This window comes from Macaca nemestrina, chromosome 15 (genome assembly GCF_043159975.1).
Source record: "Macaca nemestrina isolate mMacNem1 chromosome 15, mMacNem.hap1, whole genome shotgun sequence".
Lineage (NCBI taxonomy): Eukaryota > Metazoa > Chordata > Mammalia > Primates > Cercopithecidae > Macaca > Macaca nemestrina.
Window position 1 is genome coordinate 1,395,846 of NC_092139.1, and position 125,579 is coordinate 1,521,424.

Here is a 125,579-nt window from a genome sequence, read left to right on the forward strand (position 1 = left end):
CACGGCTGGCCCCACCCTCCCTTTCCCCTCCTGCCTCAGGGAGGAGCCAGAAAAGGCTCTACTCTTGCAGCTCCGCTTGGCCGTGGGATGACGTCTGGCCACGGGGATGTAGCTGACAGTGGCAAGGACACCTTTGGAATCTGCCCTTCAAGGTTCCAAGCCAGCCCTTCTCCCTTCTCTTCTTCCTGTTGGAATACGACCCGATTCCAGGCCAGCTCTTCTCCTCCCTTCTCTTCTTCCTGTTGTTGGAAGGTGACCCAGCAGCGGAGACCAGGGCAGTGTCCTGTGTGGAGGATGCAGAGCCAGCCGAGGGAAAGGGCCTCCCCATGCCTCTGACAGGGTCACTTCCCATGCTGTGAGAGTCACTCTTATCCTGTTGTTGTTACTTGAAGCCACATCGAGCCCTACATGATGCATTTACTGACTTTGTGGGAGGTGGTCATGTGTTCAGCTAAAACCTCTGTTTTCTGGACAAGGAGAGTTGCAGTCTTTGTCATCAGGTACAAGCAGACGTCTCCAAGCGGGACTCCTGTTAACGCTGTTGCTCTTCACCCAGTATGACCCCCGCCCCTTCCCCCCAGTGAGGTGTAACTCCTGGAGCAGCAGCAGCCATCTTCTGATGAAGACCAGCTACATGCCAAGGACGGCCAAACAGCCTGGGATTCTCTCAGTGTCCATTCCTGCCCACAGGACTTTACACTTGAGCCCAGGGTGGCACAGAGGTTGCAGTGAGCCGAGATCATGCCAGTGTACTCTAGCCTGGGTGACAGAGCAAGACCTTGTCTCAAAAAACAAAACACAAAACAAAGCACTGTATTTATGGCTATAAATTGCCCTCTAGGTACCCCTTTAGCTGCAGCACAGACACTCTGACATGGTGCTGCATCCATCTTTATGTGGTTACAAGTATCTTCACGTTTCCTTTTTTCTCTTTAACCCATGAATTATTGTGGAGTCATGGGTGTGTCTTTTAGCTTCTAGAGGCATTGTTTAGCTTGTTATCGTTGGTTGCTTTTCCAGTTTCATCAGTCAGTGAGTGAGTTCTCAACAGCATGGTCCTTGGGAATGTAAGGTTTCTCTGTGGCCGAGTTCATGGTTAGTGTGTGGATATTCCATACATGTGAGAGGACAGTGTTTCTCCACTGGGCATGGAGTTCTGTGCTCACCATCAGATCATGATGGTGGGCTGTATTAGGAAATCATCTCTGGCCTCTGGCTCAAGTTCAAATGTTCCACGCCCTTCCCTAAGAAATGAACTGAATCTTCAGACACTGGCTTCCCCCACCGTCTGCCCTGGTGTGTGTGCATGTGTGGGTCCACGTGTCCCTGCTCTCCCGTTGCCATTGCCCTGGTCCTTGGTAGATGAAGGGCCTGGCAGCCATACATCACCCCCCAGGTGCAGATGGCATCAGGGCAGCCTCCTCTACAATTGGGGTTGGGTTTCCTCAGCTCCCGTTTCTGACACTGCCTGGGCCAGAGCCATCCTCTGCGGGTGGACATGCCCCACCTGGTGGTCCTGTGGTCACAGCACCCCCTGCCTCCTGCTACACATTCCTCCCAGGCCTGCACCCACCTGCCTTCCTGGGGGCTGTGCCCATCCCTCCCTCCGAGCTCATCACTGAGCCATTCTTCCCAGCTCCCCACCTTGCAGGTGGCTCTCGGGGGGACCGTGAAGGCCTGGAGCTTCCAGGGTTGCTCTTGGGGCCTCAGGCAGTCACTTGGCACTGCCTGCAGACCTGGGCAGGGCAAGTCAGATATGCATGGCTGCAGGGCCCCTTACAGTCCACACAACCACACCACCCTGTGGCGCCAGCGTGAGCCCCGAGATTCCAAGACCTCCCCACAACCCCCATGACCTCAGGGGCCTGAGCTTAGCATCAGATCAGCCTCGCATCACACCACCTTCGTGGCCTCAGCTGAACATCCTGGACTGCAAGGGCATGGGGGTGACATGGGGGCAGCGCCTAAGGCCATGAGTTCCAGGCCAAGACCGAACCCCCACACTGCATAGGGCTGAAGCTGTGCTACCTCTGGGGGTGGAGAGGGAACTGAGGCCCACTATAGAGGGGCCTCTGGAGGGGAGAGCTGTGGCCGTGAAGGGAGCCGGGGAGATACTGCCAGGAACCCAGAGCTCTGGCCAGGAGCGTGAGCCTCAGCTCAGTCCCCAGGGGCTCCTAAAAACCCGGAGGGATGCGGTGGAGTCGGGGCTGATGGGAGACGCGCAGGTCGGCTGGGTCTCGGGGAGGCTGCCTTCCTGTAAACAGAGGAGCCAGGCCGGTGCGTTGCATTCGGGGGCTGCTGTCAGCTCCCTTGCCCATCCTCACCTTTGATTCGTACTCAGCTTCACTGCACAGGCTGGGGTGGGTGGGGCCTCAGGAACCAGTCCCTAAGCTGCCTGGGCACCAGCTGGCCGCTGCCTTTGCTGTGCCATTTTAGTTGGCCTCCAGCATGAACTCAGTTTCCTGAAGGCACCCGGACTCCCATTTTGAGGCTGAGCCTTATCACTGGTGTCAGCAGGGTGGTGAGGGTAGGGCAGCTGAGAGGTTGGTGGGGATTGGAGTGACCCTGGTTCCTCCCCGCCAGGCTGCCTCCTCCCGGCTGCCAGTGTGGTCTCCATGAGCCACCCAGTGCCCAGTCCCTTCAAATTGGAGAGCCCAGGAGAGGGGCTCCTTTGGAAGGCTCTGGATGCCCTGTGGGCTCTGGGCTTGATTCTAGCCCCACTCCTGCCTCATGACAAAGCCTGCTCACTCCACTGCTCAAAGAGCCTTCTCAGTTCAGCAGGAGACATTTAATTCCCAGCCCTAGAGAAACCAAGTGAGTGCAACCAAGCTGTGTCACTGGTCACACGATCTGAAGCAACTCAGCTCCCCAGCAGAAGTCAAGTGACCTAGGTGTCCTCCCTGCAGGACGGAGGGGCTGGCTTGGGCTGCTGCTCTCAACAACTGTGTCTGATACCTGCACTGAAGGCTATGACTCTTCCCCAGATGCTGCCCTACCTGCACCTACTTTGGCCACATGCTCTCCTTGTCCCTCAGGGCAAAATCTGTATTGATGCCACCTGACTTCTTTGACTTCTGACTTGTCCACAAACCTTGGGAATTCTCAGTGGTCTGTTTCTGTCCTCATGCTGCAGTGGGAGCTGGCATTTGGGGGTACTTCCTGGCCTCAGTCAGGGCTGCAGCTCCTGTGGGTGCAGGCACTCTCTCCCATCCTGCTGACCCTGCCTATCACTCTCCATTTGGTCTCCAGGTCTGGTCAGTTCCTGGAACGGTTGAATCACAGACAAAGTGTTTGCCCTGAAGCTGTTTCGCACTCACCTCTTTGAGGTACGCTTTGGTGCATGCAGTGCTGCACTAGAGATCTTGGTGGGTTTTCCTTCTGTCAATATCAAGGGTCTCTCTCTGTTCCTTTTTAATACTTTTCATTCTCTCCTCAATGATATGGGTTCCTTCTTCATTTCTGGCACCTATCTTGCTTAGCTGGCTAAGTGGTAATAGTGGACTAGTTACTGAATATTTGTTTGGAAAGGAAGTAGAAGTTCCCACATCACCTCCACAGGCCACAAGGCCCAGAAGCCCAGGTATGTGTTCTGAGCTTGCCCCCATGCTGTTTGGGACAGAGTGGAGATAAGGCAGGAAGTCCAGCTCATAGTGTCTGTGATGGTTGGGAGAGACCTGGGCAGAAGTGCTGAGGAGCACGCAGGTCAGAAGCCTGCTGAGGGATGACCTTGCTCTGAGACCCTAAGGACCAGGGCTGATGGTGCCAAGTCTCAAAGCAATGGCCCTGCACAAGGAACTCAGCACAGGGCTGGGTATGTGAGGGGTGGCCACTCACACACAGGATCTGGACTCCTTCTTGGGCTGGAGACAGAGGGGACGATGAGGCAGGCAGGACCCTGCCTGTTCCCAGATGCAAAGGTGCTGGGGTCAGGGTGGGAGTGCTGTTCTGAGGCAGGAACCACCGTGCAGGTGACCAGTGGGACAGCAGTGGAGCCATCTGTTCCCTGCGTGAGGCGTAGAGTGAGGAGGGTCTGCAGGGCCCCGGCCAGGCTTTGATGAGGCCCAGAGAAAGGGGCGGGGCATGCTGGTGAGCCTGTGTGACAGCTAGTGAGACGGCCATGGGGCACCACTGCCCTCCTGGACCCGATTTACCATCAGCCCAGCCCCTCCCCTTCTCCACTGCAGCTGGAGCTGCAGGACCTCAAGGTGGGGTGCACGGAGCCAGGGTGGGGGACACCCTCCAGGGAAATGACTCCCGCCTCGCTTGGGTGGGTGAGCACTCGGTGGTTTATCTGAACTTGGAAATGCTACAGAGCCAAGGGCGTGGGGTGGGCCTTGGCCAAGGTTGCTCCTTCCCTCTCCTTCCACCTGCAGGTGCTTCCCGAGCTTTTCTCCTGGCTTTTCCAGGATGTGGTCGCTCTTGGTGTCCAGACAAACCATGGAGGAAGGCGCAGGGTTCCTCGGGACAGTGCAGAAAATGTCCTGGCAGGAGAGAAGGGCGGACAGATCTGAAAGACTGAAGACAGTTGGACACAGGCTCAGGGCCAGTGCCTGGGTTTCCACACGCTGCGTCCAGCAGGGCCGTGGGTGGGCAGGATTGTGGGCAGGGCTGTGGGTAGGGTCATTCTCTGATGGGTCTGTGGAGGAGAAGCAAGGTTGCTTGTCCTTAGCCCTGGGCTCTGTCCTGACTCTCAGGCATCTCGGGCAGCTGCCCTCTTGCCCCAGCTTGGCCAGGAGCCCCTGAGTCTCCTGCCTGTGCTCCTTGGCCCTCCTAGCCCCTGCCGAGTCCCCTCGCTCAAAGGCACCGGCCCCTCACGGGCCCAGGTCACACACCCGTGCCACACTCTGGCCCCTGAAGCTACTTGAGGCCGGAGTTGTGCTGTACCCACCTGCACCCTGTCCCCACACCTGCTCCTGGGACCAGCCCCTCAGCTAAGTTTGCACACAGGGGCCACCTGCCCAGCGCTTCCTGAGGAAGGCAGAGGTTACCTGGGGCTACCACAGCCCCCACCCTGCCTCTCTCATCGACATACCCGGGGCCTCACAGGCCCCTCCTGGGACTCCTGTGAGCTTCCCCACAACTGGACCAGGTGCCCACTGAGCAAACACCTGAGCTCCACTCTCCCCACTGCACTATACCCTGGTCAGGGCGTCCTCCATCCCAGTATGCAACTCTGCAGGCCACGAGGTTGAGCAGGCTCCCGGCATGCCAATCCGTCTCCAGGACCCCACGCCCTGGGACCCCACGCCCTATGGCCCCACGGCCTGTGATCCCACATTCCTGTTGCCCCTACGGGGTCCACAGTTGACCCTACTTTCCCCAGGGCCACCTCACCTGCCTGTGCTGGGCCTTGTGCTCGCAGCACCCCACCCTGGATAGCACAAGGCCCCACCCATCAGCCCCTCAGGAGCTCCTCCTTCCTGGATGCCCTCAGCCCTGGCAGGTGCAGGCAGCAGGGGCTCACCTGTCGCTCCCAGAGGCCCTGGGTGCTAGCCCCCCTGCTGCCCAGGGCTGCCCGTCTGACCAACAGCTCCAGGCTCCCCTGCGAGGAAAGGGAGAGTATATGAGGATGGAGCAATGCAGTGGCTTGGGGCCCTGTTCTGACAGGGACAGAGGGTGTCAGGGCCCCTCCCTGGGTGCAGGCAGCAGGTCTGGTCCTCAGATGGAGGCTGAGATCTGAGGGAGAGCAGCATGCCAGGTCCCTGTGCCCCACACAGGTGCCCCTTGGGCTCCATGACAGGTTTGGGGGGGCATGGCCAGGTGGGGAGGTGTCAGGTGGGGGCCCTGTGACAGTGCCTGTCACCCTTGTCTAGCTGCTGCTGCCTCGGCCAGTGCAGAACTCAGTCCTCGTCTGGCTGGGTCATCTCCCTGTCTGTCCTCCCCATGGACGCCCCTCTCCAGCTCCAGCTCCCAAATCAGCCTTTCCTCCATCTCAGCATCCAAGTCATGACCCACCGCTGCCGCCTCAGAGGAGGAGGAGCACCAAGGTCACGGGAGCCTGCGGCTCCGTGCTGGGTGGGGAGAGGCGGGGGAAGCAGTAGCCAGGAGGATGAGAGGGTGGGAGAGGGGGGACGGGGAGGATGCGAGGGCAGGAGGGAGGGAGGGAGGATGGGAGGTAGGCTGGGCCCTCCTGGGTGGCCCTAAGCAGGCAGCTCGTGTTTCCTGAAGATTGGGGAAGGGGTCACCTTGAGGGCCTCGGAGGGCCAGGCCAAGGCTGAGCTCTGCGTCATGACTGGCTTTGTCTGGGCTTAGGGAAGCCCCGTGTCCTCGCCACAGCACCCCAGAGGCTGGACAGTGGTGTCTCCAGCAGGGGCTGCTGTGCTGACACAGATCGATGCTCCAGCCCCAGGACCAGGGGACAACCGGCTCCCCGCTGGCCACAACTCCCTCCCCAAGAGCCAGGAGACCAGTACCTCTGCCCTCTAAGTGGCGGCTACCATGCCTCCATTCTCCAGGAAGCAGGGCCTTGCTGCGGGTGCCAGGGGACCCCAGGGGCTCAGTGCCCGGCTCCAGCTTCTGCTCCAAGATGGGCATTGGGGGCCTGGTGTTCTCGTGGAAGGAGTCAAACTTTGACACGTGTGCTGTGGGAAGGAAGGGTGGCAGCGGGATGCAGTGGGAGCCAGGGGATGCGAGGCCTGGGCAGGCCATGCCAGGATACCCAGGTGTGCTAACGGTGGGTAAAGGCGGCCTCCCTCAGCCTGGCCACTGTGAGGACAGACAGGTGTGCTGGGCACAGGTGCAGGGCTACTGGCTTCACTCACTCTGGATGGCGGACTCACAGGCCTGGCTCACAAGCTGGTAGAGGGTGGCGAGGGACTGCGGCTCGCCCTGGAAGGGAAGGTGGTGCAGCTTTGGGACCCGTGTGGCTGGTGCCTTCCCAGGTGATCCCGAGCTGAGCCAAAGACTCTCAGTCTCACTCACCTTCTCTCCTCGTTCCCCTTTGGGCCCCGGCAGCCCCTGATGAGGAGGAGAAGAGAAAAGAAGTCAGCAGGGATGGCCTGAGACCACACATGAGAAGTGCGAGATGGCCCTGGGGTGGATCATGGCTTGGGCAGCCTGATAGCCACAGTGGCAGTGTGACCCCACAGGGCAGGCAGAGCCAAAGCCCAATCCCAAATTCCCAGATCCTAGGAGCCTGTGGTCCTTGCCTGTTCCCCAGAGCAGGCATGTGAGGAGTTTGGTTCTGCAGCAGAGTCCTGAGTGGGGCTGGAACTTGTGCCACAAAGGACTTGCCTCTGGCTGTAGATTTTTGTGCTAGGGGAGATGGCGGGTGTGGGACACTGCCCAGAGAACAGACCCTTCCCGGGCCCAGGCCAGGCCTGTGCCAGTGCTTCCTTGCCAACTTCTGTCCTCTTCCACCTCTCCAGCTCCTTGGGGAACCTGGAGCCCACCTAAGTGGGGGCCCATGGAGCTGCTGAAAGTCAAGGCGTCCCCCAGGGGATACTACACCCCCATCTCCCACGTCTGTCCCCCTACGGGGGATGGTGGTGCCTCCACGGAGCCTGCCGCCCCACCACCTCCCCTCCACCAGGTCTGTCCTGGGTGGGGTTGGGGGAGGTGCAGAACCAGCCCCTGGCTCTACTCTCTTGCACTAGCACCAACAAGCTCCCAGCTCAGAACAGGCCTCCAATAACAAATGGGAAGTCCCTGAGCGGTCAACAGGAAGTCCCTGAGTGATCAACAGGAAGTCTTTGAGTGGTCAACAGGAAGTCCCTGGGCTGTCAATAGGAAGTCCCTGGGTGGTCAACAGGAAGTCTCTGAGTGGTCAACAGGAAGTCCCTGGGCCACCAATAGGAAGTCCCTGAGTGGTAAACAGGAAGTCCCTGGCAGTCAACAGGAAGTCCTTGGGAGGTCAACAGGAAGTCCCTGGGTGGTCAACAGGAAGTCCATGGGCTGTCAACAGGAAGTCCCTGGGTGGTTAGCAGGAAGTCCCTGAGAATATGGGGCTTGCACCCTTCCCTCCCCCACCTTTGACTGGCTGGTGGGTGTTGGAAGTGAACTTACTGTGGGCCCCACAGCCCCTGGGGGTCCTCGCTCTCCACCAGTGCCCCTGGCCCCTGCCATGCCCTGGAACCCCTGCAGAGACACAGAAGTCAGGGTGTGGTTTAGGCCCCCAGCAAATCTGTTCCCACTTCAGCCCTGGTTCCCGGACGTCCCAGGGCCCCCCTGACCTGACAAGGGCAGTGGACACCCAGCTGGCCCCAGCCTCCCTCAGGCCATTCCTCTGGCAGGCGGTGCCTCCCCTGCCTCCAGGCCCTGGCTCCCCATGCCCTGTGCTCCTCCTCCAGTGCTGTCAGCACCCACGCTGCTCTAAATGTCCCTAGCTGTTCCAGTTGCCCCAGTGTGACTGCAAGTTAGGCTTCCCCCAAAGTGGTGCTTATGGGGAGGCAACTTGGCCTGCAGCACTCAGCCCGAGGCCAACGCCAGGAGACCCCCCATCAAGGTCTCCCAGGAACTGAGTCCTCAGCACAGAGCCCTCACTTGGGGGCATGTAGTGCTCTTGGGCAGACGCTCACCCACCCACAGGGCCCTGCAGAAAGTTCCAGCAGAAGTGAGGCCCTCCCAGGCCACTTCCTGGGGTGACCTAGGGGTGACAGCTGGTGTTCAGACTAGCCTCTGCCTGGACCCTGGAACATAGGAGCCCTGGGTGGGGGTGGGGGTCATGGGAGGTTGGTGCCTACCCTGGGGCCAGGGGGTCCGGGCAGGCCAGCAGTTCCCTCCAGGCCTCTCATTCCCTGATGGCATAGGAAGGCACAAGCTGGGTGGGGTTTGTACCTGTACCCAGCCCTCCCATGGTGACAGCCCCCAGCAGCACCCAATACACCCTGTAACCCAAGCAGCAAAGGTGAGGCAGCTGAGGCTGCCAGGCTCCTACTTAGCCACCCCCCACCTGACCCCACCTCAGTGACAGCTCCTGCCTGGGGTGGGCTGGAGCTCTCCTGCCTTCTGGCCAGGCCACAGGCTGAAGGGGGTGGTGCAGTGGGTGAGGCAGGAGCCCAGGAGGAAGCACCTCCCTCTCCCTACCCCACAGCCTCCATCTCCAAGTCCCCCCACCACCACAGGCCAGTCTCTACCACCCTGACAGAACCCTCCAAGCCCAGAGTCAGCACCTTTGGTCCCTGGAGGCCAACTCTCCCGGGGATGCCCTGGTGGCCGGGGTGGCCCTGGGATAGAACAGAGGAGCCAGCCAGGCAGGGGCCAAGGTCACATCCAGAAGAGGTGGCCCTGCCTGTAAGGCCTCATCCCCCGACCCGTGTCCCCCATGCACTCCCCATCTCCATCCCTGTACTTCCCCCCTCCCCCGCCGCCACCAACCCCTGTGGCCCCTGGCTCCAGCCACACTACCTGCAAGCCTGGGAGCCCATGGTCTCCTTTCTCTCCTTTGACCCCTGGTGGACCCTGGAGGGGGATGATGGGCTGGACAGTGAAGCGGAGGGGGCACAGGGCAGGAGGGCGGGGAATGGGTGACACTTACCACAGGCCCTGGGACTGCGCGGCCTTGGGTCCCCGGTGACCCCTGCTGGCCTCCAGGACCTTCTGGTCCCATCTGTCCGGGTGGCCCGGGCTCTCCCTGGAGACACAGGCAGTGGGGAGGGCCTGAAAAGGTCACGCTGGCTGCCCCTCCTGTGGCCCCTCTGGGTCACAGCCAGCCCTCCCGGCCCTCTGGGCATTCAGGCCCAGGCCCACATGGAGACATCTCCATTAAAGAGGCAGGGGCAGCCCCAGCACCCTCACTGCCCACCCTGGGAGGGTCTGGGAGCACCCACAGTCGGGGTCTGCAGCGCCAGAGAACGGCCAAGCCAAGCCTGTGAAGCCAGTTCCAACCAACTCCACCCCCAGCCCTCCCCTGCCCAACTCTGGGTTCCAACGGGGGTGTGGGGGGCATTGCAGAAATCACTGAGGAAAAGCCAGAGACCCCCACGGGCCAACTGGAAGGAAGAGATAGAAGACTTTCTTAAGCCCTGGACCCCAAAACACTAGACTCAGGTTTTACGGGAAATCCAGCCCTGTGGGGCGCACACTGCTGCTATTTAAACTCCAATTATCTTTTGAACAAAGCAAATCGAGGTTCCAAACACTATAAAGAAAACTGCGACAGTCTTATTTATAAGCATCAATGCAAAATCCAAAACAAAATGTCAGAAGCTGAACTCTGCAGCACGTGACATGGATAACGAGAATTCAGCGACCGTGTCAGATTTTCGACAGATGCACGAATCATCCAGTATTGAGGGATATCCTACAATTAATAGCTCAAAAGGCACAGTCATTTCGTTATGTCCATAACAGCACTAGAGCTTGTTTAATGCGCATTCTTGATGTTTTAAATCTAATAAAATAAGAGTGCGTGGACTTCACTACCACATGACAAAATGCACCTCTCTCTGCTTCCAGGACAGCATTTTAATGGTCAAATGCTAGAAGCACTTTTGTTAAGCCAAGAAGAAAATGAGAATATCTGCTACCACCACGGCTTTCTGACAAAATTCTGGAGTATTCACCAACACCGTTAGATAAGAAAAAGAAATCGGACTGATCAAGACTGAAAAGCCGAAGGTGAAGTGTTTCTTTGCAGGTGATGTCACCGTAAACCTGGAACACCCAAGAAAATCATAAAGAAGATAACTGAGGCCGGGCGCGGTGGCTCACGCCTGGAATCCCAGCACTTTGGGAGGCCGAGGCGGGCGGATCACGAGGTCAGGAGATCAAGACCATCCTGGCTAACACGGTGAAACCCTGTCTCTACTAAAAAAAAAGTACAAAACATTAGCCGGGCGAGGTGGCGGGCGCCTGTAGTCCCAGCTACTCTGGAGGCTGAGGCAGGAGAATGGTGTGAACCCAGGAGGCGGAGCTTGCAGTGAGCCGAGATTGTGTCACAGCACTCCAGCCTGGGCGACAGAGCGAGACTCTGTCTCAAAAAAAAAAAAAAAGAAAAAGAAAAAGAAAATAATTGAGAAAGAAACCTGTGTGAGGCCGGGCGCGGTGGCTCAAGCCTGTAATCCCAGCACTTTGGGAGGCCGAGACGGGTGGATCACGACGTCAGGAGATCGAGACCATCCTGGCTAACACGGTGAAACCCCGTCTCTACTAAAAAATACAAAAAACTAGCCGGGCGAGGTGGCGGGCGCCTGTAGTCCCAGCTACTCGGGAGGCTGAGGCAGGAGAATGGCGTGAACCCGGGAGGTGGAGCTTGCAGTGAGCTGAGATCCGGCCACTGCACTGCAGCCTGGGTGACAGAGCGAGACTCCGTCTCAAAAAAAAAAAGAAACCTGTGTGAAAATAATGAGGTAGAAGCTGTAATGAAAGAAAAGACCTAACTTATAATAGCAACAAAAAAGAGGAACTACGTAGGGATGAAGGAGAACCGAGCGGGTCTGTAGGAAGAGACTGTCCCCGCGCTGTACTGAGGGCCACAGAAGGCCCTGTGAACCAACGGCAGGATGGCCGTGTTTTTGGACGAGAAGATTCAATACCATAAAAACGTCATCTGTTCCCGAGTATGTCTATAAAGCGAATGCGGTCCCAATAAAAACACCAACTGAATTGTTGAGGTTAAATGGATAAGTCAACTCTACAGTTCACTGAACAATGAAATAAGCAAAGAGAGCCAGGAAAAAAATTCTGGGGAATACAAAAGAGGACCAGCCCGCCTGGCATTAAAATTTTAAAGAAATCTGTAGTAATTTAAGAAGCACCGCCCTCGCATGTGAACAGCAGACAAATCAACGGGACGGATTTGGAGCGCCTGAAAACCCCCAAAATACACAGGGGCCTTGGGACATCACGAGGGCAACAGCGTTTAACTTCCATGAGGGGCGGGCTGTGTAAGGAAAGACTCAGGCGACCACCGGTGGTCTGTGAAGAGGTGAAGCTGGAGTCCTCCCCGTCCTCCGTCCTCCCCAGCGTTGTAACAAAATCAGCTCTAGAGGAATCCACCTGGAGTACTGAAAAGGGCCTGCAAGCACCAGGAGGAACCAGGAGGAGGCGCTCTCTACTCTCGGAGTAAGGAAGACCCTTTAACACAGGATACAGAAGCCACAGAACAGAGCACTAACACGGACTACGTCAAAGTTATTTTAAACTCTGTATGGAAACGCACATTGCCAACAAGGTCAAAAGACAAGAAAATGCCAAACGCAGTCAAAACTCACATCACAGACACAGGGCTGGTTCCAGCAAGTAAAAAGCGTGCCCACCAATTATTAAGAAAAGTAACAGTGGAGAAGGCAGAGGACATCTCCAGCAAGAAAACATGGGCCACTTTCAAAGGGCGTTCACGCTGCTTGGAAGAGAAATGCATTTTCATCTATCAGATGGCTCCCGAAGCAGCCAGTTACACAAGATGGGGGTGGGAAGCCAGTGCTGGCTTGTCGCGGGGGAGCACCTTGCACGGCTCTGCAGGGCCAGTGTGGGGACATCCACCCCAAAGCACAGGGGCCCGCGTGTGCCCTTCCACCCAGCAACTCTCCTAGGGAATCTGAGCCTGGGATGCGCGCTCAGGCTCCAGCACAACCACCAACAAAGGCAGTGCAGGTGCAACAGGACAGCCCCGCCGGAGCCAGGCTCACGTCTGTGCTCACGGGGATGTGGAACTCTCCGGAAGGCTGCCGGGAGAGAGGCGGGTGTCGGGGTCGGAAGGAGGACGGCCTCGCTGCACGCCGACCACACTTTTGGCATCCGCGTCATGCTTGTGCAGTACCGTGGTTTAGGTAAATGCTTAGAATCGAGCCCGGAGGGCGGCCCTCTCACGTCTGGGGTGGGTGCTGCTGTCATTGCTGGGTGCACTGCCTTCAACATCCGTCTCTGCAGAACCAGAACCCCCACCCCCGAAACACCTCCCCACACACTGCGCATATGCTGCTACATCTGAAAATACTTTGTGGGCCTAAGCTCCTGGGCCCAGCCCAGCACAGAGAAGGCATCTGGCTCGTGCCTGCCCCGTAGAAATCAAGGGCGGCCTTCAGGGCTGACAGGACAGGTGGCCTCACCTCCCCAAGCCTCAGATTTCCCCCGTCGAGCCATGGGGTTCATCCTCCCTCTCTGGGTGAAAAGGGGACTTCCACCGTAACCAGGCCCAGGCCAGGCGCCCAGCAGGCACACGGGAGAGGCCAGTCCAAACCCCCTGGACCCCTGGGGTGCTGGGGTCCCTGCCTGTCTGCAGCTTGGGGAGGCCCCGCCCTGCCTAGGGAGGCTCCATGCAGCTCCCTGCACTCTCAAGAGCACCCTAGGAGGGGTGTCCTCTTCTGGCAGGCCGGATCCAGGCCCCCCACCTCCCAGGACTCACCAAAAACTTACCCTGGGCCCGGGGAAGCCCTGCTCTCCCGGAGTGCCGTTCCTCCCAGGGAGGCCCTGCAGAGGCACAAACAGGGCTAAGCCCCCAGAACCACCCCAACCGAGGCACAGGGGCACAGACCAGCCGCTCAGCCCCATGCCGGGTCCACCCTGAGCACCTAACCCCACCCAGCCCTGGTCTGTCCACTGCTGTCAGGAGGAAGGAAAGGGGCTTCCAGGGGCAAGGACACATGAGCCCGTCCTTCCCTCTCACAGTCAGGCATTTCAGGTTCAGACCCCAGCCCCCTGAGCAGACAGGGCTGTGGACACTGCGCTCAGAGTGAGTGTGCTTGAACGGTCCCAGGGAGCCAGCTCTGGAAGCCCCAGCCATCACCTGCGGGGTGCTGGAACCTTGGGGTGAGCAGAGGCAGCTGCGGCCATGGCAGGTCCAGTGACCTCTCAGGTCCCCATAGCAGGGGTCCAGGCCTGGGCAGAGGGACTCTACAGCTCCTGCTGCAGGTGAGCTGGGCTGCCAGCACCCAGGACAGCGGCCGTCCGAGTGGCTGTGACTCACAGCCGGCTGCGTCACACCCTGCAGCCACAGCACAGTTCTGGATCCCAGCTGCACCTGGACCTGTCCCAAGCCTGACACTGGATTCTGCACCAGGGAGGGCTCGTGGGGGCGGGGGCAGCCTGGGGGAAGGAAGGAGCTGCGCCTGGACTCCCTGCCCAACCCTGACATTGAGAAACACTGGATTGCACACCAGAGGAGGGCTTGCCCGGGAGGCCCAGCCTGGGGGAAGGAAGGCGCTGGGCCAGGCCTCAGGGCGGAGGCTCATGAAGTACATCCCAGCTCTGCGGCAGGACGGGGGGGATGGGCTGGGGCGGGAGGGCCTGGGTTCCACATCCACCAGTGGCAGCAATACGTTGGCCAGGGTTCCCCGGTCACCCCAGGGAGACACCACTGGACTCACTGGGGGGTCCTGGGGCCCTGGGGGCCCAGGGGTCTCTGAGGAACAGGAGCAGGCAGACACGAAGGCCGGGCAGGTCTCTCCATCCCTCTGGAAGAAAAGACCTGCTCATCAGAGAGACCCTCTCCCCGGCTCTCGCCTGACCCGAGAGCTGAGCTCAGCCAAGCACACCTGGGCTCCAGGGAGACTTCCAGGCCTACACCTGGGAGGCAGGGGTGAAGGTCAGGGGCACAAGTGCACAGTGGGCAGGTCCCGGGCTCAGGCCACTAAGCCCCTGCGTGTGCAGCCAGCCCTGGGTACCCACCCTGCCAGGCTGTCCGCATGAGCCCAGGACAGAGTGGTGCCTTCTCCCTCCCTCTCCCCCCCATCTGGGCCCCCAGTACAGCCAAGCCCAGCACAGGGTACACAAAGGAGTCACCGAGGCTGGGAGGGGCTCTCTGGCCTGGCTGTGGGACCCTTCCTGACTCATCTGCATGTGGCTGGGCCCACAGAGGTGGGCCCAGGGGTTCCCAGCCCAGGGGTTCCCAGGGCCTCCAGGACTCTCCGTCCAGCCCCCCTGGGCTCACCCTCTGGCCCTGAGGCCACCTCCTCTGAAAGCCTTCCCTGATCTCTCCCAGCACAGTGGCAATCTGACAGGCCAAGACCCCAGGCACTCTGACCCTCAGTGGGCACCAGCCCTAACTTGCTTCGTGGAACAGGGGCAAGAGATGGGGCACACCGAGGCAGGGAGCTCACAGCACCGGTCCTCGTCGGCCCAGGTGTCACTGCACACGATCTGCAGTGTCTGGAGCTGAAACTGCAACGCAGGGGAGCCGGCTCAGTCCCAGGGGCTCAGAGAGGCGGCCAGCCCCAACCAGCGCGGCCCAGCAAGACAACTCACCACGGCTGAGCTGCTCCGGGGGCCCCTGGCCTTGGCCAGCCTCCCCAGTGTGATGAAGCCGGCAGAGGGTGCGCTGCCCACCTCCCCGAGGGGCCGCTCAGCCACCTTTCGGCAGTCCACATAGAGCCTGACCTTGGAGCGGCCCACAGCCACGTGCACCTGCGAGACAGCACGGGAGGTTCCCCACAGCCCAGGCAGGGCCAGTGCCCACCTGAGCCCCCAAGGCCAGGCCAGAGCTGGGGAGTAACACCCATCACCGGGGCCTGGGGTCAGGAGCCTGATCTCCCCTTAGGTTTCGGGGGACCCTGGGAGAGCTCCCCCTTGCTGTGCCTCGGCTTCCCCTCTGTAAAATGGACCAAATGGCACCTGCTGCAGGAGCCTCCGGGGTCTGTGGGTCCCAAAGAGACGGGCTGGGAAGCTCTTCGACTCCAGTTAAGATGGAAGAGCTGGGTAGAGGGACAGAGGCCTAGGTCAACCTTCCCTCCCAAGGAAGGTCCTGCTCTTCTAGAGAGAGGAGTAGGGATCCAGCAGGGCCCTCTGGGGCTGGGCTGCCCCAGAGCTGGGGGAACGGGGGAGAGTGGTGTGAACTGCAGCCTTCCAGGACCTTGTGGAAGCTCCCGAAGAAAATCTTCCTCACTTCCTGCGGGTCGAAGGTGGCCTCCTGCAAGGCAGCCCTGGGGTCGCGGTGGAAGTAGGTCAGGGACTTCCTCCCGGCTGCCAGGGAAGGGGTGGAGCAGGTGAGAACGGGCTGCAGCCAGCTGGGCCTACACCCTGAGCAGCACAGCCCTCACGACAGGCCAGGAGCAGCCCTGAGGATGCCAAACTGAAGGTGACCCTCAATGTGGCCCACGGCCCCCTGACCGGGACTCCCACCCAGGGTGGGCGCCCACACCCCTGCTGCCTGGGGGCGCTGAGGGCCTGGCCTGGAGGCTGGACTTCCTCTGACGGCCTCCCAGGGCTCTGGGGCCTCCCTGCCCCCACTCCTCCTGACCGCTGGGGGCGATGCGGGGCCCACATCACCGTCCAGCAGAACCCCGAGGACGGGCTGGAAGTCCTCGGCCGTCATCTGCCACAGCGCAAAGGCCTCACGGGGCGTCTCGGGAAGCACGCGCACAAGGAAGACGATGGTGTGCTCTGGAGGGAGCGGGGCTGGGTGGACGTCACTGTGGGGTTGGGGGAGGGGGAGGCACATGAGCAGACCCGAGGGCGGCCAAGCCTGGCAGGACGATCCGCTCACCCAGCCCCAGCCCCAGCCCCAGTCCCTGAAGCTGCTCTGAGGGTCGTGGTGGACCCCTGCACCCGCACGCCCTTCCCAGCTGTAGACTCAGCGTGGAGGCCGTTGGCTCCCTGAGAGCCCAGATTGGTGGGTCCACAGAGCTGAGGGTCTATGAGGCCACATGGGGCTTCCCTGCCTCGGTTTCCCATGAGTAACATCGGGTACATAAAGGACAGAATCCGCTCCCATGGAATGAGAAGGATTCAACAGAAGTACTCGGAGGCACCAGGCCCAAGGTCATCTCAGGTCACATCTCAGGTCACATCTCAGGAAGAAGAGAGAAGGGCAGGGGGCGTCTACACCACCTGAGACCACCAAGTAAGAGGGCTCTGCAGCCCGCTACCCAGAGAGGAGGGCAGGGTGTCTACATCACCCTGAAAAGAAACTGCCATGGGGGCGGAGCACAGGGGGTGTGCGCAGCAAGACTGGGGGAGGGAGAGGATGGTGAGGGAAGCTGGGGAACAGTCATCGAGTTCAGCCACGAAGACGCCGTGGTGACCAGGGGGCCACGGCCGAGCACAGCACAGGGGCTGGCGGCTGTGTGGGGAGAAAACAGGCTGGGAAAGACATTCCTAAGCCCCAGCAGTGCTAGATGAGTTTTTAAATAAATATATTTCTGTAATTTTAAAATCTCTGTTACAGAATGTAACTCACCTTTGTAACTTTTTTTTTTTTTTTTTAAGAGACGGAGTCTTGTTCTGTTGCCCAGGCTGGACTACAGTGGCACAATCCTGGCTCACTGCAGCCTCCATCTCCTGAGACAGACATGCTCCCACCCCAGCCTCCTGAGTAGCTGGGAACACAGGTGCCTGCCACTGCACCCGGCTAAGTTTGTTTGTTTATTTGTAGAGGTTGGGTCTTGCTGCATTGTCCAGGCTAGTTTCAACCTCCTGGACTCAGCCTCCCCAGTAGCTGGGACTGCAGATGTGCACCAACACACCTGACCTCCACCTTTATAATCAAACATTGTAACTTAAAATATCAGCAGCATACATCACAATTCAGGGTCACAATTAACAACACCTCTGTAAATAAGGTAGGAGCGTCATGAGATACCAGGAGTCGTCCCAAATCTCATGAGAAGCTATTTGAGCGTGATCGTTTCCTCTAACTCCAGCTATTGGCAGATTCATCCCATCGCCTCAGGTGGGAGAAAAGCTCTCACAGGAGGTCAGCCTGGGGCTCCTGCACGTTTGATCATGGCAAACAGACCCATACTTGGGTGCAAAAACATGCCAAGGGACTGCCCTCACTCCGCCCATGGAGATTTTATTAATTTGTCAAATGTGAATTTCCAAAGTGTGAGTACTGGGGTGAGTCAACCCTTTGCTGCTGTGGCAGCGCTGCCACGTCCCACAGCCTCCAGGAGGTCTCCTGCCCGTGCCCCGGCTCTATCTCCTCCTAACCTTCAGTGGCCCCAGCATGGGCTTCCAGCTCCACCCCAGCCCTCGCCCTCACACCTGACCCGTCTTGTCAGCTGGGCGTCCTTGAAAAGCGTGAAGGTTGGGGTCCCACCGAAGGCAGAGGGCTCCATGGCCACGCCCCGGATGGAAGCGTAAGCCTTTTCCACCAGGCCGAAGGCCACCATCAGGTCAAACCCTGGGGGACATGGAGGGGGGAGGGGGCACCAAGGGACCATCAGAGATGGCGGGGGGGAGGGAGGGGCAGGAGCGGGGACTCAAGAGGGACCCAGTGGCTGCAGCATGGTGGGAGGGAGGGGCTGACGCAGTGGGGTGAGTGGGAAGTCAGCACAGGGGCTGGGGGCTGGGCAGGGGTCTGCTTCAGGCCCTGGGCTGGGCATCGCCCCCCGTCCCTCCCCAGGGGAATCCAACACACTGAGAGGGGCCCCCCAGGCCTCCCTGGGAAATCACTGGGCCACACACCCAGCTTCAGAGACCCAGAGATGGACAGGGTGGAAGCCCAGCCCCCGACCATGAGCTCCAACTCCCACCTCTCACCCCTGCCCCCCAGCAAGCCCACTGCACAGCATCCCAGCCCACCTAGGGTCCTTCTCCCTCGGAGGAAGCCTCCGCCAGTGAGCTCCCCTTTGCTGGCACACAGCGTGGCCGGCTCGCTCCATCCACCCTGCCTGGGGGCCCGCAATGAGCCCATTCCCCGGCGAGCCCCACCCGCACAGAGCCGTAGGGGCCAACGCCATCCTCGAAGCCCCAGCTCCTTTCCCGCACTAACTGGTACAAAGTGAAGGGCGAAACCCCATTCACACTGCTGCTTATTGGCGCTGCCAGCAGGTCTGGGCAGGAGGCGGCAGAGGCCACAGCCCCTTCCAAGGCCTGTTTCAAGTCGGCCGTCCCTGCCTTCCCACCATCCCCGCCTGCCCCCCCGTCCTGTCTTGTCCCTGCTGCAGACTCAGAGCAGTCACAGCCCCACGGAGGTTCACTCGCTGAAGCCCTAGGTGAGACTCAGCTCTCACCACCCGCAAGCCTCCCTGCACCCTCGGGGCACCGTCCCCTGCCCTCGAGTCGTCCACCTCTCAGCCCCTCTCCGGGGAGGGACTCACTCTCAGGCAACTGGAATGAGGACCCCAGGCTCCGGTCAGCCGAGACCCTGGAATGGGCCTGGAAAGGACCCAGGGCCCCCAGCGCTGCCTGGGCTCTGCCAGGTCCTGGCCCTGACCTTGCACAAGTTTCGGCTCCCTCAGTGAGAAGCAGGAATAATCACCGCCCAGCCAGCCACAGGGACGTCTGTGGAGGTGCAAACCCACCCAAACATCCTCCAACTGCACCACCCCCAGGTCCCAGGTCACGACACCCTTGGCCCCCAAGCCCAGGAAGAGCCTGAGAGACTGCAGGCAGGGCAGGGCGGGCAGGCAGGGGAGGGCGGGCGGGCAGGCAGGGGAGGGCGCGCGGGCAGGGGAGGGCACGCGGGCAGGGGAGGGCGGGCAGGCAGGGGAGGGCGCGCAGGCAGGGGAGGGCGCGCAGGCAGGGGAGGGCGCGCAGGCAGGGGAGGGCGCCCAGAGAGGGGAGGGCGCGCAGGACCCACCTGGGAGGGAGCTGTCCGGGCGGAGGGCTGGGCAGGCTGCTGGGAGGAGACGGGGTCAGTGTGAGTGGACGCAGCCCGGCCCCCCATGCCTGACGGACCACTGGGGAGCGGCCGCTTCGTGGATGATGCCCCAGCCTGAGCTCCATCTGCACAGGTGGGACTGTGCTGTGTCCCATCTGCCACCCCCAAGACCAGTGGTCCCCACACCTCCCAGAAGAGCAAGGGAACAGGGATGGTCCCTGCCCCTCTGGATCTCACTGAGTGAAGCAGCTGCCCCCACTGTCCCCACAGAAGACAGGCCGGTGGGCCCAGGGTCGTACCAGGCATCCCACTGGGTGTGATACCCTTCGAGGGTACTGGTCACCCAGGTGTGACCTGAGCTGGCAGGGCCAGGGAGATGCCTGGCGTGCGGGGAGGCTGGGGGCACGCGTGTCCTGGGGGCAGGGAGATGCCTGGCGTGAGGGCAGGCTGGGGGCACGCGTGTTCTGGGGGGAGGGCGATGCCTGGCATGAGGGCAGGCGGGAGGCACGTGTGTCCTGGGGGCAGGGAGATGCCTGGCGTGAGGGCAGGCTGCGGGCATGTGTGTTCTGGGGGCAGGGAGATGCCTGGTGTTCGGGCAGGCTGGGGGCACGCGTGTCCTGGGGGCCTCGGGACATGGGCTTGCCCTATGGCAGGTGCTCAGAACCCTTCATGGGCAGAGAAGGCAGGAAGGAGCACCCCTGACAGGAGAAGCTGCTCTCCCCTCCCATGGGAAGGCCGCCTCGCCAGGGTAGCCGTCCAGGCAGTGAGGACCGCGACCCCAAGGGCGTGCAAGCCAAGACTGGAAGACCCCACAATGGGGAGGTTCCCCAGAGGGAAGCCGGTAGGTCGAGCTGGATGCCTCTGACAGCCCCCGCCCTGTACCTGTGGTTCTCCAGGAAACCAGCGAGAGACAAAAAACCAGCAACAGCGGCTCCCACCGTGGAAGACCCCAGGCAACTGTGACCATGTCCTCGTCCCTGGAGAATCCAGGCGGGGCCAGCCTGGGACCAGGCATCTCCAGCCCCCCGGGACCCCTGCCTGCCTGTGACCCCTGGGGTCATCTGGGTCTGGGGTTGGCTGGGTCTGGGGTCGGATGAGTCTGGAGCTGGCAGGGTCTGGGGTCTAGGGCCTGGCTGGGGCTGGGAGCTAGGGCCTGCCAGAGTCTGGGTCTACCTGGGTCTGGGTCTACCTGGGTCTGGGGTCTTGGTGCCCACTCACCTGTCTGGCCGGTGGCAGACACAGCCTCACTCCTGCCTGCTGCGTAGACAGCTGAGACCAGGACCCTGTACTTGGTGGCTGCCTGCAGGTCGGGGAGTGTCACGTGGCTCCTGGGTCCTGGCACGGAGACCTAGGGGAAGGGAGGGTACCTGGTCCCCACTTCCTGGGCAACTTTGTTTGTCCACACGGCTCAGCTGCCTCCCCGTGTCCCGCCACGGCAGAGCTGCCGCCCTCTGCAGACAGCATGGCCATACCCCTTCCAGGAGGCCCCATGAGGTGGAGCAGTCTCAGACTCTACCAAGACTCACGGATTTCTCGGGTCCTGAGCCAGAGGCGGGCGTGTAGGTGAGCCGGTAGTGGAGCACACGGCCACGTGGGGGTGTCCAGCTGACCTGCAGGCTGTCGGGGGTCTCCGAGGCCAGGGCCAGGTTGGAGGGGGGGCTCCTGTTCACTGTGGCTGGCAGAGAGCACGGGCTGTTTGGGGCTCAGGCCCCTCCAGAAAGGAGGCACCCAGTGGCCAGAGGACCAGCCGCCCAGCCCCTACCCTGCTCTGTGTAATGCCCCCACCACACCAAACCACACCCCTGCCACAGACCACACCACACCCCTGGCACACCCACACTGCGCCCCTGCCACAGCCTGCACTGCGCCACCGGCCATACCACACCGCACCCCTGCCACAGCCCACACCACGCCCCTGCCACAGCCCATACCACACCCCGGCACATCCACACTTGTGCCCCTGCCACGGCCCACATAACGCCACCTGCCACGACCCACACTGCGCCACCTGCCACGGCCCACATCGCACTGCCACACCACAACACGCCCCTGCCACAGCCCACACTGCACCCCGCCACAGCTGACACTGCGTCCCTGCCACAGCCCACGCCGGGCCCCTGCCACACCCACATCATGCCACCTGCCAGGGTCCCCACCATACCCCCAACCTGGGCTGCTGCCTGGGCTGCTCTGTGAGACACTATATGGTTTATGCACCCACCCTGCAAGACACTACATGACGTGGTCTGTGCACTCGGCCACTGGGGGAACACCTATCCCCGTGCAGACTCCAGTGACCGGGCCAGTGGTCAGGGGCTCCGGGAGCCGGCCTGCCAGCAGTTCTGGGAGTCTAGGGTCCTGGGCCTGTGGAGCGGGTGAGTCAGGGGTCCCCTTGGGCCATCCCTGCCCAACACTCAGCAGAGGGAAAGTGGAGGGACACCTACACGGGGTATAGCGGAGGGACACAGGGTCACTGCGGGCGCCATCCCTGTAGTAGGCCAGGATGGTGACGTCATACTCCGTGTGCCTCCCTAGGCCAGGCAGGACGGCCGTGCCGAGGTTCCCTGGGACAGAGATCTAGGGAGAGGAGAGCCCCAGGGGTCACCAGGTACAGTGGAGTCCTCAGACTGGGGGGTCCGGTGCACAGGCCATGGGCAGTGAGGCATCCCTGGGAGACAGGGTGGGTGCACACAGGGCTCTGAGCCCTGGACTTGGGCCTCAGGACTGGGAGCCCGGGGGGGCCCCTCTGAAGGACAAGTCCATCCCTGCCCACCTCGTGAGCCTTCCCCTCTCCCAGGGGCGTCCACTTGATCTGGTAGACAAGCACCCCAGATGGGGCTGCGGCCACCCATGCCAGCTGGACTGTGTCCCCTGGCAGCTCCGTCACGGACAGCTGGCTTGGGCTGGGAACTTTCTCTGAAGGAAGTGGAGACACAGGCTGGGGGTGCAGCCCCTGAGTCTGGGTGCCTCAGAGAAAGGGCAGCCACACCCAGGAGCACCCTATACCCCCATCCATCACACCCGTCAGGTGCCCATCCCCACCTGGCTCAGCACCAGCCCAGGGCAGGCACCCACAACACTTGATGTGAACTGTCTAGTGGGGTAGGATGAAGAACCCTCGCCGGGCCCCCAGTCCCAACCTCTCCCCACTCACTGGTGGTGACCTGGCCAGTCAACGTAGAGGAGCCACCCCCAGGGTAGAGGCAGGTGACGCGGACAGTGTAGGTGGTGGAGGAAGAGAGGGGCCCCAGCACGGCCGAGGTGGCATTCCCAGGAGTCTCTGTCTGCAATAGGTGGGAGGCCGACATGGCAGGCCCAGCCGGTGCCTGGAGCCCTTGCTGAGGCGGAGACCGAGGTCCAGCACCTGCGGCCAGGACTACCCCATGACTCCCCAAAAAATGGGAAAATGGGCTTGTCCTGAGAGATGGGAGGGCAACAGAACTGCAGGACGGCTGGGGTGGGGCCTCCCCAGCCTGGTCCCCCACAGCCCCTACACCCGCATCTGCCCCCACACCAGGTGCCCCCAGTGCGCCTCGTGGCGGCCATGGTTTTATGTGTGTTATTGATGGTTGGCTCTACCCCAGGCCTGCCTTAGGGCCCTGTGATCCCTCGAGACACTCGGGCCCCTGGCAGGCTCTGCTCTCACCTGCCCCGAGTGTCCACCCTCGCTGGAGACATAGGTGACCCTGACCAGGCGCACATGCCTTGGGGCGCCCTCCCAGATCACTCGCACTGTGTCGTGGCTCACGTCTGAGAAGCCCAGGTGTCTCGGGGGGGGCAGGACGGCTGTAGAGCACAGCAGAGCCTCAAGGCCAGCACGCGGCCTCCACAGCAGGGTGGGGTAGGGCAGGGGCTGGGACCAAGGGGGCCTGAGGTCCCCCACGCCATGGAAGACTGAGAAACAAGAAGGGGCACTTGTCCTGCAGGGCAGCCAGGGTTGGGACACTCACGGGTCCTGGCACGGATGCCCCGGGCCTCGCTGCTCTCAGGGCCTCGCAGGCTCTGCACCGAGATCTCATAGTCCCTGCCTGGTTCCAGGCCATCCAGCAGCACCTCGGACCGCCTCACCTGCACCTGCAGAAACATGACGTCCCAGGTCAGCCCCCACTCGCTCTGCCCCACTCCTCTGCCTCCCGTCACCCCCCGGCCCAGCTCACCTCTTGCTCCTCCTCCTCACCCTTGGAGGAAGCAGGTGAGCATCGCACCAGGTAGTGGGTGGCCCCGGCCGAGGGCTGCCAGGTGAGGTGGATGGTTCTGGGAGTCACTGTGGCCAGGGTCAGCGCCCGGGGCGGAGACAGAGGTGCTGGGGGGCCATGGGGGGGCACTTTAGGAAGGGAGCCCACACAGAGATCACACCCACGCATGGGAGGACCCTCACACCAAAGTGGGTGGGCGCGGCCACTGCCCGGCAGATGCACAGGATTCGAAGTGGCACTTCCCAGGCTTCACCTTGGGCCAAGGTTTGTGGCTCCAGCTCTGGGGACACAAGGCCACCCCACAGGTTTTGTTTAAGGCCATCTGCCTTGAGGTCATGGGAGGAATGTGGCCTCCAGGGTGAAAGGGGCCTTGGGAAACAGCCAGACACAAAAGGCCACATGGTGTGACTCCACCTGCAGGAAACATCTGGGACAGGCACATCCAGAGACAGAAGGTGGCTGGGGCGGGGGCGGGGGCGGGGGGCGGGTGTTTAGGGGTACAGGGGTTCCTCTGGGGGGGGTTGAAAATGATCTAACATGGACTGTAGCCATGGGTGACAGCTCTGAATATACCAAAGCCCCTGAAGTTGTACACTTTAAATGGTTAGATTATACGGTGTGTAAATTTCATCTCAGCAAAGCTATTACAGATGAGCTCATGGCAGTTCCTGGGGGTCCAAGAACCCAGCAAGCTAAGCCACGTGCTGGGGGCCAAGCAGTGGGGAACTCCATGAACACTGTGGACAGGGAGTATAATGGGTTGTGATTATGGTTGGGGTGATGATACCAATGGTACAGCTGGTGTTCAGAAGAGAACACCAAAGGTCAGAGGGACCTAGTGGCTCGGCCTCGGTCACACAGCAAGCTGGGCATGGTGCCAACTGTGGGTGGTTAAGATCCAGGGCTATGCTACCCTGGGGTGCCAGGCTCTGAGGGACGGTCACAAGTGGGGCCTCCCACCCAGAACCTGGCCACTGCCTCTGCCCCACCCACCTGTGGTCACCAGGCCCCGCAGGCCCTCGCCAACCCCGCCCTCGTAGATGGGGAACACGGAGACCAGGTACTCCGTGCGGGAGGTCAGGTTGTGCAGCTCTGCGGAGGCGGCAGGCCCCTCCACCACCACCTGGAACAGAGTGGGCAAGGACGGAGCCAGGAAGGGGGGTGCTGGGGGACAGGGAGCTTGTCATCTGGCGTGTGAACTCAGCTGGGGCCCGCCGGGTACCCCACTTCCCACAGGCCTGGGCTCCCGGTACCTACAACAGAGTGGTGCCAGGCACGGTGTGGGCAGGCCCACCACAATCGATCAATTGATCGATCCTTCAAAGGGAGAAGGCGCTCTGAGTCTGAACCTATCCCCAGCACCCTCGGAACGTCCCCTGCTCTGCCCTCCTCGGCCACCAAAACGCACTCACCCCAGGCTACCTCCCAGACACAGCTCCATGGTGAGTCCCTGGGCGGCCAGCCCCTCACCGCCCCCTTCTCAGCCTGGACCCAGTCATTTGTGGGCCTTTATTCCCGCCCTCCCTTTGGCTCATCACATCCACAACGGCTGCAGACCGGCTCGGGGAGCCCTGTATGTCAGCCCCTCACCTCCCTGGGGGTGCCACCTCTGGAGGCTCGCCAAACAATCAGATACTTGAGGGGGAGCCGGGGGGCTGGAGTCCAGGACACGTGGATGCTGGAGGAGGTCACCTGGCTCAGGACCAGGCCGGTGGGGGCGGGGAGGGTGTCCAGGGCTGGAGCCGCTGCTGCTGGAGGGGTGGGGGTGGGGGACAGGTGGTCAGAGCTCGAGCCCGTGAGTCCACGCTCCCCCTGGTGGCCACTCGCAGGAGGGACAGGAGCCCGTGTGTCCACGCTCCCCCTGGTGGCCACTCGCAGGAGGGACAGGAGCCCGTGTGTCCACGCTCCCCCTGGTGGCCACTCGCAGGAGGGACAGGAGCCCGTGTGTCCACACTCCCCCTGGTGGCCACTCAAGGGGACATGAGCCGTGTGTCCACGCTCCCCCTGGCGGCCACTCGCAGGAGGGACACGGGCCCGTGAGTCCACGCTCCCCCTGGTGGCCACTCGCAGGAGGGACAGGAGTCCGTGTGTCCACGCTCCCCCTGGCGGCCACTCGCAGGAGGGACAGGAGAGCCGCTCCCCAGACCCTCTGTGGACAGATATAAGCGGGGACTGCAAACCCCCTCAGAGCCACAGGAACCGGCCTCAGGTACCACCCGGGAGCCACAGTGTCCCCCCCTCCCCTGCCCAAAGCAGCCAGGTGGGGCTGCAGCCTGTGTGGGTGACCCTGCCCCGCACCTGGGCCCCGCCGTGGGCCCCCATCCTGCAGCCTCTGGCAGATGAGGCGGCTGAGCAGGCCAGCCAGTGCGCCAAGCTGCAGGAAGTCCAGCACGTTGTGGACGGTGATGTCCCGCGGCGGGGACGCCAGGAGCCTCAGCTCAGCCTCATCGGCGTTCTTCACACCTGCTCCAGAGGAGGGAGGTGAGGTCGGCCTGCACTGGGGTCACCCGAGGGGGCCGCCTGCAGTGGAGGTCTCCGTGGAGAGTGGGTCAGGAGCGAAGAGGCCTATAGGCTGTACTCGGCCCACCTGCCACCCACATGCCGGGCCAGGAGCTTCTGAGGGGTTGGGGGCATCAAGGAAGGGTCTCTGCTCCCAGGACTCCTGCCTCAAAATCTGGGGTTTCCTCCCCACAGGACAGAGTTGATTCACCTGTGAATCCCAGGCCCTGGAGGGTGCCAGGAAGCTCCTCGCCAGGGGACAGCAGGCGGGAGTCGCCAGGCACAGGGATGGTGGCCAGAGGGGGCAGCTGGAGCTGCTCAGTGAATATTGCACCAGGGAGGTTCACGCCACAGGGGTGGGGTTGGGGGGGATTCTACGGAAGGCACCAAACAGCAGGTGACTGAAAAGGAGCAGTCACCTCTGAGTGCCAGGTAGTGCCCAGCTCTGCGTGCAGCTCCCTGTCGTGAATGTGGAAGCTGGGGCTCAGGGACCAGGTGCCCGATGTAAGCTCCCAGCTGCAACCCAAAGCCCACCTGACAGTGAGGCTCCAGCCCAGGGTCAGGGGGCTGCACAGTGCTCACCCACAGCGAAGATGTTCACGCCCAGGTCCTTGAGGACATGAGCAGCAGTGTGCACATCGTCCTGGGACTTGCCGTCCGTCACCAGAATCACCACCTTGGCCGCCTCTGGACGGAGGCCGGCCGCCGGCTGCAGGTTCTGCCCCAGCACATGGGTCAGGGCGAGGCCTTGGGAGCAGCAAGAATAAAGTGACAGGCAGCTGCCAGCATCCCCTCCTGGTGCTCGGCTGGCAGCAACCAGACAGCAGAGATGCTCCTCTCCTTCCCTTGCAGGGTGCCAGGAGGCCAGGTGGCAGCCTGAGGGAGCAGGGAGGGTCTGCCTGTGAAGGGGCCCCAAGTGGCACCCCAAGTTCCCCAGCCAGGCCCTACCTGCAAGGTGAGCACCCCGACTGGGCTGGGTGTGGCCCCAGCCAGAGCTGCCACAGAACAGAGGAGCCACATGCTGGACATGGGCCCTCGTTTTCGTCCAAGGTAAACAAGGGGGTGACTCTGCCCTTTATAAAGGTGTGAACAGGGCTCAGGTCCACACCACTGAGAGCTCCATTTACACACACGCTCCCAGGGTCTGGGAGGGCGGCAGAAGGAGGTCCGCCCTCAGGATGGAGGGAGGGGCGGCCTGGGCCGTACCTGTGAACGTGTTCCCCCCCTTGTAGCGGAGGCGGTGCACAGCTGCCAGCACCTGCTCCTTGGTGCCGAAGGAGTTCAGGTTCCACTCAGTCTGGGCATCGCCGCTGTACTGAGTCAGGCCTGGGGAGCAGGGGCGTGGCCTCGGGCTGAGTTTCCAATGCTGAGGGGCCCAGGGAGCTGGCGCAAGGCACACCTGAGAGCTGCACGTGCCTCTGCGGTGTCCCTGGCCACAGCAGCCAGTCCCCAGAGAGAGTACGCTTGCAGAGCCAGGGCCTCCACACAGAGCGTCCCCAGAACACCCCAGAGGAGAAGGTGTCCCACCCCACAAGGTGGGAGCCCTGGCTGGTGCGGGGACCCCCACAGGTCACAGCCTCCGCCGGCAGTCAGAGCTGTGGGGACCACGCCCAGGTAGGGCAAGAGGCAGGCCGGGCCAGCACCCACCTACTTGGACCTTATCCGGCCCGATTTCAAAGGGTGCAATGACGCTGGCCAGGAAGTCCTTGACCTGCTGAAAGTGACTGTGGCCGATGCTCCAGGACCCGTCCACCAGGAAGACCATGTCAGCAGGCACAGGGGGTAGGCAGCGGAACTGGGGGCTGGCTGGGGTGGTGGGAGCGGGTGAGGTGTTAGGTGAAGCCCATCCCTGGTCCAAGACCCCCAAACTGCTCCCGGCCTGGCCCCAGCCCCCAGATCACCTTCCCTGGGGCTCCAGCCACAAGAGTGAGGCAGGCTGGGCCAGGTATCAGGGAAAGGACTCCAAGACCCTCAGGCCTCACCAGACTAGACAGCCCCACGCCGGCACAGCTGCACAGTCCAGCCACCACTAACGAGACGCAGCCTGGTGCTCGGGCACCTCTGTCCCCCACGGCTGCACGTGGCTATCTGCACGGGAGCCGGCCTTCGCTGCCCACCCAGATACCAGGCCCAGAAGCCCAATGGGTGCAAACCGGATGAGGAGGGGAGGGTGGGCACCACAGACGGCTCCAGCAGAGCCACCGTGAGCACTGCCCTGGCGGTGCTGTGGAGACAAAACCCCTACCCCCAGCCTGGCGCTCCCCAGAGTCTTGCAGGGACAGTGCCTGGTGGGGCAGGGACAGTGCCTGGTGGGGCGGGAAGCAGAGCCAGCACCAGATCCCTGGGGAGATGCCTGAACGAGGCCAGCAGCCATCACGGTGGAGCCCCCCGTGGGGCGACCGAAGAGGCCCAGCTGCTCTGAGGGGAGGACAGCACCAGACCCAAGGACCTCTGGAGGGATGTGTCCAAGTCTGAGGAGGTAGACACTTCCTTCAGTTCCAAGTCTGACAGGGGAGGTAGAATCCTGCCTCTGAGGACCCCAATCTGATGGAGGAGACAAAGCCCGGCCCCACCTGCAGAGGCCTTGTGGGCAGACACAGGGCACCTCCCGTCTGTGCCTACCCCTTACCCGGCTTCTCCTCTGTCCTGGTGTGATTCTGCCTCTCCACACCTGCGGCTGGCTGGGCAGGGCCCTCCCTCCAGGGCCCCCGGACCAGCTCTGCTCCTGATCCCACTCTTGGTGGAGCATGACCCAACCCTCTCACCACCTCCTAGACCCAGGCTGGAGGTTCCCAAAGGGGTCAGAGGTAGTGGGACCATCTGCTCCCAGTGGCCTGGCTTGAGTGAACCTGGGAACGTGACAGTCTTAAGTTAAAGCTAGAGAGTGTGTGGTCAGACACGAGGAAGAACTTCCTGGCCTCACGGTGGGAAACCAAAGGTCACTCCCTCCCCAGAGACTTACTCTCCCTCCACTCTGACCCACCAGGAATGGGCGGATCCCGGCTTGGCACAAAGGCAACTCGGGGCTCGGAAGCCTGCTCAGGGTCTGGGCTCCCCATGAGGGAGGGGGTGGGCTCCGGGGCTCCATTGCTGAGAGGTCTCTGGTTGTTCCTGTCCAAGGAGCTACTCTTCAGATCCTCAACTGCAGGGAGACACCGAGGGCCATCGGGTAGGAGCGGAGGGCCTGGCCGGCTGGGGCAGCTGCACACACCCTCCCTCAATCAGGTGGGAGCGGAGGGCCTGGCCCGCTGGCGCAGCTGCACACACACTCCCTCAAGGGCGCGTCTGCAGGTGCTGAGCGCCCAGGACCCTGGCTGGCATGTGAAGACGTCAGGGGCAAGGCAGCCTCGCTGGTGAGTCAGGACTCGAACCTGGCCCTAGCCCAGCCCAGAGCTGCTTCACACACACCCACCCCTGGGGCTGGAACACAGCCTGGAGGAGGGTGGGACCCTGGCCTGGAGGAGGGTGGGACTCAGCTGGAGGACAGCAGAACCCTGGCCCAGAGGACGGTGGGACCCAGCCTGGAGGAGGGGGTACCCAGCTGGCAGTACCCCGTGGACTTACTCACAAACTCCCTCCGAGCCAGCAGGAAGCGCCCAGAGCCAGTGAGCTCGAAGATCTGCAAGGTGTAGCCCTTGGAGGGGCTCAGGCCCCCCACTGTGGCCTTAGGGGTCTTGGTGGTCAGTATCACCTCCTGTTCCGAGTCCCCTGGGTGGGGGTAGGGAGAGCTTTAGAGGCCAAGGTGGGCACACGTGTGTGCATCTGTCATGGTGGGAAGTGAAACCCTCTTGGCTCCTCCTCCCCACCCCAGCTCCTCCCCTTGAGGCCAGGGAGAAAAGGAGAGGGTCTGATGCAAGGGACATGGGCTCCTGGGTAACAGTGTGAGAGGGAATGGGTCTTGGGGCAGTAAAAAGATGTCACTTACTAAACCCCCTAGAGGAATCCGTCACATGGTGAGGTGAGAACCCATCAACCCTCAGAGACACTGTCCAGTATGAAGATGGGGCTGCCCAGGGCGGGGATGACGACCCGAGGGGCCGGGTCCAAGAAGGAAGAGGCTGGGGCCAGGGCCCTGCCCACTCCCACAGTCTCCCACCCTATGGGCCGCGCAGACTGACCAGCCGCAGTATTTTCTGCTGTGTGACCCCATGATTCTAAAGTTAGGGCTGGATTTCAAGTGTGAAAAGCAAACAAATGATTCCAAAGGGGACACTGTCATATTCTCAGAGAAAAGAGCAAGAAGAAATGGCCTTGAAATAGCACTCAGGAGGTGGCAGTCAGACCTAAAGAGGCACTTTGGGCACTGGGTGATTCTCTGGGTCTCAAATGCTAAGACGAGGGAGCAAAGGAGGGAGGAACCCGCACCTGCACACCTGGGGGGAGAAGAGGAGGGGGGAACCCACACCTGCACACCTGGGGGGAGAAGAGGAGGGAGGAACTCACACCTGCACACCTGGGGGGAGAAGAGGAGGGGGGAACCCGCACCTGCACACCTGGAGGGGGAAGAGGAGGGAGGAACTCACACCTGCACACCTGGAAAGAAAATTGACACCATCCTCCCTGCGCAGTGAGCAGCTCCCCACAGCCCTACCCAGCGCTGCGCCAGGGAGTGACCAGCCAGGGAGGACCCTCTGCTCTCGGCTGAGCAAATAGGAGGCAGGGGTGTTGTCATTACCATCAATAGCTAATTGTTACTGAGTTTTCACTGTGTGCCTGGCAGTATCCTAAGCAAGCATTTCACAGGTATCAAGCCTCATAATCTTCACAGCCCCATTACACCCATCTTATAGATAGGAAAACTGAGGCACAAAGGATCACACAGTTACTCCACAGGAGAAGTGGCATAGCAGCCCAGGTCTGTCATATTCCCAAGCTTCCTGCACAAACATGTGATTAACAAGCAATGACAACCATGGAAAAGTTTTATGTCATTTAATATAAATATAGAATTTTAAAAGTGGGGCATGCCCATAATCCCATCTACTTGGGAGGCTGAGGTGGGAGGATCACTTGAGCCCAGGAGTTTGAATCCAGCCTGGGCAGTATAGTGAGACCCCATCTCAAAAATCGACAAATAAGGTGCTTGAAAATGGGATAAATGTTATTGTGATGTTCTAAGGTCCTAGCATTGCCTGGGGACAGCCGAGACAACCATCATGTATATCATATACTGATAAATCAAGACTGCGTGCTGTGGTCACTAGCGTGGTTACTTGAAGGGTAAACAAACATAGAATCACCAAGTTGACGGTATCAGGGAAGAATCACCCCATACCTACTGAACAATCTTAACTTCACAAGACACACCAGACATTATGTACTGCCAGCTGAGGTGACGTAGGAATTACACGGCACCACTGATAAAGAATTCTTAACAAACACAATCAAACTTGCCTCTACCAAACTTCCAGGATCTAACTGCCAGTCTGTGGAGACAGGGTGGAGAGAGGAAGGAGCGAGCTAAATGGCTCCCCAAAGATGCCACTGGCAAGAGAAGAAAGTGGGAAGTTCGACAGAACAATCTTGTTTCTTCTTCTACAAATAAATGTCAAGGAAAACGGAGAGGAGAAAACTGTTTTAGATTAAAAATTGCTTAAGACACAGGAACTAAACATATTGTGCAGACTCTGTTCACATCCCATTTCAGACAAATCAATTGTAAAAGACACATGTCAAGGCCAGGCGTGGTGGCTCACGCCTGGAATCTCAGCACTTTGGGAGGCCGAGGCGGGTGGATCACCTGAGGTCAGGAGTTCGAGACCAGCTTGGCCAACATGGAGAAACCCTGTCTCTACTAAAAATATAAAAATTAGCTGGGCATGGTGTCATGAGCCTGTAATCCCAACTACTTGGGAGGCTGAGGCAGGAGAATCGCTTGAACCTGGAAGCAGGAGGCTGCAGTGAGCCAAGATCATGCCACTGCACTCCAGCCTAGGTGACAGAGCGAGACTCCATCTCAATAAATAAATAAATAAATAAATAAATGACATGCATCAAGTTAGAAAACTCAACACAACTAAATATTCAATGATAGTACCGAAACATTTTAAATTTGGGAGCTGTTCATGGTATTGGGGTTATGTTTGAGCCTTTTCTTTTAGAGAAACATACTGAAATATTTATAGACAGGATTATATGATGTCTGAGATTTGCTTTAACATAATATAGAATGTAGAAGGGGGTTGAGGAGAGGGACATAAAACAATATTGGCCACACACTGGTAATTGCTGAAAGCTACATCATGAAAACATGAGGCTTCATTATACTATGGTCTCTTCTTTTGCATGTGTTTAAATTTTTCCATTAAAAAATCAGTTCAAACAAAGACAAGAAAGCAGAGAATAAAAATGTATAACAAGTATAATAAAAAGGGAAGATTATAGATATAAACTCAAACAGATCATTAATTTCATTAAATATAAATGGAAAAAATCTTTCAATAAAAAGACAAAGACTGTCACACTGGATGAAAACCATACCCAATTATATGCTGCTTAGAAGACACATCTAAAATGAAAGGCTGGAGAACAGTTAACAGTAAGAGAAGGAGAAAAGAGATTTAATGCAAACACTACCTGTGAAGCAATAGGACCATCACAACAAGTAAGATACAAGGAAAACAAAACAGCACTAGAGAGATAATGAAGAGCACTTCAAAATGAAAAAGGGTCAACCTACCAGGAAGATACAATCATTCTAAGTTTGTATGCACCCAACAACCGAGCCTCATGCACAAAGCAAAGAACAGTAAGACAACCACAAGAAAGATGTATCTACAATCACAATGGAGATATGAAATACTTTTTTCAGTAGCAGGATAAGTAGACCCCAAACATAGTAACTATATAAAAAATCTGAAAAATAAGGTAAATAACTTAACTGGAACATTAGAAAACTCTACCCAACAACTGCAAATTGCATATATTTTCAAAGTCACATGGAACACTGACCAAAATGGATCATATGCGGGACCATAAAGCGAGGTTTTTTTTTTTTTTTTTTTTTTTTTTGGAGACAGAGTCTCACTCTGTCGCCCAGACTGGAGCGCAGTGGCACCATCTCGGCTCACTGCAACCTCCACCTCCCGGGTTCAAGCGATTGTCCTTCCTCAGTCTTCCAAGCAGCTGGGATGAAAGGTGTGTGCCACCACACCCAGCTAAGTAGAGACGGGGTTTTGCCATGTTGGCCAGGCTGGTCTCAAACTCCTGTCATCAAGTGATCTGCCGACCTTGGCCTCCCAAAGAGCTGGGATTATACGCATGAGCCACCGCGCCCGGCCAGCAAGGTACTTTCCAAATGACTGAAAGCATATTGTACATGTCTGGCCACAATGCAATTAAGGAAGAAATCCAAAACAAAAAGTAAGAAAATCCCCCCATGTTTTAAAACTAAGAAACACACTTCTAAGTAGCCTATGGGTCAAATAAAAATATCATGACAAAAATTAGATATTTTTACCTGAATGACAATGAAAATTCTACATATCAAAATGCAGTTATAGCTAATACTTATAAGAAAATTCAATAGTTTTAACTTCATATCTTATAAAAGAAGGGCAGAAAATCAATGAATTTAAGCATCCATCTTAAGTTTGAACAGAAAAGTAAACACAAAGAGAGTAAAAGAAATAGAAACAACAAATAAAATAAAAAACAAACGAAATCAACGACAGACCAACCAAGACAAAAGTGTTTTATTAAAAGACTAATAAAGTAGATAAACTTCCAGGTTGCCTTTTGAAAGCAGAGAGAAGATTCAATCAATAACAGGAATGAAAAGGGTGCTATAACTACAGAATTACACAAACTATACCACCATTACACAAACTCTTCAAGAAAACTGAGTAAGAGGAATCCTTCCCCACCTCATCTTATGAGGTATAAAGCTGATACCAAAAGGACTTTATAAGAAAGGGTAGTTTTTGGCCAATATTCCCTCATGAATATAAGTATAAAAATCTTAGATGGGCTGGGTGAGGTGGCTCACGCCTGTAATCTCAGCACTTTGGGAGGCCGAGGTGGGCGGATCACGAGGTCAGGAGTTTGAGACCAGCCTGGCCAACATGGTGAAACCCGTCTCTACTAAAAATACAAAAATTAGCCGGGCGTAGTGGTGGGCACCTGTAATCCCAGCCCCTTGGGAGGCTGGGACAGGAGAATCGCTTGAACCCGGGAGGCGGAGCTTGCAGTGAGCTGAGATCATACCACTGCACTCCAACCTGGGCAAGAGAGTGAGATTCCATCTCAAAAAAAAAAAAAAATCTTAGATGAAATATTTGCAAATTGACTTAATAATATATAAAAGGGGATAGGCCAGGTACAGTGGTTCACCCCTATAATCCCAGCACTTTAGAAGACCAAGGTGAGAAGACGGTTTGAGGCTAGGAGATGGAGGTTGCAGTGAGCTATGACTGTGCCACTGCACTGTGCACTCCAGCCTGGGGGACAGAGTGAGACCCTGTCTCTTGAGAGAGATATATATTACATTTAATATTGAAAAAATCAACCACTGTAATTTACTACATGAATCAAATAAAGGAGAAAATGACCACCTCACTGAAGAAAGAATTTGGAAAAAATAATGCATTCTCTTGGTAAAAACTCAGCCTAAATAGGAACAGAACAGGACTTAACCTGATAAGGCACATCTATCTGGAAAAGGCAGAACGACAGAAAACAGCTCAGTGGTTATGGGGTACTGGGCTAAGGGCTGACCTTGGGGTAAGAGAACTGTCCTCTACATCAATTGTGACAGTGGTTACAGGATTGAATTCATGTGATAAATAAAACTCACAGAGCTATTCTCAAAAGGGTGAATATTTCTGCATGTAAATTACAGCTCAATAAAGAAACACAGGATACCACTGAACACCCACCAGAGTAGCTCAAGTCACGCCGCCAAGCATTGGTTGCCAAGGGCGTCATGTAACGGAAGCGATCGTACGCTGCTGATGGGAGTATACACTGGCACGACCCCTTTGGAAAACAGTTCAACGTTTTCTACTGATGCTGAAAACACGTACATGCTGTGGTGCTTCCACTCCTGGGTTTACACCCAGAACAACATGCGCACGGACCACGATCCCTCACACGGCATCTACACAACAGCCAACCTGGACACAAGCCACACGTCCATCAACAGCAGAACAAATCACACAGGGGAATACTATACAGCAAAGAAAACAGATGGCTGTTACACACCACGGGGTGAACCTCACAAAATGCCCACCAAAGACACAGACATGAAGGAGTCACCACAGTGTGATTCTACTTAGAGAATGTTCTGAAACAGGCAAACTAGTCTGTGCTGTCGGAGGCGGCCGTCTGGGCAGCAGGGGAGGGTGGACGTTGGGAAGGGCACCCGGGATGGTCTTTTTCCACCCCAGGAGGGGTTTGTGTTGGCCACCCCACTGTGCTGACTCATACAGTTAGCATTTACGCCTGTGTGCTTTTCCACCTGAGTTTTGAAAAGCTTTAAAATTAGCACCCATCGTCAGGTTAGGGCTGTTCCGTGCTCTAGGAACAGGGTTCCCTGAAAAGGTGTCCTCAAGGCCCTGCTCCTGTAAACAAGGATTAACACGTGGGGAGCAGGTGCTTCTGGGGTTCACTGTGCGGAGTCCAGGTTGTTCTGAATGCCCCTGAGTTGCTGAGACTCGTTCTGAGGAGGGAGTCATTTATTTAAAAAATACAGACTGCGAGTGGTGGTTCATGCCTGTAATCCCAGCACTGTGGGAGGCTGAGGCAGGCAGATCACCTGAGCCCAGTTCAAGACTAGCCTGGGTAACATGGTGAAATCCCTTCTCTACAAAAAATACAAAAATCAGCCAGGAGTGGCGGCGTGCATCTGTACTCCCAGCTGCTCGGGAGGCTGAGGTGGGAGGATCTAAGCTCGGGAGATTGAGGCTCCAGGGAGCTCTGATCGCACCACTGCACTCCGGTCTGGGTAACAGAGCAAAACCCTGTCTTTAAAAAAATTAAAAATTAAAATTAAAAATTAAAAAAATGAAAAGTATGTACTGAATGCGTTCTGCAGGGGCTGCGTGCCAGGGACAGACGAGCCGCATTCCCTGTTCTGTGTTGTACACAACAGGGCTTGGAAAGGAATGTGGGGACAGCAGACACTGAGGCCAGAAAGCTGCTCACACGAAGGGGCTGGTGGGAGGGACACCATGGGCCTGAGTGGTGGCTGCGGCCGCCACACTGACTGTCCTCAGCATGTGCTAACGGGGAAGGGGGCCTGGGAGGGCGCAGGTCCTCACCTGCCATGGGCTGCACCTGCACCAGGTAGCCGAGGCCGCTCCCCTCCGACTCTCTCCACTTCATCTGTAGCCGGTCCTCAGGCAGCACAGTCAGCCTCAGGTGGCCACTTGCTACAGAAACAGGACATAGTGGTCAGGACTGACCCGGCCTCCCCAGCCACCTAACCAGCTGTGGGGGTTACAGGCATCCTGCCCTCAGCATTTGGGAGGGACACAGTCCTATCCCGGGGGACCCCAAAGAGACACAGCCCATCCAGGGTATCTGAGCGGGACTCAGCCCCACTTGGGGAGACGAGGCCTCGCCTGGGCAATGAGGAGAACCCGGCCCTCCCCGGGGTCCGCAATGACAGGGCCACCCCGGTAGCTTCGGTGAGAGGGAGTCCAGTCCCACCAGGGAGGTCCCGGCCTGGCTCTCTGGGGTTCCTCCCACCAGGAAGAGGCTCAGGCCCACGCCTGGGAGGGCAGCAACTGCCCCACTGGTGACCGGAGGCCCCGAGCCAACACAGCAGCTGGCAACGTGCCCAGGGCCCTGGGCTGAGTCCCCTGAGCTGGGACCCCTGAACTGGGACTCCTGAACTGAGTCTCCTGAGTCCCCTGAGCTGAGTCCCCTGGGCTGAGTCCCTGGGCTGGGGCCCCTAAGCTGAGTCCCCTGAGCTGGGGCCCCTGAGCTGAGTCCCCTGAGCTGGGACCCCTGAGGTGAGTCCCCTGGGCTGAGTCTCCTGGGCTGGGGCCCCTGGGATGAGTCCTCTGGGCTGAGTCCCAGGCTGAGTCCCCTGAGCTGAGTCCCCTGGGCTGAGTCCTCTGGGCTGAGTCCCTGGGCTGGGGCCCCTAAGCTGAGTCCCCCGAGCTGGGTCCCGGGACAAGTACCCATGCAAGCTGCAGACCCCTCGCTGCCAAGGTCACTGCCAGGTGCACGTGCCCCCTCAGTGGGGAGTGTGGGTGCAGAATCCCACACTGGAAGTGCGTGCGCGTTGGCACGTGTGTGTCCCCGCACCCCCAAGACAGGGCTGCCTCCCACGGTGGGGGATGGGTGCCAGGCCATCTGAGAGGAGGAGGGGGCGGCAGGGGCCTGGCCAACCTCCTGGAGCTCTGGAGAGGGTTGGGGCCCCTGGAAGCTTCCGGGGCTCTGCAGTAGGGGCAGCTATTTTTGGAAAATGGGGACAGAGATGGGCTTCTTTGGGCTGCCCCCCGGAAAGCTGGGGCTCAGGGGGAAGGGCAGGGGCTGGGGGGCACTTGGGGCAGACACAATGACCCATTCAGAGCGGGCAGCAGCTGGGCCGGGTCTCCGGATGGAGCTGAAAGGCAGGAATGTGGGGGGGATGAGAAGGGGGCTCTGAAGGCCAGCTGTGAGCAGGGCCCCTCCCGCAGCCCCTGCTTGTGAAGAGCCTTCTGTTGCTCCACTCTGCCTGAGAATGTCAGGGAGCCCTTCCCCAGCTCCCTGCTGGGGGACAGTACTGTTGGGGCCTGAGCAGGGTGCTGGGCAGACAGCGGCTGGTGGGACCAGGACCACGCTCCCCTCCCTGGACTGTGGCCGCACTGCGGCCATCCTGGGAAGGGCTGCCCCAGCGTGTGGGCTCCCACCCGTCCTGGGCTGGACTCAGTGCCCCCAGCCCACCTGGCTGTCCTCGGGGACTCAATGGCCTCTGAAAGGCTGTTGTGAGGGGTGGCCCCATCATGCTGAATCCTGAACTAGACAGAACTAGATTTGCCTAAACTCAAATTGTTTCTGTAGAACCACTTACTGATTTGTCTCAAATTGACAGTGGAAGCTTCTCTCAAACTGAAATCTCAGCCTCCACTGGCCTCAGGGCAGGGTTACCCTGCCTGAGCTGAGGGGACCAAGGCACCTGCTCATGCAACAGCCTGCTGCCTGTGTGCAGGGCAAACTGGGCACCTCAGCACGCGAGACAAGCCACGAAATCCGGAAGCATGTTAGACCTGGGCTCCCGCATCTCACCTGCCCCTCTGCAACGGCAGCGACCCGTGGAGGCTCCCTCGCCCGGCCTGTCAGGCCCTGGTGGTGGTCCTTTAAATGCACATTAGAAGGGGGAGCTGCCGCCTCCTGCTTTTCACCCCAGCGGAATAAAACCATCACTCAGTGGGAGCCCAAAACCTCCCAGGAGCTTGCAGGTGCCGGGAGGGGCCGCGTTGGCCCAGCCCAGGAACAAGTTTATAGTGTGGCCGAGGCCCAAAGCCTTCTCCACAGACAGAGATTCACCTTCCTGGAATCAATCTAAACCCACATTTCTCAACGGGAGGAAGAAGCTGCTCAGACAGGTGAGCCCACAGCACCTCTGACATTTCCTTTTGCTGCCATGGGCGGTGCCCTACGTTACCCAAACGCCCCAACCGGTAGCGGCCAGACTGGAGGGGCCTTCTGAGGACGTGGTGCTTGTGGCGCGGTCGCCCGGGGATGTGCACGGAGGAGGTGGTGCTGCGTGAAAATGCGGGTGCCTCACTGGGAGAAGCCAGAGGGCTATGTGCCCAAAAAACCAGTGGGAGGCGCCAGTGGGAAGCAGGCAGGAGGGAAGGCAGCCCCATCTTCACCCCAGCCTCCTGCTTCCTGGAGACTGCTCCAAAAGGTGTTCGTGGAGTAACTCTCAGCCAAGCATTGATGTAACAGAGAACGAAACCACACAGGCGCGTTCCCAAGGCGAGGCTGAGGGTTTGGCGGGAGCACACGCTCCCTCCCGTCCGTCCCATCCTCTTCCCTTTGTTGTGGGAGCTGCTCGGAATTCAGCAGGCATTCAACTTATAAGGAAAGCCGGGCGCAGGGGCAGAGGGCTCGTCCGCCCTGGTGGGCACTGGTGGGGCAGGTGTGGCCTGGGGGCAAGCAGGGGTCCACTGCCAGTGTCCTTACCTGGTCCTTGCTCTCTTCCCAGAGTGGTGCTCAGCCACAGCCAGAGGCAGAGGCCGAGGCCGAGGTGTGCAGGGGCTCGGGAGCTCATGGTGCTTGGGCTGTGGATGGGAAGAGGCCATGCCATTCAGCCGTCCCTGGGTCTGTCCCCTCCCTGACCACAACACCAGAGCTTCTCCACATCCTCGAAGGCCAGGCAGGCTGTCCCCACAACAGGCTCCACTCCTCACGTGTGGGGACCAGAGGCCTGCAACCTGCTGTCTAGGGGATACCTTCCAGCTGCCTGAAACTCAAGGACCCAAGGCTGGAGCTGGGTCTGCCTCCCACTCTCTCCTTCCTCTTGGCATTTACACCACTGGGGGCTGCTGAGTGACAGCAGGACCCCCAGCCCCCAGTTGTCCCCAAGCCCAGTGCAGGGGTGGCTGGGACGGGCACGGGGCCTCCTGCTCCTGGGGCTCCTCAGGGCTGTGGAGGGCTGAGGCCACGCACGACCTTTCCAGGCAATGTCTGATTGCTGAACAGTGGAGTCCCTTGGCCCCAGCCTGGCCCTGGAGGCGGAAGGGTCATCAGAGACCTGTGGAGGAGAGTGACAGCTGCCCAAGCGGGAGTGGGCAGCAGTTGGGTCTGGGGGACGCCAGCCGGGGGTGCAAGGTGTGTGTGCCATGGGCACGCCGCTCTGAGGCCGAGACAGGGAGGCGGCCAGGGCCACTGGAGAGCTCAGTGGGCCACAAGGAGCGCCAGGGAAAACCAGGCTGGGCCCGCTCAAAGGGGCTGGGAATGGAGGTTGGATTTAGGGTGCTCTGAGGAGCAGCTGAGGGGCACTCAGAGGCCAGGGACCAGTGCCCAGAGGTGCCACTCGGAGATGTGGGGCGCATGTCAGCTGCCAGGCCCGAGGCTGAAGAAGAAATGCTGCGGGTTCTCCTGCACTCCATTCCCCCCGCACTCCCCTCCCCCGCACTTCCCCTCCGCGGCTCCCGCTGCTCCCCCCGCACTCGGGCTCCCCTGCACTCCAGCTCCGTGCACTCCCGCTCCCCCCCGCGCTCCCCTCCCCCGCCCTCCCCCACATTCCGCTCCCCCGCACGCCGCTCCCCCTCATGCGGCTCCCCCATACTCCTGCTCCCCCGCACCCCCATTCCCCCACACTCCCCCTCTCCCCGCTCCCCCGCACTCCCCCTGCCCCGCACTCCCCCCCGGCACCCCCACTCCCCAACTCCCCCTCTCCCCGCTTCCCCCCCTGCACTCCCCCTCCCCCGCACTCCCCTCCCCCGCACTCCCCGCTTCCCCTGCACTCCCGCTCCCCTCGACTGCTCACCCCAGCCCCTCACCCTGCACCAATGCTGGCCTTCAGGAGGCAGAGTACTCCCGGTCAGGCCCCTTACCCCCCTGTGCTGAGCTGAGGGCACAAGCTGAGGGCATGACTTGAGTGAAGGCCCTGGGTCTAGGAGCACCAACCTCCCACACAGTAGGGTTCCAGGGTCCTGAGTGACCCAGGCCCTCCCACTCCCTGCAGCCGAGCAGGGACCCCCCCGCCCACTGCATACCCCCTCCTAGTGTGTGACCCCAGTATCCCCACCAGGGAATCTGCCCCTCTGCAAGGCAAAGGCCTCACCCGGCAGGAAAGCTGCTGGCTTAAATCAAGGACTTCAGCCCCTCTGCAAGGGAAAGACCTCACTAGGTGGGAAAGCTGCCCGCCCCAGCCAAGGCCAGTCAGATAAGACCCAGGCGTTGGGGTAGGAGGCACCTGTGGGCTGGGCTCCTGATCTAATCACAGAGGCACCAGTGGGCAGCCCAAGAGCTCCCCAGTCCCTGGACCCTCCCACCCCAGAAACCTGGCTTGACTCAGTGGGACCCCTGCCAGGGCCACAGGCGTCCAGCCTGAAGTACAAGCCACTCTCTGCTCGACGTCCACTCTCCTTGTTCCCCCACAGCCCTTGATGTTGTCTGAGACCCGCAGAAGGGAGTCCTTCGGGAGAGCTCAGGCAGCCCCAGGCTCCCACTGCCCCAGCCCCTCCTGGCCACACCCCATGCCGGGCACCCCGGTCCTGTGGTTCACAGGGGCGCTTGGTCTCTCTCTTGACTTTTCTGAAAGTCAAAGTCATCCTCAGATCACAGGCTGAGTGGAACTCCTGGTAGCCCCTTATCCACCCAGCCTCAGGACCACAGGGAACTCACTCACCTCCTCCTCCTCCCAGGACCCCAGTCCTCTCTCCTGGGTGCGCTGGTCCACTCTGGTCCTGCTGTGGCCACAGGAAGTCTGGAGCTTATGAAAGGCCTCTCCTCCATGGAAGTCACTGCCCCAGCCCCACCCCCCGACCCACCCCTCGGCCTACCTCTCTCTCCTCCCCCCCTTTGCCCTCCACCCTTTCTGTCTGTTGCCCTGGGCATCTCTCCAAGAATGGGGACCACAGAGATCCCAGCATGAAGGACCCCACTGCACAGCAGGGCAGGGTTCCACCAGTGAGGAGGCAGGGGCTGCACGGCCCAACACCTTTACTCCTCACTCCCCACTCCCAGAGGCTCCATCCTGCAAGGAGGGGCTCACAGGGAAAGCCACTCAGATGCCAAGGCCGCCACGTGTGGGTGCTGGATACTAGGGGCTCTGGCCACCCACTGTGGGGAGCAGGCTGCGGCAGCACCTGGAACCCCCCACCCATGTGGTAACCCTTCCCCTCCCCCAGTATGCCCTCCCAGCCCATCCTGAAGGCTCCCACCACCCAACCCACTTTGCAGACTGGTGCCAGTAACCAGAGCTTCAGCAGGTACCCAGGCCTGGAAAACAGGCCTCTGACCCCACAGGATCCCGGGCTGCTCCCAGCTGGGACCCGGCCCCATCCCTGCCCCATCCCTGTTGCAGCTCCGCCCACCACAGGCCCCACCCAGGCAGCACAGAGACCCGCAGCGCCTGCCTGCGGCTGTAAAGGGCCGTCCCCTCTGGCGGCTGCAGACCTCCCTCCCCAGCACCACACCACAGCAGCCAGCGGGCAGCCCGTGCTCTGCTGGGCCATGGGGGTGTCAACATCCCCTGGAGCTGCTGCTGGGGCCCCTGAGTCCCCTTCTCTGAGCCCAGTACCCATTCCCTGGGGCTGGGGCATCACTGCCAGCCACTCACGGCTGTCCCTGCCCCAGGACTGCCTGGGAGGTTACAGATGCACCCTGGAGGCCCCTGTCCAATGACTGGGTGATGACACAAGTGTGGGCGTCCTGGCCCCACTGCACAGCCTCGTGAGAAACTCTGTCCACAGCTCAAGGTGGATCTGGCCCAGGCATCCGCCTCCCCAATAGACCCCTTAGTGCACCAAAATGCCTGTCCCCGCCTCTGCCTTTAAGGACCCCAGCCTAATACCACGCGTTGCACGGGTGCTTCAGGGCCACTGGAGGCAGCTGTCAGCCTTGTGAGCCCAGTCCCCAAGCCCATGCCTCCTCTGCACTCAGGAGTGTGAGAGGGCCAGTCCCCTCGAGGCCTCCCGACCCTGCGTTGCCTGAGGCCTGAGGGAGGATGAGCCTGCCTCTCCCGGCCCGCCTGCTGTTCTAGTAGCTGAAGAGAAACCGCTTGGCCTGGCCCGGGCTCAGCCTCCAGAGGCAAGAGGCGCTGGAGGTGCGCGGTGGGAGGGAGGCCAGCGCTGGTACAGCAGCCACAGAGGAAGAGGCGACACCTGCTGGAGGGAAAGGCCTGGGTTGGATGCTGCAGAGGAGAGGGCCAACCTCTCCTGCATCGCCCTGGATCCCTGGGCCACACAGATTCGGATTCAGGATACACCTCTTCATGAGCACCTCCTTTTCCTTGAGACGGAGTCTCACTGTTGTTGCCTGGGCTGGAATACAATGCCGCAATCTCGGCCCACTGCAACCTCTGCCTCCCGGGTTCCAGCAATTCCCCTGCCTCAGCCTCTCGAGCAGCTGAGATTACAGACACCCACCACCACACCCAGCTAATTTTTGTGTTTTTAGTAGAGATGGGGTTTCACCACGTTGGCCAGGCTGGTCGAACTCCCGACCTCAGGTGATCCACCCGCCTCGGCCTCCCACAGTGCTGGGATAAAAGGCGTGAGCCGCTGCGCCCGGCCCATAGCCACCTCTTGTACAGCCCATCCATCAACCAGCTGTCCCTGCAGCAGCCTGGTAGATGGTTCAGGTCGTAGCAGTGATGGGCTCCCAGGGAGCCAGAGGTGCCTGCAGTCCTGGCCGCGGCCAGCGGAGGGCACCCAGCCTGGCAGACGGGCACCAGGCACGGGGGGCAGGAGTGCAGCCCCGGCTCACAGGCTCCTGGGAACACATGTGTGCACCCTCATCCCACACATGCAAGCCAGCGTCAGAGTCATCACAGACAGGCACTCAGCACTCTTGCTTCACGAAACGTGAGCTCCACAAGGGCAGACCCGTCTGCCTTTTCACCCCGCCCCGTAGCAACCCTCAGACCTCTTGGCAGTGATCCAGCTCAGGCAAGGCAGGGGAGCTGCCTAGGTCATGACTGACAAAGGGACAGGACAGAACCTGAGTCAGCCACTGTCCTCTCCAGGGTACTGTGGCCTCACTGAGGCCCAACCCCACAGGAACCCCCTGCATGCTTGTGGCTAGTCACACATCACCTGGTTCCACGTGGGGATCCCAGGCCCAGAGGTCCCAGAATTGAGGACATGGCCCCAGTGGCCTCCTGTGCAGCCTCCAGCCCCGCAGAAGCCTCGGTGCTCTGGGGGCTGACCCCCAATCCCCGCCCGACTGCGTGGACTGGGTCAAAACAGAGCAGGGCCAGCCCCCACGGCCGCCAGCCTCACCCAGCCCCGTCGGCCAGCGATGGAGGCTCACGGGGCAGGGATTGCCCCCGGGAAGCTCAACAGGGGGACAGCAATGCCAGTGGGCGCGATGAGTGGGTGGCCAGGGAAGCCCAGTGCACTAAGTTTCCGGAAGGGCAGAAGTTGGCCTTGAGTGTCCACTGGGTCAGGCCAGTGTCTGGGGACAGACAACAGAGGCTGGCTCAAGGGAAGGGACAGGTGGTAGAAGGTGCCCAGCGTTGTCAGCCTGAACTCCCGGAGCCACAGTGGGGGTGGAACTGCATGCTGGAGGCCAGGGATGGTGCAGCATCACCCCCACCAAGCTGGCCAGAGGCCGAGACCAGGCTTCAGCCAAGAACGGACTCCAGGCCCACAAAGCCTGGGCTGGGACCTGCCACTTTTGTCTTCCCCATCCAGCAGTTCTGGCCTCAGCCCACCTGCCCTAAGGTGCTGCCCCAGAGCAGGACGACCCTTGGGAGCCACCCAGTTGAGACACACAGACTCCAGGACCTCCGTGGGCCTCTCCCGCCTACAGCCACCCTCCCTGCCCCACAACCCTGGTATCAGGTGGCACCTTGAGTTTCCAGGATACGGGCTGGGATCCTCCCCAGCGTGGGGGGTGTTGAATCTCTGGGAGGGGCAGGAGCCCTCCTAGACACAGGCCCCGGTGCCATCCTCCAGTACAGGAACCGCTGCTCACCTCTCCAGGCCAAGGGTCCCTGGACCCCACCCCAGTGTCTCACTGGCCAGCCAGAGGCACATGTCGGGGCCCCTTGACCTCTTCCCTGGCTGGGTCACCCAGCTGCCTACTGCCCTACTCCCCAGAAGCTCTGCCTCAGATGCAGTGATGCCAGGGCCTCCCCAGGAGGGCTGGGCGGAGGGGCCAGGAGCAGTGAGGGGCCTGCGCATGATTCCTAGTGTCCCACTCCTGCCTTCCTGGGGGTCCCATGACCCTACTCGCACAGCACTGGAAGTGGCCCCTTGGGATGCACCCAGATGTTCTGCGTGTTCCCTATGCTTTATTGGAATGCTGTCAGGTCCGCGCCTTCCACATGGGCCCTCACATACAGCCAGGAGAGGCCCCAGCACCTGTCCCAGGCCCACCTGCCCACACCTGCAGAAGGGAAAGGCCGTCACCCTCTGTGGATAGGGTCTCGGCCACCACATCCACCTTCTGAAGGTGGCCCAGACACCTCCACACTGCTGACTGCACCTCCCATTAAAGGGGATCTGGGGCAGGCAGAGGGGGCCGTCCCCCAACCCCCAAGAAAGGCACCCTCCTGGGCGGGGGCAGAGCTTGGCTCCATGCTGCCAAGTCAAAAGGTGCTGACGTGGAAACAGGCACATGGAACACCACATCCCACTGTCCAGTGGAGTCCACCCCTCCTCGGAGCATTCAGCCCACCAGGGTCCAAGCAGCCCTCGGGAAACACCACGCGCATGCCGCACACCCAAGTCTCAGCTTGGAGAAAGACGCAAAGACCTCACGCTCAGCTCTCGGGGGATGGCTTCCTGGGACCTTTGTGTTGGCCACTTTGCCCAGTGGCTTCTCAGCACCATGAGCCTCTGACCCCCGGCCTCTGACTTCAGGTCCAATTACAGCAGGTGGCTGTTTCGGTGACCAAGTCCCTCCATGGCAGCCAAGGACACCGGCCCTCCACACCGGCTACCAAGAGGGCTGGTGCCCACAGGGAGGCCCGGGCGCCAGGAGGACTCGCTGAAATCTTGTCCCATCCTGTTTCGCGGGTGACTGAGTCCCTAAGGTGGGACGAGCACAGGGGCTGAAGGGCCCAGGTTGCTCCAGGAGCGCTGCAGACGGCGACCGGGAAGTGGGGTGACCAAGGAGCGTGGCCAAGGCCACAGTGATGAGCATGGTGGCGGGGGAGAGAGCACCTCACATACAAACTGCACGAGCTTCGGGTGCATGCACAGCTGGCCAAGGCCCAGGGTCACACAGGCTGGGCAACGGAGATGAGTCACACACGGCAGCACATCATCCAGTCCTCGGGGAGGTGAGGGTCGGCACGTGGCGGGCACCAGTCTGTAGGGCAGCCCCAGGCACCACGCACAGGCATCCCTGCTCAGCTCCTGAGCCCGGGGCTCTCCTGCCAGGCCACACCGCTGTTGTGCCCTCCTGCCTCAGGGCCGAGGGCCCACCCTGCGCTCCTTTTTCTTCCAGGGTGTTCCAGGATGGTCAAGTCCCAGCACTGAGAACAGCTCAGGTGTGGGTGTGGCTATTGTGGGGGCTGTGTCTGGTGAACTTGGTGGTTGGACAGTGCGGATGCAGGGAAGCCACGGAGGGTCACGACCGACGCAGGTTTGACCGCACAGGCCCAGGCAGGCGTGGACGTGGGAGCCGAGGGTGGTCGGACGGCAGTGTGAGCGCCAGTATCGCTTTTAGCGTTTCCATCTTTACCACTCCCGTCACTCTCTTCAAAAAGAAAGAACTAGAGCAAACCCAAAGTTAAGTATCTCAAGGAGAAGGGACACCTCACGTCGCTGACAGCTCGGCACGGGGCTGGTCCCAGCCCCGAGATACTGCGTAGTGAACAGTCACAGGGCTCTGTGCTGCAGCCCACCTCCCAGCAAACCACGAAGAGCCCCTGCCTTGAGTCCAAGAATGCCCAGGGGAGTGTAGGACGGGATGGCCCCCGCCCAGGCTGGAGAGCAGGCCGCTCCCACGCACCGAGAACCCCACGTGGCAGGCGGTGAGAACCTGAGTCACCCTGGGGTCCTGCCTCCCGAGACGCTGTCCTCACACTGCAGTCGCTGATTCTTGGGTCAAATGAAAGGAGGAGGAACGATGAGGGCAGAGTGCAAACATGAAGTCGCCTGGGGGCGCTGGGGACAGGGGCGCGGTGGGCCCTACCAGTTCTGGTTGTCCCAGCCATCGTCGGCGGGCACGGCCAGTGGCACTGCCTTCTTGGCACCCTCCCCGCCCTCCCCACCGTCGCTGTTGCTGTTCCTGTTGGTGGAGGCCGAGCCCCACACCTCCCAGCTGTCCGAGCTCCTCCTCTCGGTGGAGGTGTCCGCGCACGTCCAGCTGTCGCTGCTTGGGGACTTGCGGGCCTTGGTGGGCTCAGCACTTCCAAAGGTCTCCCAGAAACTCTGGTCTATGGTGCTGTTTTGGAAGTGGTCCGGACCGCTGTTCTGGTAACTGTGGCCCTCCGAGGGGCTTTTAAAGAGACAGAAGGGGGATTCTGAATGACTGTTACTTAGCCCACCACTGGGAATTCTGTGCCCCCGAAAGCTCTGCACCTGGACAGTGACCACCTTCCCAGGCCAGCGCTCGGGGTCCACAGCAGCCCCACCAGGCGGGAGCTGTTTCTCCCACTTCACAGCAGTGGAAACTGCTGGTGAGCTGGAGAACCAAGGCCCACTCTATCAATCACCCAAACTGCAGGATAGTTCTACTAAAAACTTCTTTTTCTACCAGCTCCAAACTGCTGCGATAAAACAGTGGTTTAGTCAAGTGGGGAGGGGCAGGGGCACTGCCCTCAAGCTGGGACACAGGCTCTCCTGAGCAATACCCTCAGCTATGCCAGCCTGAACCAGGCCCTGCCCTGTCCTCCGCTACGCCGGCCCCGAACCAGGCCCTGCCCTCTGTCCTCCGCTGCAATCATGTCACTGAAAAACCACACACACAGAGGGAAGAGAAGGGCGTCTCAGGGAAAATTTGGGCCCACCTAGGGGGCAGCGCATCTGTGCCCACCAGCATTGGCCTCTCAGTAGACAGCACAAGGCCAGGCCCTACGAGATCCCCTGTGGTTCCCCTGCTGGAGTCAGAGGCCGAGAAAAGCAGCCAGCTTCCAGCAGAAATGCCTGGGGTGCCCAGCGCTAAGGGCAGAGCTGGACATGGGGGCCAGGACAGGTCTCTGGGGCCCCCAGCCCTCCTGTCCCCGGCCCCCCACCTGCTCCACCCACCCAGAGTCTGGAAGACAGAGGAACAGCAGAGTAGGGCCAGCTCCTCCTACGTGGGGGCGTGTGGGTGAGACCCTCCCTCCCACCCTAGCCTGTGGAGCCCAGTCAGGGCAGAGAGGCAGGACAGGCCTCTGCAGCTGCAGAGCACTCAGAGAGCCTTCCACAGCGCCCCCCTCCCCTCCCCAGCAACGATGCCGACCACCTCCCCGACAGCCTGTGGGAGGAGTGGCCAAAGCAGGGGAGCGGGACGCAAGGCCCAGGAGGGGACACAGCGTACCTGTCCAAGGGGCCCTCTGCTTTCCCCGAAAAAAAGGTGGTGACGTCCCGCCATCCCTTACTACCGACTCCCTGGACCTGGAAGGCGATGGGAAGAGAGGTTAGGAAGGCCCTGTCGCGGCACAGGCAGCTTTTGGAGGCCCCCACACGCAAGCTGGCACACGCCATCCCGCTGAAAAGACCCGGGTAAAATCCAGAAACATCCAGAAACAAGGAGTGCCGCGCACACACGTACAGACACAGACACGCACAGCCACGCCGCAGTGGCACCAGGTGCATGCGGGACACGGCAGTGAGGACAGCCTCGGGCACAGACCTCGAGAGCTCCCACCACGTGCTCGCAGGAGAGGACTGAGACCTGCTCTTCCCTCCCCGTCTGCAGAGCACCTCATGCCAGGAAACAGGACAAAATGCACGCCCCGAATGGCCCGCAGAGCAGTGAGACCAATGGCAGCTAAGACGGCGCTGGCACTTACCGAGGAAAAGGCCAGTGGCAGCAAGGTAAGAGCAGGAGAAGTGGCAGTTAGTGGCTGACCGGGCCGCAGTGGGCCAAGCTGTTTCCATATGCCTCGGGCCATCAGGCCGGGCAGCCCTCCTCCCATCTCAAGAGGACAGCGGCCACTGCCAAGGCAGGCTGGGGGCTGCACGGGGCACACCCTGCTCTCACGCCCAGGGCCGTGGAATATGGAGACTGGCTTTGACTGTGCCCGCACATGCGGCAGGCTCCCTACCTTGGACGCCAACTGAGAGACCCCACTGGATACATCATCAAAAATCTTTCCCTCCTTCACCTGCACGGATTAAGACGGCAGCATTAATGGGGGCGGCAGAGATTAAAGCTTAAAGCTTCAGGAGTGCAGGAATCCCCAGCGTGAGGGCATCCAAAGTAACAGGGGCCTGGGGACACCCGTCAGGCTGAGCCCCAGAAAGTCCTACAGGGGCCCCAAATGGATTCCAGCATCAAGAGCCCACGTCATTGCGAGGCCTGGTGTCTGCAGACGTGGCCCCGCCAGCCGCTGCTGACAAATAGCAACATGACCTGAGGACGCCCACGCTGCCCCGGGGGTGCCTGCCCTGCTTGTCCCAGTCAAGCCCCGAAGGAGGCAGGGAGCTGGCGGGGCTCTCGACCCCCGAGGATAGTGGGCATCATTCCCGTACCAGAGCCTCCTCTGGGCACAGCTCCAAGGCCCGCTGTGGGGGTGAGGCAGAGGATGGAGGTGGGCTGGGGGGCTACAAGGGAGGCCCTAGGCCAGGGAAAGGGATGAGCTGGGGGGTCTGAGAGGTACCTCTCTGAGTCCCAGCTGCTGGACAAACAATCCCCTAACGTCCCTGACGCACCCACATGCCCCGGAGCGAAGAGCTCCAGGCACAAGCAGCACGTCAACCACCCGCAGCTGCCCATTACCTTCTCCTGCGCAGGCTTGAGGACGTTCTCGTTCAGGCTGTGGCCCAGCTCGGACGCCTGCAGGAAGGAAAGTCACGTGAGCCTCATGGCAGCTCCACCGAGACACGGGTCGTCAGTGGCAGGCCAGGCCAGCAAAGGGCAGCGCGAGCTTCACCAGCAGGAAGGCAGGAAGGCAGCAGGATACAAATGCAGGGAGCAGGAAACAAGGCTTCGCACACAACACCTGAAGCGCAGTCGGTTGCCACATCTAGCAGGTGGAGACCGCGGCCCTCCCACCCCCATTCTCGCAGGAAGTGCCGTCAGGACGAGGGGGAGCTCCCTCCGGGGTCCTCCCTCACGGGCCACCATGCGGCCGGCAGGGCTGGGCTGGTGGGAACATGCCCTGTGCAGCCTGTGCCTGACGCCAACACCGGCTGTAGCCACCCTGTGCTGACCTAGGATGCAGCTCCGCCTCCCCAGGCAGGCACTGAGTCCCCCATGGAGGGAAGGGGGCACGCAGGCCGGGGCCACAGGAAGAAGCTGCTGAGAAAGGAGCTCAGCCTCTCCTGATCCTGGGTCAGTGGCGTTAAGGCCACCGGGGGATGTGATGTGAGGCCTCCTCTTCCCCCAAAGGAGGGAGCAGCACGGATCAAAGGCCGGAAAGGGAATAACTCGTCACCGAGCAAAGATCCTCCCCTTTGCACTGTGTTTGAGGGAGCGCAGGCGGCCTGGAAACCCTGCTCAGCAGCTCAGCGCTCAGTGCCCCCGCCCTCCCTCCAGAGCCTCCCCAACAGCAAGCCTGGGTCGGGGGTCTGTGTGTTCTGAAGATGGGGGTCTCATTTAGTTGCCCAGGGTGGAGCGCAGTAGTACTGTGCAGCGCTGACAGGCACACACAACCAAGCCTGATGCAGATCCTGGATCTTAAAGGAGAGCCATGGACCGAGGCCAGGGAGAGGGTCTGAGCGTGCGCACGCGTGAGGTGACACCAGACAGCAGCAGCACGGAGAGCCATGGACCGAGGCCAGGGAGAGGGTCTGAGCGTGCGCACGCGTGAGGTGACACCAGACAGCAGCAGCAGCAGCAGCAGGACCGAGGAAGCCAAGCACACTCTCGGCAGAGACGCGGGCGGCATGCAAGAGCAGACACGGGCTTTACCGGCTCCGGCTGCTGCTTGTGACCCCAAAACTTTACCCGACAGCAAGGAGACAGGTGAGGAGAGAGCAAGGTGAGGGGGGGCATTAGTAACCAGCAGCGCCTTCGAACCCGCCACGGGGCGCTGCAGCACTAAGGCAGCACCGGGCAGGCTCTCAGCAACACAACCCTGGAGCAGCCGCTCCCTGCCCGGGAACTGACCACCACCTGCAGGAACTGCTGAGCGACTGCAGCTCAGGACCCTGGGAGGCCTGCGGCAAAGCCAGGCAGGCGTCCCTGCAGCTGGGGGTGGGCACGTGGGGAGACTCCCTCAGACAGGAAGGGGGTGCTATGGGCCACGGGGGTGACTGATGGGCACCTTGTGAGAATGGACCCCCTCGCCGGGGGGCAAGGGCATGTCCTAAAAAGCCACGCACAGCTCCACGCCTGCAGTCCTGAGCTTTCGTGGTGGGCCTCACGTGGGCACTGCCTCCTGGGTGTGATTCTGAATCCAAGGACAGCCAGACCACAGCCCTGACCACCAAGTGGGGACTGTGGGGCCCCCACCCACATCCTAAAGAATATAAAAACATAGGCCAGGCGTGGTGGCTCAAGCCTGTAATCCCAGCACTTTGGGACGCCGAGACGGGCGGATCACGAGGTCAGGAGATCGAGACCATCCTGGCTAACACGGTGAAACCCCGTCTCTACTAAAAAATACAAAAAAAAACTAGCCGGGCGAGGTGGCGGGCGCCTGTAGTCCCGGCTACTTGGGAGGCTGAGGCAGGAGAATGGCGTGAACCCGGGAGGCAGAGCTTGCAGTGAGCCGAGATCCGGTCACTGCACTCCAGCCTGGGCGACAGAGCGAGACTCCGTCTCAAAAGAAAAAAAAAAAAAAAAACATGCAAAGGCCTGAGGCCACACTGCCTACAACTGGGGGATGCCCTGGCCAGGGCAAAGGGACCCTCCATTGCCTCAGCATGCAGACACATCCTACGTGCCGCAGGAACAGCACCACCCACGACAGCCCTTCCGGCTGAGCGGCCACGCCAGTGTGGGTCATCTGCCGAGCCAGGCAGTCCCGCTCCCAGCGAGGTGGCCAGCGCAGTGGCTGCACACCTGCACCAGCTACCAGTGAACAGGAAATGAGTTTGGCTCGGCAGGCCCTGAGCGGGTACGTGAGGCAGCCACCCCGGCATGAGGAGGGAGCAACATGGTGGGCACAGCCCCTCCGGCGCTCTGAGCGTGTGGCCTGAGAAGAGGGAACCGGGCAGCTTCAGGCGCTGCACGTGACGTCACAGACTCAGGATAGTTTTAGAAGCACCAGGGTTCAGAAGCTTCTCCTCTGTTACCTTCTGACTTGCTTGGGATCCAAACTTTGTAGCCTACAATGAAAAACAGACAAGGCTTGACGGTCTTTAACACGGACTGCCAGGCCTCCTTCCTCAGGGCCCACAGACTCAGGTCCAGGACTGTCTCCCAATGGCCCCTGGGCTGCCAGCAGCTCTCAGGTGGGGGGACTATAACTCTGAGATGCCCAGAAGAGCTGCAGTGGGGCCTGGATTAGCACAAATGCTGGCTTCTCCCTGGAGGGAGGCCAGCCCAGCAAGCTATTGGGGCGAGGGCACATGTGAGCAGTGTGCGAGGCCAGGGAACAGCAGGGCCAACCCCATCCTCCAGACTTCAGGACAGGGCGGGGACCTGCTGGAGCAGAGGACAGGCTGGGGAAGCCACACCAGCACTGTCTTCAATGGGTGGTGCCACTGCCCCAGGCTCATCTACCCCGCTGCGGGGGCAGCTCCATGCCAAGCACAGTCCAGCCACCTCGGTCACTTTTACGCTCTGGGGGAGGAGAAAAGGCCCAGCCGTGACACTGGCTGGAAGGTACCTGGGCCTCCCCAGGCCGCAGCCCTCCCGTGGTGACACAAAACGGAGGCCCTGGCGGGAACCAGAACCTCACACTTGGCAAAGTCACGGGGCCATGAGAGCTGGAGCCTGGACACCTGGCCTGCTGCCCCTTCCAGGGTGCTCCCAGGCCTGCCTCTCCCAGGGAAGACACGGGGCCAGAGTGACCACGGGGACCTCTGACAGGTGCGCACTGTGACTGGGGAAGCCACGGGGCCAGGGTGACCATGGGGACATCTGACAGGCGCGCACCGTGACTTCTGCTCGTAAGAGCCCTAAACTGGGTGCCCTGGCTGCTTGTCTGGGCAGCTGCAGGCACCCAGCTGCCCTGCTCTGGGCTTCCCCTTCTCCTTTCACACCACAGCCCAGCCCCCGGGGGCCCACGCCCCATCCTGATGCCAGGCCTGCTCTTGGGTCTCTGCCTAATGCTCCACTGTCTGCCCTGATGAAAGCCCCAAATCCTCCCGTTTCAGGTTGAGGAGCGGCGAAAGAGAGACAATGCTACCAAAACACGACTTGAGCCCCAGAAGCTCTAGGGCACAGGGCACCCGAGACCTGCCCTGCTTGGTTAGGGTGGAGTCTAGGAATCAGTGGGGCTCACATCTCCCTCACTTTCATCAGGGCGGGACCCCTTTGCCAGCAGCTGGTCTGACACAGGAGCGGCTCCTGACAGCCTGGGCTGCTGCGTTCCTGCAGAACCTCCAAGGCCTTGGGACCACCCTGGCTGGTACTGCGTTGGCACAGCCCATGGTGGGAGCACCCAGAAACCCTCTGTGTCCCACATCCCTTCTGCAGCTCCCAGCGAGGCGGCCCCGCAGCGGCTGCACCAGTTACCACTGAACAGGAAACGAGTTTGGCCCCGCAGCGGCTGCACCAGTCACCAGTGAACAGGAAACGAGTTTGGCCCCGCAGCGGCTGCACCAGTCACCAGTGAACAGGAAACGAGGCGGCCCCGCAGCGGCTGCACCAGTTACCAGTGAACAGGAAACGAGGCGGCTCCGCAGCGGCTGCACCAGTTACCAGTGAACAGGAAATGAGTTTGGCCCGCGCAGCAGCTGCACACCCGCACCAGTTACCAGTGAACAGGAAACGAGTTTGGCCCCGCAGCGGCTGCACCAGTTACCAGTGAACAGGAAACGAGTTTGGCCCCGCAGGCCCTGAGCAGGTACATGAGGCAGCCACCCTGGCATGAGGAGGGGAGCAACGTGGCGGGAACAGCCCCCTCCTACGCTCTGAGAGGCAGCGGCCCCCACAGACCAGCAAGCGGCCGGTGTCCTGAGGGCCTGGTGGGGACAGTGACTTACGCCCTCCTTGGCTGCTGAGGCAAACCGGCTGGCTCCAGTGGTGAAGCTGCTCCAGCCCTGAGGAAGGCGACAAAGAGCAGCTGCATCAGGACTGGGACCCAGGAACCCGGCGCTGAGCAGAGCATCTCAGCAAGGACGAGGACCAGGCCCCTGCCCCGTCCTGACCCCACAGTACCTGCTTCGCCAGGCTGCTGGAGCAGTACAAATGGACCCAGGGCACAACGGACACGCGCCCTCTACCCCAACCTCGCCAACTGCAGTGCTCCCAACACGGTGCAATCCAGCCTCCTGTGGATCCCACCACCCTCAAGCAGCAAGCCCACACTGCAGGGCAGGACCCCTCCCCAGGGCCAGCGCTCCCTCCTGCCTCCCTAGAGGAACAGGCAGAGGTGAGGCATGTGGGGTCACAACTGCTGTAACCTGCTCTAACCTGCTCTCCTCCCCACGGCTGGCGCTTCCTCCTGCCTCCCCAGAGGAACAGAAAGAGGTGAGGCGTGTGGGGTCATGACCGCCGTAACCTGCTCTCCTTCATCTATGCTCAGGGTTTCCTCCTGAGTCTCCCGAGATAATTAAAGCTATTTAGAAAAATAAATGTCTCATTTCAATCACAACTCATCCTCTTCCTCCTAAAGGAAACACAAAGGGACCCTCACTTGAGAGATCACTAAGCTGAACTGCCTTCCCCAGAAAGCAGATGCCCAGCAAAAGGCAGCAAAAGGGCCACACACAGGCTGGAAAATGCACTTTTCTTTCCTAACGATGCAGCAATGACTGCAAGAGAAAGCAACCGTGGCCGTCAGTGGCCCGAGGTGCAGCCAGGCCATCCCGAGCAACTGGAAGCCACACACACTTGGGGGCTCCCAAGACTCTATGGCAGGGCTCCTTGCAGATGAAGCCATCCGTTTTAAACCTGCTTATTTTTAGCTAACATACTTTGAAGATCTTGTCATGTTGGTATTAAAAAATCCTTTCTGGCCAGGCATGGTGGCTCGTTCCTGTAATACTGGAACTTTGGGAAGCTAAGCAACTCAAGAGGCCCAGGTGGAAGGATCGCTTGAACCCAGGGTTCGAGGCTGCAGTGAGCTATAAATATGCCACTGCGCTCCAGCCCTGGCAACAGAGCAAGACCCGTCTCAAAATAAATAAATAAATAAATAAACAAGTCCTTCCTTGGCTCTCCGCGCAAGCTCCCATTCACGCGGCCCCTGTGGCCAGAGTCTCAGGTTGCTAGTGTCACAGACAATAATGCTGCGATGAATAAAAATCTTTTTTTTTGACACGGAGTCGTACTCTGTCGCCCAGGCTGGAGTGCAATGGTGCTATCTAGGCTCACTGCAACCTCTGCCTGCCAGGTTCAAGCAATTCTCCTGCCTCAGCTTCCTTAGTAGCTGGGGCTACAAGGCACATACCACCCTGCCTGGCTAATTTTTATGTTTTTTAATAGAGACGGGGTTTCGCCATGTTGGCCAGGCTGGTCTCGAACTCCTGACCTCAGGTGATCCACCCGCCTCCACCTCTCAAAGTACTGGGATTACAGGCGTGAGCCATCACACCTGCAAGAATCATTTTTTAATCATTTTAATCATTTTTAATCATTTTAAAGACGGTAAAAATTTCCTTGGAAAATGAAAATCAAACAACATGTATTTCCGTTAATAGGAAAATGGCAACAAGCCCAGGGTGTCCTACTCTGAACATCTGACCTGGAGCTTCCAGGCACCCCCAGACCAGAGGTGGCCCTGAGTGACCTCGGGTAGCGCCCGAGCGGCTTCCCAGCACAGCCAGACCCCCAAGCACAGAGCCAGCTTCCCACTGCACACAGCACTCCCTCTGCAGAGAACACAGCCAAGTGGCTGCCGTCAGAGCCCTTGGGTTCCTTGGAAGAACGTCCGCTGTTAGATTTGAAATACACACATTTTGTGTCAGAAGTAAGTAAGTGTTGGTTGGGTGCGGTGGCTCACTCCTGTCATCCCAGCACCTTGGGAGGCTGAGGTGGACAGATCATCAGAAGTCAGGAATTTGAAACCAACCTGGCCAACCTGGTGAAACCCCATCTCTACTAAAAACACAAAAATTAGCTGGACGTGATAGTGGGTGCCTATAATCCCAGCTACTCAGGAGGCTGAGGCAGGAGAATCACTTGAACCTGGGAGGCAGAGGTTGCAGTGAGCCAGATTGTGCCACCGCACTCCAGTCTGCAGCCTGGGCAACAAAGCAAGACTCCGTCTTTAAAAAAAAAAGAAGTGACTGAATTTGGGATCTGAAAAATTTAAGCCACATTTTTGCAAGAAAACGTCACTGAAGGTAAGGGAGGGGTCCTTAGATCACAGCAAGGCCAAGAGCACGTGTTCCAGGACTGCCACACTGCCCCCGACGGCCCGGCGTGCCCTCAGTCCGGGTCTGCCCATGGGAGATGCTCTGCAGGGCCCACAAGTCCTCACCGAGTACAGGGAGGACATGGCGTTGTTGAGGAAGTCATCCTCTTTCTTCTGAGGCGGTGGCGTGTTCCCAAACCCCACGTAGCGATTCCCCTGGGCTCTGAAAACAAAGCGGACAAGAGGCTGAAGATGCTGGCGTGAACCCTGCTCCTCCTGAAGGTGTGGGGCCCTGAACAGAGGTGAGGCTGAGGCTCTGAGGGATGTGCCAGCGTCCCCCAGCACAGGACATGCACGCTGCCTCCCGTAGCAGCAGGAGCCTTGGCAGCTCCCCAGCAGCAGACAGACGTGCTTCCTGCTCATTTAAAAAGACCCTCCTGCCACATTACCAGAGAGGGTCCCCAGCAAGTCCCCAAACCCAGTCATAGAAGTACTGGAAGAAGGATCAAAACAACTTAATATGACAGCTTTGGGGATAAAAATTCACGTATAGGTCCAGCAAATTCCAAGCAGAAAATGTGTTATGCTTTTCTTCTAAGTGTTAGCTCTTCTTTACACCCAAGACCCCCAATCCACACCCGGGTGGGCAGCCGGGGCTCACTGCAGTCAGACCCTGCACCGGCACGTACGGGTCCCACACCCACTGCACACGGGAGGCCCCGAGGGAAGCAGCCCTACCCAGCAGACTGAACCCCGTGGGTCTGGCCTTCCCCAGGCATCCCCAGCTCTCAAGTCCTTACCCTTGATAGGAGCCGAGGTCATCATTCAGCCAGTCTTCGAAAGCCTTGTCCGAGGAGGCGGTCACACTCTGCAGCTGGCCAGAGGCTCTGAAACCAAGAATCAAAGGCTGGTGAGGTCAAAACTGGGTGAAGTCTGAGGGAACCCCAGCAGCACCCCCAGAACCATGTGGCCTATGTGGGCAGCGCCTTCACGTCACCCGAGAGCACCTGAGGCCAGGGTGGCCTTCAGCTCTGAGCGGATGTTCAGGCTCAGGTGCTGAAACCCAGCAATGCCAGCCTCATGGGCACCACGAGAGGCCTCCGCAGTGGGCTCTGCACTCTCCCCGTCAGCAGGAGGCAGAGGCGAGAGGTGGGGCAAGAGGACCGAGGGCCTGGAATCAAGCTGGAGTTGCCCGAAGTGCAAAGCCTTCTGCCAGAAACACCTGGCTGGTGGGGCTCCGGGGCTCCAGGTGAGGTGGGGAGGCCTCGTGCTACCCAGTCACCTCACCCGGGATGTTCCCTGCAGTGGGATGTGGGATGCATCCATGACAGGGGTCAGTTCAAGGGTGGCAGGGCCAGTGCCACAGGTAGATGGGCAACTCTGGGGAAGGGGAGACAGCACCTCTGTGGGCAGACGGAGTCGTGAATCCCACAGCGCCACGGCGCACACGGCTGTGTGCAAACGTGAATCCCACAGCGCCACGGCGCACACGGCTGTGTGCAAACGTGAATCCCACAGCGCCACGGCGCACACGGCTGTGTGCAGACGTGAATTCCCACAGCGCCACGGCGCACACGGCTGTGTGCACATCTGGAAGGCGTGCAGAGCTTACCTGGGGCACTCTTTGAGACAGCTTTATGGGTTGAAATTTACAAAAAGCTTGAATTGTTTTGGCAATTTAAAAAATCTGTTTTTCTCACTGACTTCTGGGAAAAGAGCTGTCACAACAGCAAAGAAGGGAATTCTGTGGGGTAACCCAGTCAACTAAGATCAGGGCCCAGTGGAAACTGCACTGAGGCCCCATGAGGAGCAGCTACCGGTGTGCCGTGAACGGCAGGGTCCTGGGCTGAGGTGGGGTCCAGTTCTGGGCAGGTGATGACTCCAGAGACCACTCTCTACCTTCGGCCAGAGCGGCCACCTGACAAGGAGACACGGGGCATCAGAGAGCATAAAGGTGCCTGGCGACACCCTTGGGCACCGCTGACTCTAGCGCAGCCCCCTCGGCCCGCCTGGAGCATTCACCACCCGCAGCCTCCTCCTGGCCCCGCTCGACGGCCCCTGCTCAGGTGCACAGACCAGGTGTGGACGCGAGGCCAGGGCTCCCTTTACATGAACAACAGAGCTGGGGAGCTCCTAGTTGGTGCAGCTCCAACTTCAAACGCAGGGGGACCCACCCATTTGGCCTCCAAACTTCTTAGAAACACTGTGCCCAACATGTCACAGAGGCAGTAAACGGTCACAGCTACTTTCTCCCCTGGAGGCAGGGAAGGTCCATCTCTCCCACAAGCCATGTGCCTCCCCTCTGGGCAGGGCAGCAAGGACCACCACATTCCTTTCTGTCCCGGACTATGTGTGGCCCAGTGGGTGTGTCAGAACCAGCAAAAGAACCAACTCCAGAACCACTAAAGGCAGAGCAGCCCCGCACCATGGGGCAAGAGTGAGTCGGGCCCATCTCTACCTTATCCCTAAAGAGGGCCGCGGCTCTGCTGTTGTACTTCTCCTGCAAGGACCAGCCGGGATCGTAGTCCTCCTGAGACTCCAGGAACTCTCGGAACTTAGCATTCCCGCCAGCTTTCATCTTCTCAAGCTCAATGTCCTTCCACTTGTCCATAGTAACAGAGCGCACAAAGCTGGAAACCAGAGGACTGAGCAAATCAACCAGCACCGGGGACACCCAGGGACACCCTCCACCCAACATCGTCCTGAGAATTAGACACAGCAAGCAGCAGCCGCAGGGAGGCCGAGTGGCCAGCAGCCGGAACCCTGTGCCATGGCGTCACTGGAGTGGACACTGGCAACTCAATGGGAGATGGCCCCCAAGCTTCCCTGGCGTCAGCACCTCCAGTGTCAGAAACAGACGCTGGGATGGCCGCAGGCTCTCCACAGAGCCGGAGTGGTAGGACACTGACCTGAGGTGCACCCCAAGCCCACGGTGTCTCCCCGAACATTCCAGGCAGATCCAGATGCCATAGGTCACACTGACCCACTGAGGATTGAATGCGCCACACTCAAAACAAACCTGCAAAGGGGCCACAAGTGACTCACCAGGTGGCTCAGGGCAGAACCCAGGGACCCCAAAGATCCGACAGGTGGCCTCAAGAAGCAAATGCAGAGGGCTGCCCAGGGTGGCCGGGGGTGTGGGTCAGGGCAAGGCGTGAGGGGAAAGAGCCTCCCATGTAATAAAATGTTCAGATGGGAAGATGAGGCGGACCTGTCCTTAGAGCAATGTGGCCTGAGGAATGTGGAGGAGCCCCCACCCCCAACAGCCAGCACTGATGAGCGCCAGAAATGGCACCACTCTAAGAGCCGGCCACCCAGGCCACCAGCCAGCACAAGTCACACACGTCCAGAGGACGCCAACCACCATCGACTCCAGGAGGGTCTCAGAACCACGGACTCAGAGCACAACTTCCCGAGACTCGCTGACCCTGACCAAGGCTTGGGGCAGGGGTGGGGGGCAGAGGCTTACGTTGTTCTCATCCTGCACCCTGACTTCTTTAAGAACCTTCCTGGTTCTTGGGCTGGCCATGATGCTGCAAAGGAGAAAAACAAACACTTTAAACTTACAAACAGGCTACTCTACAAAAAAGAAAATAACGTCTGTCCAAAAACCCCACACAACAGAAAACCTGAGAGGCCATCTGCTGAGCTGCTGGGAAGCCCTGGTCACAGGGCCGCCCGCTGCAGGGGCCGAGAGGACCACGTACTGAAGGACTCTGCTCCCCATATCCCCAGGGGGCTCCCAGGCTGTGGCCGGGGCGATGGCCAGGAAGACCACGTAATTACTGGTGCCACTTTGCTTACGGTTATCCACCACCAAGACCGCATCATTTATAGAAAGTCCTGTCTTCTAATGGTGAAATTCACAGCAAGAGGTAGTCTTTAAAAACACACACACACTGGCTGCTAAATTCAATTTTCCACCTAAAAGGCGACACACCACACTTGGGCTGATCACTGCCAACGACAGGGAGCCCAGGGACTCGGCGCTCCACCCTCCCCACCACATCCCCAACGCAGTGCAGGGAGGCTCCTGCCCGTGTCGGGGCAGAAGCGGTACCCTGCCTGGATGTGTGGAAAGTCCAGCCTGCTGGGGGACCTGCAGGTAGGGCCTTCTGGGGCCATTCTGAGGCATGGGGGCAACAGTGTGGCTGCTGCAGGACAAGGAGAGTGGCTTCATACCATCAGCCCCGCCACGGTGACTCACAGGGACCCTAGTGGGACAGTAGCAACAAGGTTTAGGGTGAAGAGAAAACCTATTGATGTTTCTGTAGCTCTCCTAGCTTTAGCAAAGTACAACTTCAACTGATGGCCCATCTAATTCAGGACCAGGAAAATCGACATAGTTAAGATTCTAAGCAGGAGGAAGGGGTGGTACCAACCCCAGCGTCAAAGGAGAATGACCCAGCGGTCCTGCACACAGCAGCACCGAGCAAACTGTAGAAGACAGTCCAGCCTGGAGGCAGCAGACCTGGATCCCCACCAGCCCACGCCTCAGTGCACTGTTTCTCTGAGGCTCACCCACCTCTCAATACGAATGGAGCCGTGTGCTGTTCCCTCTACCTCTCACTACACGGAGAACACGCAGAACTCTGTAAGCCATGGGACGTTCCCAGCACCAGCCCTTCCCTCCTTCACTGTTTAGGAGGAGACCGTGTCGACCAGCTTTCCCACTAACGTTGTAGGTGGAACTTTACGTTGAGGTGAAGCTTTAAAAAAATTAAAAATTAAAAAAAAAACCCTCTGTCCTATATTTCATTTCTAATCTTAAGTATCCAGAAACAAGGTATTCACTGGGGGAGTCCCAACTCCACAGAGCCAAAGTTTCTGAATTCTGAAGCCCATGACTCCTAATATTGACCAGTGCCCACTTTAAACCCATTCAAAGTCAGGAAATAAACACCTGTTTTCTGCAGTTCATAAAAACAAAACCAAAGTTCACCCTGGGCTCCCTTCTGCTCCATAATTCTCTGTGCCTTGTGTGAGAGTGTCCGGGAACCACAGATCATGAGGCAGTGAATGCTCACTCCTGATCGCAGGACTCGGACCCCAGCATGACTCATTCAGGCGGATACCGTCATCAAACTGAGCATCCACCAGTACAGCCGACTGAGGACGGAAGAGGGAGAACCTGTGTGGAGAGATGCCCTGGCAGGCGGGGAGCGAGGCTGAGCTTACAGGGTCCTCGGGACACATTCTTGTACAGCAGCCGCCGACGGCCCTGGCAGAACTACTGCACACGCAGAAGCCACAGCCCACGGAGAGGCGGTGAGCCGCCAAAGCAGGACGAGACCAATCCAGGTCTCCACACTCAGTCCTGCACTCTTTCCACAGCACCATGCCTGCCCTCAGGAGCTTATGTCTTGGTCAACAGACACAAGCAAACAAAAGTCAGAACCATGAGGAGATGGCTTGAATTTCTAACTGTAAAACATACAGGATACTCGCAGAACCACCGGAGGAAGAAAACGTGCAAAAAGGAAAGGACTCAGCTTGGATTTAAAAGGAACTCCTCTAGGTGACTCATTGTGGATATTCAAGAGCCCTAGTTCCCTGAAATGTTAAAGTTAATAACACGAAAGCAAATACCTCCTAACCTTCAAAGCACAAATATAGTTTATCTTGAAAAATAATCCAAAACTCTTAACACTTGAAACCAAGATGCAAAAATATACCTCCTTCTGCAAGTGGATGTGACTTCAGCAAACGTCAAACCCAGTGAGGACACTCTGTGTTAGTTCGGTAAGCTCCGGAGACTTCAAAACTCAGGATCCATAAGTTGGAACATTCTCAGTATGTGAGATCAAAAGGGATATTTAAGAACACTGTTTAGACCCTAGGGCTGTAACACAGCGACCGGCAGAAATACTAGCAGTCGTTCCCAGAAACTCTCTGAAGCGCCTCAACTACCCATGTCTAAGAAGAAGAGCCCTTTCGCTAAAGCACGGATTACTTCTGAACTTTGACAAGGACATGGTCCCAGAAAGGGACGCCAAAACAAAGCTAAGGGCTTCAATTCCCTGGGCCACTTTACAGCCGAACTTTGGTGCTATAATCAGCAGAGCATGGCAGGAATATTAGACCTGCAAAAAATGAGCAGAATTACTTCTCAGAATTGGTGGGCTGTAATTAAAACTGTTTAAAAGAACAGGCAAGAAACACAGTTCTTCTAAACACACATAAACTGAGAAGTTTTAAAAGCCCCGTCCTGGTTTCTTTTTCTCCCTCAAGACAGTCATCCACGTCAAAGGGTAAGGAGGAAAACCAAGCGAGCTGAGGCTGCCATTTCTGATGAGACTGGGCTCACCAACACCTGCTGGGCAGGACCCTCACTTCTTAGCGGGGGGAAGCTCCACCGGGCTTCTGAGGCCACCTGACTGGGATGTGTCCAGGCCGAGTCCTGTGTCCGAAGGAGCTCGGGAAGAGGGTGTTGAAGGAGACGGGGCAGGGTCCTGCTCGCGCCCCGGGAGGCGACGTGGGTGGGCAGGACCCTCCGGACTCCCGTAACCGGTGGGAAATTCCAGATCCGGGGTGCGGGTGGAGAGCAGCTTCGGAGGGAAGGGGCACGAGGGGCGGGGGGCGGCACGGCGGAGGGGCGGCTGCAGCAGGGCGTCCGCGCGAGAAGGGCCCCGCCGTTCAGCGCCGAGGGGACTGGGGGAGGTCGGGGTGGGCGCCCCCAAGCTCTGGGGCATCAGCCTCGGGGTGGAGCGGGGTCCGGGCGGGGGAGGCTGCGGCGGGGAGTCCGCCCGCGAAGGCCGGGGACGACGCCGCGGCAGCCGAGGCCTCAGGCCGAGCCCGGGCCGCCGAGCCGCGCGCTTACCTGTCGGGAGAGGCGGGCAGGGCCGCCGGGGTCAGGCCAGGGCCGGGTTCGGACCGCCGCACTGCAACGGGGATGCGCCCGGTCGCCCACCAGCCGCCACCAGCTTCCGGCTACGTTGCGCTTTGCAAGGTCTCATGGGAGCCGGCAGGGGCGGGACTTCCGCCTCAGGCCCCAGCCCCCCCAGGCGCGCACTCGCCCGGTCGCCATGGAGACGCGTAGCTGCGCCGTCCAACTCCCACCCCAGGCCCCGGACCGCCCCTGATCGCGGTGGCCGCGGAGGACAGCAGCATTTGGGGGCCGGGCGGGAGAAGCGTCCGTGCATCCGTGGAACCAAACTGAGGTGCTTCTGGGACGGCGCGTTCACCGGGGGCCGACAACGGGGGCGGGGCGAGTGGGGGCCTCGGGGGGAGCTGCGGGGCTGGAACCGCCCGGCAAGGGGACGGGGGTAGGAGGACCCGGGGCCATGGAGGACGGGCAGAGGGGCGAGGTCTACGGGGCGGGGGCAGAGGGGCCAGGACAGCTGGGGACCGGCAGGGGGACTCGGGTAGGAGGACCGGGGCAGCGGGTGACAGGCAGGGAGGCGAGGGTCACGGGCGGTGGGTAGCGGGGGACCGGCGCGGGGATGGAGGGTTGCGTCCTGGGGCCCGTGCTCCCGCCCTGGGGTCTGAGTCTGTCTTCCACCACCCGAGCCTTTGGGCCCTGGTGGGAGGCGGCGGGGTTGAGAGGGTCCGCAGGCCCCCACCCCTGCCACGCAGATGCCCCAGGGTGCAGGTGTGCAATGGTCTGCACTAGGAAGGTACACAGCTGAAAACGTGATCACCTGTGGGAGGTTAGTTGCACGTAATTTTTTGTTTTGTTTTTACTTTGTTTTTTTCTGTGCATTCTACGTGTTCCTCATTGATCTGGGTGACTTTCGAAATGATGGAGAATAAACATTTTTATTGAGGTATAAGCTACACACTGCAAAACGTGGAGTTCAATGAGTTTTGACAAATGCGTACCCCCACGTAATGTCTACCATAGTCAATTATAGAACATTTCCATCAGAGGCAGCCACTCTTCTGATTCCAATATCGCCATATCTTAGTTTTGTCTCTTCTGGAATATCACACAAATAGAGCTGTGCAAAATATACCTTCGTGATGGCTTTCCTTTAACGTGATGTCTCTGAGATTCAGCCACATTGCACGTATCCGTAACTGGTTCGTTTTTATTGCAGAGCAGTGTGCCATGGGAAACACGCCACATTCCTTCATTTATTCACACTTTGGACACTGGGGTCGTGTCAGTTTTGGCTAGTATGAGTAAAGCTATCTTGAAAGGTCTTTGTGTAGGCATATTTTTTCTTCCTCTTAGGTGATTACCTAGAAGTGAAATTTCTGGGTCCTGAGTAGGTGGGTATGGAACATTATTAAAACATGCTAAGTGGTCGAGCGCAGTGACTCACGCCTGTAATCCCAACACTTTGGAAGGCCGGGGCAGGCGGATCACCAGAGGTCAGGAGTTCAAGACCAGCCTGGCCAACGTGGCAAAACCTCATCTCTACTAAAAATACAAAAATTAGCTGGGCTTGGGGGCGCACACCTGTAATCCCAGCTACTCAGGAGGCTGAAGCAGAATTGCTTGAACCCTGGAGGTGGAGGTTGCAGTGAGCTGAGATTGCGCCACTGCACTCCAGCCTGGGCGACAGAGCGCGACTGCATCTCAAAACAACAACAACAACAAAAAAGATGGTAAGCATTTCACGCTTCTGCCAGCGATGTGTGAGGTCCAGCTGCTCTGCGTGTCTGTCAACACTGGGTATTGTTGGTCTTTTGACGGCAGCAGGACTTGTGGGTACAAAATGGTGTCTCAATGCCGTTTATTTGCCCTCAGGAGGGAGTCACCAGTTCTTGCAGTAAGAAACCACTGGTGTGCACAGAAAGGAGAGGGCCAAGGTGATGTGCACAGGCACATCTACCAGCAGCATGGACACAAGTGGCAGTTGGAACAGTGTAGATTTCAGCACCGGATCTCATGGTCAGGACTGTGTGGGTGCCATGAGTTCAGAGAGTGGGAGCCATGTCCTGGATTAGTCACAGTGGGCTGCCTGGAAGAGGTGGACTGTGAAGGTTGAGAAGCTGAAAAGGAGGAGAGGAAAAGGGAAGGCAGTCTTGGAAGGGGCACAGTTGGGGCCAACATCTGGCATTGGGTGACCAGTGGAAGCTGAACTTGCAGTTTTCTGATTGTAAAGCCAGTAGTCAGAGTGCTGCCTCATCAACCAGGCCCACCCAGACTCTGGGAGGTCTGGGGCTACCTCCACCCCTAGAGCAAGGCCCCAGTCCTACAGCTCAGATCAGAGGCGTGGCCCTTCCAAGGACAGGGTAGCTCCTGCCTCACAGCATCCACAGCAGCCTCGCCTCTCCCTGCAATCCCTGGCTCGCAGTGGCCAACTCACAGCGGGGCCAAAGCTCACTCGGTGGCGGGATCTGGCAATGGAGTGGGGAATGGTGCGGAACCTGCAGCTGCAAATTGAAAACATTCTATTTTCCCATCTAAAATATTTAGATAATTTGTTTTTCTTCTAGAACTGCCAGCAGTCCATTAATTTTCAGTTATAGTAATGCGATCATCTCTGTGCTTTCCTCCCTGAGGCTCTTGAAGGTCTTGATGTGAATAAAATCAAACAATAATACAAAAACAGTGAAATGAGAACTTCTGAGTAAACAGCTGTGCAGAGCTGCCACAGGCAGGTGAGCAGGAATGAAGCTGCTGTGAGCCAGGCAGGAGTCCAGGTCACCTGTGAAGTCGTGGGACCTGTGGCAAAGCACTGCCTTTCCCTGGACTCAGGTCACCCATCTGTGGAACAAGGTCCCTAGACCCAGGTCACCCATCTGTGGAACAAGGCCTCCAATTTCCCTTTCAAGCCTACACTGGCTGAGCACTTGCCAGAATCGCAGCCCTGGGCTCGATGAGGAAGAGCACATTTAAACCACACAACCATCCACTCTGATATGAACCCATTGTTCAGACGAGGAAACCAGGGCACAGTACAATTCAATAATTTGCCCAAAGTGAAAAAGATGGTAAGTGGTGGAGCGAAGCTTTGCACCCAGAAGTCTGTAATGCCCTTTTTGGAAGGAGAAGGGTGTGTGGAGCCAGCCATCCACTGGGCCAGGGCCAGGCGTGCCCTGTGATGGGGAGATACAGCGTCAGTTCCGGGGTGAGGACCACAGAGGTTTCATTCTAAACACAAGGAACAGAGAAAGTGGGCAGGGCCTTGAGCACAGGTCCTCTGTGACCCTGTGTGGGCCTCACAGCCAGTCAGCCTTGTCCACAGCGTCCAGCCAGCTCCCAGCAGGGGTGGCAGAGCCTGAGGAGCAGCTCGAGCTACCCAAGGCTGGGGTGTGTGCACACACATATGTGCAGTGTGTGTATATGTGCATGTACGTGTGTGTGTGCGTGCATTTCTGTGCATGGGTACTGCATGTATGGGTACATGCCTTCAGGCTCATCAGCTTAGGGTCACCATACTGGGTCAGTTATGGGGCATCCCCAAGGGCAGCCGCCCTCCTAGGGCTTCCTTGCAAGGCAGGTCCCGCTGCATCCACACGTTGCATAGCTGCCAAGGCTGGGGATCAGACTATGGAGAGACATGCCCAAAGTCCCACAGTGGGTGGCAGCAGCACACAGATGGGGCCCCAGGCCACCCCCACCCCAGAGGCCCCGGGCCAGCCTTGCTGGAATGCCTCCAGCATAGCCAGAGGGTCAGGGGCCCCAGGCACCATGTCCCTTCCTGCCTGATCCGCCCTCCACGGGGCCCCTGCGCGGTCAAAGCACCTCCCACTCCAGCAATTTGTGCAGCTCTTGGGAAGCCCCGCTGTCTGCATCTAAGGAGTGGCCGGGAGCCTCCTGCATAGCAGGACCAACGGGCGTCTCGAAATGACTCTTGGTCTCGTCAACTGTCCAGGGCTCCAGGCCCCCATGAGAGGCGCATCTGACCTTAGTGTCACCAGAGCCCTTAGTCTCCCCCGGACTCTGAGCTCACCTTGAAAACTGAGGCTCAGCCCAGCAGACATGGCCATGCATCCGGCTGAGAGCCCCTCCCAGCTCAGCTCCTCCCATCCTGCGTCCCGCTCACCTTTCTCCAGGGAGCACGCCTGAATGCTGGTGTTCCTCTAAATTCCCATGTTGAAATCCCAACCGCCAATGTGATGGTTTCAGGAGATGAGGCCTTTGGGAGGTGATGAGGTCTCAAAGGCAGAGCCCTCATGAATGGGATGAGTGCCCTCATAAAAGGGACCCCAGAGAGACCCAACCCCTTTTCCCGTGCAAGGACACGGAGAGGAGGTGTCAGCTCTTAGGCAGCAGCCCCTCATCCAGCCCAGAATATTCCCATGCCTTGATCTTGAACTTCCAGCCTCCAGAACTGTGAGAAATGAATTTCTGTTGTTTATAAGCCACACAGTCTACTGGATTTTGTTACAGCAGCCCGAGCAGATTAAAACAAGCACCTCCCAAAGAATCACTGGCACAGCAATCCCTGTCTTCAGCCTCCTGACCTACGACAGCAGCCCTCCCAGCTGGCATTCCAGCCGCCGTGTGCCGTGATGGGTGCCAGCATCTCTTAGTGGGGGTGAAGGGGAGGGGCCAGCAGCATAGCAAAGGGGAAATCCTCCTGGATCGTCGCCTTGCTCTCTGCAGCCCTCTCCATCACCAGCGTCAACCTGCAAGTCAGGTCACCTTGAGCCAAAGCCCCCCTCGCTGGGCTGCTCCGTGCTCAGGCTGCTCCACGCTCAGAGCTCCACGCTGCCTGGTACAGTCCCCGGAAGTTCTCCTGTCCAGTAGTTCCTTCTTTCTGCCCAGACCTCGCTCAGCACCGTCATCCTAGGAATAAAATCCCAAGAATAAAGTCGTCATTCCAGGCCTCCCAGGAACTTGGGTTCTGGTCTTGTCTCTGCCCCGCCCTCTCATGCAGCTGCTGGGGGCCTCCAACCCCTGCTCACTCACCCACGCCCTCTGCACCCTCCACCTGAGAGAATCCTGGTCACTCCCCTGGCCCTGCCCTGCCCCGTTGTCTGGGAGTGGCTGGAGGGCTGGCTCGTCCCCTCACCCCCTCCCTGTCTCTTGGTGTGTCCGGCCAGGGCTCACACAGAGGCAGCTCCAGGGAAATTCCTGTGGCTCAACTGCTGGGTCCTGCATTGCCACCATGATCACGGCCAGCTTGAGCGGTGACAGGTGGGAAGAAGTGGGGCAGGGGCGGGGGAGCTGACTCGCAGGAGGGGCTTCCAGGAAGGAGGGAGCCTGCAACCCCAGGGCACCATGGGGGCCTCAGAGGCTTGAAAGCCCCTCTGGTCCTGGGCAGGGCCTCCAGAGGGAGCACGGCCAGCAGTTTGGGGTGGACCTGCCCAGATTTTGTTTTCCGCTAAAACAGGCACACGGCGTGGGCTTCCCTGCCACTCACACCTCGCTTGGTGGCTTTCTTGTGTCTCCTCTATAGCAGAGGCTCGCTCGTTCCTCTTAACCACTGGCGTGTCTTACCTTCTCTAACTGGCCTCTGATTGGAAGACAGAGTTCTCCTGTCACAATCATCATTACTTTGTTTTACCATCGATGTTGCAATGGACATACTTGTACGGTGACCTCTCTCTGTTTGTGCGAGTATTTCCACAGCATAGACCTCTAGAGGTGGAAGTGCCAGGTAAGTTCTGGGAGATTCCACCAAATTGTCCTCCAAACCCCGTGCCAGATGTGCTGATGGGAGTGTGCCTGTTCCTTGCATCCCCTCCCGGGCTTCCATTACCAAGGGGGCTGTCTCCCCCAGTCTCTAAGCACACACGTTACCATTGCTGTTTAATTTTCATCGTCTTAATGGTGGTGAGGCCAAGTAAACACACCCTGACCATGGCGTGTCCTATGGATGCCTGTGTTTTTCTCTGCCCATTTTTGTCTCCTGTTGATCACCTTCCACCACCAGGTCCTTCTGAAACGGCTTTGTCCTGTGTCTGGAGAGAAGTACGTGGGGTTGGCCCAGGGTTGCCCTTGATGATGCCGCCTTGGTCCTGGAGAGAAGCGTGCGGGGTTGACCTGGGGCTGCCCACGACGGTGCTGCCTTGGTCCTGGCTTCTGACCCGCTGCATGGGGGGACTACAAGTGGCTAGTTCCGGCCCTGTCTGACCCCGCCCCGCTGCTGCCTGTGCATGGCGTCCGGGAAGAACTGGGGCCCAGGACAGAAGGAAATGGGAGGAATGTCAGGGTGTGTGCATCGCCCAGAAGTACAAATGTTGCTTGACAATTCTGAGCTGCTCTGTCCTGAGCTCCAAGAAACTCGCAGCTGTGCTGAATTATGCGTGCCCACGGCGGCTAAGGAGTCACAGTTAAGAATGTGCTGAGACAGGGCCAGCTCCTCAGATTGCAGAACTGACAGCTCAGATCCTGGGGCTGTGACAGCTGGACCCACAGGGTCCTCCTGCTTTGGCCCCTCCCATGCGCATCTTAGCCAGGAATCTTTCCAGATTCTAGTTGCTAGAGGCAAAAATCTCAACCCCAAATGGCTTAGCAAAGGGAATGTATTGATTTGTGTGATGAAAAGTCTAGAACAAAGTTCAATTTCAGGTGTGACTTGATCCAGCAGCTCAACACTATTGCTGAGCGCTCTGTGTGCGTGTGCATTTCCATCTTCATCCTGAGATCCCAAGATGCTTCTGGCAGCTTCTAAGGCTGCAAGCTTCATGATTCGCCTCCAGCAAGACAAAGTAACCTTGCACCAGCATCCCAGCCAAAAGCTCACGCTCCACCCTGATGGGCCTAGCTGGGGTCGTGTGTCCACGTCCAAACAATCACCGGCCAGGAGGATAGAATGTGCTGACTGGGTGCCCTGGGCTCCAAGCTCCAGCCCTGAGGCCCATGTGGACTCAGTTTCCCCAGACTGTGAGGACCCCTAGCAGAAGACCAAGGTATTGGGCACAGAGGGCAAGGTATTGAGAGCCTTGCCGCAAACAGGCGCTGTGTGGCTGTGCTTCCATGCTCCCGAGGGACCGGGAGACTCTTCCTGTGCGATGGGAGTTGTTCCCATGTGTTCCCAGGCCCAGCTGGCTTCCGACAGCCAAAGCGGTACCAACGCTGGTGACCGACTGGTGGGCATTACCAGCTTCCCAAACTGGGCTGCTTCTCTTCTGCAGGACCAGGCAGTGTGAGGGTCGGGGGCAGGGACAGTGTGAGGAGAGAAGGGACTGGGCTGCGGGGGCACTGAGACATCTCCCCATCCAACCCCTGCCCAGGAAAGGGGGCGGGGCTTGTGCAGAGGCAGATAAACGCTTGACCTGACCAGCAGTTTAAAATATTGTTTCAGGCCGGGTGCTGCGGCTCACACGTGCAATCCCAGCACTTTGGGAGGCCGAGGTGGGCAGATCACCTGAGGTCAGGAGTTCGAGACCAGCTTGACTAACATGGTGAGACCCTGTCTCTACCAGAAATACAAAAATTAGCCAGGTGTGGTGGTGGGCGCCCGTAATTCCAGCTACTCAGGAGGCTGAGGCAGGAGAATCGCTTGAACCCGGGAGGTGGAGGTTGCAGTGAGCCGAGATCGTGCCAATGCCAATGCCTGGGTGACAGAGCGAGACTTCATCTAGACAAAAAAAAAATAACATTGTTTCAATATTAAAACAAGCTTAAGTACATTACAAAGTGAAATTCAAGTGCATTTTAAGGATGAAATGGGAGCTCTTGGTGAAATCCCAAGTTTATAGCAGGCGGCTCTGGCTGGGCCAAGTCTCAGAAATGAGATCTGTTTCTTTAGAGACTTTGAGGAACGCTCACTGGGTCCCCAACTCACACCTCTGTTTTGAGATGACTTTGTTAATTAGTCATCCAACACCGCCCGTGTTGATTCATTCGACACTGACATTTCTGAGCGTCTGCTGGGTTCCAGGTTCTGCGCTGGGAGCATGTTGCGGGGCAGGCACAACTCAGAGTGTCCCCCTTCGAGGGATGACCAGACGGACGGCAGTGAACGCCACGAAGAGCAGGCGGGCGGCCCCGATGCAGGCCTTGGCCCTTCCCGGGTGCTGTAGGGTAGTGAGGAAGCAAAGGCCCAGCAGCAGGAAGGCTGGTGTGTTTCTGAGCCTGGAGAAGCCACAAGCTCGTGTGCTGGAGACACGGACAGCTAGGCATGTGCCTGGCCCTGAAGTCCCCGAGCAGCACAGTCTAGAGGCTCACAGCCACCGTCCCCACTACAGCCAGCAGCCGAGGCAACCAGAAAATGCACAGGGGCATGGCAAGCGGACGCCACGTGTCCACATCGCTAAGGACCGCACAGCCACGCAAACAAGCACACCACTGCCACCAGGACACAGACGAGTCTCATGCCGCACTGGACACGGTCTGGGCTGCGCCATCCACTTACATAGACCACCCCCCAGAACAGGCGAGACCCACCAGTGCTGGGCAGGGGCCGACAACTGCTCCTGTCAAAGAAAACTGAATGCAGAGGCTGTTGGTTTGGACGGAGCTCCTGCAGGAGGCCCAACAGGCAAAACCAAAATGGAGTCACTGATGCTGCGGTTCCTAAGATCTGTATCTGACCGCCCCCACCCTTCCCAGAAACCAGGGAGAGATAGCAGCCGAGTCCCCAAACAGCCACCAGAAGCCAACAAGAAGCCGACATGATAAGGAAGTCACCTCTGCTTTAACCCTTTTTTTTTTTTTTTGAGACGGAGTCTCGCTCTATCCCCAGGCTGGAGTACAGCGGCGTGATCTTGGCTCACTGCAAGCTTTGCCTCCTGGGTTCAAGCGATTCTCCTGCCTCAGCCTCCTGAGTAGCTGGGACTACAGGTGTGCACCACCATGCCTGGCTAATTTTTGTATTTTTAGTAGAGACAGGGTTTCACCATGTTGGCCAGGACAGTCTCTATCTCCTGACCTCGTGATCTGCCCGCTTCAGCCTCCCAAAGTGCTGGGATTACAGGTGTGAGCCAACGCACCCGGCCTTTTTTGTTTTTTTTTCTTTTGAGATGGAGTCTCGCTCTGTCACCCAGGCTAGAGTGCAGTGGTTCAAGCTCAGCTCACTACAACCTCCGCCTCCCAGGTTCAGGCAGTTCTCCTGCCTCGGTCTCCTGAGTAGCTGGGATTACAGGTATGCATCACCACACCCAGCTAATTTTTGTATTTTTGGTAGAAACAGGGTTTCACCATGTTGGCCAGGCTGGTCTCGAACCACTGACTTCCAGTGATCTGCCCCCCTCGGCCTCCCAAAGTGCTGGGATCACAGGGGTGGGCTTTAATCCTCTGCTTTAACCTTTACAGGAAAAGTAACTTTGAAGTGACCAGCACGCCTTTGGTTTCTGTCTGCTTTCCTTGGGCCTCTTCTGTCTGTGAAACCGACCTCCCCTCAGCTCATTAGAGCGTTCGTTGTGTTTTATGGAAAGAGGTGTTGCCCGATTCTAGAGTTGCAAATAAAACCCAACTCAGATCTCGAAACTAAATGTGTTGTTTTGTCTCTGACACTCCTTCTGGGGGGGAAGCACTGACTGGGGGCCAGCAGGAGGGGGTTTCAGGGGAGCAGGAGGGTCTGTGTGTGGCCCCGTGGGTGACTAGTGATGAGGTGCAGCTTACTTCCTGCACACAGGTGTCTCCTGCTGAGGGCCCCCACCTGTCTGCAGGTGCGCCCTCTCCGTACCGCAGTCCAGGCGTCCTCTCTGCACCGGTAGTCCTGGCATCCTCTCTCTCTGCGCCTGCAGTCCAGGCGTCCTGTGCCGTTCACTCCCACACCGGGGTGAGGAGGCGCTGCCAGAGCCCCAGCCCTGGGGACTGGGAGTCCCAGGACCTGGAGTGAAACTCAGTCCTTCCACTTCTGAGCTGTGGGGTCACTCAGCGCGTCCCCACCCCCGTCTCCCGTGGGTCACTCAGAGTGTCCCCACCCCTGTGTCCTGTGGCTTACTCAGAACGTCCCCATCTCCTGTGGGTCACTCAGCGCGTCCCCACCCCCATCTCCCGTGGGTCGCTCATCACGTCCCCACCTCTGTCTCCTGTGGGTCATTCAGCGCGTCCCCACCCGTCTCCTCATCTGCAGAACAGGAGAATGGATGTTTGCTTCCTCCGGGGGTTCTTGTAAAAGTAAACGAGGTGACAGGAGGATGATGGGGATGGAAGGAAGTCCCTGCTATGGCTGCTGTGGGGGCTTCTCAGTGCAGGGTGGTGCCTCCCGGGCTCCGGCAGGAAGAGGGAGCGGCAGAGACTGGGGAGGGGGCACTGGTGTTTCCTCCTCAAGCAAAATCAAATGAGGCTGCCGGGCGCTTCCTGTGCTTCCAAAGCCAGGACATGGCCGTGGGGCACTCCTGAGTCCTTCCTGGCACTTCCCGCTCTGGTTTGAGTGACATGTCCTCCACAAGTTGTGTTCAAAGAGAGTCCCCCCCCCACAGCACTTAGACGTGTGGCTTCTGGGGGAACGGGACAGCACCTGTGCACAGGCTCCAGGTGGAAGGGAGCCCCCTCTGCCTCCCTCCTGGCACCATGTGAGGCCACGGCCTTTGACCCCCCTGGAGGAGGCAGCAATCAGGCGCCCTCTGGAAGCAGACAGCAGCTCTTGCCAAGCAGCGACCCTGCTAAAGACTCAGTGCCGGACTTCCAGCCTCCAGAAAAACTCTGTGCTTATGTACAACCCAGTCCGAGGCGTTTGTTACAGTGACACAAACGGAGTGAGGCGCTCCCCAAACACGGACCCCACGCCAGACGCCGGGGCCTCCATCAGGAAAGACAGAGAGAGGAGAGGGAGGCAGAGGGAGGGAGGGGTGTGTGGCGCTGGCCTCCGGGGAGGGCAGACAGATCCACAGGCAGCAGCCTGGCTATCCTTCTCTTTGATTTTTTTCATTTGTTTAATGATCCGAATGCTTGAGCAAGAAACCCCAGCCTCGCCTGCCTCGGCCTTGCTTTTCTCTTTGATCCCTGAGTTGCTGAGATTAAAGATGAGGTCCCAGATGAGAGCTACCAAGATGTGGTCGAGCGGCCCTGGCCCCTGGGTTCCCACAGAGAGGGTCTGGGGAGATCCAGGGTAGGGGCTGGCTTAGGGCCTGGACTCACAATCCAGGGGAGGGCCAGTGCGGGGCCCGGACTCAGTGAGACCTCTGTCTTGTGCTATGTTGGGCTCAGGGCAGCAAGACCTTCTCCTGCCGGGGGCTTCACGTAGACACTCGTGCTGGGGGGACCCAGGGGTCTCTTTGAGGGCAGGCGGCCAGTCCTGGGGCTTCGTGCCTCATCTGCAGCTGCCCCTGCTGCCCCCTCGAGAGGCACCGGCAGTGCCTGCCACCCGGCCGGGTCTGGGTTGCGCTATTTTGGTGTTGGCATTTACTCCTGGCGTCAGCCAGCAACCACGGGCACGGCCTTACCCCATAAGTGGTGCATCCCAAAGCTGGTGCAGCCCACGTTCTGCGCTAGAAGAGCCCACACCTGTGCCAGGAAGCCCTGCGGGGGCCGCAGCTGCTTCCAGGCACTAAATGTCAGCTTGACACAGCCTGGCACGGAGCTGGGCTCCTTCTGTGCCCACTCCCCATGGCTGTGTGGCCTCCCCGAGAGTCGGCTTTCCCCTCTGAAGACGGGATCAGGCCACCTGCCTCAGGGGCCGGGGAGAGCACACTGGGCAAGCACAGGGCGGGGTGCTCAGCCCCAGCTGAGGCCGAGGGGTGCAGTCTGCACTGGCTGGGCTGTTCTTGCTGGTGGCATGGGGCCTGGGGAAGGATGGAGCCTAATGTAGGCTCAGGAGGAGGGACGGCAGGCTGGGATCCGGAGGTGTCTGTGGGGCGGCGATGGCTGTGGGGTGGGCGAGATGAGCCACACCCACCCTTGCCATTGAAACGTCCTCTGCACCCAGGTGATCCAAGCTCCCAACCAGTGCAGTGGAGTGGCCGTGGTTGCAATCCCCTAGCCCCAGCACCCAGCTTTGAAAGCAGAGAGGCCAAGGCCCTCCCATAGATGGACGGAATGGCCAAGGCAGGAGACCACAGGAGCCCTGGTCCCACTGAGTGTCTCAGGAAGCACCCTCTCCCCTTACATGTATTTGCTCTCCTCTCGGCCGACGCTCCCTCTTCCTGAAGAGTGAGTGTTGTAGGGCGGGCAGGCTCAGGGCCCAGCCAGGGGGCGGCTGCAGCCAGGGCCAGGGGCATTGCAAAGCACCAAGAACTGAGGATACACGGGCTCAGGCTCTCAGCGTCCTGCCATCCGTCAGTAGAGCTGGGAGGGACACAGGCTGGGCCTCACCTGGCCAGAGGTGTGGAGGATGCAGAGACCTCTGACCGAACCGGCCACGTTCGCCACCACATTTGCCATCACACCCTGACGCCTGTGGCCACCCGTGCAGCTGGAGGCTGAGGAGGCAGGTGCTGAGCCAGGTGGGTGTCAGAACCGGGACTCAGAATCCCGCACGGCCTCCACTCGGTTCCCACCTGCTCTGCGTGGCAGACTTGGCTGAGGCGGAGGAGAAAGTCAGCCGACCCGCAGGAGGGCGAGGAGTGTGAGGCGTGCAAGGTGCACCGGAGGCTGCTCTCTGGGGACTGAGACACCTCCCGGGACTTCCCAGGCTCACAGCAGCCCCTGGGGAGAGAGGCCACACGTGTGCACAGGAGCCACGGGGATCTTCTTAAACAAGCTACGTGACTCCCCCAGGACAGGCCCATCGCCCAGAGCTCCCACCTCTGGGAAAGGACCCCGGACAGGAAGGACAGGAAAGCCCCGGGGCTGGTTCTGTGGTCGCAGCAACAGGAGCTGGAAAGGCGCGGCCTGGGGAGCAGGCTCAGGAAGACAGCCCGGTGGCTGGGGGCTCCCTTCCGGGAGCTGCGGCCATGATCCTAGCTGCCTCTCTGCCCCCTCAGCCGAGGGCTCATAGTCCCAGGGAGAGTCTGATGGCCACGCTCAGGCCGAGGCCACGTCTCTACCGCCAGCCCGAGGACGTGGTTGATGTGCCCCCGAGGTTGTGCACACACAGCCCGCATGGCCGCACAGAAGCCATTTCAGGACAATCCGAGTGAGGGAGAGGCGGCACTGCCAATGGAAACCAGGCGATTCGGGGACAGAGGGCCCAGGAAGCTGAAGTGCCTCTGCCTCCGAGAACAAGAAGGCAGGGTGGGAAACGGTATTTCTGGTGAGGAAAAATTCCAAAATGGAGGTGGGGGGCCGGGTGTGTGCTGTTAGGGCTGGAAGTGGGGGGCCACACTGCTCTGCGGGGAGCTGGCATCTGGGTGGGTCCTGAGTGTGGGAACGGAGTTCAAGGGGGTGGGGGATTGCGGGGAACAGGACCACGCGTACCGTGAGGGGTCAGGGAGCAAGAATCTCACCCAGGAAGCCTGGGCTGAAGCCAGCTGGGAAGAAGCTTTGGCCACTCCCAGGCAGCTCCCAAGAAACCTCCGGGAAACGCCCCACCTGATGCAAGCATCCTGGGCTGCCCCTGAAGTCCAGCTCAGCCTGATTCCCACACTGGGAGTGCACATGGTGTTGCCCTGTTAGGCAGGATGTTCCTTTCGGGAAGGAGAAGCTGGGACTGGAGAGACCCGGGCCAGGCTCCGAGCCAGAGAGGGGCCTCACTGTGTCTGCGGTAAACCGGAAACCAACAAGCAACCTTTTCTTCCAAAGGAAGGGCAGAGTCAGCAGCATTGCCTGTGGGTGCGGCTGAAGGATCGGGCTGTGCTCTCCGTGGAGCCACAGGGATTGGCCTCTCCTTTTCCAGGAGTGTTTGCTGCAGTTGAAATTTCTCCCAGTTTCATCTGAAATGATCTACGGCAGTTCTGGCTGCTCTTGGTGACAAGGACAGGCGTGTTCTGACAACAGAGGGGCCTTTGCACCCCGCACAGGCCCTGCGGACAGCTCTGCCGGGAACCCAGGCCTGGATTCCTCTTCTTTTCCTTTTCCTGTTGTTTCTGCCACAAGGAAGGTCTGCCCTGTGGAGCAGGCTGGGGCTGCTGCAGGTGTGGGAGAGCAGCGTTCCACACCCCAGAGCCTCCTCCTCACCACTCCAAGGGCAGCAACTGAACGGTGGCCCCCAAAATCTAGACCTGGCACAGTGGCTCACGCCTGCAAACCCAGCACCTTGGGAGGCCAAGGCAGGCGAATTGCTTGAAGCTGGGAATTTGGGGCAAGGTTCTTTGCAGATGTGATTAAGGATCTTGACATAAGAGCATGCTGCATTACACAGCCTGCATTACAAAGCCCTAAATGGCATCACAAGCATCATAAAAAGTGACACACAGGAGAGGAGGAGGTCATGCAAAGGTGGAGGCAAAGACCAGAGCGATGCAGCCACAGGCTAAGGAAGCTGGGAGAGGCAGGAAGGACCCTCCCCAGAGCTTTGAAGGCAGTGCGACCCTGCCCACACCTGGCTGTTAGACGTCTGGCCTCCAGAACTGTGACATACTAAACTTCCATGGCTTTAAGTCGCAGGTTTATGGGAATTTGTTATGGCAGCCCCAGACAATGACTACACCAGGTTTACTAAGAAAGAAAAAAGGAGAAAATGCACAAGATCCTGGCCTGAACAAGCTGTCGCTCTCCTGAGTTTCCCTGCCCGGGCGGCCTTTCCCAGCTTGCCATTCCTCCCAGGAATACATGGGCCCCACTCGGCCTTCATTTGTGCTGACTGGGGTGGCTGTCCTTCCATAGCTGTCCTTCTCTGTCCTCCTCTGTCCATCACTGTCCTCCACTGTCCTCTGCTTTCCATCACTGTCCTCCGCTGTCCATCACTGTCCTCCACTATCTGTTGCTGTCCATCACTTTCCATCACTGTCCTTCGCTGTCCATCACTGTCCTCTGCTATCCTCCACTGTCCTTTGCTGTCCATCATTGTCCTCCACTGTCTTCCGCTGTCCATTATTGTCCTTTGCTGTCCATCACTGCCCGTCACTGTCCATCACTGTCCTTCACTCTCTGTTGCTGTCTATCACTGTCCTCCTCTGTCCATCACTGTCCTCCTCTGTCCATCACCTTCCATCACTGTCCATCACCGTCCTTCATGCCTCGGTAGGACCATCAGCTTTTACTCTCTGGAAACTGGAGGATATTTTCCTGCCTGGCTGCTCCAGCTCTGCCCAGAGTCCCCAAGGTGGGCAGGCCGTGGCATTCCAGCCCCCATTCCCCAGCCCCTTAGGTGACACACCTGTCCTCAGGGGTGACTCACGCTCACTGCAGTTTCCTGCTGCCCCGAAGTCCAGCTCTGGGCAAGGGTGGGGGCCTCCGACTACGGTCTTCCCACGTGGGATTCTGTGTAAGGATGGAGACGTGGTGCCATTCCACTTTTAAAGCTGTCGCTCTTAGGTAGAAGGAATTCTAACAAGAGCGAGGGCAGATGAAGTGTCTGAGAAAACTTCACCACCCACAGCTGGCCAGGCCCCAACAACTGACCTGGGCCAACTTACAACTGTGTCACCCATGAACCAGGTGTGGAAACGGAACCAGCCTCTGGAGGCTGCTCTAACGTCCATGCGGGCGACGCTGGTCCTCGTGGCTGGCTGCTGCCATCAGTGTGCACCAAGGCATGTGGAGTGTGGGCTGTGCATGGCGTGGGCCCTGTGCAGACCTGCTCTGCTGAACTCTCAGAGGGGCTGTCCTGACCCCTTCACCAGAACTCGTAACTTTGGAGCAGATGATGCCCACGACGGCTCTTGGCTCTGACACTGGCTTCTGCAAGAGGCACTGGGGCATCGTCGCATCCTCAGCAAGTGAAGGCTTTTGCTTTCAAGAGGAAGAACAGGCAGCCTGGGAGGACAGAACTGCAAAGCGCACGCATGTCCAGGCAGCATCCCCTGAGAGAGACTGAGAGAGAAGGATCCACACACACAGGCAAGGCTGAGCAGGTGCCCCTCCCTCTCCCTCAGGACCTCAGCAGCCGGCTCCGGGCCTTCCTCTGCTTATGTGGTACTGGGCCTCTGCTTATGTGGCTCCTCTGCTTACGTGGCACCTTTGCAAATCATCTTTCGGGAGTCCACGTGCTTCCTTCCACCAATGGCTCCAAGTGCTTGGAGGAACCAGGGTTATGGGGGCCGGGGATGGTACCACTGTATTTAAAAATCAATGTCTTATATATTGTACAAATAAACATTAATTTTTTCGTATCTTTTAAAAATTGGGATACAATCCCCACACCAATAATATTCACCCCTTTAGAGTGTAGTGCCCAGTGGTCTGCAGTACATTCACACAGCTGTGCAACCATCACCACCATCTAATTCCTGAATATTCTTATGTCCCCAACACTGCAAACAACCCTTGGCTCCCCCTCCCTCCACAGCCAGCCACACCTTTGCTCTCTGACCTTTGCCCCCCACCTCCACAGCCGGCCACACCTTTGCTCTCTGACCTTTGCCCCTCCCTCCACAGCCGGCCACACCTTTGCACTCTGACCTTTGCCCCCCCTCCCTCCACAGCCGGCCACACCTTTGCTCTCTGACCTTTGCCCCCCCCACAGCCGGCCACACCTTTGCTCTCTGACCTTTGGCTCCCCCCACCCTCCACAGCCGGCCACACCTTTGCTCTCTGACCTTTGGCTCCCCCCACAGCCAGCCACACCTTTGCTCTCTGACCTTTGGCTCCCCCCACCCTCCACAGCCGGCCACACCTTTGCTCTCTGACCTTTGCCCCCCCCACAGCCGGCCACACCTTTGCTCTCTGACCTTTGCCCCCCCACAGCCGGTCACACCTTTGCTCTCTGACCTTTGGCTCCCCCCACCCTCCACAGCCGGCCACACCTTTGCTCTCTGACCTTTGGGGCTTGGAAGCTACCCACCCCCCACGAACCTGGATTACAGATGTGCGGGGGCTCCCCCAGAGCAGAAAACCTGACCCTTGGTCTTCTGTTAACCAGTCCTGATCTCTGGGACTGCGGGACATACATCCAAAATTAGGAAGGCAAGAATCCTCAGTAATTCGTAAAATTGCCAGCGGGGCAGGAATTCAGGTTGCCATGGGAAACCCATCTCAGGCTCCTCAGACGGTGGGTGGCAGTCAGGGAGCCTTGCCCTGCCACTGAGTAAAGACCAAGTGGCAGCCCTGGCCCGGCGCCTACGGTGATCTCCTGCTGTTCTGCCCCCACAGGCTCCAGCTCACTGTGTCCAGTTCCTGCTCCTCTCTGGCCTAGCTGGGACCATCCCCTGCCTCCAGCACAAGCTTCTTCCGGAAGCTCAGGCTTTACCAGGCTCAGCCCCATCCAGACCCCAGGACCTGCCCTGGACAGCTGGGACCTGCCTCCACCATGCACAGGGCCTCAGGCTGTTCCAACCCGCGGCTCCCCAAGCCCCTCCCGCGCAGGCAGCCGGCCGGTCCAGCAGTTAGAGCAGACCTGGCCTTCAGATCTCAGCCTTCCAGCAGAGGAGCTCCCTATGGGCAGCGGGCGAGCCCGGCTCACTCCCTCCTCCTGAGTCCTCGGCCCGCCTGCCCGTAGAGGGGACCTCTGAGCTCTGGACCCGGGTCCAGGACTTCTGCAAGTCAAAGAATCTCTGAGACTTTCAGAGAAAACGCCTCGGGGATGGGGGTCGCTCGGACCCCCCACGGGGAAGGTTGATGGGGATCTCACGCCGGGCCCAGGGCGGGAGCAGGTGCCGGGAAGGTCATCCTGGAGGAGGAGGCGGACGCCGGTCATCCCTGCCGCGTCCGGGGCGGGCTCCCCTCAGCTGCGGGTCTGTTCTGGGGCCTCGGCGCCGCCCCTCGCTACCCGAGAAGCCGCGCCATCGCCCCTTTAAGAAGGGTCCCCTTCTCCGGCCGGCGCGGAGCCCCCAGGGGCCGCAGACGGGGGTTGTGGGGAGAGGCTGCGCAGCTGTTATCCGGGGGTGGGCTGGGCCGGGGGCCGAGGGCCGGGGGGGCCGGGGGCCGGGACGCGGAGGGGGCGGGGCCGAGGCTGCAGCGCGCGGGGAGCAGGCGGGGCGGCGGCGGGGGCCGAGCGCGGGGCACCCGGAGGCCTCCTGTATAGGCGGGCACCATGGGCTCCTGCTCCGGCCGCTGCGCGCTCATCGTCCTCTGCACTTTTCAGCTGGTGAGTGGCGACCCCTCTGCGGGCCTCCTGGAGCTCCGGGTGCCCGACCCACGGCGGCTGCGGGGTCCCGGCGAGTCCCTCCGCTCCTGGGCCCATTCGCTGGGTCCCGCAACAGCTCCGACGCGGACGCCTCGGACCCCAGGCTGCTGCGGCCGAAGGTGGTGTCGCCCGCGCGGCGTGGGGAACCGCGGCGCCCGGTCCCGTCCCCGGTGGGCGCGCGCGGGGGGCGGCCGCGAGTCCGGAGCGACGGGGACAGGTGCCGGGGAGCGGCTGGCTGGGCGGGCGGGACGGAAGCCTTCGGGCGGGGCCGCCTGGACCCCATCGCCGGGAGAGGCGTGTGCGCCCCCGGGCGCGCGTGTCTCTATCTGTACGAGCGTGTCCCGCAGCCGGCCCCGGGCGCCGAGTGAGCGGCCAAGTTCGGATTCTGAGAGCCGGGTGGGGCGATGACGGAGGCTGTGCCTGCGAGTTTGCGAGTGTGGGGGGCGGGGGGTGAGAGCGTCCTGCCCACCCGCGAGCCTGCCGACCCTGCCCGCCCCCGCTGCCCCCCATTCCGCCCGGCGTGGAGCGGTGCGGGGGCGAGAAGGGGCTGGAGCCCGTGCCCGGGGCGCAGCGCGGGCGTCTTCTGTGTCGGGATTGGCCGGGGCTCCCTCGGCCAAGTTTCCATTCTGCCCCGAGTCCGAAGCTCCCTGGGACGCCTGGGAGGCGAATTCTCTCCCGGAGCCCGCTGTCCTCGGGGGAGGGGGGAGGGGGCTGAACAAAGGCCTCGCAGTCCGGGCTCGGGAGGCTGCTTTGCTGCGATGCTAATGGGCCCTGGGTCTCCCGTCTTAAAAAGGAAACGATGCTTTGTGGGCTGCGGAGCGCAGCTGGACTGCGCGCCCCCCTCCTCCTCCTGGAGCTAGTAGGGCCAGAAGGGGCAGTTTCAGAGTTCTGAGCCGCAAAACCCTCGGAGTCCGTGGCTGTGCAGCTTGGGTGTCCCGTCCTCGGCTTAGGGGCACAGGCTTGCGGGCGGACCTGGGGACGGCCGAGGAGGCATCGTGTCCTTCCTCCTTCCTCCAGGAAGGAAGGAGCTTCCGGAGCTTTCCTGGGAGGCTCGCTAGGGCTGCGGAGATAACCTGAGGCCCTGCAACAGGCTTGGGGGCCCAAGGACCATCTCAGGCCTTGAAAGAGTTGGTATCTTTCTGTGAGTGACTCCTCAGTGGCAGGAGTCCCTTAGGAGACTGGGTGGGGAGGGGCTGGAAGTGGGAATGGGGAGGGCAAGGGTGGTCCACTCGAAGACTCGAATGCCCGTCGGTTGACCACATGAAGGACAGGCACCAGCCTGGCTGGTACCCCAGTTTGGAGCCTGGCCAGTGGCAGCTGGTGGTGTTTGGGTGTCAGAAAGCGAGGCTGTTTTGGGGGACACTGGTGACCTTGGTTTCCATCTGTTGAAGGTGGTGTGAGAATGTGCTGGGGTTGATGGTGCTGGGGTTTGGGCAGGAGAAATGGATGCTCCAGTCTCAGGTGCAGAATGAGGCACGACTGTGCTGGTCGGATGTGACCTCGGGGCGCAGAGGGGCAGGTGGAGTCGTGTCCCTGTTTCATCTCTGCGGTGGACGGTACACAGATGCAGGGCGCACACGCAGGCCCTTGGAAATTTGGTTGCAGCCAAGAGGGAAAGAGTCATCCTGGCTTGAGGGCCACAGGGCTTCCCCAGCAGACTTGGGGACTCTCCAGGGATTGGGCAGAGTCGTGTCCCCTCAGGCCAGCCTCTAGGGTCACTGCTGAATCGCAGCAGGGAGCTGTCAAAGGCCTTTTGTCCTGGCCAGGTTGGCAATCTGGCAGCCCACTGTGCCTCCTCTGCCTTGGGCAAGAAGAGTCCTTGACCACAGCTCTAGTCACTGCATGCTGGTGGGGGACCTGGGAGGATGGGGGTGGGTTGGGTAGCCCCCCTCTTTTTCTTTTTGACAAGTTTGAGAATTTTGTGTTACCAAGCTTCAGGTCAAAGGGCCCAGGTATCTTCTGGGAGCCTTTCTCCCCAAAGATCAGTGTGAACTTTGCCAGCTCTGAGCAGGGCTGTGCCGCGTCCGATTCCCAGGCTCTGCCCTGCTGCATTGAGGAGACCCCAGGAGCCAAAGGCTCAGGAAGGGGTTTGGGGCTGGGTACTGGCAGGGCCACCAGGGTCACCCACTTCCATGGTGGCATGAGACTCGCTGCTCACGCATGTGGCCACATGTCATGGAGCCCTGAGCCTCTGGGAGCCTTGGCTTCGAGATGAAGACGACGCTCCCTGCCGCTCTGTGATACAGGGTCTCCATTCCGGAGCCTGACCTGAGGCTGCTCCTCAGGCTGAGACCCCTTAGCCGATATGTGCAGCTCATCCCAGCTGCCAGCCCAGACCTCACAGGACTGTGCCCTGTGTAGGCGAAGTGGGCCAGGGCAAGAACTGCCCCCCTTGGGGGGTTCACATACCTTCCCCCCGGGGCTCCGGTAGGGCAGACATCCCTCCTCATAGGTTAGCGTCCTCTGGGCAGGATGGGGAGGCCTGGGACTAAGAGTTTAATCTTTTTTTTTTTTTGAGACGGAGTCTCACTCTGTTGCCCAGGCTGGAGTGCAGTGGCGAGATCTCGGCTCACTGCAAGCTCCGCCTCCTGGGTTCACGCCATTCTCCTGCCTCAGCCTCCCGAGTAGCTGGGACTACAGGCGCCCACCACCACACCTGGCTAATTTTTTGTATTTTCGGTAGAGACGGGGTTTCACCGTGTTAGCCAGGATGGTCTCAATCTCCTGACCTCGTGATCCACCCGCCTTGGCCTCCCAAAGTGCTGGGATTACAGGCGTGAGCCACCGTGCCCGGCCAAGAGTTTAATCTTAACTCTGTGTCTAGAGTAGATACTGTCAGCCAGCTCTGCCTGCAAGGCGTGTGAGCGTGCACATGTGTCCTGTCCCAGGTGGCACCCGTTACAGTGCAGGCCCTTCACGCCCCCCCTCTCTTCCTCCGCCCCCCACCACCTGCCTCCAGATCTTTGCTGGAGCCTGTCCCTCCACCTGGTGCCCCTCCCCATGGCAACACCCAAGTCACTGGAGCCTGGTGAAATTGCACCCACCTGGACCTGGCCAGAGCCTCCTCTGCCCATGAGTGTGGGACCATCCAGTCTCTGAGCCCTCCGTGGCCAAGGCTTCACACACGGCCTCTCCGTAGAGACTGTCCATGGGGGCCACTGAGAACTCAGGCTGAGCCCCCAAGCCCAGGACACTGCCCAGGGTTGGGGCTCTCTGTGGCCTCTGCCCTCCAGTACCAGGATCTTTTCCCAATATGTACGCAATTGAGAATCTCCTATGAGCCGGCCTCCCCGGGCTCTGGGGCCCCACCACAACACAGACAGCTGGGCCCTGCCCTTAGGGAAAGCATGCCCTCCATGCCAGGCAGTGCCCAGGCTGGCGGCATCTGCAGAGACAGGCAGACCCTGCCCTCCATGAGCCCCCACCGATGATTGACGTGAGCAAAGCAGCACATAGGTCATCGCGTAATTGCGCCGGGCAGACGTGGGCAGACGTGGGCAGGCGTGGACAGAGGCTGCGGTGCTGTGGGGAGTGGGATGGGGTTGAGGTGCTGGTGGTGGGTGGGCATGGCACGGGCACAGACCCTGAGTCCTGAGTGAGGTGGGAGCTTGGCTGTCCCAGGAGTTGAGAAGATGCTGCCTGTGATGTGGGTGGCGCAGGAGCAGCAGGGGTAGAGGTGAGAGGTCAGAAGGACGGGGCCGCATGACCTGAGTGAAGGGCTCCGGCTGTATCTCAAGGGGATGTGGGGAGAGATGGGTGACGGGGCTGCGGGCGCCCCATCCTGTGGGGGAACAGGCATCCGCAGCGGAGAGCCGGCTGGATGGAGGCAGCTTACAGCCCCCTAGGCCTCTGCTGCTGTCTCTGTCCTCTTCTGGGGGGCGGCCAGGTGGCTGGGGTGCCTTTGGCAATTCACCCGCTTAGCGAGGCCTCGAGACACGAGCCCTGCCCCAGGTCTTTGTCGGGTGGGTTCTCCTGCAGAAGGTATCGGGTGCAGCGGGCACTTGCTGGGCCTTTTATTCCCAGGAGGTGGAGGTGAGTCTTGAGGCCCTTCGTGGCCAGTGGTGTTTTCCGTGCCGTTTCAGGCCTGCTCGGTTTGCCTGACGTGCTCTGTTTACTGTCTTCGTTGATAGGTGACTGTTAAGACCTGTTGGTGTCTCAGCTGTGACTCCAGTGTGAAACTGTCTGTGACGCCCCCTTCACAGAGCCCTGGGGAAGCCATGCAGGGGAAGGACCCTGGGCCCCCCACCCCCATGGGTGCCCTGGGCAACTTCTCTGTCCTTCTTGACCCGCCTTGCACGGAAGCTCAGGGAGGAGAGTTGTGGGTCTGGTTCTGACCCAGGCGCCCCCAGCACCCTGGGTTCCCGGACAGGAGAACAGGGCTGAGGAGAAGGTCTCTCCAAGGTGGCGGTGGTCAGGCCATCTGAGGCCATGTGAGGCCTGGTGTTGGGTCCACCCCCAAGCAGGGCTGTTGGAGCTGTCATTTCCCAAGGGGCTGCCCCTCCCCGGGGTCGCAGCAGGTGTGGTGGTCTCCCTCAGGAGACAAGGCACTGTGGGAGTGCTGGGCAGCAGGGCGGGGTGGGGGTCTCATTGGAGGAGGCTGTCTTGTGGGTTTCAGTGATTCTGCGAGTCCGTTATAGCCTCCATGCGCTGTGCCTGCCCGTCCTCTTCATCAGGAGCCTTTGCTGGCAGCAAGGGCTGGGGGATGGAGCTGGGTGAGGTTGGCCGTGCCTAAGATGGCCCAGGACAGACAGGAGGACATGGGTGAACAGGGAGGCCCTGGGCCCCACCTTTGACCAGCACAGCCTGAAGAGCTCGATGTCCGTGGACGGAGGACGGAGGATGGAGGCAGGGTGGGGAAGAGGCCACACCTGGGAGGCCAGGGGCTTTGTCCGGGTGCCAAGCCTTGACCCTGGAGAACCCCCACAACCAAGAAGCCGGTCTGGAAGCTCCATGGGAGTGGGACCTGGGCTGCTTTCAGGAGGGGCCAGCCTGGGGTCTCAGGGTGATGCCCCACACCCCATCCTCCTGGTGTGGCAGGAGGACGACGCAGGGAGCTGGATCTGCCCGGCTGGTGAGTTTGGGCAGCAGCTTGCTCAGTCTGTCCCCTCAGGCTGTGAGGCCAGCAGTCCCGGCACCACTGAGCGCCCCCCATCAAACTCCAGGGTTCAGTGACCCTGCGTTCCAGGCCCAGAGCTGACCCAGGCAGGGGTCCTCGCTTGAGGGGGCTCTGGTTGTGGGGAAGTCCGGAGATCACAGAAAGAACAACTTCCCTTCGAGGGCTGCGAGGCATCTGCGGGCTGCAGGACTGGGAGGGGCTGGCAGGGAAGCTCTGAGGCCATCTGTGCAGACGTGGCCTCCGCCTTTCTGTCCCCGCTCTGCCTGTCCCCACCACATGTCGTCTGACCCGTCTGCGTCCCAGGCAGGCCCTCTGGCTGCCTGGAGTCACTGTCCTCACGTGACAGCACCTGGCTTGTCAAAATTGGACATTTCCAGTCTTCCCCGCCCCCTGGCAGATCACGCCGCCGTGGGCAGCATCTGTGGACAGCATCCCCTTCCTGTGGAGGACACAGGGGCAGATTCCCAGGACTCGGAGTGCGTGGAGGGCCTGTGGACGGGCACTGGGGCCTCCTCGGAGGGTCACGTGGGTGTGGGTGAGACCAGCTCTGAGGCTGCACACAGGGACTCTGCACACGTGTGCTGCTACAGCCACAGCAGCCGGCAGCAGCTGGCACTTCATTCTGCCGGGCACGGTTATGAGGCTGGAGCTACATCCAGCTATGGAGGCGCCAGCGTTTCACAGACGAGGAGCCCGAGGTGCGGAGTGAGTGAAGCCCAGCACTCGTGGGTTCCGGGCACCTGAAGCTGCCTCGGGCTGCCTCCTGGACAACCTGTGTCCTGCCTTGGGGCCTGCTCTGCCTTCGTCTGCGGCCCCTCCCGTCCCCCGAAGCCTGAGTCAGTGATTCCGTCTCTGACTGTCCCCACTGAGCACAATGGAGCTTGGTCCCTGCCTGGGAGGAGCTCAGTGGGATGGACGGGGAGGGCAGACAAGTCCCCTGCACCCTGCCTCCTGGCTGACATCTGGTAGTGGAAGAGTGGGGTCAGGGAAGGACCCCCAGCTGGCCTGTGTCAGGTCGTTGGCCCCAGGGAGTCCCTGACCAGTCCTGACAGCGAACACCCCTTTTTGGGGATCAGCGGTCGCCTGGGGAGGCAGGTACAGATCCTCAGGGTGATGGGAGGGCTCCGCCCCTGTCCAGGCCACGGCCCAGCCTGTCCAGGCCACGGCCCAGCCTCTCCAGGGGCTGGTGGGTTGCTGGACGGATGGCCCGAGCTAGCTTCCCAGGGCGCAGAGAGCCATGGCAGCTCGGGAGGGTGGTTTCCGCCCGGTTCGGGAAGGGGCAGCCTGGGGCAGCCCGGAGACCCTGGTCGGCTGGGGGCCTTGGCTTGACGCTGGGGATGTGGGGCCTTGTTTGCTGCTGTGAAATCAGGAAGATTCGAATCTTATCAGCAGGGGGCGCTAGAGCCAAGGAGGTCCTAAAAGCGTCTGCTTGTCCCGCCGGGACAGGCAGGGACAGGTTTGCTGTTCGCTGCTGTCTGTGGGGGAGCCTGTGAGCTGGAATGGGGGTCTGGTCTGGGCTGTTGGGGGAGAGCAGAACGGGCCTGGGACCGTCTCTAAAACGTAGCTCAGATCCCGCCGTTCTCTGCCAAAGCCTCCGTGGCCGCCCGTCCTGCTGAGTGATGTGGTGAAGGCCCTGCAAAGTGGCCTCCGCTGTGGCCAGCACCACCCCACGCGGGGCGTTCGGCAGGTGCCGGCGTTGGGTGACCGGCCCCAGTGCGGCGTGCACGCCCCCTGCTCTGACACCTTCCGGGAGCCGCCTCGCTGTCCAGGGCCTGTCCTCTCCCTGTCCGTGAGCCACTGTGTCCTTTGTACCTGGGACCCCGGTAGGCCCGTCGGGACCTGCCTGAAGCCTGCTGACCCAAGCTCCCGCGCCTTCTCACCCTTTCTCTGCGGCTGGGTGGAAGGCGGCTTCGGGGCTGGCCCCTGCCTTCCTGTGGTTTTGGGGGGCCAGCTTCTGCCTTCCTGTCATTTGGGGTGGCCCCTGCCTTCTTATAATTTGGGGGGACTGGCCCCTCCCTTCCAGTGATTTTGGGGGGCCAGGCCTTGCCTTCCTGTCATGGGGGGCTTCCTATAGTTCCTATAGTTTTAGGGGGCTGGCCACTGCCTTCCTGTAGTTTCGGGGGGCTGGCTCTTGCCATCCTGTCGTTTCAGGGGGCTGTTGGTCTTCAGGCTTCACATCTGGCATCCATGACACGAGAGAGGGAGGGGGCGAAGTGTGGGTCTCTAAGCGCCGGGGCCTCACTGTCCTGAGCTCCAAGCCTGGTGGGGGACCAGGCCACAGCTGTGGGGGAGACGTGGTCCCTGTGGGTATCTGTGGGGTGCACTGGCTCCCGTGGCCCAAGGGGTCCCACAGAGGTGGCTGCTGGGAGGGCAGGAACTGGGGGTCAGGGTTAGGAGAGTGGAGTCCCCTGGCCCCTGAGTGAGCTCAGCTTCCCTGTGTGGCTTCTCACCAGCGGCCACCCCACAGATGAGGGTGTGGCTTTGAGCAATTTGTGTTGGAAAAGGGTTTTCCGAGGAACCACCTGCCATGACAGACCTCTGTGGCCTCCACTCTCGCTGGAGATGATTTGCTGAAGAATGAGGCGGCTCCACAGGGAGGCCAGGCTAGCTGGACCCTCTCTCTTGCCTCAGTGTCCTGGGGGCCATACTCCCACCTCCTCCCTCCAAGGCCACTAGCCTCTGCTGCCTGAGGGAGGCTCCCAGGCTCCTTGCCAGTGGTCAACCTCCCGCCCCGCTCCCCAGTCTCCTGCCTGGCTCCCCAACCCCCGAGCCTCCCGCCTGGCTCCCCAACCCCTCAGCTTCCCGCCTGGTTCCCCAACCCCCCAGCTTCCTGCCTGGCTCCCCAACCCCCCAGCCTCCCGCCTGGCTCCCCAGACCATCACTTGCCAGATCTTGCTCCCTGCAACCCATGGACCAGTTGGTGTCCTCACAGTACCCCGCTCCTGGCGTTTATTGAGCACCTGCTCTGTGCTGGGCTCCGTACCTGCCCAGCTTTCTCACTGGAGCCACACTACAGCTGGAGGGCCAGGGCCGGGTGAAAGCTGCCATGGGCAGAATTGGACTCACTGTGAGGCAGGACCAGTGGGTGGGTGCAGTCTTGTAGCCCCCACATCCTGGGCCAGGTCACGGGGCCCAGATCCACAGCCTTGCTGCCTGTGTGCACACCCTGCCCAGGTCCTGTTCTCCAGGGTGGTTTCGGGAAGGGGCTCTGGTCGTCCTTGCTTGAAAGGTAAACCAAGCTGAATTCCTCCCGTCGTGAGCTTGGCCTACGTGCAGAAATGGCAAAAGCAGATAACCTGAAGGACACCACTGTGGGTCAGGGGTTGGGACGAAATGGAGTCAGGCTAGGCCTCCTTTTCCCTGCGGCATGACCATGGGGCAGATCCACAACGGCCCACCCTGCCCGCTGTGCCCCAGGCACGGTTTGAGGAGCTGTACCAGGCAGGGATGGAGGCTGCCCCTAGAGCCTGGGCCGCCCACCACCCGGCATCCCCGGTGCCCTCCCAGCTTGGCCCTGTTCTTAGTTCAGCCCATCCAGCCTCCACTTCCCCCACCGTGAGGAGGTGCCCAGGCCCTCTAGAACTCTCCCCTGCCTCAGGGCTCAACCTCTCTGGGTGCCCTTCCCATCCCACCCCCCAGGCCAGAGGCCCGGAGGCCACTCATGGCATCTCAGCCCCTCCAGTGCCTGCAGTGAAATCCACAGAGTGCAGCCATGGCACTCACCCCAGCCGCGCTGCTGTCGCTTGTCACTGCCTTTCCAGCACACGCCAGTCCCTTCCGGTCCTCCCTGGATGCACCGTGGCTGTCCTGAGCATGGCGCAGCTCTGGCCCCTGGGTGGCTGGGATGGGAGGCTGGGGTGGGGATGGGTGACTGGGATGGGGATGGGGTGAGGGATAGGGAGGCTGGGGTGAGGGATAGGGAGGCTGGGGTGGGGATGGGGCGGCTGGGGTGGGGATGGGGCGGCTGGGGTGGGGGTGGGGTGGGGAATGGGATGACTGGGATGGGGCGGCTGGGGTGGGGGTGGGGTGGGTGGGGTGGGGATGGGATGACTGGGATGGGGGATGGGGTGGGGATGGGGCGGCTGGGGTGGGGGTGGGGTGGGGATGGGATGACTGGGATGGGGGATGGGGTGGGGATGGGGCGGCTGGGGTGGGGGTGGGGTGGGGATGGGATGACTGGGATGGGGGATGGGGTGGGGATGGGGCGGCTGGGGTGGGGGTGGGGTGGGGATGGGATGACTGGGATGGGGGATGGGGTGGGGATGGGGCGGCTGGGGTGGGGGTGGGGTGGGGATGGGATGACTGGGATGGGGGATGGGGTGGGGATGGGGCGGCTGGGGTGGGGGTGGGGTGGGGATGGGATGACTGGGATGGGGGATGGGGTGGGGATGGGGCGGCTGGGGTGGGGGTGGGGTGGGGATGGGATGACTGGGATGGGGGATGGGGTGGGGATGGGGCGGCTGGGGTGGGGGTGGGGTGGGGATGGGATGACTGGGGTGGGGGTGGGGTGGGGATGGGGCGGCTGGGGTGGGGGTGGGGTGGGGGATGGGATGACTGGGATGGGGGATGGGGCGGCTGGGTGGGGGTGGGGTGGGGATGGGATGACTGGGATGGGGGGTGGGGTGGGGATGGGGCGGCTGGGATGGGGGATGGGGTGGGGATGGGGCGGCTGGGTGGGGGTGGGGTGGGGATGGGATGACTGGGGTGGGGGTGGGGGTGGGGTGGGGATGGGGCGGCTGGGGTGGGGGTGGGGTGCGTTCTGCAGCATCTTCTGTTCTCTGGGGTGTGCTTCACCAGCACGTGGGAAGGAGCTGGTGACGGGTGGGGCCGAGTGCGCCATTCCCTGCAGTTAGCACCCTGGTCATGGCTTTGCTCAGGTTTTCTTGGTTTCCTAAATATAAAATACCCACTTTATATTCCTCAGGCGCTTTTCCCTCCCCCGTCGTTGGTTCCCTCTCGGCCCTGTGGGGAGGGCCAGTTCCACAGAGTCCTGTAATGTCCTGAAGTGGAGGGGAGACCGCCTGCCTGCCAGAGAGCGGCCTCGCCAGCGCTGTCCCCAAGGCCGAGATGCAGGTGGCAGGCTGGGGCCTCGGCGTCCGGTACCCCTATGAATCCGCGTCAGTCCCTCCTGGCCATCTGACCCCCACGAGTGGTGTTTGCTGGGCCGTCTGTGTGTCTGTCACCTGGCCCTACGATTCGTGATTTAGAACAGCCCCCGGTGTTCCCGTTCTCCAGATGAGGAAACCGGGGACGGAGGGGATGGGGCCTACTCAAGGGAGGAACGCTTGCCCAGGGATGCGTGGGGATGGGCGGGGATGTGCGGGGACACACGGGGGCGGGCGGGGACACACGGGGACGCGCGGGGACACATGGGACGGGCTGGGACACACGGGCGGGCGGGGACACATGGGGGCGGGGACAAGCGGGGACGGGCGGGGACACGTGGGGACGCGCGGGGACACGTGGGGACGCATGGGGACGGGTGGGGACACACAGGGGCCTGTCAGGCTGATTTGGGGATTTTTCTTGGAAGAGCCAAGCACACAGTAGATGCCCAGTGCCTGCTCTGGACAGGTCATGGAGCAGGAGTTAGGGCCCCGGTGTCCCTCGTCAAACAAAGGTGTGGTGGGCGGGTCTGGGGAGGAAGTCCTGGCTGAGTGCCTGTCACCTTGGCCCGGGCACTGGTTGGCGGGCCTGGGGCCTCCCTCAGGTCCACCCTTCACAGCGACCGCCCTGCCCCTAGGTCACCGCCCTGGAGAGGCAGGTGTTTGACTTCCTGGGCTACCAGTGGGTGCCCATCCTGGCCAACTTCGCCCACATCGTCGTCATCATCCTGGGACTCTTTGGCACCATCCAGTACCGGCCGCGCTATGTGGTGGTGGTGAGTCTTGGGCCCGGACCCCTTTATGGGCAGGTGGGTTGGGGTGACCAGGATGGCGGCTCCCGTGGCACCATCCTGCCCTATTTTCCTGGACACCATTGAACACCCCACAAACGCCAACCCAGACCCCTGGGTTCAGACCTCTTTGCTGCTGTACATCTAGAATTCTGGTTCGGACGGAGGGGCTTTTCCGGCGCTGCTTGTAGGAGCAGCTGCGCGTACTGGGGAGCCCCAGGCACTGAAGGCCTTCACAAACTCATCCCCTCAGTAGCCAGGGATATGGGTGCTGCCGTGATCCCTGCTTTACAGATAGGAAAACAGGAACAAAATCACTGCCTCAAGCCCAGGGTGGGACGTGGACCCCAGCAGACCCCTGGCCATACTGTCCTTGCTGCATCCTCTGGAGAAGCTGGAAGAATGTTCAGAAAAATGTCTCTGCTCAGTCAGCGTTTTCATTCAGTGCAGAACCAAGTAATCGGTCCAGACCAGTGGTTTGCGGTGACTTTTCCTGTAGAGGGCAGATGGTAAATACCTCAGGCGCTGTGGCCCGTGCAGTTCCAGCGCAAAAGCAGCTGGGCTGTGTGTGCACAAACGGGCGTGGCTATGTCCACACAACTTTATTTACAAAGCAGCTGGGCTGTGTGTGCACAAACGGGTGTGGCTATGTCCACACAACTTTATTTACAAAGCAGCTGGGCTGTGTGTGCACAAATGGGCGTGGCTGTGTCCACACAACTTTATTTACAAAATCAGCTGGGCTGTGTGTGCACAAATGAGTGTGGCTGTGTCCACACAGCTTTATTTACAAAATCAGCTGGGCTGTGTGTGCACAAATGAGCGTGGCTGTGTCCACACAACTTTATTTACAAAAGCAGCTGGGCTGTGTGTGCACAAATGAGTGTGGCTGTGTCCACACAGCTTTATTTACAAAATCAGCTGGGCTGTGTGTGCACAAATGGGCGTGGCTGTGTCCACACAACTTTATTTACAAAAGCAGCTGGGCTGTGTGTGCACAAATGAGTGTGGCTGTGTCCACACAGCTTTATTTACAAAATCAGCTGGGCTGTGTGTGCACAAATGGGCGTGGCTGTGTCCACACAGCTTTATTTACAAAAGCAACTGGGCTGTGTGTGCACAGATGGGGGTGGCTGTGTCCACACAACTTCATTTACAAAGGCAGCTGGCAGCTCCTTGGGGCGCTCTCTTGGGGGTGGCTTTCGGGGTGCTCTGCAGGGGAGGCCTGTGCTGTCCGTGTGCAACGTCTGCCCGGCGAGGTGAGGACAGGCCGTGGCAGCTCAGCTGGAGATGCTCTGTCCGTACGCCGACCTGCGCCGGGGCTCCCTCGAGCTGACTGTCCCACCGCCTCATTCCTGGGGCGCCCACGTGGGAAAGCTCTGAGACCTGTCGCAGGGTGGGCACGGGGGACCCCTTTCTCCACGCTGTGCATCCAGGGACCACCAGACTCGGGAGCAGAGGCCGCCCCTCCTGTGCGATCATGGACCTTCCCCCGGGGGCTAGGTGCGAGCAGGTGTGCCCGGGAGCTGCGTTCAGCTGCCGCCCTGTCCTCCCCTCTCCCTAGTACACGGTGTGGACAGCCATCTGGGTCACCTGGAACATCTTCATCATCTGCTTCTACCTGGAAGTTGGGGGCCTCTCACAGGTGAGTACAGACCAGAAGGCAGTGCGAGGTCCTTCCCTGGGGTCCTGGCCGGGCCCCGTGTAATACCCCCTCTGTTTTCTCTTCATCCATCGTCTGAGGCAGGGGCTGTCTGTGCATGGCTCTGTCCCCAGCGCCCGGAACAGCCCTGGTCTGTAGTTGGTGACTCAGTAAAGGTTTGGGGAGAGACCAGTGATTTGATTGGGGAATGAAAGGCGTCTGTGGGTGTTGGCAAGTGAGAGGGCTCCGGCTGGAGAAGAGGAGCCTCAGAGCAGGGCAAACCCTGGCAGAGATGTGCAGGTGAATGGACACCACCCTCCTGGGGCCACGTGGGGTCCTTTGTCCCAGCCCGACCAACCCTCCAGGCTGGTAAAGCCTCGTGCCTCCTGCAATGCAGGGAACCGGGGAAACGAGGTGGAGGGTCATCGCTGAGCCGACCCTGACTGAGGCTGTTTCAGGCACTTTGCCTGCAGTTCAGAGGTTAGTTCTAAAGCCAGGGTGGGATGGAGTTTTGTCTCCCCCGGGGGCTCTCTGCTTTGGCCGGTGTGGCACAGGTGGGCACTAAGGCAGGTGCCCAGCTAGGCAGACGGGCCCCCGCTTCCCGGAGCCACACCTGGGGCTGCAGCTGGGGAGACTGTCCTGAGGCAGACACACGTCACATGGCAGCTTTGGCCAGAGACACAAGGAAGGGACCCAGTGCCCCTGAGAGCGAGTTCTGGGGTCTGGGCAGGGAGGCCTTCCTGGAGGAGAAGGTGTGTGGGTCGAGGGCAGGCATAGGAGCAGCTGGGAGGGCCTTGGTATTCCTTTCCCCACCACTGCTGGAGCCCTGGGGACAGGGTGCAGTGGGAGGACAGGGGAGGCGGGAGGAGAGGACCTCCCCTTGCCTCTCTGTGGTGGCATGCCCGCAGGCTGCAGTGGGTGAGGCCAGCCACCTCCTGGCGCTAACCAGCCCTGCTCCTGCTCCTCACCCCCAGGACAGTGAGCTACTGACTTTCAGCCTCTCCCAGCATCGCTCCTGGTGGCATGAGCACTGGCCGGGCTGTCTGCACGAGGAGGTGCCGGCAGCTGGCCTCGGGGCCCCCCATGGCCAGGCCCTGGTGTCAGGTGCCATCTGTGCCCTGGAGCCCAGCTCTGTGGAGGCCCTACACAGCGGCCTGCAGATCCTGATTGCGGTGAGCATGGGGTAAGGGGGCCTGGGGTGGGGATGGGTTGATGAGGGAGGAGACACGGAGCTGGGGGCTCATCTCCCTGGGGCGGGGCCAGCTGACCAGGCCTCAGGCCTGTCTCTGCCTTCCTCATCCCCACCCTTGCTGGAGAGGTTAAGGTATCACGGGTGGGCTCCCATGTGGCTGGCACCTCTGCCTCCTCTGCAAACCACCTCCCCCAGGTGGGGCCGACCCAGGCCCTTTCTCAAGTTGAGCGTGGTGTTTGCTGTGGGGAGTGGGAAGGACTCGGATCAGGCCGAGACACCCCGCCTCTGGCTTTCACGGCCCCAAGGAGGAGCGGCAAGCATCTTCCTGACAAACCCATCCATGCGTGTCCAGCCTGTTCCCTCGGCTGCCCCAAGCCCATGCCAGTCATGGGAAGTGGACAGAGCCTGAGGCTGGGCCGGCAAGAAGCCCCTTAGCCTTGTCTGGAACTGGAGTGTGCACTTGGCAAAGCTGGCGCCACGTGACCCAGGTCTGACCGGACAGGGATCCCGCGGCCTGGACAGGGACCCTACGGCCCGGACAGGGATCCCGCGGTCCCGGACAGGGACCCTGCGGCCCGGACAGGGATCCCGCGGCCTGGACAGGGACCCTGCGGCCCGGACAGGGATCCCGCCGCCTGGACAGGGATCCCACGGCCCCGGACACAGATTCTGCAGCCTGGACAGGGATTCTGTGCCCCGGGAGGGGCTGAGGAGCAGCTGTTGCTTGTGTGGGAACGGGACTCTGCTGTCCTCTCCGGCCCTGCTCGGTTTGGTGGAGAACAGGGGCTACAGTGCTGCTCCTGGTCTGGCCACGAGGCCCCTTCCCCACTGGACCACCTCCGTGAGCCTAGCAACCTCCCTGTGCCTCAGCTCCCACTTCTATAAAACGCAGATGGTGCCAGTGCCTTCCTCGAAGTGCTCAGAAGAAGGAGGCAAAAGCTGAGACGGGCGTGTGGAGGATGCTTGGTCAGCGTTTCACCTCAGGAGCTCCTGGGGCAGGGCCGATGTGACTGCAGCACGATTGGTGCCATCGCTGGAGGAACTTGTGACTGATCTCAAGGCTCCCTGACTTTCCCTGGTGCACACGCTGGCGTCAATGCAGCACACCAGGTGGACATGGGGCCTCTAGGAGTGAGGATCTGTGGCCAGCAGCTGGCGGTGGAAGCTGAATTCCAAATCGAAGGGGCCCATGGCCTGAGAACACGTGACAGTATGGGTGGCCTCGTGAGCTCCCTGGGCTCCTTCCTGGGCTCTGCTCTGGTCCTGCAGGAATTCAGGCCAGGGAGGTGCTGCGCCGTAGCAAGGGGCTACAGACACACCCTGCCAGTGCTAGTCAGGGCCTGTTTCTCCCACCACAGCCACTCAGCGAGGCACAGGGGGGGCCCCAGTTGCCCCCAAAATGTGTGGAACCCAGGTGCATGCGACTGGAGGAGAAAGAGCCAATGTCCCAAGTGTGCACGTCAAAGCTCCTGAGATTAGGCTTTGTGAGAAGGCAACAAAAGGAAGCTAGAGGGGAACAAATGAAGATTCTCTCGGACGGGGTGGCTGTGGGAGCCGAGGCTGGAGGAGTGAGCGCTACGCATGGCTGGGGAGATGGGGCCTGCTGTTGGCTTTTATCCTGACTCCCAGGGATGGGAATTTCTTTAATAGGATGTGGATCTAAATTCCAGCCAGCTAGTCCTCACTAGGAGCACAGCCCCCCTGCTGTTTGCTTTGGAGGGTCTGGGAGAGGCTGGTGGCTTGGCTGACCCCTGCCCAGCTGTGCTGATGGTAGCAATAGAGAGTCGTCCGACAAGGCCAGGCTCTGGGCGTGAGGCACAGGGCAGGGTCTGCAGATCCCAGGCCTCCATGCAGCAGGGAGAGTGGAGAGCTTTGGGGTGGACCTGGGGCTGGAGCCAGGAGGATGGGCAGGAGGCGGTGGTGTGAAGGGCGAGGAGCACGGGGGTGTGGGATAGAGGCGGCCTACAGGTCCCCGGGAGGGGGGCACTGGCTGGAAGGGGCGTCTTCCAATGGCTCCCCAAGCTCGGCTGCCTGTTCAGCACCACGGCCAGCTCCGTGGTGGGGGCGTCTTGGGCTCCTTTGGAGTAGGGGGGGAAGAGCCATGGAGGTTGCCCACCCTCACCCCTGCTCCCACCCTGGCCATGGCATGGAGCCAGAAATGGCCATTTGGGACAGCTTCTTGAGTTTGTCTCAATATCAAGGAGACAGGTCTGCCTGCCTCGTGGTAAGAGAGGTCTCCTGGCCCCTGACTGACCCCTAGAAAGGAGCTGGATTTCCAGGAAAGCAGCTACCAGCTCGCCTGTACCAGATGGGGTGGGGGTCGGGGGGACGGAGCCCAAGCATGTCCAGCCCTGGGGCCTGACTTGCATGTCCTGTCTCCTCCCCTGGGACCGGGGCCTTCGCGGGGGGCTGTTGGGCCAGGTCTATGGAGGAAGAAATCAAGACCAGAAGGTGAAGTGAATTTTCGAGGTCACGCGGCTGCTCAGCGGTCGGCCTGAGGTGCAGCCAGGAAGATGTCCTGCTTTGTTCCGGGGCACCTCCAGTCACAAACCCACTGTGGCCGGCTGCCCCCAACCCCTCCCTCGGTGTCTGTGGCCTGGAGTGACCCTGGCCGAGCCCTCTCGCTCATGCCGTTGGTGTTTCTGGCTGTGGCAACGCTGCCCCCCTTTGCCAGAGCCTTTTTTCCCTCAGTGGCCCTGGATGCAGGTGTCTGCGAGGTGTGTGGGGCTTTGCAGTGGCCTGTCCTCTGCCCTGGACTCCCAGTCCCTCTCCTCTCGCTGCTTGACCCCTGCCCCACAGGCAGCAGCCAGCCCCCAGCTCTGCCTGGAGTTGCCTGCTGGACCCCGAGGCCTCAGCCTGTCTCTCCTGCACTTTGCCGAGCTCAAAACCAGAATCCCAGACGGCTCGCTCCACAGAGGGGGAGGAACTCCTGGTGGCTGTTGGCTGGGGTGGGCTGGGGCCAAAGGCGAGGGGCCCGAGGGGACTCTGGGCTGGGACTGGGCTGGCCTGTGGTTCATCCAGCCTGGGCTTCTGCAGCCTCACCCCACTCCCTGTAGCCCCTCAGGCTGACCTGGTCATCTTCCCCACCCAATATCCATTATCCTCACCCACCTGCCCCCCACCCGGTTGAGTGGGGTGGGGCGGAAGGCAGGGGTGCAGCTGGAACTTGAGAGCTGAGAATGCCCACGGGTCAGCTCTCCCACTCATGTCACAGAGGAGGAACCTGAGGTCTAGGAGAGGCAGGGCCTTGGTGGTCAGGGGTGCTCGGGTGCCTCTGCCCGTATCGCCACGGTGACACCCCGCGGGCTCGCCTGGCCACACTCACCCTCCGCCTGTGGTGTCTTTCAGCTTCTGGGTTTTGTCTGTGGCTGCTACGTGGTCAGCGTGTTTACGGAGGAAGAGGACAGCTGTGAGTATGGGGCCTCTGCAGGCAGCGGGGTGGGAGACTGCTACAGAGGTGGCAACTCTTAGTCTGTCCTGTCTGGGCAAGGAGAGAGACCTCCCCTCTTGGGAGGGACCCCACGCCCAGCAGGGCCTTGCTCATGACTATAGGCCTGAGCAGAAGAGGACTCACTACACACAGGGAAGAGACGAGCAGAGGTCCTGGCCTGGGGGCCCCAGGGTTCAGCTGTCCCCCAAGTCCAAGGGCTCCTGTGCTTCAGGCTAGGCCTGTCCTCATGATCCCCGCGGTGGCCACAGGTAGAAGGTCTGAGCTCAGACCTGCCAAGTCCTGGGCCGCTGCAGCCTCCAGGCAGCTCAGAACCAGGCCCCGCTGGCCGGGACGCTCACATCTGGCCCTTGGTGGCAGCCTGGACCCATCTAGGCAGGGTTTTCATTTTCCCTCTGCTCGCCAGCCCCCATCAGCTTTCCTGTGATTTGCAACATGAGTGGTCCACACTCAGGTGCCCTTGCTGGGCCCCTCATCCTGATGTGGCCTCACAGGAAGACCCTGTGGAGAAGGATAGAGCCGGGTGGGGAAGGGCAGATGCCAAGCAGAGTCTGGGTGTGCCTGGGGGGCCCACGGTTCCTATGGACAGAACTATCCCTGGGGTCAGAATTCAGTTCAAATCCATCTGTCTCCAGGACCCCAGGGGCCATGGGGTCAGCAGTCCACATGTCAAAGGGCACCCTGCCCTCAGACCAGGACTGATTCCAGAGGCAGGGGACGCCCTCAGAGCCTCCGTCCCCAGCACCCAGCATCCCTCAGCCACTGTGCCGCTGATCCTAAACCATCACTCAGGGCTCAGCCAGCTTCCTGGGAGGAGGTAAACAGCTTCCGCTCTCTGGTTCCATTCAAACATTTTAAGATGGGAACCCCATTTGAACCTGGAGTTCAGAATGCATCGACTTTGTCCAGCAAGCCCCTGTTGCCTGCTGGCTATGCAGACAGTGTCAAGGGAGCCACCGTGACTGAACATGACAGAGGGTGGTGGGAGAGGGCAGAACACAGTGCAGCCCCCGCACAGGCTGGAGGACCCAGGCTGTCCTACCTCTGCTGTCCCCCCAGGCCGTCCCCGCACAGGCCGGAGGACCTGGGCTGTCCTACCTCTGCTGTCCCCCCAGGCCGTCCCCGCACAGGCCGGAGGACCTGGGCTGTCTTACCTCTGCTGTCCCCCCAGGCCGTCCCCGCACAGGCCGGAGGACCCGGGCTGTCCTATGCCCCCTGTCCCCCGGCTGTGTCCCCTCTGCTGTCGTGTCAGGACTTGGGGCGTGTCTGTGGCCCAGGGACCCCTTGGGCTTCATTCTGTGATTGGGCCTGTTTTCCGCTCTGCCATCTTTTCCATTGTGTGGGTTTTATTTGGGTCTTGATTTCTTTCAGTTGATTTCATTGGTGGATTTGATCCATTTCCTCTCTACCATGTCAATGAAAAGCCATCCAGCCTCTTGTCCAAGCAGGCGTACTTGTAAGTATGGCCGGCAGAACCTGCTCTGCAGCCAGCCTGGCCAATCTGGCGCTCACAGCAAGAGGCTGCCTTCCTTGGCCTGCCTGTCCATCCATCCATCCATCCGTCCATCCATCCTCCCTCACTTTTCTAACATCTGCTTCATGCCAGGCTCTGGGGTGGTACTGGGGCTGCAGAGACCTAGGACCCACTCCCAGCCCAGAAGCTCAGAGCCCAGCAGAGACTGCGCCTGTGGAAGGGGGTTGGGTCCAGGAGTCGGCTCTGAGTCAGGGGCCGCAAGGGTGTCCTGAAGAGCCACTTCCCAGCGGGCGGCATGGGGCTGCCGTAGGGGTCTCTCCGTGGCAGGCAGCTGGGGCCCTGGTTTCCTGTCTGGCAGAACCAGACTTGTTTCTTGAAAGGCAGTGTCCACAGTTCTGCAAACCCCAGACCCTGGGGTGGGGTGCCGGGGCTCCCAGCTGTCCTCCTCTGAAATAGCTTTTGCCACACAGCTTGCCCTGTACACAATCCTAGTTTGGGGCTCAGGATAGGTGGCTGCACTGCCCCTGGGCTGCCCAGGCCCCCAGAGACACCTGATGGCACGCCCCTGGGTAGCCCCTGGCCCTTCTCTCCTAAAAATGAGGGCTGTCATGGCAGGGGCTGTCCGAGGTAGCAGGAGCCCAGCTCCTATGTCAGAGAACGGGGGAATAAAGACCCGGGCAGGGGTGGGGTCACACGCAGGCCCTGAGCCAGGGACCCAGGTACACCCCTGGGCGAGCCCCCACTCCACTCCCAGCCCCCCAGCCCAGACCCCACTGAGATGTCAGCAAACAAGCACAAGACGCTGACCTGCCCGGCACAGGGAGAGGCAGTGGTGGCTTTCCAGAGCCTCAGCCGCACCTACCTCCTTTCTGCCAAAGGCCTGAAGCCATCACTGCTTGGACTTTGTTCCATTTCAGGTTCTCTAAGGGGAGGAGGTGGCAGCCCCCAGTGGCCGCCCCAGCCCTGCTCCCCCAGGTGCTCTCTGACCTTGTCCCCACAGGCCTGCGTAAGTGAGGAAACAGCTGATCCTGCTCCTGCGGCCTCCAGCCTCAGCAACCAACCAGCGACAATGACAGGAGCCCCCAGGCCTTGGGACGCACCCCCACCCAGCACCCTCCAGGTGGCCGGCAGCACCTGCCCTGGGTTCTAAGTGCTGGACATCAGCCAGGGTGGCAGCCACAGCCGGCTACAACTTCAAGAGAGTTTGTAATTTCCTTTCTCTTAAAAAAAAAAAAAGAAAACAAGCAAGCATACAGAAGAAAAGGCAGAGCCCCACATGCCCACCTCCTCCGGCAACGTGGGAGACACAGCTCTGCCCCCAGGCCGTCGTGTCCTCGAGGAGCCCCTCTCTCAGGTGCCCAGCTGGGGCCGCTGGACCCTCAGGCTGCAAGCACCGCTGCTGGGGCGCAGCGAGGCGGGAACGGCACAGCCCCCCAGGAAGTCAATGTGAGCCCCAAGAATGTAAGCCCCGAGACCCGGCAAGCGGCAAGGGCCCCAGTTGAGCATGGAGGGTGCCCAGCCCCAAACTTGTGCCAGAAGAACCCCCAGAGCCGCCAGGAGCTGAGGCTGATGGAGTCCTGGGGTGTGGGCTGGGCTTGACCAAGAACGGCAGAGCCAGGCCCAAGGCATACCGCAGGGCACGTGGTGGTGACAAGGGGGCGGTACCCTGTAAAGAGGGGTCTTGGGCAAACAGTCCCAAAGGCTCCCCCAGGTATCATCAAGTTGGTAAATAAACAGGAACATGGCCCTCGCCCACCCTCCGGAAGATGCCGAGTTTGGGGGACAGTCGGGTACAATCTCAGGTGGGGCCTGAGGCCTACCTGTTCCAACAGTCCTGAAAATACTGGAGGACAAGCGCGAGGGGAAGGAGGCGAGGGGCCCGGAAGGGGGTGTCCGCGGGAGTGCGGGAAGTTTGGGGAGCAGCCCGGAGCCGGTTGGACCTGGGCAGGTGCTGCCCTGCCGGCCTGGAGGGGTGGCGACCTGTGTCAGATTGGGCCGGTGGGGAGGCAGCTCGTGGTCTGGAACAGGCTGCTGGGTACATCCAGGGAAAACCCACTTTATTTCTATTCAGAAGCATCCAAACAGGTACAGTAAAGGCATCCCCCATGCCAAGCAGGGGCTTCCTTCTCCACCCTGGACGGTGGTCAGGGAATCAGGGTTTGTGGGTGCTGGATGGACACCAGCTCTGCCATCCTCAGCAGGCCCAGAACACAGTCCAGGACAGGCAGACAGGGGCAGGGAGCCCACTCTGCAGCCCACCTGGCCGACCACGGTACCTAGAGGGAGAGGAGGGGTGGGTGAGTCAATGGCTACCAACAGGGCCCACTGAGCCAGGGGCCTCAGATACCAGATTTCCCTTTCCCAGATTTCCCTGCCTGACTACGTTGTCCCCTCCAAAAGATCTTCAGACACATCCCGGGGGTAACTACAGAGGCCCTGGAGAGCCCCGAGGCAGTCACAGCACCTGTCCCTCGGCCAGCTTGGGGCATCCCACCCACTTCTCTAAGAACAGGTTCACACGCCCCCGTCCCATGCAGGCGTTCCCACCGTGCAGGCGTCCCCACCGTGCAGGCGTCCCCACCGTGCCTTGGCCCCGGTTTAAGGCCAGGCTGGTGTCTCGCTTGTGTAAGCCCAAACCGGCCCACTCTGTTTCCCCAAACGCCTCCAAAGCCGGCTTTCCTTGACCACTGAAGAAAATCAAGGCCGAGAGGAGCCAGCAGGCGTCAGTTAACGCAGGCGGGCAGAGCTGTGGTGGCTGCCAGAGCATGGTGCTGAGAAGGACCAGGCCCCAACCTAAGCGTCAAGGCAGGTAGTAAGACTGATGGGTGCTATCAGTGGGGCCTGGTGAGCGGGGTAAGGACAGGCTGACGATGCCACCCGGGAAGGGCCTGCCGTGGGTTCAGGAGGGCCGGGCACGGCCGGCTCAGGGCCATCTCCGCAGGAGGGCTGGCTGTGCGTGGTGCTGGGACGCTCACCTGGCCTAGGACAGGAAGGTGCGCACACGGCTGCGGACGGGGGCTCTGCAGATGGGGCACAGCTGCAGGCTGGGGGCACACTCAGTGCAGACCAGGTGGCCGCATGGCACGAAGACGATGGACACGGCACGGTCCAGGCACACCTTGCACGTCCTCTCCTCCTGCAGCCGCCGCAGCTGCTCCTCCACGTCCCTGGCTCCTGGGGGCTCAAGAACCCACCACCCGCTCTGGGCCTGGGCTGGACTGGCTCCCCCTAGGAGGACAGGCCTGCAAAGTGTCCCCGCACCCTGGCCCCTGCCCTCTTCCGCCTGTGGAAGGTTGGCGTCACCCAGCCCTCCAGGTGCCATCAGCCCTCCCCTGTCCCAGCCCCCACCCCAGGGGGTCCCGGGCCTGCACCTGGCTCCTGGGCACTTTCAGACTGGACCTCTCTTCTGGGCGTGGGCAGCTCAGGGTCCCCAGGGGCAGGGACTGTGGACAGTTAGGATGGACTTGAGGCCTAGCTCCCAAGGGGAAGCCGGGCCAGCCCAGAGACAGGTCCGCAGCCTGTGGGGTCCAGTTCTGGCCAGGAGTGGAGGGACTGCAGAGTACCCCCGCTCCCGACACTTCTTCCCACCCCTCCCACAGCATAACAGGATCCAAAGGCTTCCTGGAGGGGCCACCAGAGAGCCTGCCCCTTGTCCAAGGCCCTCTGCACATCCAGCCCATCTGGCAGTGGCTGCAGACACTGTGTGCTGGGCACTGTTGGGGGTGGTGCGGCGAGGGGCGATGGGCTGTGCCCAGGGGGTGAGCTGGGAGAGAAGCAGAATGGGGACCTGGCACTGGCAGAGGCCCCTGCCGCCCCGTGCCACCTCACACGGCACAGCCCCCATGAAGCCAACCCAGGCAGCAGCCTCACACCCGGTCACGTGCCCGTCACTCTCCCTGCTGTCTGGCAGGGTGGGGACACCCCATGGCCTTGGCCAAGCACAGGCTGCAGGTGCCCAAGGAGTCAGTAGGGTGTTGGCTCTCACCGGAGGGGGCCACAGGGGCTGCATCTTCCGGTTCTTCCCACGGGTCCTGGAAGGAGCCAGAGACCGTCGGTGCCTTGGGGAAATAGGAGGGGCAGGACCCCACTGCCGCCCGGAGCCCCGAGGGGAGGTGTCGCTCACCCAGGAGCCCAGCAGCTGAGAGTGAGTCTCCTGCACACTGTGGACAAAGTCTCTTCCTTTTGACCGGAGCAGGAACTGGCAGCTGCAGATGCCCCACAGATGTAGGTTGGGGTTCAGGGCCCCCGCCGTCCGCTTCAAGCCCTTGGATCCCCGGGGGTTGGGCCCCCTCCTCCCGCCGCCCTGCAGTGCCCGTGGGCATGGGCGAGGAGGGCTGCCTTGGAGACACCTCCATGGGGCTTCAGGGTAGTCCCACAGGAGAGGCACTTCTGCCCCCAGCAGCCCTTCCGAACAGGGGCCCTCACAGGAAAAGTGGGTGCCTGCCGGCCGGAAGCACCATCCACAGAGGGGCCTCCCCAGTGCCCTGTGGGGCCAGGGAGGCAAAGCAGGCCTGGTGTTGGGTCGACAGAGCCCTTTGGGGCCCACTCCTGACCCGTGATCAGACCCGGGGCCCCACAGGGACAGCTGGTACCTGGGGAACCACTTGGCATGCTCCGTCCAGGGGTCGTCCCCGCGCTTCCAGCTCTGCAGGCCCCCGTAGCAGAAGAAGCACCTCACCTTGTCCTGCTGGCCTGGGGTGCGGAGAGATGCTGGCCCCAGCCAGGCCCCATCCAGCCCCCTGCCCCCCCGGTACGTCCTTCCAAGGCTGCGAGAGCTTCAACTGGAGGGGAGCTCCCAGGTGGCAACAGGGAGGAGGGGGTGGGCAGGGGGCTGGGTGGGGGAGGACTCTTGCACCTCACTAGCATCAAAGGTGAAAAGGGGACAAGGGTGTCTGGGGTGCCGGCCAGGATGGGTGAGAATATTCAGGAAAGGACTGAGCTGGCATTTGCATTGTTCCCAGAGTAAGCAGTGGGGGCCCCCCAGGGCCTGGCACATCTATAGCCCTGAGGCTTCAGGAGCCAGAAGGGCCCCTCCCCAGGTCTCTGCTTCCCCAAGATGAGTCCCAGCGAGAGGAAGAAGGGAGGCTGCCCTAGAAGGCCAGTCTGGGGCCAGGCTTGGTTTTAGGAACTCATGCCTCCCTTTAGGGGTGGGAGACCCCTCCTCGCTCTACCTCCTGACAGCCCCGTCCCCTCATCGGCAGGCATGCGACATATCACCTGCCACTGACATCACAGGTTTGGGCTGCATCAGGCACTGGACCTCGACCAGCCCCAAAGACCCTGGCTCTGCACCTGCCATGCCTCCTGCCTGACCTTCACCTGCTGAGCCTTGGACCTCCAGGGAGTTGGGTGAGCCAGGCCTGCCCCTTCACACCACGACTCCTGACTGTCCCAGCCACTGTCCCCCCCGACCAGCTGTCTTAAGTTGGTCCAGCCTTACCAGGATGGTGCCCTCCCAGAGCCCACTGCTGACAATGACCTTGGCTGTGCCAGTACTCGTAAAGCCCTCAGTGGGCCCTGCTGCCCTGTCCTTCAGCCCGGAAGTGGCAGAGCTGGGACCTGAACTCAGGTCTGACCACATGGTCCCCAGCTGTAGGGCCGAGGAGCGGGCCCAGGTCAAGACGAGGATAGGTACTCCGGGGACTTGATTTAGTTGGGGAAGACCAGACAGTGGCTGCAGGTTGGGTCCTGAAGAAATTCCCCACAGGCTGAGCTGCCAGGACCTTCCGGCTGACCACGCCTGCCTTGGTCACCGTGATCCTGTTCCTTAAACATCTCCTCCCCCCGTGCAGACCAGCAGCAGGACGGTGAGGGCCCCAGGCAATGTCAGCCCCACCCACTTCTATCACAAAAAGGTACTTGCACACCAAGCTGGTGGCCTCCACAGCTGAGACCCCCAGACCATGGCCAGAGGCAGCCCCTCCTCATGTCCCACAGTCTGACACACTTGGCCAGCAGAGACTCCGGGAGAGCGTGTCAGGCAGGAGCACATGGGCACTGAAGGGCTTGCAGGACTCCTGCTCCATCATCCGGCCAGACCCTTCCTGTTGGGGGATGGATGCTACGGAGGAGGCAGAGCCCTGGGCTGGAAGGGTCCAGAATCATGCCCAGGCCCACAGCAGGAAGGCCCCCCCGCCTGGGACTGACCTGTGTGGAAGAAGCCGGCAGCGGCCAGCAGCTCGGGCGGCACCCCAGCCGTCAGCGGCCAGTCATAGAAGGAGGCCAGACGCAGCTCTTCAGAGCCCATGCCGGGGAAGGCAGGCCCCCTGGGCGACATGGCCCCGGCGCCCTCCTCCTCTTCCTCCTCTGCCAGGGGCCGCAGCTGGCCCAGGATCTGCCCATCCACATGGTCCCAGGCTCTGCAGCTGTCCAGGCCTAGGGCAGGGCTGCCCAGAGAGCGGGGTCCACAGCGCTCCCGCGCGGGACCGTCACCAGCTGCCCAGCGGCACAGCTGTGGTCCATGGCGCAGGCACTTGGCACTGTCTTCAGGCCCCATGGAGGGAACACTGGCTCTGACCAGGTCTGCAGCAGAAATGGGGGCTGATGGCCAGTCCCAGAATATGCCCAGCTGGCCCTTCTAGAGCTCCTGACCTCCGGGCTCACCCCAGGGACAGCAGGGATAGGCATAGGCCGGCCACCAGACACCCTGGGAGGGGAGTATCCCAGGGCCCACACTTTCTGGAACGGGCCAGGGTGGCCTCTGGGGTCACATGCTCTGTGCAGCGGGGGCGTGTCATGGGGCCCCTGGCAGGGTTGTGGATCCTGCTGATGGCACGTGGGCAGGCAGTGTCTCTTTGAACAAGACGGGAAGGAACTGAGCATGGAGACCCCTCCCCAGGCTGGCGCCGGTCCCAGGGCTGTGGGGGAGGGGTTGGGGAGCTGGAGATGAAGGTTCCAGGGTCAGGCGCCCAGGGCAGCCTCTGGAAGCAGAGAAGGCCCAAGTAAAGACAGATGGGCTGCGCAGCCCGTCCAGGCAGGGGCCGTGACCCCCCACCTTGCAGGGGTGACGCTGGACTCACAGGGGCCTAGTGCTGCGTCATGCAGAGCAGGGAGGCAGGTCACCCGGGTGTTCTCTGAAACATCCCTCTGCTCCAAGGGGCCTCCGCAGGTCTGGGAGCAGCTCTTGTCCTCAGGCCATGAAGATCAGAGCAGACAGAAGGGCCTGAGCTGCCCTACCCTCCCCCTCCCCCTCCCCCTTCCTCTTCCTTCTTCCTCTCCTTCCTCCTCCCCTTCCCCCTTCTCCCTCCTCCCTCTTTCCCTCCTTCCCCCCACCTCCCCTCACTTCCCCGCGTCTCCCTCCACCTCCTCCTTCTCCCTCCACTTCCCTCCATACCAGCCTCCCCAAGTAGCCAAGGGAGAGGCGCTGATGTCCCCAGAAGAGGAGCATTCAGTGTTGGCCCAGGAATCGGAGCTCCTGAGTCTGCTGTGACCCCGACTGCCAGTCCAAACTCCACAGCTGGGCCATGCTGCTAAACCCCACAGTGAGGGAACGGGGAGGAGGACTTAACCCTAGAGAAGCCGGGGGCACAACAGGAACCCCAGGGACACCTGGGCCGGACAAAGAGGACAGCTGGATGGGGCCCAGGCTTCGACGCCCCCCGACCCCCGACTGATGCCCCCCGACCCCCAACTGAACCCTCAACCCTAGCAGACTCAGCTCATCCACCCAGCTGGCCCTAAAGGCCCCCCGTCGTCCTTTAGCCACTCTCCCCTGCTGTTCTGTCCTGGATGGGAGCGTGCAGGCTCACAGAGTTTGGAAGAATAAAGAGGAGTCGCACACTGCAGGGCCTTTGGTTACCACGGGGAGTGCAGGCGGGCAGGAGAGGGTTAGCTGCAGTGAAAACCGTCCCTGAGCTCGCCTGGAAGCCCGGCCCGCTCACTTTCCACTGCTGAGCCGCATAGACCCGCTGCTGCCCACCACACTTTCACACCCGCCCCCGCTCCTCCTACTCACGGCGGGGGCTGGGGCTGCACCCACCCTCCCAGGAGGCCTCTGGTGACTGTTCTGGTCATACTCAGGCCAGTGTTGCTGGGCCCCAGCGAGACCCCCAACCCTTTCCTATCCAAGGCCCAGAGCCACCTCGTTTCCTGCAGAAATCAAAGTGAAGGGTGTGGCTCTTAAGGCCTCTGGGGTGTCTCCAGGCCCTGCTGAGGATACAGCACAGAAGCCAGGGCTGCCGGGGGCAGAGGGAGAGGCACCAGGAAGCTCAGGGACATAGGAGGGGAGGGCTGTGTCTGTCGGGAAAGGGCCTGGGCGCCGGAGAAGGAGTCAGGCTAGACACAAAGTAGAACTTCCCAACGTGTTTTCTGGGATGATCTTGGGGTACCACGCCTTCGCCCCCTCTCTGTCCTCCCGTGCCCCCTCAGCACAGCGGTTACCTTGGTCACTTCAGCAACACCCCGGGTGTGGGCTTGGGGCCCTTTCAGGAGGACGCGGGCCTCAAGCTGGGTGGATTTTGCTGCCTGGTTCCCAGTCCACCCGCAGTGCACCTGGGAGGTGGGACGAGGGGTCACTATCTCCAGCCTGCTCTTTCCAGGGGAGGGACACATGCAGCACCCAGGTTTGCTCGGAATCCTCAAGCTGGGGACCCTCTGAGGTGGGCAGGCAGCAGGGGTGCCATGGCTTGTTATGGGACCCTCTCTTCCCACTGGTTGAGGCTGGGAGAGGAGACAAGATTGGTGTCACTCCTGGAAATGGAAGGAAAGGCCCCTGGAGCTCTGGGGAGTTCGGGGTAGCTGGGCCATAGGCCGAGCCCCGCTCCTCTGGTGGGATCGCCCCCTGAGGTCCTGTGCACCTCCAAACCCAGTGGGTGATCTCCACACGCATCCCAGCGTGTGGCTGTGCAGGGAGCTGCCGAGGGGCGCTCAGCCTCTTTGCTGTGCGCGGCCAGCCCAAAATTCTCAAAACAAGGAGTATCCATATGTTGCTTATTTAATTAAATAAAAAGAAATAAGGAGCTAAAATCAACGGTCACATGCCTATTCCAGAAGTGTTGGGAATACTGAGAGTACAAAGAAAGTAAAGTTCCCTGTCTGAGCCGTCCCTGTGGGTGCTGGGCATGTGTGTCTGGATTTGGCAGTTGCCCTGCAGCTTTTCGGGATGATGCCGTGGGGGTGGGGGCGGGTGCATGGAGACCTCTAGGCTTCTTTGCAATTCTGTGCATCTACGATTTCCAAATAAAAGATGGGAAAACCCGGCCGGGCGCGGTGGCTCACGCCTGTAATCCCAGCACTTTGGGAGGCCGAGGCGGGCGGATCACGAGGTCAGGAGATCGAGACCACGGTGAAACCCCGTCTCTACTAAAAATACAAAAAAAAAAATTAGACGGGCGCGGTTGTGGGCGCCTGTAGTCCCAGCTACTCGGGAGGCTGAGGCAGGAGAATGGCGTGAACCCGGGAGGCGGAGCTTGCAGTGAGCCGAGATCGCGCCACTGCACTCCAGCCTGGGCGACAGAGCGAGACTCCGTCTCAAAAAAAAAAAAAAAAAAAAAAAAAAGATGGGAAAACCCATGCGCCTTCTCCCCACTGAGCGGCAAGCACTGCTGTGACTATTTTGCTGTTTTGCTCCAAATGTACCCTAAACATCTTTATTTGCTATTTGCCCATTTTTCAAAATGAATAAACATCTGTCAGTACCTAGGAGGGCTCCCCGTGATGCTCCCGGGTCCCTGTGAGTCTTTCCAATTAAGTCTCCCAGGTAAGAAGACGTCAGATGGGGAGCCATAGGGAGAGGCCTCCAGGTCAGTGAGAAAGGAAGCCCTGGGCCCATCAGGGACTCCCAGAAGCCCCAAGACCCCGCAGCGACTGGGATTTGCAGCTAAGGAGATGCTGGTCTCCCTGCAAGATTCGGAACCAGCAGGAGTTTGAGGAGAATATCCCCAAATTGAGGCCCCCACAGTGGTGAGGACTAGCCTATTAAGGCAGGAAAAGAGGACCGTCGTCAGGGCTGGGCTCAGCATTCTCCACCAACAGCTCCCACCTCCCCCAAAGCCACCCAGCCATCCGAGAAAGTCCATGCCTGAAACTGCGTGTGGGTGCCACACGCATGAGCCCTGCTCTACTCCAAGAAGCCTGGGGCTGGGGCCACGTGGGCAGATAGGTGGACCCGCTGGGCACATTCCTATTCCTGTGCAGAGATGGGGGTGTCAGGAGGGGCCTCAAGGAAAAAAAAAAAATCTCCACCAGGGCTGATGCCTGACCTTTCACCACCAGAGCCTCAGAGTCTCTTCCTGTTAACTTTTCCTCTGGGAATGCTTTGTGAGTCATTAACACTTTAGTATAAACAAGACTCAACTTTCTCAGAAAGAAGGTAGTGGGGTTTTTAGACAGGGATGGGACAGGGATGGGATTAGCCTGGGATAAGAGGGCTGAGTCAGAGCCTGTGGGGGTCCAAATGCTCTGACCAGAAGGTGAAACTGTTAGTCATGTGAACCAGAGCAGCTCCGTGTTGAACAGGAGCTGGGTAAAATGAGGCTGAGACCTACTGGGCTGCATTCCCAGGCGGTGAAGCCATTTTAAGTCACAGGATGACACAAGAGGTGGGCACAAAACACAGGTCATAAAGACATTGCTGATAAAACAGGTTGCAGTAAAGAAGTGACAAAAACCGGCCGGGCGCGGTGGCTCAAGCCTGTAATCCCAGCACTTTGGGAGGCCGAGATGGGCGGATCACGAGGTCAGGAGATCGAGACCATCCTGGCTAACACGGTGAAACCCCATCTCTATTAAGAAATACAAAAAACTAGCCGGGCGAGGTGGTGGGCGCCTGTAGTCCCAGCTACTCGGGAGGCTGAGGCCGGAGAATGGCGTAAACCCGGGAGGCGGAGCTTGCAGTGAGCTGAGATCCGGCCACTGCACTCCAGCCTGGGTGACAGAGCGAGACTCCGTCTCAAAAAAAAAAAAAAAAAAGAAGTGACAAAAACCCACCGAAACCAAGATAGTCACGAGAGTGACCTCTGGTCGTCCTCACTGCTACTGTAGTCCCAGCTACTTGGGAGGCTGAGGCAGGAGAATGGTGTGAACCTGGGAGGCAGAGCTTGCAGTGAGCCGAGATTGCGCCACTACACTCCAGCCTGGGAGACAGCGAGTCTCCGTCTCAAAAAAACAAACAAACAAAAAAGTAGCTGGGCACGGTGGAGGCTGAGGCGGCAGGATTACGTGAGCCCAGGAGTTCAAGGCTGCAGTGAATTATTGATATGAGTGGTGGGCAGGGAAGTGCTGGGTAGAGGAGGGCATGGTCCGTGGCTAGGACTCCACCTACAGGCCTGTGCCCACGGACCTAGGTGACGACCGACACACCCTGCCTTCATGTCCAAATGTTGCATTTCCCAAAACCACCCTGCCCTGCCACGCCCCCATCCTATGCCTATAGAAACTCCGAGACCTAGTGGGCAGGAACCCAAGCACTGGACATGGAGAGGAACCCATCGGCAGAACACACAAGCGGCTGGATGTCGAGAGGCCGTTGGGGGGAGCACACCGGCAGAAGAGCACACTGAGACCCCGGCAGGCCATCGGCTGGTGGAATGATGCAGAGTTTGGCTGGGGTGGTCGGAGGAGAGCCCAGGCTGCTGAGAGGCCTGACTCCAGGGGAAAACCATCTCCCTTCTGGCTCCCCCATCTGCTGAGAGCTGCTTCCACGAAATCAAACTTTGCACTCATTCTCCAAGCCCACGTGTGATCCGATTCTTCCGGTACAGCAGGAACCCCGGGATACAGGCCTCTGTCCTTGTGGTAAGGCACAGGCCTAATTGAGCTGGTTAACACAAGCCGCCTACAGACGGCTAAACTAAGAGAGTGCCCTGTAGCACATGCCCACTGGGGCTTCAGCTATCAACATTCACCCCTAGAAGCTGCCGTGGGGTTCCCTGCCTGTCGATATGCTCCCCTAGGGGTTTGAGCAGTGGGGCACCAAAGAAGCAAGCCAGTCCCCCATTGCATGCCCGGCGAGGGGACAAGGGAATCTTTGCCATTTCACTATGATTCTGCCCTTGAACTCCAGCGTGGGACCCTGTCTCAAAAAACAAACAAAAAAAACACCAAACCAACACCAAACAACAGCAACAACAAACCCCAGCCCCAGATTCCTCTGGGAGATAGATTTGAGGTTCCCTCCCAACAACTTCTTCAGTGACCCTATGATTAACCCCTTCTCTGCTGCAGCCCAGCATCTCAGCATACAGATTTGACGTGTGTGCATCGGCAGCAAACTATCATGGTTACAAAGAGACAACTGGGGCTGGGAAGGAAGAGGGTTTCCCTCCAGCTGTAGCAGGAGGAGTCGTAGACAGAATTCCTGACACTGGATCGTGGAAGGAAAGAGCTGTATTCAGCTGGGAGCATCGGCAGACTCACATCCTAGAGATCGAGCTCTCCAAATAAGTAATTCCTGTCCCTTATAAGGGCTCACAACCCTAAAGGGGCTGTGCGGGGGTGGGGTCGTGATCCATTGAGCAAGCGAGGGGTACATGACTGGGGGCTGCACACACCAGTAATCAGAACAAAACAGAACAGAACGGGGAGTTTCATAATGCTTTTTTACATGCTGTCTGGAATCTATAGATAGCACAAGCGGTGAGGTCAGGAGTTGAATTTTAACACCAGGCCCAAAATGTGGCGCCCCGTTGTCTACGATTTTTTGATTTTTCACTTCTGCCTATTCTTTTAACTTCTACTTTTTCAGCAAAGAAGAAATTAAGTATAAGGCAATATAAGGAGTGGTCTCCTCTCTGACAGCTAGATGTCAGCTTGCTTTGGGATTCCCTGGGAGGGTCCCAACCAGGACAGTGTACCAAGCCCTGTGCTAAGGCCACCACCCACATTCCCTCACTGATCTCCTCAGTTACCCTTTGAGATGGGCGAGGAGCTTATTTCAGAGGTGAGGAAACCGAGGCTCAGAGAGGGGCACAATGAGTTGGCTGAGAGCAGAGATGCAGACCCAGGAAGTCTGTCCAGGGAGGCAGCGGCCGTCGTTGCGGGGGGAGACATGTTCCCCATGCGTCGGGTGGGGCGCAGGAAGGCGATGGCCTGAGAACCTCCCGGGAGGCCGGTGCTCCTGTGCCCTTCCTCATCAGGGAGGCGAGATGGGGAGTGTGGACGGTTCTTTTGATGGGGCATGAATGATCATCAGCGAGAACAGAGGGACTCCAGAGACAGGAATTAACTTGTAAATGATTCCCTTTGGAATTCGAATGATCTCTAGAGGAGACATTATCTGGGGGACAAGTCTGTCCAGGTGAGGCTGCATTGCTGCTGCCCTCTTTTCTGAGGTTTCGGGGAAGGGGTGGAAGGCGACTGCTTTCCCATGGTGGGGCCGGCCCTAAGGCAGAAAAGGGAAAATCACAGCAGGGCCTCTTCCAGCATCTGCTGCCCTTAAGTGGCCTCTGATTTAAAGCAGTGAGTAAGCCAGGGCACCATATGTGAGCCAAAAATAAAATTCCAAGCCTGCAGTTAACTGAATAGACCCCCCTCTTGGCCAAGGGTACTCAAAGAAACCTGAAAAACGAGTTCAGGCTATGAGAGGAAGGTGGGGACCAGACAGGTCCCATTAGACCCTCCTCCTTTTGGAGTTCAGGAACAACTGACCAGCATTAACATTAAAACGGAGCTCTTAAGCCTGACAAAACAGGCCAGGCACAGTGGCTCACGCCTGTAATCCCAGCACTTTGGAAGGCTGAGGCCAGAGGATCTCCTGAGCTCAGGAGTTCAAGACCAGTCTAGGCAACAACATAACGAGACCTCATCTCTCAAAACAAAACAAAACAAATCAGCCAGGCGTGGTGGTGTGTACCTGTGGTCCCAGCTACTCAGGAGGTAGAGGCAGGAGGATAGCTTGAGCCAGAAAGGCCCAGGCTGCACTGAGCTGGGCCACTCAACCCCAGCCAGGGGTTTGGAGATCCTGTCTCCAAAAAAAAAAAAAAAAAAAAAAAACTGACTAAACAGACTGTAAGATCCCAAATGCCAGCCTGACTCTGGCATAACATCACATGACAAACAAGGAAAGAAAAATATTTTATCCACAAATACGTGTATTTGTCATAGTTCAAAAAGGCCCTATTGGCCGGGCGTGGTGGCTCACGCCTGTAATGCCAGCACTCTGGGAGACTGAAGCGGGTGGATTGCCTGAGTTCAGGAGTTCAAGACCAGCCTGGGCAACACGGTGAAACCCTGTCTCTACTAAAAATACAGAAACTTAGCCGGGCGTGGCAGCATGCGCCTGTAATCCCAGCTACTTGGGAGGCTGAGGCAGGAGAATTGCTAGAACCTGGGAGGCAGAGGTTTCAGTGAGCTGAGATCGCACCACTGCACTCCAGCCTGGGCGACAGAGTGAGACTCCATCAAAAAAAAGAAAAAAGAAAAAAGAATCAAGACCACTGCTGGCCGGGCGCGGTGGCTCATGCCTATAATCCCAGCACTTTGGGAGGCTAAGGCAGGCAGATCACCTGAGGTTGGGAGTTCGAGACCAGCCTGACCAACATGGAGAAACCCTGTCTTTACTAAAGGTACAAAATTAGCCAGGCATGTGGTGCATGGCTGTAATCCCACACATTTGGGAGGCTGAGGCAGGAGAATTGCTTGAACCCAGGAGGCAGAGGTTGTGGTGAGCCCAGATCACGCCATTGCACTCCAGCCTGGGCAACAAGGGTGAAATTCCATCTAAAAAAAAAAGAGAAAAAGAGAAAAAAGAAGAAAAGGCCCTGCAAAGCCATCTTGTGTGGGGGAAAGTTTATGTCTGTAAGGAATCTCTGTTAACATAACCAGCTCTTTCCCCTTCTGGACCCTCCCAGTCCTGAAGAGGTTACCTGAGAGTCCAGCACCTTCTAAAGGTCTACATAGGAAACATTTGCCGTCTATCGTCTTTAAGGACAGACACCTATGGGACTTCATCTTCGTAGTAAGAACCTTGGTGTCCACAACCCCTTATCTTTTTTTTTTTTTTTGAGACGGAGTCTCACTCTGTCGCGCAGGCTGAAGTGCAGTGGCCGGATCTCAGCTCACTGCAAGCTCCGCCTCCCGGGTTTACGCCATTCTCCTGCCTCAGCCTCCCAAGTAGCTGGGACTACAGGCGCCCGCCACCTCGCCCGGTTAGTTTTTTGTATTTTTTAGTAGAAACGGGGTTTCACCGTGTTAGCCAGCATGGTCTCGATCTCCTGACCTCGTGATCCACCCGCCTTGACCTCCCAAAGTGCTGGGATTACAGGCTTGAGCCACCGCGCCCGGCCCACAACCCCTTATCTGGGACCCGTAAGGCCCCATCTATGACCTGAAAAGCCCCCATCTAGAACCCGCAAGGCTCCCACCCAGAACCTGTAAGACCCCCATCTATGACCTGTAAGCCCCCAACTAGGACCCATAAGGCCCCACCCCCTGCTTTGAGTCGTTCTGCCTTCCTGAACCTGAGCAACTCGCACCTCACATGTACTAATTGATGCCGATGTCTGCCTAAAAGGTATAAAACCAAGCTGTCACCCAACCACCGGGGACACATGTGCTCAGGACATAATGAGACTGTGCCTCAGGCCATGGTCACTGGTATTAGGCTCAGAATAAACCTCTTTAAATATTGTACAGAGTTTGGCTCTTTTTGTCACACGTATTTTAAGGTGAAAATCTCTGGGCTCCTTCACCACCCTAGCCTGCTGTGGCATAGCCATGCCCCACACCCAGATCTGCTTGACGAGGGCCTGGGACCGAGGGGCCTTGGGGGCCTGGTGTGGCACTGCAGGGACCCCAGGTTTCCTTCCCCACCTTTCATTGCCCACGTCCTGCTTTGAGATCTGTTTACGGGGGTAGAATGTTGGGGCGGGGTCCAGCCTGCCCCTATCCATGGGCCCCACAGCCACTGTGTCTGGGCCCCCCACCCGTGGGCCCCACAGTCACTGCATCCGGGCCCTCCGGTCCCGGCAGTCTTGGGATTCTGGGTCAGTGGCTGCAATGAAAGGCTGGGCTTGTGGTTTCAGTCACAGGAGGCCAGGTCCTGCCCGCCTCCAGGCTGTGCCGGCTGGAAGGAGGCTGGACCTGGAGCCCAGATAAGCTGAGGAGGAGGAGGAAAAGGGTGGGAGGGAGGAGGAGAAGCTCCAATTTCTGTCCAGGCCTCAGGCCTGGGTTCCCAGGAAGTTCAGCAGGTATGTGCTGGGCAAGGCGGGCCGGTAACCCCTGAGACAGGCAACCCTCCCGCACCCAGCCCCACTCCTGCTGAGAGAACCCTGAGAGCCCTCGCCAGTCCCCTCCTCCCCAGCTTGGGGGGCCAGAGCCTGCCAGCACTGGAGCAACCCCCCCGTGGCCACAGAGCAAGCACTTCAGGTGACCCAGGGATCTGGACAAGCATATCAGAGGCCCACAGGAGCGGCTTCCAGCTTCTGAGGCTGGCAACGGCATTAAGAAGCTCAAAGTGAGACAGGCAGGCTGGCTAGTTTCCCGTTTTCAGATGGTCTGGAGGGGCCGGGCGCGGTGACTCACACCTGTAATCCCAGCACTTTGGAAGGCTGAGGCTGATGGATCACTTGAGGCCAGGAGTTTGAGACCAGCCTGGCCAACATGGTGAATCCTCATCTCTACTAAAAAAATTAGCTGAGCGTGGTGGTGCACGCCTATAATCCCAGCTACTGGGGAGTCTGAGGTGGGAGAATCGCTTGAACCTAGGAGGCGGAGGTAGCAGTGAGCTGAGATCGCACCACTGCACTCCAGCCTGGGCAACAAGAGCGAGACTCCATCTCAAAACAAGGCCGGTGCGGTGGCTCACGCCTGTAATCCCAGCACTTTGGGAGGCTGAGGCGGGCGGATCACCTGAGGTTGGGAGTTTGAGACCAGCCTGACCAACATGGAGCAACCCCGTTTCTACTAAAAATACAAAATTAGCCGGGCGTGGTGGTGCACGCCTGTAACCCCAGCCACTTGGGAGGCTGAGGCAGGAGAATCGCTTGAACCCGGGAGACGGAGATTGTGGTGAGCTGAGATCACGCCATTGCACTCCAGCCTGGGCAACAAGAGCGAAATTCCGTTTCGAAACAAAAACAAAAACAAACTCGGGACCCCGATTCACTCTGACACAAGAAAAAATTAAACTAAAAGCTAAGTCATGTGAGAAGTGAAGCTGCCTTTCTTTTTGTTCCTAAGCAGGTAGTTACAGATAACAGGTGAAGCATCTCTCTCTCTTTTTTTTTTTTTTTTTTGAGACGGCGTCTCGCTCTGTTGCCCAGGCTGGAGTGCAGTGGCTGGATCTCGGCTCACTGCAAGCTCCGCCTCCCGGGTTCACGCCATTGTCCTGTCTCAGCCTCCCGAGTAGCTGGGAGTACCTAGGCCCCCGCCACCTTGCCCGGCTAGTTTTTTAGTAGAGACGGGGTTTCACCGGGTTGGCCAGGATGGATGGTCTCGATCTCCTGACCTCGTGATCCGCCCATCTTGGCCTCCCAAAGTGCTGGGATTACAGGCTTGAGCCACCGCGCCCGGCCAAGAAGCATCTATCTCTACAGGAGACGTTCACCTTATTTTATGCAAGTGCAGGTTTCCGAGCGTGAGAGGCACACACAGCTGACGATTCCCCTGCCTGCTCCTCTTCTGTTGCAGCATGTGATTACCAAGGTCTCCCTCTTGCCCCTCCATCTGCTTTCCCCCCTTTAAATGGTGCAGCTCTCAAAAACATCTTTGGAGAAAGGCAAAGACCACAGACTGTTTCTATGACTCCATGTGCTTTTCTTCTGGGCATGTCCTCAACCTTGGCAAAATAAACTTCTTGATCGACTGAGCCCTACCTCTCATGTTTTTCGGTTTACAGCCCCCTCCCCGAGTCTTAGGTTGAGCTCTCCAGAGCACACCCCAAAACAAAAATGAGCAGTAGGTATGTTCCCGAGGGGTCACTGTCCTGGGCACCCCCCTGAGGGCCTCCCAGAGCCCAGGGACTCCCCAGGTGTCCTGCCACGGGGCCAGCATCCTGGCATGAGTCCATCCCTCTGGGCTTTGGCTGCGGTGAGCGCTGGCTCCCAGCCAGGGGCTATAGAGCCAAAGGCAGAGCAAGAGGCCAGCAGGGAGCGTGCTGAGAAGACCAGCGTAGGCCCAGGGCAGGTCCCACCATGGGCTTCTCCCCACCTGCTGGGCTGGGCTGGGCTGGACGCTGACCTGACCATGGGTCTCAGTCTGGATGGCCAACATTCCTCAGTGCGGCTGCAGCTGTCTGGACCGCACCTCCCATGGCTGCGGCCCCACTTGGGTCCATTAGTCTGATTTATTTCCCTGGCATGCCTGGCCCAGGTCTGTAGGGGGCAGGGGTGGGGAGAAGCTTATTCAGTACAGCTGAGCCTGGCTCCTTCCTGCACGTTCCCAAGCCCCTGTGGCTTGTGAAGCTGAGCTGAGAGGCCACCTAAGGCCAAGGATGGACAGAAGGCCTGTCTTGATGGGGAGGGCGGGAGGATGAGAGCAGCAGGCCTCTGTTCCCACAATCCTGCAGAGCCCAGACATCCACCGGCCAGCCCTGCTGTCTGTGAGCTTCTGGGCATCATTTGAAAACATGAGATGCTCCATCTCTGGCCCCAGATTCCAGCCTGGGAATCCAGGAGGTGGTGAGTCAGCTTTAGGAAAGGCTAGATCAGGGAGCTCTGGGGCCACAGGGAGGACTCTGGAGAGGGAAGTGGAAGCAAGAGGCTGCAAGAGGCTAACTGGACACTGCACTCCCCAGCTCCACATACAGAGTGAGTGGGGCCAGTGAGCACTCCCCAGCTCCACGCAGCAGTAAGCAGGGTGGGTGAGCAGGTCTTAGGAGTCTGCCGACCTCATTGAGTGTTAGGCACACGTGGAGCCATCAGGCTCACCTGGAAGTTTCAGACTCAACCAGAGGCCTCCTGGACATGCAGGTCACCAACTCCACCCTAGACTACTTCAATTTCTCTGTTGGGGGCGGGTGCGGGCAGGGTGGTAGACATGTGTGTTAATTAAAGCTTTCTGGGAGTGTGGAGGACCAGCGTCGAGTATCACTGCCTGGAGTCTGAGCTTGGCCGTCAAACACATTGGCCACTAGCTGCGTGTGTCCTTTGGAATTTAATTAAATAAAACTGAAAGTGCAGTTCCTCAATTTCAAGGGTTCAATAGCAGCACCTGCTGGACACAGCAGCCCACAAGTTACAGAATGCCCACCAGGTGGGGCGAGCCCCTCTGGCACTGCCTTCCACATGCTGCCTCCCAGCTGGGGAAACTGAGGCAGGTCCCTGGGGAGCTGGGAGGTGAGCGCCAAGGATCTAACTCCTGATTTAGAGCTCCCTCTGCTGGACAGAAAGGAGGTGACAGCACAGAGGTGACACCGGGGCCTTGGAGCTGTCTGTGCAGACAAGTGATGACCCGGTGGTCCCACGTGTCCCCAGGGTGAGCACGAGATTGTGAGGAGCCACACGAGGCTTCGGAGAGGAGGTGAAGCAGGCGACTTCAGGCAGAGGGAAAAGCATGGCCTTAGGGGATATGGCTGGCATCCTGGGAACTGTAGGAAGATGGGGGTGCAGAGGTGTGTGGGGCTACTGCATGGGGACCTGGAGCCCCTGGTCCAAGAGGGGCTGGGAACCAGGGAGGCATCTGAGCAGGGCTGGGTTTTGGGCAGTCCCTGGACTGTCCAGACACCCTCCTCTGTGAAACTGTGGGCCAGGCCCGAGGTTCATATGTTATGCTTGTGCCTGTGGTCAGGGGGCTCAGCCTCAGGTGACAGAAACTCAAAGCTAAAAATGAAATGTATTGGTTCACCCAACCAAAAGCACAGAAGTGGACCATTTCAGACTCGGTTGGATCCCGGTGTTCAAGCATCTTCATTCACTCGCTTCTCCCTCTCCGGGCTGGCATCATTTCCAGGCAGGGGTGGCCGCTGACAGGTGCAGTGCTCACAGCTCAGCACTGCCAGGGAGAATGCATCCCATTCCAGAATTCCAGCCTCCGTCCTGGACGGGTGCTCACAGGCTCCAGTCAGGCCAGGTGGGGCATCCACCCCCGAACCACAGGGGCTGAGGAGGGGACACCCTGAAAGAATATCAGGAATGTGGTCACTCGACTGAAGGGAGCTGCGCGCTGGGCAGGCCAGCAGGGTCACCCAAGACAACTAGCACGCCATGTGGAAGGGTGCGGGAGTCCAGGTGGCCTCCCCGTCCTGGGACAGGTGCTCCGCTGGGGAGAGGCTGCTGTTTGCAAGGGCAGATGAAGGCGGCAGTGTCTTTTGCTAGCGCAATACTCAGCACCCAGCACACCGCCCTGTAGCACTGCCCAACCCCAGGTCCTGTTCTCCAGAGCCAGCCCTGCCCACTCTCATTCCTGCCCCACCTGGGGCCCTCCCCAGGCACCTGGCCCAGGTAGATGCAGCCACGGTGGGGCCTCCGTTTCTGGGCCACCTGCAGTAGCTGTGAAGTCGGAGCCTGCAGGTACCTATTTATGTCACCTGATCATGTTGACTCCTCTCTGGTGTGGTTTCCTCCCTGCTTTCTAGCCAGTCATCCCCATGGTCCCCCGCTTTGAAGACCTCCGGTAGAGTTCCAGAGTCCTGGTGGCGTCCAGGGACTGCTCTGGTGTCTTTCAGATCCTATGAGGGCCGGCCTCACAGGATGTGACCCAAGTGGCCCCACACCCAGAGGGTGCTGTAGTCACCATCTTGATATTAACACTTTTGTCTTTGAATTTGTGTTTTGGGAGTGCTGTCTGATGACATGGTGGCATGTGCCCGCACTTAGGGTCTGGGAGCCTGGCTTGGCACAACCCTCCTCCCCTCACCCCCAGGAATGGCGTTTGGCACCCAGTGACCCCTGGCAACCTTCATCCCAGAAGGGACCTGGGTGTGGGCACAGAGGGGTCAGGGGCATGGCCCATGCACGGAGCCACAGGGACAGGTTCAGGTGCCTGTGACAGTTTCCCCTCCCCCTGCCCAAGAGCACATGACGTCAAATAACAATAAAAACACCATTGCAGGTGCAGAGAGGGGCGCTGGAAGGAAGGAAGGAGTCTTCTCTTGCTGTTTGAACAAGGGCCCTGAGTTTTCATCTTGCCCTGCTGGGATCCCGCCTGGCCGCCAGGTGAGGCCTCTCCTCACCAGAGCAGAGCCCAGTAGGCACCTCTCGTGGCAGAGCCTGCGTCGTCTCACTGCTGAGGGTGGCCCCGGAGGCCGGTGGTGAGGAAGTGCAATGCAGGCCTGCAATCCCTGCCGTCTGCGGCGACTGCGATGGGCAAAGCACGCTCACATCTGCTCCCTGAGCCTCCACCTTGGGGCCAAAGCTCTAGAGACATCGGCCCCAGAGCACCTGACACTGGTATTTACAGGCAGATGACAGTTCTCTGCGGTAGGAAAAGGGGCTCTTGGCCAAGTGGAGTCGATACAGCCCCGTTTCAACTCCTGGAAAAGCAGGGAGGGAGCTGAGGCCTGGAGACGAGCAGGACTGGGGCTGGCGGCTTCACTGTTCAGGCTGGGCAGCTGGGCCCTGGGGTATGCCACGCCGACGGAGCAGGGCCAAGGACAGGGCAGGTGCCAGGGCTCAGGAGCAGGTGAAAGCTCAGGGAGCTGCCAAAGTAACTATGCGGCCTGGGCAATTTCATTAACTTCTCAGAGGCTTAGCTGCTCCAGCAACCCAGAGCTACTCTAACTCCCTCGGCTCTCTAGATGCAACGCAGAGCTTCCTTCCACCTGCTGAGCTGCCTTCCCAGCACCCGCTCTCGGCAGCGGACATGGGGTCCCTGCTCAGGGACCTGACCTTCCAGTGGGCAGGCAGGTGCTGCTGTGTCCTGCCTCCTGTTGTCCATCCACCGGGGACACCTTGCCCACTGCCTGCCTCCTCAGTTAGCGAGTGCCTGCCTATCCTGAGTCTCTGGGCTCCTCTCTGTCCCGCCTCCATCACAGCTCAGATCCACAATGACCCATCTACCTCTGCCTCCTATCTGAGTTGCAGGAGCAGCACCTGGCCTGTTCCATCCCCATGTGTGGAGGACAGCAAGTACTCAGTGGAGCTAGACAAACCTTTGCGGGGCTATGGAAGGTCCCAGCACCAGGAGCTCTGCTGGGCAGGGCCATCTCGTGCCCCCGCGCCCCACACACATAGTAAGTACGTGCTAAGTTCACACTTGCGCGGCGAATGGTCCAATGAGAAGCTTACAGACACGAGGCTTGAAAACTGTAAAGTGCCGTGCATCATGGGAGGCACGTCAGCGCACTCCACGTCAGCTCATTCCACGTCAGCGCGCTCCACACACTCCACGCACTCACACACTCCACGTCAGTGCACTCCCGAGGCACAGGGAGGCAGGAGGAGCCAAGATAGCGGGAGCTGGTTTCATGGAGGACAAAGCAGCCCCATCAGGGAGTGCAGTGGGGAGCGCTTTTGGAAGGAGGCCTGCCCACTGGGCATGAGCCTGGGGTTGAGCTGAGCGGGGGAGATGAGGACCGGAGACAGAATCCGTGGAGAAGGCAGCTGCATGAGTGGCTGGTGCCCATCAAGACAGATGGGTGTCTTCATTGAGAGTCCCCAGAGGGCAGCTGCAGGGTGAGCTGTGTCCAGCACTCAGGAGGGGTTTGGTTCAGCCAGGGATCATCTGAATTCAGGGCCCTCAGCGTTTGGAGCCTGCACCCAGCTCAGAAACCTCCTCTTGGCTGGGGGTTTTGGTACAGCCTCCTTGGGGGCCATCTGGCAACATGAGCAAAAAGGCCAGTGTAAGCACCTTTGGACCCGGTGACCCTACGGGCAGGAGCCTCCTGTCAGGTGTCTTCACACACGTGTGCGTGTGTGTTGGGGCCAGGACCCTCACTGGAAGAGGCTGGAGCCCACGCCCTCCCTGGAGAGGGACGAGGTGGGCGGACGGTGGGTGTTGATACTCGGCAGCACCGTGAATCCCCAAAGTGCGGTTTCCCGACAAGTGAGATGCAAGGGCAGACAGTGGAGACAGAGACTCGTGCTTGCACACACAGGCAGGCCTCTGGAGGGCTCCCTCTGTGAGGGGTTTGGGGGGTGTGGTTTTTGCTTCCCACCTTATATCCCTTGAGTGCAAAGATAGCTTTTTTTTTTTTTTTTTTTTTTTTTTTTTTTTTTTTGAGACGGAGTCTCACTCTGTACCCAGGCTGGAGTGCAGTGGCCGGATCTCAGCTCACTGCAAGCTCCGCCTCCCGGGTTTACTCCATTCTCCTGCCTCAGCCTCCCGAGTAGCTGAGACTACAGGCGCCCGCCACCTCACCCGGCTAGTTTTTTGTACTTTTTAGTAGAGACGGGGTTTCACCGTGTTAGCCAGGATGGTCTCGATCTCCCGACCTTGGGATCTGCCCGCCTCGGCCTCCCAAAGTGCTGAGATTACAGGCTTGAGCCACCACGCCCGGCCAAAGATAGCTTTTTCACCACTCGCCTATGTGACTTTGAAATAAATAAAAACCCAAACCTTCTTAATGCTAGTCACGTTTAGACAATCCCATACCACTTGGCGGTGCTGCCGGGAGGGGGTGCTGCCGGGACGGGGTGCTGCCGGAGGCGGTGCTGCCGGGACGGGGTGCTGCCGGGAGGGGGTGCTGCCGGGACGGGGTGCTGCCGGAGGCGGTGCTGCCGGGACGGGGTGCTGCCGGGACGGGGTGCTGCCGGGAGGGGGTGCTGCTGGGAGGCGGTGCTGCTGGGAGGGGGTGCTTCTAGGAAGGGGTCTTGGAGGAGCAACAGGTTCTCTGAGCAAGAAGGCTCCCGTCTGAAGGCAGACAGCCCACAGGGGATGGGCTTTTGTCTGTCATTGAGGGCACAGGCTCAGAAACGGCAGACATTGTCTCAAGACCACTGGGCCACCCAGAGAAGTGGCCAAAGCCCTCTGACCCGTTTCCATCCATGACATGAGGAGCTGTCTGCTCCCTGTGAGGGAGAAACAGTTGGCCCCCGGCATTCGGTGGTGGATGACATCCCTTTTCCTGGCGAAGAGCTGGGCTGGGGTGTGAGCCTGGGAGGGCTGGGCAGTGCACGTGGCCCTCCAAGGTTACAGGAAGCTCAACTGCTGGCTTCTTGTGACACCCTCCCAGGTCCTCAGGCCTGGCCAAGGTAAAGGCATTCCCCCCAGGGCTGGCCTGGGGACCTCAGCCTCCCCTACTGGTGCCACAGTCTCTGCATTCAAGCCACTTTAGGGCCCTGTTCCCGCCAACTGGACCTGCCCTGCCCCTGGGAAGCTCTCAGTCTCCTTCTGTCAGGGTCAGCATGGAGCCTTCTGGAGTTCAGGGCAAAAGCTGGGGTGGGTCCAGGCAGTGGCTGTGGGATCCTGTCAGCCTCTTCCCTGGCCAGTGGGACTAGGCTGGCATGGTGGTGCCTCCTCAGGCCTCACTGTGGGGGCCTCTCCTTCCATCTACATTTGTGAGTAGCACCCACTCAGCCCCAGGAGTCACCTTCCAAAATCTCTCCATAGGCATCACTGTGAGGCCTCCCCAGTGATCTCTGTAGTGAGCCGGAGCACATCCCCAAAACTCATGTCCACCTGGTACCTGTGTGCCTTTATTTAGAAATAGGTTCTTTGCAGATATAATCACATGACGATGAGGTTATCCTGGACTAGGGTGGGCTCTAAATCCAGATGCGTGTCCTTATAAGAGACACAGGCACAGAGAAAAAGGCCATGAGGCGCCGGAGGTGAGGAGGAAAGACCAGGAAGGGCTGCTGGCCTCCACCGGAGGCTGGAGGAGGCTAGGATCCTCCCTGAGGGCCCCGGAAGGAGCCCACACCTCCACTTCGGCCCAGCGATACTGATCGGGGACTTCTGGCCTCCAGAACTGGGAGAGAATACATTGCCGTTATTTTAAGCCCCCCAGTTCCTGGTACTTTGTTAAGACAGCTCCAGGAAACGGAAACACCCCCACGGTCCTGCATTGCTGGCACTCAGCCATCTGAGAAGGCCCCTAAGCTCGGAGTGGCCACTTCCTGCAGGGCCAGTGCTGCCTCCTGTGACTGGCTGGGCATTTGTGGGTGAAGGCAGCAGGTAACAGCCAGTGTTAATAGAGTCCCGGCCTGATGCCAAGTGCTGCACGTCCAGTTTCTTCCGCACACTCATCCTGTGAGAGGGGAGTAATTACCCCACCAGTGAGGAGGAAAGGAGGCCTGAGGCTGAAGGCCCTGTAACTGGCTGTGAGGCTCTGAACTCCAGTGGTGACCACTGTACCATCCTGGCTGAGAGATGGGAGCTGGGGGAGCAGACAGACAGGGGCTCTGACCACCCAGACACCCCCTTGCTGCAGTCAGGGCTGCCAAGCAGTTCAGTGTCCTGGGAAGCAGGCACTCAGGCCCTGCCTAGGATGCGCAGGCCTTATCACATAGAGGCAGGTGGCAGAGTGGCCCCAGGAATCCCGCTGGCCCTACAATCCCCACACATCTTCTCCATGTCTGCTCCCATCCGGGAAATGTGTTCATTTTCAGATCTACCCCAAATGCACAGATTTCATCTCGGCCTGAGGTGCCTGCCCACGGTCAAAGCATATCAAAGTCCCAGTGGATCCAGATTTATCCTCAGGGCACCAGACATCCCTGAGCTCTGTTCCAGGGAAACATGCCCAGTCTGCTTTCCCCAGCTTTAGGCGAGGCGGGGCCCCAGGGAGGCCTGGTGATGAGCAACTTGGAGCAGCAGTCCTCTCTGTGGCTGACTGGCCCACTGGGGGCCGTTTCCACCTCCTCCTGCAGCAGTGTGAGAGGCTGTCTGCTGCCTCACTGATGAGGATGTCCAGGCTTGGAGCCGTCTTGGGACTCCATTGCCATCCCTGCTGTCACTGTCCGCCCTGCCTAGCACATCTG

General features: G+C 59.8%; 4 protein-coding genes and 1 long non-coding RNA gene across 21 annotated transcripts; 2 read left to right on the forward strand and 3 right to left on the reverse strand.

Moving 5' to 3' along the window:
• Positions 1 to 2,394: 2,394 nt before the first annotated feature.
• Positions 2,395 to 44,867, reverse strand: LOC105470497 (collagen type XX alpha 1 chain). Its single transcript, XM_071079056.1, has 38 exons — positions 41,955 to 44,867; positions 41,408 to 41,465; positions 39,235 to 39,332; positions 36,375 to 36,485; positions 29,680 to 29,823; positions 29,099 to 29,257; positions 27,763 to 27,921; positions 27,322 to 27,441; positions 26,698 to 26,862; positions 25,915 to 26,079; positions 25,207 to 25,367; positions 24,610 to 24,739; positions 23,578 to 23,723; positions 23,371 to 23,494; positions 23,067 to 23,206; positions 22,575 to 22,704; positions 22,194 to 22,336; positions 21,865 to 21,997; positions 20,947 to 21,095; positions 20,639 to 20,768; positions 19,400 to 19,438; positions 17,860 to 17,998; positions 16,144 to 16,286; positions 15,728 to 15,837; positions 15,124 to 15,282; positions 14,962 to 15,039; positions 14,247 to 14,333; positions 13,297 to 13,350; positions 9,476 to 9,571; positions 9,346 to 9,399; positions 9,111 to 9,164; positions 8,682 to 8,735; positions 8,005 to 8,076; positions 6,922 to 6,957; positions 6,762 to 6,828; positions 6,414 to 6,581; positions 5,465 to 5,542; positions 2,395 to 4,481 (listed from the first exon to the last, which is right to left on the reverse strand). The coding sequence occupies exons 1-37, from the start codon at positions 42,061 to 42,063 to the stop codon at positions 5,490 to 5,492; spliced, it is 4,137 nt and encodes a 1,378-aa protein (XP_070935157.1). The 5' UTR covers positions 42,064 to 44,867; the 3' UTR covers positions 2,395 to 4,481; positions 5,465 to 5,489.
• A 132-nt stretch (positions 44,868 to 44,999) lies between these two features.
• Positions 45,000 to 63,192, reverse strand: LOC105470498 (ARF GTPase activating protein 1). 9 transcript variants are annotated; one of them, XM_011722566.2, is made up of 14 exons: positions 63,057 to 63,192; positions 59,706 to 59,769; positions 59,146 to 59,255; positions 58,695 to 58,866; positions 58,054 to 58,154; positions 57,037 to 57,123; positions 56,363 to 56,459; positions 53,922 to 53,978; positions 52,065 to 52,097; positions 50,737 to 50,766; positions 49,603 to 49,659; positions 48,929 to 48,988; positions 48,199 to 48,275; positions 45,000 to 47,175 (listed from the first exon to the last, which is right to left on the reverse strand). In XM_011722566.2, exons 2-14 carry the CDS (start codon positions 59,763 to 59,765, stop codon positions 46,866 to 46,868), a joined length of 1,251 nt encoding a protein of 416 aa, XP_011720868.1. In that variant the 5' UTR covers positions 59,766 to 59,769; positions 63,057 to 63,192; the 3' UTR covers positions 45,000 to 46,865. The 9 variants fall into 9 exon arrangements, with proteins under 9 accessions (XP_011720868.1, XP_070935159.1, XP_070935163.1 ...); XM_071079058.1 differs by lacking the exon at positions 63,057 to 63,192 and adding an exon at positions 62,570 to 62,777 and having other exon boundaries at positions 48,199 to 48,269; XM_071079062.1 differs by lacking the exon at positions 63,057 to 63,192 and adding an exon at positions 61,912 to 62,533.
• A 52-nt stretch (positions 63,193 to 63,244) lies between these two features.
• LOC105470500 (uncharacterized) lies at positions 63,245 to 72,627 on the forward strand. Of its 6 annotated transcripts, XR_011613160.1 has the most exons (5): positions 63,248 to 63,396; positions 65,690 to 65,788; positions 68,180 to 68,273; positions 68,536 to 70,486; positions 70,966 to 72,040. It is a non-coding gene; the product is annotated as an uncharacterized lncRNA (long non-coding RNA). The 6 variants fall into 6 exon arrangements; XR_011613157.1 differs by having other exon boundaries at positions 63,245 to 63,396; positions 65,690 to 68,273; XR_011613158.1 differs by lacking the exon at positions 63,248 to 63,396 and having other exon boundaries at positions 63,605 to 65,788.
• An 8,318-nt stretch (positions 72,628 to 80,945) lies between these two features.
• On the forward strand, positions 80,946 to 101,598 carry LOC105470501 (sodium/potassium transporting ATPase interacting 4). Of its 3 annotated transcripts, XM_011722573.2 has the most exons (7): positions 80,946 to 81,036; positions 91,935 to 92,072; positions 93,652 to 93,732; positions 94,704 to 94,901; positions 98,270 to 98,330; positions 99,741 to 99,825; positions 100,844 to 101,598. In XM_011722573.2, the coding sequence occupies exons 1-7, from the start codon at positions 80,983 to 80,985 to the stop codon at positions 100,851 to 100,853; spliced, it is 627 nt and encodes a 208-aa protein (XP_011720875.1). In that variant the 5' UTR covers positions 80,946 to 80,982; the 3' UTR covers positions 100,854 to 101,598. The 3 variants fall into 3 exon arrangements, 2 of the variants coding, with proteins under 2 accessions (XP_011720875.1, XP_024645114.1); XR_011613155.1 differs by lacking the exon at positions 100,844 to 101,598 and having other exon boundaries at positions 95,814 to 98,330; XM_024789346.2 differs by lacking the exon at positions 99,741 to 99,825.
• A 285-nt stretch (positions 101,599 to 101,883) lies between these two features.
• Positions 101,884 to 107,312, reverse strand: LOC105470503 (baculoviral IAP repeat containing 7). Of its 2 annotated transcripts, XM_071079063.1 has the most exons (8): positions 106,863 to 107,312; positions 105,991 to 106,365; positions 104,436 to 104,535; positions 103,967 to 104,048; positions 103,829 to 103,874; positions 103,215 to 103,286; positions 102,819 to 103,017; positions 101,884 to 102,119 (listed from the first exon to the last, which is right to left on the reverse strand). In XM_071079063.1, exons 2-7 carry the CDS (start codon positions 106,337 to 106,339, stop codon positions 102,824 to 102,826), a joined length of 843 nt encoding a protein of 280 aa, XP_070935164.1. In that variant the 5' UTR covers positions 106,340 to 106,365; positions 106,863 to 107,312; the 3' UTR covers positions 101,884 to 102,119; positions 102,819 to 102,823. The 2 variants fall into 2 exon arrangements, with proteins under 2 accessions (XP_070935164.1, XP_070935165.1); XM_071079064.1 differs by having other exon boundaries at positions 102,819 to 103,071; positions 105,991 to 106,996.
• Between the last annotated feature and the right edge of the window lie 18,267 nt (positions 107,313 to 125,579).

Coding starts and splice junctions, on each gene's coding strand:
- LOC105470497 (XM_071079056.1), bottom strand. CDS start 42,063: ATGGGGCCGGGTCCCAGCTGGGAGCAGCCCGGGATCCTGTGGGGTCAG. Junction 29,824..36,374: donor GCAGGTGCAGCCCATGGCAG/GTGAGGACCTGC, acceptor ACCCCCACCCAG/GGGACTCGGAACAGGAGGTG. Junction 6,582..6,761: donor CTGTGAGTCCGCCATCCAGA/GTGAGTGAAGCC, acceptor TCCTTCCCACAG/CACACGTGTCAAAGTTTGAC.
- LOC105470498 (XM_011722566.2), bottom strand. CDS start 59,765: ATGGCCAGCCCAAGAACCAGGAAGGTTCTTAAAGAAGTCAGGGTGCAG. Junction 56,460..57,036: donor GACCTCGGCTCCTATCAAGG/GTAAGGACTTGA, acceptor CTTTGTTTTCAG/AGCCCAGGGGAATCGCTACG. Junction 49,660..50,736: donor ACAAGCAGCAGCCGGAGCCG/GTAAAGCCCGTG, acceptor TCCTTCCTGCAG/GCGTCCGAGCTGGGCCACAG.
- LOC105470501 (XM_011722573.2), top strand. CDS start 80,983: ATGGGCTCCTGCTCCGGCCGCTGCGCGCTCATCGTCCTCTGCACTTTT. Junction 92,073..93,651: donor GGCCGCGCTATGTGGTGGTG/GTGAGTCTTGGG, acceptor CCCTCTCCCTAG/TACACGGTGTGGACAGCCAT. Junction 94,902..98,269: donor GCCTGCAGATCCTGATTGCG/GTGAGCATGGGG, acceptor GGTGTCTTTCAG/CTTCTGGGTTTTGTCTGTGG.
- LOC105470503 (XM_071079064.1), bottom strand. CDS start 106,339: ATGGGGCCTGAAGACAGTGCCAAGTGCCTGCGCCATGGACCACAGCTG. Junction 103,875..103,966: donor CTCAGCTGCTGGGCTCCTGG/GTGAGCGACACC, acceptor GGCTCCTTCCAG/GACCCGTGGGAAGAACCGGA. Junction 103,072..103,214: donor TGAAAGTGCCCAGGAGCCAG/GTGCAGGCCCGG, acceptor CTGTCCTCCTAG/GGGGAGCCAGTCCAGCCCAG.